The following is a 144,179-nucleotide window of genomic DNA, read 5'->3' as shown; positions in this document are numbered from 1 at the left end:
CAACACTTGCACCAGCAAACAAGGGTGCAAAAGCAGAACAAGCAGCAACGGGCAAAGACAAGACGCTCCTGCTGTGGGCACTCTTAAGTGTCAGCTTAAGGAAGCCGGAGAACTACGGTGTATTGTGGCCATTGCTGGCTGGAGTGACGAATGACAATGTTAAAACAGTGCTTATTTCTCTGGAGATTTGCCATGTTTTGAAGAACTGGCTCCAGCTCTGTTGGATTTCCCACAGGGAACCTCCTGTGCCTTAGAAAAGTCTCCCCCTTAATTCCAGCTCATGCTTGATTTTTGTTATCTGCGGGGTATGGATGAGACACTCAGCTGCTATAATTTAACACTGCTGTCCTATTAGCTTTCCCAGGTACCTGGATCCAACGCAGCTGAAGTAAATGACAGTCTTATCAACGCCACGGACTTTGAAGCAGGCTCCAGCTATGGGATTGATCCAATATGTAAATGCCAAGTCTGGTTCCAGGAAGGGAGGAAAATCATCAGCTGAAATTCTTTAAAGACTTGCAGATATATCTTGGCATGCTAAATGGAAATGAAGGAATTTCTCAAGGAGAATGTAAAATAATTCTCTAAATAATTGTTAACACACACAACACAATCCCCATCCCACCTCTGTCACTCAGTCAGGTTATGGTTTATCCACTGCAGTAAACTGTTACGTAGTTTGCACTGTTTGTAGTTATACTTATTGTTGTTCTTGGAAACAAAGACCAAATTAGTGTCTGGTTTCAGAAGGTTTAAAATAAAAATTTGATGCCAAGGTGTGCTGATCACTCTTGTGTCCACCAAATATCTGTATTTAATTACAAAGCACTTTAGAAAGAGATTCAGAGAGCATTGTTTGGGACATAAACTGGGCCCAAGCCCAAGAAAGAGATCTAGAAAGCCCAAGCTCCATCACCACCTACTGTTGGAAGCATTGACATCTACCAGCATCCAGGTTTGGTTTAACAAATTTCCTAAGCACTCCAGTTTAAGCTACCACACCTGAATTCCTTGATCTAGGTATGTCCTAGCCAGGCTCTGCTGCTCCATTCACATCCCTCCGGATCCAACAGACATATGCACAGAGCATCCAGCGTGAAGTTTTAGGGGTGATTCCAGCAGATCTAAGACTGGCTGCCTTAGCTTGGGCAGAGGCTGTGGATGACACCCAGGACGTTAGACAACCTCAGACAACACCTTAAGCATCTGCTAGTGGTAAGTTACTATTCCATGCCATTGAAATACTTCTGGAAAAAGAGGCAGGAACGGTGCCTTAGTCGCACCTCTGTCAATTATTTTGTGTCTGCAAAATAAAAGGCCCAAAGCTCTAGTAGTAGCTGCCTAAGATAAAGTCAAGATGGGGAACGGAGAATCTCTATAGCTTAACATCACCTTTGCACTTTCTGTCCTTCAGTCCCGACAGTCCCAGTTGCAGCAGGGCTCGTTTAGGACCCCAGCAGTGCCTGGCACCAAGCCTTCTCCAGCACTCTTTCTGAGCTCAAGAAGCACCACAGAGCCTTGAGGACCTTCTGAACCAAAAGGGTCTCTCCCTGGACTTCTTGGCAGCTCAGGGCAGGTGAAAAGCCAAAGCAGAGTACAGTTGAGCTTTCATAAGGCAAGAGACTTTGTTTCATTAGTTTTCTTTCATTATTGAGATAGGCAAAAACTTCGAGGCAGAAACTCTGACTAGAGACAGGGAAAACCCTGAACTTGCTTAAGTGTTGTGGAAAAACTGAACTGGAGAAGACTCTGAACAAACCTCCTGCAGGTACTTTTCAAATATAAGCACCTCAAATCTGCCGCTTTCCATGCCACAAATGCTTATCTGCTACAATTAATGATTGGTTAATTGTATGCATTTCAAGCAGGAAAAGAGTATTTTCTGATTTATGAGTCCTTTTGAATTTGCCATTAAAAATATTTGCTAAGGCGGAATGTTTTAATACCTGTCTATCTCCAAAACTGTCAAAAATACAGGAAACATCAGAGGCTTTGCTGCAGCTCTAAAAAGAAAAGAAATAATTGTAGTTGTGGTATTGGTAAACCTACAGGGTTTTTCTGTTAATATCTCTAGCTACCACACAACCGCAAGAACTGTCGTGATATGCATTTATATGATTTTTCCTTTTGGGTATAACCATCCAAGCTAAAATAGCCCATATGCTAAAAGATTGATGCTTAATACTTTGTTCCAGATGTGCTCTGGTTTAGTCAAATATTTAACACATTTCTAGAAGTATGTAGTCTATAATTGCATTAATACTTCAGAAGAATGATGTCCTGGTGAGTAAAGGGAAAGATATTCCAAGGCTGGCTGTGTAATCTGCTCATGCCAGCCATCAGCAGAACTCGAGAGGTTGCCTTTGAAAAACCTCTCCGATTGCCACTGGTCACCGTGGATGGCATTTAAACAGCTACACATCCACAACCCTGACAGCGTCCCCAGGTAACCTTCCCAAGGCCTAAACAAAGTGACATTCTGTAACATAGCAAAATTGCAAACAGCAAAGTCCTCATTTGAATTCAAATATATTACAGCAACATTGCTCGATGCATGCAACTTGATGTGTTTAATTGCTGAACTCTGTGCTGTTAACAATACGCATTTTTGCTTTTTGTTCCACACATTTCCACAAACAATTGCTCAAAACACCCAAAGTGTAAAATTTAAAAAATAAGACGGATCCCTGAAGAAGTGATGAACATAAAAATAAAAACATGAAAGCAATCCTCTAACAAGATGCCCGACTCTGGCAAATGGATGTATTAAAAGCATTGGGAATAGCTGATAAAATTTTAAACAGTAACGTTTAATGCAAGTTTGGTCTGACTGAACAGTACTTAGAAAAATGTTGGATGAGATTTGAAAAAAGTACCTCAATGAATAGTAAATAATGCATTCACTCCTTTCAATAATCCCATCCTTACCCTTCAGAACAAGTCAAAGTAGCGAGAAAATGAAAACCTGTTGAGATGTGGCGAGAGGACTACATAGGGAGCTTTTCTCCACCCCACTCCACCGCTGCTCTGGGCAACAAAGCACGCTGAGTAACCAGCTCTCCAACAGGAAACGGCGCCAAGGATCTCAGAAGTGCTACGTGCTCAGAATGCACTCCACAACCCCCTACGTGATGGCGTGCACGGGTGACCTTGTGAGATGATGTGTCCGTATCTGCAGTAGTAAACCGATGCTCAGGGCATACTCCCAAACACTCAGGCTAACTGGGACAGCATGGACACATCCATGCATTGCGCTAATCAGGGCTGGCCACATCCCTGCTGCCTATTGAGCATTCCCCACATGTCTGTGGCCCACACTAACTCACAAACCGTGACCTGGAGCTGCTCTGAAGATGCCAGTTGATCAGAGCGAGAACAAAGCGACAGAACAAAGCGACGGACAATTCTAGAAACTGAACAGAACAAGCAACTGAGGTCCAGTGCTTGTGATGTGTAAGAAACAGCCTCCACAACCATCTGCCACAAGCTCCGGGCCAACGTAGAATTGATGTTACTCCAGACCTTTGGACCACTGTATAAACGTCAACAGGAAAAGGTCATCAACCAGATAGAGGGAAAATGTGCTATGCACATATGATTTTAGAAGCATTAATACTTAGAAAAGTTAAGGGTATATTTTCTGCTGAAATCTATGGGAACAGTTAAACTATGGAGGGTGCTTTTATAAAACTTAAACCTACCCTTTTTCAGGATGGTGAAGTTATGCTTACCGCCAGCATGACCATTTGAACATCCTGATATAAATGAGAGTGTTTAGTCATATACACAGAGAAGAATCAGGAACATGGTATTACATGGATCACAATTATCCCGCACAGGTTCTACCTAATATAAATTACAGTCTTGGAAAATAAAAGCAGCAGCAGGGGAAGGGAAGACAGACAATTTGCCGGAAACACAAAAGAGGCCGGGGATAGGGGAGGATTCCATTTTAGTTAAAAGACAGGCATTTTATTTCTTAATTACTTTTTAACATTCCAGGCTTATTCAAAAGACATTATTCTGCAGGCATGTATTTTAAAGGTCTTAAGACTGATAAAACACTATCAGGAATAATGTGATAATGTGATAAAGCTAGCAAATGAAGATACAACTAAAATCATACCAGAATGATTTTTTTCTTTTAATAAAATTTTGGACATTTCAATCCAATTTTACTGGCCAAAGCCATTCATACCTACAGCATTTGGAATAGTCCATTAAAGGAACAAAACTTGACAAGATACAAACAGCAGGCTACACTTGATTTCTGCAACTGATGGCAAAAGCTCCTGGAGAAGTATCTGTACACTTTAGAAATGTTACATCAGTGATGAAGGGAATTTTGTGCTTTAATACTTTGCTTGAAAAGTCTCTTTATCCAACATGAAGTCAGCAAATCTCTGCTGAAGCTCCTTTTCTCTCTCCTGCTGTCGCTGTACATCTTCCTTCAGACACTGAAAGGAAAACATAATTAAGCAACCAGTCAGTTCTTCCTAATAGTCACACCCATGAAGATCTTTAGCAAGGTTTCTATTTTAGTTCAGAGGAAGGGGTCAGAACTGAGACAGGAGACTGCTAAAGTTACTTATTTTAAATATAAGTGCGAAACAGAGCAGCTGATGTAGAGTATCAATAATCACAGTTATCTTACTTAAAATATCAGGTATCTTATCCTGTTTTTGACAGCAGTTAATATCAAAAGCTTCAAAAGGAGAGATTTCAAATTGGGAACTTGACAGAAGCAGTGCATTGTATTTAAAAGTTATCCATGGATTCTTCTTCCATGAGTTTGTTCAAAACCTTTTTTGGGTAATCTTCCTAATTAACCCCTCATCCTGCAACAAGGCATTCCACAGGCCTTGTTCCACTAACTACACAGTGCATGAAGGAGAACTACTGCTTGTTCTACAACTGCCAGCTACTAGTTCATTTGATCTCCCTTCACTCTTGTATCAGAAGAGATAGTAAATGTATTCTGAGGATGAGCCCGGAGTAAAGTGCCACTTATTAAACCATTGTGCTATTAGTAGCTATCAATCTACTTAATACATTTTTACTGTTAACTTTTATGAAATCAATTAATCACTTTGGAGTTTGTAAACACATCTATCAACCTTACTAAACCATCCTCACAAAACCAGGACTAAGAATGGATACATTTTATCTTTTTAATCAAAGTTATAGAAAGTGCTTGAGAAGACTGAGACTCAATGGAACCCTCTCTTCTGGAAGGAAAAAAAAAACTAAAAGAAAAATTGCACTCAGATGAGTACTTCATTTTGGAAGGAAAGCCTGTCACCGGCTCAATCCTAGGACTGCATCTTGGTTGAGGGTTCCCTTGTTAGCTGAACAAAGCAGAGAAGAATATTCTGGAGATACTTAAACTAAGAACAGTGGCTCTGAGTCATGGTTTTCAGGCATCTCGGTGTACCGGTTTCTGCTATTTCCAAGCTGCAGTTAAGGCTGCTTGAAAGAAAGGAGGTATCTTCCTCCTCAAAGCCATGCCAACCAGTTAGAGGTTGGTAAGGCAGGTGGGCTTATTCAGGAGCAATGGTCCAGATCACATGTACACACATTTTTAGCCAGCAACAGGATTGCAAGCAAAGGGCCTTAACTCTGAGGATGGCTCAAAACTAAAATTACAGAACAACTGCTCAGCTTCTGAATCCAAGAGCCATATTGGAAGCCAGTACTGAAATGGGCTTATTGTACCGATTTAAAAACGTCCAGCCATCTGCAAGTCTGACACCACCACCACAGCTTCAGGGAGGAATACAATCAACATGTGAAAAGAACGGAGAACGTCCCGTAGTACATACTGGCATTTGGTCCACTGAATTTTAAGGAAGCAGGAGGCTTTACACAAGTTTCAGATCTACCCTATGTTCTAACAGTAATTAAAACCAAAACGAGCCAAATTTAGATAGATATGGAACTTCTGCTGATATGCATTGCAGAAGATTAATAAAATAAACCACATGAGGAAATAAAATAAAAACGAAGTTAAAGAACACACTAGTAGATTAGTCCCAGCTTGTAATATGTCACAGAATCTCTGACATTGAAGTGAACAGCAGAAGAATCTAGTAATAGCCAAAAGTATAATTTAAAAAGACCATTAAAAACTTGATACAAACTCAGGCTGCGGACCTCAGAGCCCATGAGCTGTAAAAACATCTTTTCCACAAAGTACCTGTATTTGACCTAAGGTATTACATTTAGGAGTCTCACCTCCAGTCTCCGTGGGATTGCAGCATCTTCATGTTTCTTCAGTTCCTCAAAAGTTCGTAGCTCCAGATGTGCCTGCTCGATTTGGTCCCACAAATCGTTCAGTTGTTTGATGAGGCCCATTGCTCGAGACTGATAACCACCAAGCAAGATCTTCAGCTTCTTCTCCATCTTGGCAGCCCTCTTTGCTTCAGTTGTCATGTGACCTCTGTTTATCTGTCAGAGGAACCCAATAATCGTTTTATATATCTGGAATTCAAAAGTCAAGAGGGAAAACAAAAAACCAAACCAAAACAAAAAGAAGTACTAATGTTGTATCTGAGGAACTGTATAGTTTTTAGAGTTCTTTGACTTCTATTAACAAATCATACTGCACATTTTACAACAACCTAAATTTCTGGATTAAAACCTTTACGATGTAAATACGTTATTCCAGGGGTGGAGTCCACTAGCCAAAACAGGGGGTGATGACGCACTGTATGAGTATGGCTTTGTAGACAGGAATTATTGTAGTTGCTGAGCTACGGCAGCAGCCAAGTCACATGATAGCTTGCTATGTCACCTCCCACTTACACAGGAGATGTTCTTTGACTTAGTAAAGGAAAACTAAATAAAGACATTATGTTCCTCCTTTTTAAAACTACATTCTTATTCTGCAAAACCAGCCACATCTTGCAATACTTTTGCCTACCCCAACAGGATTAATCTAAATCATAATCTGTACAATAAAAAAGCAACTGGGAACATTAAGGCAGCTCTGAATCTGTCTCTCTGTTGAAGACAACCATCATGAAAGCATTTATACTGGTCTAACTGACAAATGAATGGCAATGTTGGGGCATGGAAGCAGTGCAAGGAACCACAGAAAGACTATTAGAATGGCAACGAAATCCTACCACCTATCTGCATGTACTTTCCCAGGACAACCAGATCAGGAGACAAAAGACTAAGACTAATTCCCGATAACTCACAGAGGTGAGACACGATGGGGACACCAACTACGGTCTGCTTTTAAAAAGTATGAAAGGCAAATCCAAAAAAACCCTCCAAAACCAAAACAAAACATGGTCACCGCCCTGAAAAGAACCCAGAAGTCATGATGAGAACTCAACAGGTGATGACCCTTCATTCCTGGTGTCATCATAGAGCATCCCAGAAAGACCACTTGGATTCAAATGTCTTGGTAGCTGAATTCTGGACAGATTACTTGATTAAGTGTTCAAAGTCAGGTTGGATGGGGCTTTAAGCAACCTGATATAGTGGAAGATGTCCCTGCCCATGGCAGGGGCATTGGACTAGGTGATCTTTAAAGGTTGCTTCTGACCCAAGCCTTTCCATGATTCTGTGTCTTAATGTTTGTAAGCATGTGAGTACGAGACTGAAAATAAGCAAAATCGGTTTTGTCTTAAAATAAAGTAACCTCACCTACCTATAAGATCTTCCATTCAGCTTTACTACATTGCTGTAACGTTGCAACATTATTCCCTTCCACATCATACCAAAAACCCAGAGCTCGCCAGTGGCCTCTCAAGTAAAACTGCTTTTGCGTGGGGCTTTTCCCTTATGGATCTCACAGCAAGAAGGTAAGATTATCTTTAGCTAGCAGACAAAGATTGAGATAGCACAATGAATCAGCTGCCGAAGGTCAGTGGCAAAAGCCAGAAGCAAAACCCCACAATTTACAATCCAATAGTGTACACAACAGATGTGACAAAGTGATGAGATTAAAGTGTGGTATCAAAACCACAAAGCAATTGGCATGTTAGACATAAAGCTCTCCTTCCTGTACCATTCTGGTAAGCACTACTCAGCGCGCTCTGGATTTAGAAGTCATAGTTTCCCCAAAGTCGTCCAGGCCAGTCCTCTAAAACCATAATCCAGACATAATCCATGAATGGACAAGTGATACAAATTACAAAATTCTGCCAACTGGGGCACAACGCAAATAAACAAGCATAATCATATTAACATGTTATAAACATTTTATGTAACTTTTATAAATAGCAAAGGTAACAGAAGCCTTTGCATATTTTTGTACATGTATTCAGTGGAGCAAAATTAAATGGGCAATAAAAGCATGAAACAGCCGTCAGCACTTTTAAAACCTGACAGACAGCATCAAAGAACTCTTTAACACTGAATCACAAACTAACAACACAGGAATATACCACTGAGCAAAACTGTGGAGAGGTGTAGCATTTCACATCGCTAAATACAGACATAAGGTTCCTGGGTTTTTTTTTAATGCTACTTCCTTTAAAAAAATAAAACACCCTTTTTTCAGAAAGTGTTGTGTGAAAGATGCCAAACTCACCAAAAAAAGAATCGGGCTTCTCAGATTTTGTTTTTTTGACGCAGTTAAAGATATATTAGTGCAGGAGACGAAGAAACATGTGTATGTTTCTCAAGTGTTAAAACATAAAAGCCTAACTCGGAATCACAGTGGCTAAATCACCTATCCTGCCTCGTTTCTTTAAAAATCGAAGCTTTGCTGGTGAACATTCTTACATACAAAGGAATTACTACCACTGATCAACCAGAAAGCAGAGGCTTTCACTGCTTTGAACCCTACAATTACCCAAGATATCATATCTTCTACCAATGAAACTAAACTCCATTGGGAAGGAACTGCTTTCTGATCTGTCCTTTAGAGTGGTAACTACAGTCAGCCAGATAACCCCAGACGCTAGGACTAGTGCAGCCATCACAGTCTTATGCACCAAGTTAATACAAAGTACATTTCATCAACCTTTCAACTGTCCAACTTTAATAAAGTACACTCTATTATACAGCTGCATGTTTCTGTAAAATGCCCAACTCCTTAACAATTTATTCACTCATTTAAAACAGTTTTAGTAGGTGGTGCAGAGGTAAATAAAGTGAATGGTCAAGGGAGCAAACTGTTAATGGGTGAGTGAAAGAGAAATTGACTTTCTGAGCTGTCTAGTTTGCTCCTGGGGAGAGAGATGCAGACTGCTATGCTTTTCAGATTCTGTTTGCAATGTAGACTTAAGCTATGCCCAAGGTGCTTTAAGCATACAGAAAGGCGCCTCTTTTTCAATATTTATATAAATCTAGAGAAAATTAAATAAATAGATTAGGGATTTGTGAGGATACTCTCTGATGGAAAAGTATGAAAGCTTTAAATGTCTTCACTTGTAAATAATATGCTATTACTGCAACAACAAATACAGCTGTGCGGTAAATGAACTATTTTCCAATTACTGTTTCTTGGATGAAAAACGTGTGTTGAGAGCCACTGACATTTAGAGATCATGGAATAGATGGATGCACAGGCAAACGGAATTTTGTTTGCAACAGAGCTCTGATGTAACAAAGATCAATTGTCCCATGTTGTTTCACAGCATTACAGACAACGTAGAGTATGCTTGGTGCGAAATGAAACTTCAGTCAGAATACCACTTTTCTAGAACAGGTTAAAAAAGGCCATTTAGAAAATTTCCACTATTCTATCGCTGCAAGTGACTGTTGACAACTTGATTTTCTAATAAAAGTGTTAATCACTGAGTACCTGAAATGCACTTATAATTGTTATCTCCACCATACAGAAAAGAGACTGAGTCAGGCCACTGCGGTCAGAAGTCCTGAATTACCTGCATGCTCTAAGTATCACCAGTAGCAGTGGCAGTACTGGGTTGGTCTCGTACTTCTACGCACTTCATCTGTGATTCACTTTGCTTAGCTTTAGACATCAACATCTGAGCTTGTTATCCAAAGCCCTTCCAAAATCCGTAGAGAAACTGGCAACTCCAAGGCCTGGCTCATCCAATCCAGGGCCTCACAATGAGACTAAGCATGCCCTGAAGTGCTCTTCACTGACTAAGGTGGGAGCACAGACTGCTTGCTCAGACACCATTACCTAAGGTCAGGTGGATCAATCCCACCCTAAGTGTTTACTGTTTTAATGTATGAGATATAATAAAACTTCTTTTTCTCCAAGAAAAACCAAAGCCAGTTCAAATCTACTGCTTATTGCAGTATCAGATCCTGATTATTTAAGCACTCTTGAAATTTTCAGACAATGAGAACGGGACTTAATATTTCTGAGTTGTCCTGGATATAGATCCTTACTTTTAACTACTAGAGCTCCTTAGGTTGAATACGCTATTCAGCCCTTGCTTTTCTACTCAGTTCTCTGTCTATCTTGGATTATCATAGGCCTCACTGCTGTAAAAAGTAAAAAAGGGGGGGGGGAGGAGAAAGAAAAAAGCCTCCCAAGTATCTAAACCCAGAAATAACAGTCCTTTCTTCCTTCTTTGCTTATAGAGAGAAATGTGAACACTCACCACCTTTCCTCCTCCCTCGCAACTACAAGATTTTAGGACCTACAACGAAAAGGTCAAAGGGAGGTCTCAGCTTTTGTAACAAATACTATTTATTAAAAATTGCTGACTGCTGCATTAATGCCAACAACTGCATATAATTTTAGTTCAAGCTTCATAAAATTTTAAGGCTCAGATACCAAGCTAAAAATTCCAAGCAGTTATGAAGAGGTGTGTTTAAACAGTAGTCTACATTATTTGCTTAAAGCTAAGAAATAGATTTCAGTAAAATCTGACAACCATTTCCCCCCTGAACCTAGCAGAAAATGTAAAGACATTTGAAAGATTTCTCCACTTAGTTATTTATTTTGTACTGCTCCTTGGCCAGCTTTGGTTCCACTGACTTTTGTACCAGCTATAGCAAAATGAGAACAGCATGTACAGACATGGGGTAAAATGATATATGATGTTAGGGAAAGTGTGAGAGCCTCATCCCATCCCCAATCTCTTATGTAAAAGCCCTCCCTCATGCCTAGTAGGAGTTGTGTTCAGTTTTCAATACTACACTAGAGATCCAAAGAAGAGAAACAAAAACAGAGCAACAGATATAATCAGAGGTTTATAAAACAAGATCTAGAAAAGGGAGACTGAAAAAACAGGGTTTTGTTGTGCGTTTTTTCCTCCATCTAAGAAAAATAGAGAAAATGAAGAAAGACACAACACGCTTTAAATATCCCAAAGACGATTGTGAAAAATTAGTTGGTTCTTAAGTCCACTGAGAAAGGAAGAGGGATTTAAATTTGGCACAGAAATTTTAGATAGGAGGTTAGTTGTAAGGTTTAACTAAGGACAACAAAGAACAGGGAAAGACTGCTTATAAGAACAAACATCCACTGGGAAAGCTTTAAGAAAAACTGACCCTGAGGAAGGAAGGGCTCAAGTGCCTTCAAAAGCGCATTTTCACAATTCCTCATCTCACAAAGTCTACTGAGGACACCCCTTCTCAGTTCAAAGGGCTGTTTTACCCTGTACTGACTGTTTTGTTTTCCTTCCTTTAAATGTGGAGCTTCTGGTAATCCCTAAACAGCATTAAGCACTCTTGTCTTCTAATTAATCTTCTTAATCAAGCCTGATGGATAAAAAACAGGGAAGAAAAACCACTGCATCTCTTACAGAGCCATAGTCAAAAGTAAACCAACTTGTTCTGTGACCTTGGAGAATCAACGTATCATCATAAAGCTGCTTAGATTGTGCAGAGAAATCTTCTACCAGCTTGAGCTATGCTGGCTGAATAGGTTACTCTTGGAACCTATGTAAGGACTACTCCAAATGTTACTATAACTTCCTTCCTCATCTCAGACCCACAAGTGTCCCACCCTTACTCAGTTCTGCTGGCAGGAGCTGGATTAACTTAATTTAAAAAGCAGGGTTTGTGAATTTGCCTTGTATTGGCTCGGTCAGCCAGAGTAGCTGGAATGAGACAATGCACACTAAGATGACAGCCTTCTGCTCAATGCCAGGTTACACCAAACAGGTTTCACCAGCATTTCAAACCACTCCAGGGACAGTGATGGCTGTAACACTAGGTCATCCTCTGTGCATGTTTAGGTGATCTGCCTTTAGAAGCTTGATGGTTCACTCTACAACAGCACGTTTTTAAACAAACAAACAAAATCATTAATTGCGCTACTTAAAAATGTTTTCTACTTCCATGCTCTTGGACAGAATTCTACAATTTTTGGCTTGAAACACCGTTTCATCTGTCTACAGTTTGACCAGACAAAACACCCTGCAGAGCTCACCTCTCACCTCTGAGTTAGTAAAGGGCAACAGTCAACTCTGCTGGAAACTGAGGCTTGGGGTTAATATCAAACAAAAAATTGCACTGCCATTGCAGAACAATACAGGCTCAATCTATCAAACTGACATCAAGATTAGCATAAGGTCAGCTAATCAACTGAAACCACTCCATGGCTTGACACAATTTCTGCACTCTGCTGCAACACTGAAGATGATGCTTACTTAACGTGTGAGGGCGTACAAGGATCATTAAGCAGAGGTGCTGATCAGTATGCGAGCAGTCGAAAAGACTGTTACAGCCTGTTACTGAGTGTCTAACTTTCAAGAAATGACTCTTCAGGTAGGATTTAATTCTAATTGACTGGGGTCACACAAAGTTTTTCATGGAAAGATTCAGCCATAGGTGATCCTCAAACTAAGGCACTGCTGGTATACAACTGCAACTTCACAACTGAAACTAGACCAAATGTTCAAAGCTTGCATAGGAATTTAATAGGGAAGCCTCAACACAAACTCTTATATTGAACTTTGTGTATGTACTTTTCATATATCATTACAACTTACTGATATCTGCAGAAGGCTATTCTCTATACTCACAGCCAAAACTAATAACCCAAGAGCAATCTCCATGTGAACTATGTTTCAGAAATTATGATAACTTGCCTTCAAATGTCTTAACAGGAATTGGTAGGGCTGTTGAGTAAAGACAGTACAGGATATCCCACGGAAGTTCATAGCATCCAACTATCTAGATCTAGAATAATCCAGAAAGTTATTGGATAAGTTAGCAGTCACTGCTGATCTACAATGATGACATTAAAGCCCACTTTGAATATTTTTATTTGGGAATTGCTTCTAAGACTAGCACTATTATAGGTGATACCCATATATCACAATCACAGTAGAAACATGTCTAGAAGAGCACAGTTTAAGAAGAAAAATAATTTATTTTTATTAAGCTTTTCTGAAAACTCTTTACCTCTCCCTGGGAAAAAAAATACAAAATTACAGTAAGATCAGACAGCAGCAACTACCTCAGGCTAACAGCTTTGATTAACTGTAAGCAAACATGGATTACTGCTGTGTTTGATGAGATAATAGGGCAGCGAGCACAAAGTAATTACCTTCAAAAAATATCACTGCAAACCCAGAGTTCTTGGGCTGGTCTCTTCCAGAAAAGAGGCTAACAATCTCGTGGAAGCCTACGCAATAAACAAGCTAGCAAACAGCCTGGTTCCCTCTTAATACATAGCAGAAGCCCCATGATGAGCTTGCAGTAGGCACTAGTATTCCACTCCAGCAGCTACTATTACACAAGTATAAATGAAGCAAGTTCCTGTGTGAGCAGCAACTCCCACTGTCCCAACATTCACAGGTTCTGACACACCTTCACATTAGGACAGGCTTTAAAGAGCAACAGGTCTGCAGACGAGGTGGCTTCCAGCAAAAGACCGTATCAGTTTATACTTTTCTCTGTTCAAACACAATTTTCAGCTGTGATGGTGTGCAAAGGCCTTTTGCAATGAAGAGCTGTGTCAATGCTGAACTTCATTTCTAAGCACATAAGTTCCCATTATGAACTACATTTCCAAATGTGAAACCTGGTTTCGCCAATCACCACAGAGGAAATCAATGGTTTTAGACATGGAGGGAAAAACCTCACACCATACTATGAGTAACTGGCCAAACAAAAAATAACTGCTATGCAGTTTAAGCTTATTTTTAAAGATCTCTTTCATCGCTCATTTCCAATTTTTTGGCATATTCTGGACTGAGGACACTCAGAAAAATACTTTTTTTCTATACAGGAGTTATCCAGCCACCCAAAAATTATGACCTTAGAAGAAAGGCTAGCACAACGGTCCAATCTGAAGACAAATTTCAGACACATAGGCAAGATTACAGAAATAAGAATATGGAGAACCCTCTTACTGGCATTCACCTGCTTCCTTCCAAAGGTCCCAAAGTAAGCCAATAGTTAGATAACTGGTATAAAATCAAATAGCAGCATTTTCTCTAAAAATAACTGTTTAACAGCAAAAGTATAGTTCAGTTTCCCAAAGCTGTTCAATTAGCAGTCTGAGAAACGTCCCTGCTTTAAGAGCTGACTAGTTATGTTTCAATAAAACTAGATCTGCTTTCCTCCTTCCTGCTCTTGGTGATGAAGGTTTCAGAGGGGGTAGCTGCTAACTGCAAATGTAATTTGTGGGGAAAACCAAGGACATAGTAAGTTCATTCACCTAAAGGACACTGAACAATGTTTTTTCTCCCAGACTGCTACCATGCAAAGACACAAAGCTTCAGCTTGAGCTGGAAAAGACAACTACCTTCCAGGCAGTACAAGTACACTTAAAGATTTAGCAGTTTTAGATAGGGATTTTCAGTCCCAAGTCTACAAGTGCTTTGCAAACAAAACTACAGAGCCCCATAAGGCAGACATTACTCCTCTTCCAGTGACAGAGGAACCAAGGGAGACATTAAGACCTAGTTTTGTTTCGCTGATCTGAGGTGCTATAGATGCCTCTGTAATAAAAAGAAAAACAGGAAACTCAAGAGGGAAATTCAACTCTTAAATGGGCCAAGCTGCTCTCAGGAGGTGCCTCGAAACTAAAGGGAGCCTAAGGCAACTGAAGCTTTGTTTTAGTTAGAAGGCTAAAATAAGGTGTATCAACACTGAACTCATGGGACTTGCTCAAAAAGAGCAACAACTACTCACCGGTGCTAGAAAGAAAAGACAAGATTTCTGGCTAAATCCATTTACCTTCCCTGGCACATTTTCTCTTACTGTAGACATGAGTTATCATTGGCAACAAAAAAAACCCATTTTTATTTATTGCTTTCCTCATTATAGGTTATGGGTTACCTTCATTGTGGATCTCACAAACATTCCAAAATTCTGCAAGCAAAGATGTGATGTGTTATAGCTAAGCTGATCTAATATCTGGCTACTGTGGAAAGAGGTCTGATACTTAATCTAAAAAAACCCTTTTTTTCTGCCAATTCAATGAACTGATCCAGATTACCACAGAGTTATAAGAACACTGGTATAAGGCCAGAGGTAATAGCAGGGGGCAACTGGAGAAAAATAGCAGCGCTGACCCTTTTTTGGCACCAGCTGAAATGTTAAGAGCATCCCAGCTATAGTACGAACTGCATTCTAACCATTTTGGTAAACAGTAAAACTCTTTTTACACACAGGTAAAGACAATGTATATGTGTTGCCCAGGAGAAGTTATACCCTCCAAAACTGCTACGCTAAATACATGTACTCTGATGATCATCTCTACATTAAGCAGAGATCAGACTCTGCAACACTGGTCTTGGATAAACAGTCAGCTCTGTCAATTCTGAACAGCTTGACAGTGAAGACCACTGATAACGCTCAGATGTGATCCGCTGGTGCCAACTACATTCCCAACGGACCTTATTTTAAAAAGTGTATTTCACAAAGGCACCACAGAAGTACAAATGAATTATGTGACCACAAAAGCAGACTACTCAGGGATTCTACCATTTTTTGTTTTATGAGTAATTTCTCTATTCCTAGTCTTATAAATTATGTTATTTTCTCCAGATGTTTCCTCAGTAACAGCATAGCTGAAAATCCAAAAGAAACTACAAGCTTTGGAAGCATGTAAACTAGAGAGAAATTAAAATACAATCTCCTAGCTAGTAAGTGATACACCTTGCAGCAGAACGTACCATGTAACCCATAAAACTCCAGCTAAGCAACTGGTTTTAAATATAAATTAATTCAGAGGACTTGAGCTACAACCAAAAGCAAAAATGGACACTTTGGTCTGGTAAATTACCATCTTGGTGTATCCTGGATATTGCAAAGAATAGATAATTTACTATGCTTTGCATATACAGTGTAACTACAGCTTCCTCCCCTGTAGGCTTTTCAATAGTGTTTATAATTTAGCAATCAACTGAAATGATGACATTAACTACCACAGTTTTAATAAAAATATTTGTATGCTGCATGCCAACATTATGAACCGTCTTCAAAGGAAAAGTAATGCTGGCAGGAAGCTTCTACGTGATGAACTACGAAGGGAAGCAACTAGCTTGTTAAATAGATGCCTCTACCATCTCATTTCATCTGATAAGGTTCCTGATTTAACATACATCTTAGGAAGGGATGCTTTTCTTTATAAATATATTGCTTGGAAGACAAGGGAGTACAAGGTATTGCGGAGAACTGAAGCAGTTACTAAATGCAACTGTGAGCATCAGCAAGCTCCCATTTATGAAATTACTAGCTCTGCAGTGTAGCCTAGCCTTGAACAAATATGCTAGATTTCTAGAAGCTACTGGAAATATCAGAAAATTCCATCAGGATTCAAGCAAATACAAGCTGTACCACAGACACATATTGAGGTCACAGGGATTCACTTGCATGAATCTGAAACTCCCCATCTGTAGTCCAAAGAAGTTCACATACTAATCTTGTAACACTCTTAAGTCGCATTAAGTACCACATTCAAAGAGTCCAAACTGCTCAAAATAAAGTGCAAAAGTATTACTAATACATAGCTGTACATTCCAATATTAAAACTATTGCTAAGTTGTGCTTTACTGCCAACGATGCCTGGACAGGATATCTAGCTAAACAGAAGCTCTCCACAACTTGCTCCACTTTGCCTCCTCAAGTTCATCAGTAACAGCACAAATCTGTTTGTGATATCACCATCAATTTCAGAAAAATAAATGTCATGTCAACATATACAGGACTGCCACCACTAAATCACTCAGGCAGTGAAAACGGGCCAATTAGAGAAAGACGACTTTGTCCACGCCATCAATCCACCCAGTAATCGCCGAGCAACGAAGACAGCACTGGAAATAGCTGGCTTTTCCGCACAGGATCTGCAGGGTGTTAGCAGTCCCATATGGAAGTATTAGGCGACTACCCAATGTGCAGCTGTCTCCAGCAAATACTGCTAAACTCTCATGTTTTTTCCTAATGATCTTAGTGCAATATGAAGGGGAAGAGGCAGCCCCACAAGCTGACCAACATCAGTTTCTGTTGCTGGCAAACTCTGCTTTACAGTTTCTGCTCTTCTCTCACAGGAAGTTAAGAGTACAAGCAAGTATCTTGGGGTATTGAAAGCTGAGCTAATGTCCCTGCTTTTCATTAAGGTTGTCTGATACTTCCCATTAAAATATCTATTTCAACTGATACTGCTTTCAGACAATTTTCCTTGGAAAAACATTAAAATGAAGGTGGGTTTTGCCATTGCTGAAAATAGTTTAGGAAAAAAAAATGCTCTGGTTTTTTCATTGTCTATTGGTTGTTCATTAAACTGCTATGCTGTTTATTTATTATTTCAAAAAACATTCAGCTGGTGACCTATACTTGGAAAACTGTATGTGTACACCCTGCTTTTAGGAAGGGCTTTTTTAATAGGTCAGGCAACAGAGCTACACTAAAATGCAATTTTGCACACACTTGGGAGACATTTTCAGCTCAAATTTAACTTTTTGCAAAGAGTCCACCTGCACTCAGCAAACAGCGAGTTGTGAAAGGCAGCGCAGTACTTCCACTGCACCTGCAGCTGTGGGGCACAGCAAGCCCTGCCAGCCCTGGGTGCCTGACTGAACTGGGGCATGTGGTATTTTGAACACGCACACACAAGCTCGCTCGCCCACTTTACTGTAAGTGCACCAAGCAGTTAGCCTTGGCTAGCAGCGCTCCAAGCTCCCAGCTAATCTGAAGAGATGTAGCTACATGAGCGAGACATGGAGTCTAACATCAGTTGTTGTGATCATGAGACCCAGCTAGCTGCATTTTGTTAACTGTCTTCCACGGAGTCCCATACGATGTTGAAAGCAAATTTTCTTCTTGGCAAGACCTCTGCTTTGTATTTTGCTTCCTGGGTGACTGTCTTGTGACTACAAAGCAATGAGCACTTACAGAATGAAGAAATGCAGCAGGAGTTTGATGAACAGATGATTTGACCTTGCTTTCTTTGCTTCAGTATCCTTAATAAGCATACCACCAACAACTAGTCATTCAAATAGTGGGAGGAGACGAACAGAAATCAACAGCACAAGAAAGCCCACACAGAAGTAACCAATTCAGATTTCAGAAATAGTGTGCAGCATTAAAGGCACAGGGCCACACATTGAACAATAAAGAGAAAACAAAATATTCAATAGCTACTCATTAAGCAAGTACCATCCACCCTGTGCAGTAAATGAGCCTGTGGAAAAACTAGTCTGTAATCATGAAATTAAAGACTGTCTCATAAAGCATATGCATAGGCAAATTAAAGCTGCCAGAGTAAGGCTGTTTGTGCATTCCCCAACTTTGACTGTTTGACTTTGCAAATTTAATAACGCATTTCTAATGTAGTCTTGGGCATAAGATATTTGAATTTCAAAAGCATTTGTACGCAAATTAGGTACAGCCCTCAGATTGCTGGCATGATGCCAGCACAGCCCCTGCTGCCGTGCAAGCTGGCTGCCGCTGTGCTCAGATACTGTTTTTTGTGAAAATAGTAGAGTAGAGCGTGTGAGAGCTCGTCAACCAGCGAGCAGCGTTGGGCAGGGCAATGGTGCTCTCTGCTGGGTAAGCACCAGCACGACATGCGCGCTGGCATTGATGGTAAACCGCCCGGCTACTGGGCTATGTGCAGGTGAACTGCTCCTGGCCCGAGTGGATGACTAACAACTGTGGAGTCTGTATCTGGACGACATTCTTGCCTGACAGACTTTACAAAACACACGTTCACGCTGTATTTCACGTGTATCAATCAAACGAAAATTCAGGCCTTCTGGCTTCTCTCCTAAGTTATTTCTGTGGTAGTAGCTGCTTGATGAGGTTTACTTCTAGCAACAGTAGTTATGTTGATGTTAAATACAAAAGAACTTGGTTTTTTTAAGTTTCCTTTTACCACAGAAAAAAAATGACCTCATGACTGCATAATTTAGAGACACTTCTGGCTAAAATGGTATTTTGGAAAACAGTTAATGACTTATTGCAAGTCTGAACACACACACGTTCTGTGGGAAGAAACAATTTAAAACCATCTTACCTTTTATTATGAAAGCATGGATTTTTGTGTTTTGTGTGGATTGTTTGAGCGAAACTCTAGAGAGGCGACAGAGCAAGGGAAATCAGTGTCAAGCGGTTTGAACTGCCGCCTTCTACTTAGTGCACCATGCCTCAGATTATTTCCTCTCCACACATACCTCCGTCAATCCCAGGCCACCTTATCAAATCTTAACACCTCGTTAAGGCCTGTGACTGTTGCATTTTACATAAACTGATGCAAGCATGTTGACTCTGGCGAATGCTGTACTCTACAGCTCAGCAGAAAAAGATGTAGTTTCAATTCTTGGTCCTTTAGTACCAGTGCCCTGCCATAGTACTCAAACTGCATGCCGACACATTGGTGAGATGTTGCTATCTGAAGTCTGTCATTTTGTACTGGCAGAAAATATTAATTACACAAACGCACAACAGCAAACTTGAAATCTGAGTTCAAAATGCACTTATAAGGAAACCTACTATTTCCTGATAAACTGGAACAAGATCACAAACATCCATTGTTCTCTTTTTTGGAGAGAATCACTGGAATTGGCAGAGCATGACAGTCCGGCATGCATTCAGTTCCATCTGGACCTTCATGTATGTAATAAGATTTGGTTTCTGATTGACTAAGTTGGAAAGAGAACGTGAGAGGAGTTTTAGGACAGAGACGTTTTTAAGCACCTTCTTCTGAAGTATCTCATACTGGCCACTATCAGGGACAAAGTGCAAAACTAGAAAGATCAGGTATCTGAGCTGCTAATAGCGGACATTAAGAAAGCAGCAAAAAAATCCACATGGAATTAAGAGAGAGCAGAGTCTGACCTTCGCTCCAGTTTAGAATAAAGTGGGTGAGATGAGCAGTCTTACAGCTAATACCACAAAGAGAAACTGGTGGGGGGAATACTCCAGGGATATTTTATGGAAAGGAGGGTGAGAGAAGGAGAGTTAAACACCTCAAGAACATCTATGAACTGCCTAGGAGAATTCTTCAACAACCTTTTCAAAGGAATCCTACCAAAAGACCTGAATGATTTATCAAGTAACCTGTAACAACGCAGAAAAAGAAACAAAACACACAGGGAGGGAACTTAAGGGGGGGAAAAAAAAAGGCAGGTGCAAAAAGCAGAAAAAAGCAACACTGACCTCAAGCCTCTTTTCAAGTGACTCTATCCTGTCTTTTTTGCTGGCCAGGTTAGCTCTTGTGTAGCGGCTCTGTCCAGGCAGGTATAACACTTGGCTGTAACATTCTTCCCACACCTGGTTATAAGCTTCACTTGAGAGCTCTCCATGCCCCATTCCTTGCTTTACCACTTCCATCTCTTGTGCCAGTAGATCCTGTGCCTGTAGGAAATGATGAAAAATAAATTGCAGTTACAATACACAGAATACAAGAAAATTCCTCTTGTTTTCAGTCCTTCAGCCTGCAATTCACAGGGGCAGTTTCTCTTTTCATACTAAAAGCACACCATCAGGTTAAGCTAACTATGAAATCTAACACAGATGCTGTGGATTATAAATGAAACCCAGGCTAGAAGGCTACTCACAGCACAACTATCCCTCATTTTATATAATTTGGCCAAAGCCGACATCACTCCACTGTAGTTAATGAAAGCGCTTGCACAGCTAGATACTTCATCTTGCTGCAGAAGAAAAGAGATAAAAGCAAGGACCTTGAGGGGAGGGAGAACTGTACAGACAGAAGCAGCTGTTCTATGAAACAAAAATCGCTTTTCATTTCCTTTTGCTTGCCCTTCTCCACACAACCTGTAAAGCCAACTCTAAACATTAACGGGTGAGCAGTATAAGCTCCACTGCAGGAAATACTACTCTGACTTTAACTAACACACATTCTGTTGTCAGAGAACTACTAGTGAGATAATAAGCATTCTGCTGTTTGCAGTTCAGTTTACAAAGTAATTTACACTGAACTGAAAGGATTCATGCTCTTCTGACAAGTCTTAATATTTCTGACAAAGAGCCTGGCCCACAAAACTATACAGGCACCTACATCCTTCCAATTCTATCTGTAACTAAAAAACTAAAATATCTTTGATGATCTGGACTTCATTGGTTATAAGTGCATGTCTTCCCTTTCCACAGGATTTATATGTGTACCACAAATGTCCATATCAGCAGTAGATATCTCGCTACAAGCAGATGTATATTGTATAACAGCATATTGCCCAGGAAGTAATTCAGGTTATCACCAGAACGGATGATTCCAGGGATACCGGGGATAGGAAAATTAATTACTTGTCCTCGATGGTCAAGACAGATAAAATAGGAGTACTCTAGCCACACCTAACAAAGCTAAATTTTAGAAAAGTTCACTTTCAATGAGTCTCTATTTGTCCACTGTGAGGAACTACTTAAGGTTATTTAGTTGTGGCACCAAAACACTTCCATAGCTTTAAGGGCTCGGCATACTGTGCTTAGCACCACTGCTAATTCTTCCCAAAAGAGCACTACACATCAGGAAAAGAAAGGAGCATTTAATGAAGGGAGTTTAGTAGGAAGATATACTAAAAACAAATGAAGAAATGAAGCAAAATAAACAAGCCTCAGATGAGAGTGCAGAGATAAAAAAAACTTCCTGGTTTGAATTTGATTTTTGACAAAGAGGGAGTATTACACTGAATGTTACAGAGCAAGCAAGAGCAAGGATGCAAAAAAACTTCTGCTCATCAGTTAGGAGACAAAATTTCCAGGGACTCTGAAGAAAGTTTCCAGACAAAAACTACTGGACTGTGTAATAGTCCCTAAGGGAAGTGATAAAAAACCCAATTCTTGTTGCACTTCAAAATAACCAGAGCGAGCACTCCAAGAGTGCTCCTCAGGGAACGATCTGACACTGGCAGGGCAGTGAAATTCATGATCTAACTGTATTTTCCATCTTTAACTTCTGCTCAGAAATCTTCAAGTATAATTTTTCATTTAACAGCAAATTGGAAGTACATACTGTTCAGTATTTATCATTTTAGGCTCTTGATTCATTCATCAGATATGGTCAAGACGACAGACTTAAAATCTCCTTGTGTATCTTTAGAGTCACTTTAAAGTGATATGGGATTTAGGTGTAGAGATACCACAGCTATTGTGAGAACACAAGTCTCAGATAGGAGTCTGCATAAAATAGATTACTTGGTGGCACGTGATTTTGTGCTTTTTACCCATTTTTATTCCTGTAAGCATTTGGTCAAAGGTTACTGGCACAACTTCATAGGTGAAACTCTTTGAAAGAGCTAACCACAGCACTGTGTGTCTGAACTGTCTGTCACTTGGCAGCAAAAGGCAACATCTGTAGCTGCTTAAATAAATGAACAACCCGAACCAGAATCCTTGGTATAGGACTGCTATTTAACTTGGGATTACAATGCAAAACAGGACAGAGTGCCCAGACAGCCTACTCATTTCATCCAGCAACAACCTATTCTGCCTATTCAGCGCTTTTTAACCAGGTATGTTTTAAGATCAGTTGCCATAGCCCAGCAGGCTCTGCACTAGCACAGCTCTATTGGACCAAGCTTTACAAGCATAATTAAGCAACTTGATTTGCTGCTCCAAGTTATATAAACTGGTTACCACTGTCATATTTAGTCTGCACTGCTATGAAAAAAATGCTTAATAATTCTGGATTAACAGACTACACAGGCAGCAGAAGGTGGATAATCACACCCAGTTGAAGGCTCAACAATTTAACATCAATTTCCAGAAACAGCGAAGTAGAATTTAGTAACTGTTGGTGTGTTATAGCTCCTACCCTTACTTAAAAACATAAGCTATCACAACACATTCAAAATTGTATCTAAAAGACATTGCCTCAGGACAAATACAGCATTCTCATCATTCTGCTGAGTGCCCAGATTAACATTAGTTTACAGAAACGAGAATGTGCACTTAAACTATCCTTTCAGCTCTTCACACAACCCTTGGAGATCTCCCAACTAAATTCTGTGCAGCCTTGAATTCACCTTTTTTGCAAGATTACGGGACTGTGACGTAAGCAGACATTAGGTCACTGCAATTAGGCCATACAATTCTCACCTTCTTGAGATCCTCTTTGGAGAACTTCTCATAAGGATTTTGTTCCAAGTAAGCCATATGTTCTGCATTGTTGCTTCCAAAGCCTGGGCCCTTCCCCTTCTTACCACTAGGCTGTTCACCAAATGGGTGGTGCAAAAGATCAAAATGAAGCATAGTAATCATCTCTTTCTTTATTAGCTCTTCACTTTTCTGCAAGTCTGTTAGAGGTGGTTCCACATTTAAGGGTCTCAGTATTGTTTCATTAACCTGCCCAGGAATAAAAAACAAAGTTCCAAAACACCATACACACCAAAGACCACGTTAAATTCACATACCTCCATCTGAGCATGAATTTTATATAGCAGCTAAACCGTGCAGCACAGGTGCCAAAATCCCTTGCGGTGTGACACACACAGCAATCCAAACACCCAATTGTGCTTTTATTTCTGCATATGAAGTACCTCATGACAATTTCGCTGTGACAATTTCCCATAATGCTGAAATCAGCAGACTCAAAGATTTCATTCTCTCATGATCTACTTAGATCTTATTTTCTCCAATAATGGTGAACACCTAATTTCTATTTTTTTTTCCTTAAAAGTGAATTTTGTTTCCACTTACTTCTGAGGGCCGTGGTAGATTCTTCTGAACAGCTTTGTGCATTCTCTTCAGCTCCTTTGCACGTTCTGCATCTCGGAGAGCCTAGACAAACAAACTAAACGTTACTCTAGCTACTGTAATACAATCAGATGTTTTCTAAAAATGTATGTGATATAAAACCTAATTGATTACTGCAGCAAAGATTTCTTAAAAGTATAAAGATCTCATGTTATGAAGCCAGAGACAAATAACAGGTCACTCTATACATGACATCGTAAGTTACTGCCTCTAAAGTAAACGGGAAGAGCACAGCAGACTAACTCTAAGAGGAGAGATAGCCTAAAAAGTCATTCCCAGGCATCAAATTCTCATTCAGCTTCAACCCCAGCAGACTTCTTTCTTTACAAATTTCTCCACATCAAGTTTGACATCTGGCCTAACTCTCTAGACAGGAAATGCACCAGGAAAAGAAAGACTCTTAAATTTGCAGCCAGGACACTTTATGCCATAGAAGACGACAAACAGAAACTACTTCACTAAAACAATACTTGTTTTACTGTAAAAAAGAAAGCGTAAAACCATGAGATTTCTCCTTACATTCCACTTTCGGGCAATAACACAAAAAGGCAGCGTTGTCTGTAACTTCAGGAATGATGACCAAGATCTTCCATGTTCTAAGCCCAGCCATGTCATGCCTTCACTTGAAAGGCAGGATGCTATTCTCTTGTATGATACTACAACTCAAATTCTTTTCTCTATTCTACACACATTATCATGCACGCACACACACAAGACATGCATATAAGTGTATATATGATGTTTCTCCCCAAATGGGACATGTTGGAATCAAATTCTGGGAAATGCTTATCATATTAGAAGATACCAGAGCATAGCATCTTTTTTAAAATGTTTTGTTCACTTGTCAAAGCATACTCCTTGGCAAAAACATTTATTTGAAGGTATATAACAAAAACAGATTTGCATCACACAAATTAGGATAAGCAATAAATGGAAGAGAGACTGTTCTAATAAATAGAAAACTGTAAAGTGTCTCTAATTACTGGCTAGTACAGCTATTTAGCCAGCAGAATTTAAGCTAGCATGTTATCCGGCCTTCCTTGATTCTGACAAAAAAATAAAAAAAAAACCAAAAAACAAGGACCCATTCACAACTTGGCTGTCTGAATAAACCTGTGGTACAAGTCATACAAAAGGGACCAACTGACTGCATGGCAGACTTCTATCTGTGTGCTACCAGCCTGCCTGAATTTGTATACACTTGTCTTACATTTCACAAACAGTAACTATTAACCTCAAGAGAATAACCTGAAACTGGAAGGAAAAAAAAAAAAAAAAGAAAAAAAAAAGAAAAAAAAAAGCACAATTCTTTAGTGCTTAAAACCAAGCATGTGCTTCTGTAGAAAAATGTTTTAAATTCTATTTCTATCTTTTGGGGGACAAATGCAGGAGGTAGGATATACACACTCTTAAGAGACTTCATCAGAGAAAATGACACGTGATATATAACAGGAACAAATTGAGAAAAGGATTCAGAGAGAAAACCAATTTAGCCTCTGTGTGTGCCTATTCTGAAGGCAGCAAGGAAAACAGGTACATTTTACTTTATTGTTCTGTAGAAGCTGTACCACTTCCACTAAACATGTATGAAACTATGGGAACCATACAAGGAACATATTTTATTTTAAACAACGGGCACTATCCACATCACACACACCTACCTGCTTGCGGGCATCTACATCAGCAGTATCTTCTACGAAGGCTTCATCTACTTCATGTTCCTCCAGTTCTTTTTCTGCATTTTCAGGTAAAACAATCTCAAAGTCATTCTTTGGAGCAGGAAGAGCCATGAGTCCAAGACGCAGGTGTTCACGAGACTCTCTCTCCTGTTGAAACAACAGTAAAATATAATGCTTCTGAATTCACGCATTAAGGTGCAATATGATCAGATTCCATTCATCTACATTAACAGATGTGAACAATACACAACTAATATCATCTGGCAATCTCAGTCTGCTACAAAACCAAAGAAACAAAATCTCTCAAGTCTGACAAAAGGGGCATGTTACTAATCCGTGCTTATCTACAGACCACCAGCCCAGAGTTTATGCACTATTAAGCACAGAAACTCTCCAATACTAAAAAACAACAGACCACTTTCTTAAAGATAGCTAATAAAATCTTCAAACAAGCTGAAATACACTTAAGTAAAACAACAGCACAGCACCTTCACCTCTCAGTAGTTTCAATACAACAGCAGAGACTCACATAAATACCTTTCAAGAAATTGAAAACATGAAAATATGTCCACACTGACAGTGGACACATGGATATTTGCAAGCCTAACCGGAACATTTTTCATTGCAGTTGCTCACAAATTTGGGGATTGTGGCACAGTACAAAAATGAAACAAACAGCACCAGATCTGGAAACCAGTGAAGTCCATCAGGAAACTGAAGTCCCAGTTTTACTTCTAGGAGCAAAAAGCCTTTTTACTATAAAAAGGCTAAGACAGAACCAATGTAAGTATAAGGACATCGAGTGAACCTTGTCCTTCAAGCTGAGAGGAAATCTGAAATTCTGAACTTGGAAGAGTTATTTTTTTGAGAAGAACATGCCAAAAACTTGAGGCGGCTATCCTTAGCTAGCCCAGAAAGAAAAATGTCAATAGCTCTGGTGGAAGATATCCAAAGTCACAGTTAAGGCTGCAGAATCAGCCACATAAAAGGAGCTTCCAAGGTGCTGCCTATTAGGTATATGCCCTTTTTTACCATGTCTAATTGGCAGGGTACATCTGGCTGAATCTCCAAGAATGGAAACATCTGTTGCCAAAGGCGATGAAAGAATCTGGATAGGACTCAGATTACTGGACATCTCAAAACCAAGTGCTCCTAATGGCTAAAATTAAACTCCTTTAGCTCAATGTTGTCAACAGGACAAACTGATGAAAAGGTCCTGTAGGTAAATCGGGAAGCCAAGATGATGAGGGATTTGAGGGCTGCATAGGATTGCAAGAAAAATGAATCCCTCCTTGAGACATTATTTCCTGCTGAGCTTCAAAGATACCAAGTAGGTCTGAAACTTAACTATGTCTTTTTTGACAAATGGCTTCAGAGTGCTTGTATTGAGCACACCGAAGCCATTCTAAGTGGCAAGATTTCTGTTCTTTCAAACAAAGATTTGATTTTATCAGGTGATCAGTACAGACCTGTAGACAAGTAGTAGAAATAACACTTGCTTTTTTACAAAATAAAATTCTGTTCAGGAGATGAGAATTAAAAATCCTGAAAATTATCAGAGCACTGATTTCCACTTCTTAAGTACTTCTTACCATTTGTTTTGCGTAAGATGGGTCACTGTAATCTGCCATTCCCTCTTCTGGGTTGATGTTCAATTTATCACGCAGTGGAGTTCTACCAGGAGTTGTACCAACCACAGGTTTAGGAGTTAGTCCTCCACGAGGAGTTAAGCCTTCTGGACCATGAGAAGGAGTCCTAGAGGAAGTGCGGATACAGTAATTTAGGTTTTCCTGAAAAGCTCTACTTGCAAAAGTCTGAAAGCTGCAAGAAGTTACATAAATACCATTAATAAATTCAATCTAGATTTTTTCCTTGGGAGGCAGTGGTACTATAATATGCAGTTACAAAGATAAAAACACCAAATTGTTTAAACCTGTCAAGGTGTTACCAAGATCCTGTCAAGCTGAAATCTAGGCACATCATTATGTTAAGAGAAGTTTCAGGACCTACATCAGCACAAACTCCCACTGCTACTTTTGAGAGAAGATATTATCCAGTCACCAGGTACTATTCTGGGATACAGTAATCAGGATTTAATTGCAAGCTTTGATTTCCCTACCGCCTGTGGCAAGTCATTCACTCTGAATTCACCTGGCTTAACAGCTGTCCCATCTTACAATTGAATGCATCACTCTGAAGATGCCTCTTTGCTTTTGCTGATTACCAGTGGTGTAATTACATTACAATAATTACTTTCAAGCACCTAAGGTTAGGCAAGATGGATTAAGTCTTAGATTTTGTGGGCCTCAGTTGCTTCTCCTCTGGACTGGGAAGAAATGTTGTTCTCTATTCCCAATAACCTCCTACATGAAAGGTGTGCAGACATTATCTTGGATACTGTCACAAATTTTCTGTTGCCAACTTATACTGAGGTTTCATATAGTGATGATAATAATAAAAAACTCATAAGACATTGTTGAATGTCTCAAAGAAAACAAGTTCAGGAAGGGGAAAAACTTTTAGAAGAAAGCCTACATTATGGTTCTCATCTACGCTTACATAAATATTTTCAGATAGCAATGACAAGTATCCATGTTGTAGAGAATAACCCTGGGCAGAGACAGACTGGACAACATGATTTAATACATCGTTTGCGCTACTAGTTACTTTAATTCTGTAGTGCCAGTAAGATGCCATAATGGTGGACAAACACAATTGTATATAGAGCCTGACACACACACTACTGGTCCTCTTTTAAGGGATACAACAGTGCCTTATTTACTGGGTATGTCTGTGAGAGGCAAGTGATACTTTCCTCTTGCTTGAGGTTTTTGACAGATTTTTATGACCTCTCATTTAGGATAACAAATACAAGCAATAACATTTGCAGGATGACACCTGCAAAAAAAACCAGCAAAATAAATTTTTATGTTCTCAAATGAATGTTTCATAGGATACATTTACTTTGTTGATCATACTAGCAGAAAAGGCCTTATGCCGACTTTCCAGAAGAAACAACTTCCAAGTAAGCGGGTGGTTGTTTTTTAGTTGTCTCAGTTCCATGCAATGTTTAAAACCTTATTAAAATTTTCAACTTAATACCTTTTAAGAAAGTTCTTGCAACTAGGATGTGGAAAAAAGAACACAAAAAATCTAGTGCAAGGCAACAACTTCCATAAAAACCTTGCATCAAATTATTACAAATTTCATACCATCACAGCAAAAAAAGGTGTACATAGTTTAAATATTTGCTCTTTTGGCCTAAACAATAACATGATGCCTGTGCTTCACTAATCTGCCTCCTCAAAAAGTTACAGCTTCCTTTTCTTTATTTTTAACCACTTAATGGATTATTTTTCTTTCTGAAGGTCTTGGATTTTCACACTGATACAGCATTTCTGCAAACAAACCAAGATGATACATAGGTACCACATTTACCTGTGCAAATCTGAACTTCAGAATAACACCACAAACAACAACAACAACAACAAAAAACCCAAACAGCAAAATTAAAATGTCTTTACATTTTTTAATGTAAAATAGCCCAAATGAACAGACAGATCACTCCAGGCCAACCTCTACATTCATTCTGCACCTCACTGATGCCAACAGATCTCCAGAAAGGATTTATTTATGTAGATCCAATTAAAAGAGCAGAGCTTTTGCACACAGCTTTTAAACAGCAAAATAAAGCTGCTTTTGAAAAGATGCCATAAAGGTCCTTTTTATTTCATCCTCTACTTTTCCTACTAGCATGATACAAGTAAAATTAAAACCTAAGTTGAAAAAATTGACAGATAAAATGTACCAAGTGTAATATTTTTTAGCTGTATGGTATTTGGCATTTGTGGGATATATATTTATTCAGGACCCACTGTAACAGTTAAACCAGCAATTCCATACTATTTAGATTGGCAATAAAAGAAATATTTTATTTTGGATATATATGGCTTATAAAACATTTACTCCAGCTTTTCAGAAATTCAGTGTGGGTTTGGCTAAGGGACCTCCCACACCTTTGACTCTGAGGTAATACTTTGGAAAGGCTAGGACCCACATACAGAATGAAACTCCATCTTACTATTTATACTCCTGTATTACTTCAGTATAATTTATATTGCTCCAGACCACAGAGGACTTCATTTTGGACCAGAACTCCAGTGAGCTATACACTGTACAAATATAGATGAAGACAATGTGGCTGAGCTTGGGAAAGACACAGAGGAGAAAGTGGTACAGCAAGGGCTTGAAATAAAGACAAGTTAAAATTTATTTTGAAGCACTGATCATAACCTACTGTTTCACACACTGCAATCCACTCCCTCCACCAGATACATGCCCAGCCAAGTACCCATTAGAAAAAAAGGCTGCTTTACCTGAAGGGTGTGGAAAGCACAGTATTTGGAGTCTGAACAACCTGTTTCTGTGGTGTTACCCCCGAAAAGTCACTTTCATGCAAGGGAGTGTTAAGACCTCCTTTCAGGGGTGTATCCACATTTGTGAGAGCCATCAAATTCTGTGCTTCCTGTGTAATAGATAACACATGCGGTACATCACTAAGATTTTCATAGTCACACTCTACTATCCATGTTTCATATATTCAGTAGCAGTAAGAACAGCTGAAGAGTTATTTGAAGACCAGTTTGTGGAAAAAGTTTAACACTTAACTTTTAACTCCCATACACTGGTATTTACAAATCTACTGTTCCACTGAAAAGGATTTTAATCTTCATTTCCAACAAAATATATCATAAATTGGAATTGCAAAAACGAATGTGTTACGTAATGTTTCAGCTTCCTTTAGTTTGCCGGACTTCATATATCTGCAAGACTTATTAGAGACTGAATACTCAAGTCATCCTAAAGAACCTGATTTTCAGAAGGAACAGCACACTTGCACTCTGAAATCCAACATTAGTGAAGTTTATCCAAACTGCACTTTGAAGAGAATGTTCCAAAAGGGATGGTCAGTATTCAGAATTTTAGTCCATGACTCAACTGGGGCTTTTATGAATATCCCCTCCCCCCTTTTTTTTTTTTTCCCTTTTTACAGCGAAGAATTAAGGCACTCTGAAAATGAGCTGAGAAAATGAAACTACGGTATATAGCAATTATCCATCTACAGAACTGTGTATATGCATAATACTGTGACATATGTGATGTCAGAGTACTCCATTTGAAGGTGAAGATGGCCATTCCTGCAAACGCTGCACAGAGACTTCGGTCATGATCTGTAGATTCAGGAACTTTCTCTTTTCTCCTATCATGAAACTGTTGACATACAGGTCGTTATCAACACAGGGTTGTTTTTTTTTTTTTAGTTTGAGGTGGGGTTTTAGGGGTGAAGTTTTGTTTGTTTTACACACTAGCTGCACTGATTTCATTTAGCCATTTCCCCACACTCAACAAAACATTACCCAACACTACCAGTTTTTGAAAGAACCCAGACACTCACACAATCGGTGTAACACAAATATAATTCAGAGGTTGCAAAGGTAGGTTTTTGACAATCTTTGTCTTAAATGGTTTTAAGCCAATGAAGTTCTAGGAAAATATTCTTGCACTGCTGCAGTTAATTACTTCTTGCTAACTGAAATAAAAGCTGAACAGAAAAACTACGTAGGAAACAATGTAAAAGACATTGTTCTAAGGACATTAACACCTTACATTTCTTCGACACTAAGTACCCAAGACAAGGGGAAATTATCTAAGACACCAGGACAATGGTTAATGCTAGAAGTTGCATGCAATACAAAAAAGAAGAGTGTCATAGTGTTTTGAAGCACGGTGACAACTTATCAGAGAGAAGTGGATCTGCTTCTATGCCTTTCAGTGTGTCCCAAAGATTATGTGTCCATTTAAACCCCAGTACCACACATAATCTAAGGAATGTTTCTATGGCACTTACACCTTCCATTCAGTTGACTACTGCACTAAAACTAAAAGCCCATTCTGTACATTTATACTCTACCTGCAGGATCCTGTCTTGTGCTGCCGGAGTTTTGGGAGTCCTTAGTGCTATGCTGTTGTTGGTCACATTATATTCAGACAGAAGAGTGCTGGAAGCCGAGTTTGTAATTCCAGATTCCTCAGCAGTCTGGCGTGCAATCTCACTTGCCTGGCCTACTTTTACAACTTCTTCAAGTTCTGTATCAGATATCTTTAAAAGAGAAAATTCCAAGGCATAATAAGATAAAATGCAACCACAAGATCCACTTGATGAAACAAAAATCACTGATTGGCATTTGCCTTATAAGTAATTTATCGATCAATGAACAGCTTACCTGAGGAGCTGGAAGCACTAGTTTACTTCTTTTTTTGGTAAATTCTGACACTCCGCTGGTCTGTAGAATAGCTGAAGGCAAGTCTGATTCTTTTTTCCGTTTCATATGTTGTTTGTCTTTTTTGCGCTCTCTTCCTTCCCTTTCACTGTCATTATGGGCAAGAGAATCATTTTAGAACACACTGAACAGCTACAAAGTAAAACAAACAAGGAAAGAGCAAAAGGCCAGCACTCTAAACAAAAGTTGGATACACTGAAATAAAACATGTTGCAGGAAGAGTGAACCACCTTGCAGTGCAGAAGTTCAGCAATTAGATACGGTCTGCAGACCTTGCAGCAGAAACTACAGCAAGGCAGTGTAATGCTTCTAAATTATGGAATTAGCCAACAGGTGGTTACTTCAGCTACAATCAACAGGTCACTGGAGCAAGGGAAAAAAAAAAAAAAAAAAAAGGTCAGTCCATGAATTTAGACACCAAGGATCGGAGGATGTGAACAGTCCCTTTTTCTCCAGCAGCTGCTAAGGGAAGACAAACATTCTCTGTGGGATATGAGAACCAATTTCTCTTCAGTATTTAATAAAAGTGGTATTTTCTTCAAACAGCAATGGAATTGGCCTGTGAAATCATAAGCTTCAGCTTGAAGCTCCTGCCAGACTTTCTGAACTAAGAGCCATACGGAAAGAATCAATTCGATCATAAGCTAATAAACCAAATCGTATGTAAGTATTGGACCTACCCTCTCAGTAAAAAAGTTGGCAAAAGTAGTGGGAAATGCAATTGTATAATTATGTACCATACTGCTCATGATGAAGATGGGCATTTAATTTCTCAACTGCAGGTTTTGGGATTTTTTGGGGGATTAAGCATTTAAGAGGATTCTACTTAAGAACAAGTCCATCAAAAGTAATACTATAAGTAAAATCTACTCCTGTAAGCAATCTTAATAATGTTATGACTTGGAGCAAGTGCTGAAAAATATACAAGTAAATCTACTGCTAAAAGAAAGTGAACCCCAAAAAGCTTAAGATTTCCAATTAAAGAGCAAGAACGTGCATGAGAAACTTTACTCTCATGGAAAAGGGGTCAACTGGACCTTTTAGAAAGATAAAAAACACAGGAGACGGAAAAGGCAGAAGCTATCTGCACTAGTATCTGTCCCATGGAAAATACAACTCCTGTCCACATTGTTCCATGTCCACATGTATTTCAGACATTTCCAGGACTTAACACACATACACATATATGGAGTTTTCTTCAAATATACTGTTCCCTCCTTAGTATAACACACACTTACGATCTTAATTCTCCATCCAGGTCTTGCTGACGTAGCTTCCTGAAATCTGCATCCAGGGACTGGTAGTTTTCCTCTGATGTATCATAAAAACCAGGGGCAGGCTTCTTTTCAAATGGAATCTCTGCATTATAATCCACACCTCTCTTCTTTTTTCTTTTCTTCTGGATCTCAATTCCAGCAGCCCGGAGTTCTCGTCTTTTCTGGAGAGCAGCAAGCCGTCTAAGAAAACAGTAATACTATGTGATTTGAAGTGCACATCTATGGGTGGCTCCTGTATCTTAAGATCTGCTACTACTTTAATCAGTTGCTGCTGTGATAGGGCTGCACATATTTATACAAGAATGAAGCTCTTGTCACAAATGACTATTGAAAAGACTGATTCTGCAATGACTTAACGCTGTGCCTGATTTTATGCATTGCAAATGCTCCAGTCACCAAAAGGAGTCCCAGTATATGGAACTAAGCATAAGTTTACCTAGCTTCTTCCAGCTGCTTCTCTCTTGCTTTTCTTTTGGCCTTCTTTCCCTGTGTATTAGCCAGACGAGCTCTAGCTTCAGACAGCATTTCAAGTTCATCTACAATAGTGCAGATAAATACAGCTATGAATTTCCACTTAAAAATAGGATTAAGGGAAAAAATGACATTAGTATCAGCAAGCATCTTTAAAAGCTGAATGAATAAATGTTTTCACAGGCATTCTGCATGATCGCTAAACTCGATTTCTCCATGTTGCTCCAATGTATTTTATAGATCATTGGCAGATGAAACGAAGACTTTAAGAAAAAATTCCTAATGTTGAGAATAATTCAACTAATTTCTACAGCAAATCAAAATATCTACATTAAGAGGCAAACTGACCACACTAATGAAATTATAACTTCATTTACATCTTCATCTGGCAGTACTATATTAGAGAACCCTGCACTTGGGTCAAAACAACCCCATGCAACGCTCCAGGCTTGGGGAGGAGTGGCTGGAGAGCTGCCCGGTGGAAAAGGACCTGGGGGTGCTGGTTGACAGCCGGCTGGACATCAGCCAGCAGTGTGCCCAGGTGGCCAAGAAGGCCAACAGCATCCTGGCCTGTATCAGCAATAGTGTGGCCAGCAGAAGCAGGGAAGTGATCGTACCCCTGTACTCGGCACTGGTGAGGCCGCATCTCGAATCCTGTGTTCAGTTTTGGGTCCCTCACTACAAGAAGGATGTTGAGGTGCTGGAGCGTGTCCAGAGAAGGGCAACAAAGCTGGTGAGGGGTCTGGAGAACAAGTGTTACAAGGAGCAGCTGAGGGAACTGGGGTTGTTGAGTGTGGAGAAGAGGAGGCTGAGGGGAGACCTTATTGCTCTCTACAACTACCTGAAAGGGGGTTGTAGCGACATGGATGTTGGTCTCTTCTCCCAAGTAACCAGCGATAGGACAAGAGGAAATGGCCTCAAGTTGCACCAGGGGAGGTTTAGACCGGATATTAGGAAAAATTTCTTTAGTGAGAGAGTGGTCAGGCATTGGAACAGGCTGCCCAGGGAGGTGGTGGAGCCACCATCAGTGGAAGTGTTCAAAAAAACATGTAGATGTGGCACTTCAGGACATGGTTTAGTGGGCATGGTGGCGTTGCGTTAATGGTTGGACTTGATGATCTTTAAGATCTTTCCCAACCTTAATGATTCTGTGATGATAGATGAGAAGGCAGGAAACACACCAAGAAGAGGAAAAGAAAACTAGAACTGGAAAAGTATAACTGACTGGCCAGATACAGAAATAAAATAAAACCCCTAAGAAAAAATGATGGGGAAGACAGGAACAGAAGAAACCCAGGGTATAGAGTCTGTGTAAAAATTAAAACCACAGAGAGATTTCCATCAAAAGCAGTAAAACATTTCGTATCTTACCTTCATCCATGTCAATAGGATCTGGCCTGGCTGGTTTAGTTTCTGGATTTGGATCAATTTCTCCAGGTTTAAGTTTCCGAGGATCGTCAGCAGTTTCTTCCTCATTGTCTCTCTGAGCAGCTTTGTCCCTAAAAACACATTGTATGTATGTCACAACTGGCTCTTTGTTCCCAAAGACTGATAAAAAGAGTAACCTTTTACTATGTACCATACATAAACCTGTTACAAGATTGCTGCAGGAAAGATTCATGAACATGGTACAGTTATATAATCTTAAATTAGGCAAGAGAAAGAAGCCAACATAGTACTATATTAAAACAATAAAATACTATATAAAATACAGTATTGACGAAGCTAGTAGTACAGACCTCTCACTGGCAGTAAGGACAAGAATTCAAGCAGTGTGACAAAATGAACAATCAGGAGTTGCCCATGATGCTTTTTTACTCAACCAATTACACCGTAACTAAGAAAGCTCACAAGGGAAAACAGCACTTTCCTTCTCATGGCCCAAAGAAATCCTCTGTGGCATACAGAGATGACACATGACAACATGTGTTTTATATTTGTCTTTTTTCTTCTTTCTTACACACTCATGCTTATGAGCCAGTCAAAAAATACCCAAATAAATCTGAAATGGAAGCATCAATCTTGACACTCTAGCCAGAATGACCAGAAGCAAGAAAATATACACCTCTCTCTCTATTCAAGCCTGCTCCCCCAGAGCTGCTTCTTTCAAGCTAGACACATTGACTGAAAAGAAACAGTCCTTAAGGACTTGTTCACACAAGGACTCGGTCAACTTGAAACCACCATACTTCAGCACCAGGGGTGAAGGGAATGATGCAGCTATACAATAAACTCTGCAGATTTTCCTGGTACGCAACTCTAGTAAAATAGCAACTCACAGCAGAAATTCATAGTGTTCCAAACACTGTGCAGCAGTTCTCCCAATAATTGGGGCAATGGTTCTCCACTGGGTTGGCATTAGCTTGGCCAGGTGCAATAGTTTCTCCTCTTCTTCTCGTGACCACTCTGTCTTTTTGATGCTTGGGTCTAGCCATTCATACCTGTTAAAAAAGAAAAAATTAAGGACAACATATCCAAGCTATCCATTGATTTGTCTTCAATTACTTCAGAACAGTGTTTACTGAAATCATCACAATGAGATTTCAAAATCTTGTCATGTAAACTTCATACAAGTTTTTTCTGTCAGAGTATTTTTATGACATACATGTCATAATATGTCATATTATGCTCAAATGTGTATTTGAGCTTCAAAATATATGATTTATCCACGACTTTTTATACAGATATTGCCTCTTCTTTCTTTCCCCATCTCTATTCTGGCAAAGTAAGGAGTCATAAAATTAATCCAGAAAAAGAAAAGTAAAAATCGCAACAACCAAAGGTACCAGAAATGGTAGATTTGTTTGGTCTGGATCCTTTAATAGTTATCTGAGCAATCTTTAACTGTGCTAATACTGTTACCTTCACACAGAAGTATTCTAACATATATGTGCGGTTCAGTCCTTGAGAAACTAAGTCTGATTCTCAAATAGGTTCATACTGCATGTATTTGCATTACTTTTAAGCTTCTATTTTTTTATATAAAATGAAATTCCACAGTGCAATTTCTAAACATTTATCCTCAAGCCAAACTCTCATTATGAAAAATTAGTAAATTATCTGTAAGAGAAATTAATATCCTACAATTTTACTTCATTGGTAATAAACACTGATTAAAAATGTGTAAATAAGGGGAAAAAATCATGCATACAATTTTAAGTGATTTGGCATTTGCTAACACTGCAGTCACTGGTAAACAGAACATTTGTTTATTTTTGTTCCATTACTTTCAAGCAATAGGAATTCGAAATATCCACAATAGCAGAAATTAAATAATCTTAAAACTATTGTTCCTCTATGGATATAAATCAATCTGCCGTAATTTCTAAATTCCCACCAATTATGAATCTTATTCCCAGACATGGCACTTGTCACTTACCATCTGGCTTTGCACTGCTTTGCTGATTTTCTATGCAATAAGGAAGCAATACGAGACCACTGGTTTTTGCCATATTTCATCACAGCTGCTTTCAGAATTTCATCCTTAAAAAAAAACCAAAAAAAACTGCTATGGATCACAAGAACTCACAAAAGAGAAAGTTTGAGCTCAAGCTGAGGAGAACATGGTGGATTTCATCTAACAGGCTCACCCAGTGGAAACACCACAGCGCTGCTGCTTCTTTTCCACATTTTCTTCTCAAGATTAATGAAGATTTGTATTTCAAAGGCCAGTTGAATCAATAAGGATTAAACGAAAAAGACAAGTGACAATTATTGTGGCCTACTTCACAGACCCAACAGAACTTCCACTGCTCTCTAATGTCCAGTTTTTAAAGGCAAGGAGATAGTGAAGTGTTTGTCTGGTAATGACACAACATTTTGAAAAAAAATATTGATAGATACATCTGGGTAGCTTGTTTTAAATAATACCATAAAATGATCCTTTTTTTTTTTTTTGCATGTTTTAATGCAAGTGAAATACCTATTAATGGAATATGATGTTAAAAAAGTATCACAAAAATAAAGGAACTTTATAGTAAGTTTCTCATTAACAAGTAAACCAAAATAAACCACTTTAATGTTCAGAATGTAACATCTGAAAGTGCTGATCCCAAAGCTTATAAACTTCTGGGAGAAAAAACATGTAATGGATTCAGCTGGGGAGCCTGGTTGTCCACATACATGAAAGTATGCAGTAAGATCTGATCAAACGCTAGAAGTCCTATCAATTGTTTGTCAATCCATCCATCAATCCCTTCCTGCCAGACAAATGGGTTCATTATTTCTGGTTTCCTCATAGGCCAGAAAGTGGTATTTTAAATGCATCAAAGCTATTCTTGAAGCCTTGCCAACCACAGATGGTCCTCTTCTGTATCTAGAAAGTACCTGTAGCTGTGTTCAGAATCTCTTCAGCAGCGCAGTGCACATGCTAGTCATCATGGACAGATACCCTGTCTAGCACAGACATCTCTGAAAGAGCACAGCAACTTTAACTGTAAGCTGTTGATGAGCTCTGGCTTGAGCTGCTACAGGAAACAATTAATGTAATTTCTACTGAAAAATAAATAGTGAATCCTCTTGTGTATTTTAAAATTTACTTAGTGTTACATGGCATGCAGTAGCCATACTGATGACATTAGTAGGCTTTTTTGCAAGTAATTTTTCTAGTGACCTGATATCAACTAGTTCCACTTTCTGTATTATTAATGTTTTATGTATGATCAAAATGGTAATCAAAAAAATAGCACCAAAGAGAGCTATTTCAGCTCTGGTACACAAAACCGGATGAAACAATGATCTATTTAACCCACTGCTGTTTCACTTAACAGTCACCAAACTTAGTTAATTATGGAAGACCATAAAAACAGGGTATGCATACGGTGGTTCTTCCTGTCCTCTGCTGATCTCCAATTTAGCAGCCTCCTGGCACATACCCAGTATGCCATAAGTGGTTAAAAGCACATAGCACATTTATCTTCCATTATTTTTTCTCACTGCTTTTTGGAACTATGTACATGCCCAGCATTCACAGCATACAGTGGCAGAGTTCTGGATTTTACACAGTGTTGGATACCTCCTTTTGCTTTAAACAAGCATCTAATAAAACTGACATCCTTGATTTCCCATGTTATTATTTTCCTTTTCACCATCACTTGTTCTGAAAGCATGTGACAGCAAAAATGATAGGGGTTTTTTGCTCTTTTTTGGAACGACAAGTAGATTTCAGGCTGCAGATGAAAAGCCCATGCCCATCTTCACCATTTCCACATTTGGAAAGGTTTTCAAGGGCAAGTGATTCCAGCTCCCTCATACCCCCAGAGCGTAAGAACCCTGCCTATGCAGTATAAAGAAAGGGACATCTCCGAGGACGACACGGCCCACGCATCCCCTCCAGCCGCTTTGGGGACGGTCTCTCGAGAAGGCAGGGACAGGACACACGCATGGCTGATGTTCCTGTCCTCCCCAACCAGCAGCCTTAAAGAGGAACAACACCGATTTGACCTCTGCCCGCTAGGGCAGGGAACAAGCAGGAAGGTCCAAGGTGCCGAGGAATCAAGCCCCCCAGAGCCATCGTGCCAGCAAATTCCTAATCCTCTACGCTCCCCGCTACGGAGGAACCAGAAAGAGCCCAATCTCCCCCCACCCGTTACAAGACACCCCACTACATGAACGCCCTGCGCATGCGCAACACGACCCCTCCACCAGCGCCTGCGCACTAGCGCAGAACACCCCCCCCCCAAAGCCGCCAAGGCCCCAGCCCTTGGTGGGGGGGGGCGGATTAAAGCGATCAGAGTCCTACCTCGGTGTTCCGCCACACACCGCCTTTAATCATAATCCGCGGCATCTTGGCGGCGAAAGGAGTCAAAGTCCTGCAGAGAAAAAGCGGTGAAAGGAAGGAAACGCCGCTCGCCTCAGCGGGGCCAGCCGAGCCCCCACGCAGGCGCCCTCCGCGGTAAAGGCGCACTCTCTGCGCAGGCGCACAAGGGATCCGGTAACAGCCGCGCCGGGGAGGGGCGGAACGACTGGCGCAGGCGCACAGGGGCAAGGGAGACGGGGAGGGGGAGCTCCTCTGCGCAGGCGCTGGTGCCGTAGCACTGCGCGGCCTCGGACACGGCGTTTTGTGGAGGCACTTTGCGCTAGCGCCACCTGCGGGCCGGAGGTGCGCAGGGCGGAGGGGGCGGGCCTGCTCTTGCATCATTAAGTGACTATTCATTAAATTCTGTCAAATTCCCCAACGGCCACAAAGGGGGAAGGTGAAGGAAAGCAGGAGGAAATCAGATTTCGCCAACGTTACATTTATAGTGTGCTTTGTTAATTTGAGAAAAAAACATGCATTTACTGTAGTCCAAATGTAAACTGAAGCACTGGCATATAGTACATACGGTGAAGTGTTAGAAAAAGCTGTCGTACTTCCTTCCTTCTGTTGTAGATAAATATGGCTGCTGGTTAATCATATTGCAGCATAGTCTGATTCACCTACATTCATTTACTTCATCTTGTATTTAAGTGTTATTCACTTATTTATTAGACGTATAGCAGATAAAATGACACCGATTTGCTCAAGTTGTTCATCATTAGGTCAATTGCCTGTTACATGTTACCATTTTGTCCAAATTCAAGATGTGTTCATGTGGAAAATTAAGCAACTTTTTTTGGTCAAAATCATGGAATAGAATCACAGAATAGTTTGGGTTGGAAAGGAGCTTTCAAGGCCATCTAGCCCAACCCCCCTGCAGTGAGCAGGGACATCTGCAACTAGAGCAGGTTGCTCAGAGCCTCGTCCAACCTGACCTGGGGTGTTTCCAGGGATGGGGCATCGACCACCTCTCTGGGCAACCTGGGCCAGGGGTTCACCACTCTCATTCTGAAAAATGTCTTCCTTAGATCTAGTATAAATCTCCCCTCTTTTAGTTTAAAACCGTTACCCCTTGTCCTCTCACAACAGGACCTGCTAAAACAGTCTGTCCCCATCTTTCTTATAAGCCCCCTTCAAGCCCTGGCAGCGGCACTAAGGTTTCCCTGGAGCCTTCTCTGCTCCAGGCTGAGCCCCCCCAGCTCTCCCAGCCTGTCCTCCCAGCAGAGCTGTTCCAGCCCTCGGAGCATTGCTGGGGCCTCCTCTGGCCCCGCTCCAGCAGGTCCATGTCTCTCCTGGGCCCAGGGCTCCAGAGCTGGACGCAGCACTGCAGGGGGGTCTCCCCAGAGCGGGGCAGAGGGGCAGAATCCCCCCCCTCGCCCTGCTGGCCACGCGGCTTCGGGGGCAGCCCAGGACACGGGTGGCTTCTGGGCTGCGAGCACACTTTGCCGGCTCCTGTCCAGCTTTTCATCCACCAGGACACCCAAGTCCTTCTCCATGGGGCTGCTCTCCATCCCTTCACCCCCCAACATGTGCTGATACCGGGGGTTTCTCTGACCCAGGTGCAGTACCCTGCACTTGGCCTTGTTGAATCTCATAAGGTTCACATAGGCCCAGTCTTTGAGCTTGTCCAGCTCCCTCTGGATGACATCCCGTCCCACAGGCATGTCAACCACACCACTCAGCTTGGTGTCCTCTGCAAACTTGCTGAGGCTGCACTCGATCCAGCTCTCCATGTCGCCAACAAAGATGTTAAATAGCACCCGTCCCAACACCAGCCCCTGGGGAACTTCACCCTCACTGGTCTCCACTTGGACATCGAGCCATTGACCACAACTCTTTAAGTGCAACCATCCAGCCAATTCCATATCCACCAAGTGGTCCGTCCATCAAATCCATGTCTCTCCAATTTAGAGACAAGGATGTTTCTAAACAGAAAACTTCCTAGTATGATTTAGGAAAGGCTTTGATTTTTGTTAAAACTCTGGAAGAATAAAAGATGTTACACTCTTAGCTAGCAAAAAATATACCAAGAACAGACTGCGTCCTTATTTTAAAACAAGTACAACTTTACATTTAAATTTCTTTGACTTGGCAGACTAAGAATCACTTCCGATCCCTGAAAGTGCAGTGCATTGCATAAGGAACAGAGGGGACCGTCATAAGTCATGAAACGCTTTATTTTTATTAGAGGCAACCACATGGAATAATTATTTTTACAAATTCATCAAGCTCCAGCTGAAATTGTCTTCTGTTGTTCTTACTTATAACTAAAAGAAACTGATGCTGTTTACAAAGTTTTTAAAATTTACTTCAATTAATTTATCACCCTTAAATTGGGCTCCCTTCATCATTGTGCATTGTACTTTGAAACAATTATCCTCTCTCAGATTTATCTTTCCTAGTCTCACCTGATACATAGGCTTACAATTCTCTCCACAATTTGCTTCATCTTTGTACCTTTCTTTTGAATTTTTCTTCAAATGAATGATCATGATTATACAGTTCTCTCTCAGATTTATCTTTCCTAGTCTCACCTGATACATAGGCTTACAATTCTCTCTACCATTTGCTTCATCTTTGTACCTGTTCTTTTGAATTTTTCTTCAAATAAATGATCAGGATTGTACAGTAACGCAGGTAAAAATTCATCCACGCTTCTATAACAGTGTTAGTATTTCCCAGAAATGCTTTTCTTTATTCATATTAGGATAACCTTCTTTCTCACAACTGTATCAAGTGGTTAGCTCAATCATTCTAAGTTCTGAATCACTCGTTCAAAAAATGGTGACTTCACAGCTTGTAGTAAAAACATCTGTAATCATCAGGGTTCAGAGTCACAGCTATTTACTTGTCTGATTTTACTGCAACTACAAAGAACTAGATCGCTTAAATACCTTTCCTGATCTGGCCTTAAACACATGCATCTATTAATGAGTTTCAATTAATTCTTGGAAAATCGCATTCTGAAACACAGAATGGCTGCGGGACTTCTGGAGATCATCTGGCCGAAATCCCTGCTCAAGCAAGGCCACCCACAGCTGGCTGCCCAGGACCATGTCCAGATGGCTTTGGAATACGTCCAAAGAGGGAGACTCCACACCTCTCTGGGCAACCGTTTCCAACCTGCCTCCTACGTTACCAGAAAGTCTCTGCAAAATATTATCTCTACTGGAAAGAAAAACATACATTTGAGAGCAGTAAAAAAGCAGTGGTATTTTCATGTTTACATTCTCTAAATTAAGCTATAGGTTTACTGTGCTGTTTCATGGACTACACTGTAAAATCAGGGGATAGTTAGCAGCAGCCTTTTGCCATTGTCTTTCCTCACACAAGAGGGTGACACCAGTGTTATTAATACCACTGAACATATTACAGACAGTGCTGTCCACACCGAGTTTCTAGCACCATATAACTCTGTAAAACAAAGAAAGATTTGTCTAGATTTGAATATAAGTGGAACAAGTATCCATCTGTCTTCACCATACCAGGTAACAACTGCTGTTTGGCACAAGTAGCCCTTATACATGGTACTTTAGATGCACAGTAAAGCTCTACCAAAATAAATTTTATGGTTCAAGATACCACTAAGGTTTTAAAAGTAACTAGGTAGTATTTGCAATATATCAGCAAGTGGTTAAATTAACAGAAGTTCTTTGAAAAGTATGATATTGCCTATTTAAAAAACAAAGAACACAACAGCTACCAGCCTGAGAAAAGATAAAGCATTTCATACTAGATTAACATTAGACATTTACATAAAATTGAAGATTGATTTAAGGATTCTCAGTATCATATCTGATGAAGGATAACAATACCATTTCTGTCAGACTACTCAAAGAACTATCAAAAGTGCAGCAACTGTCTAATAAACCTTATACATACACACACATACAGAATAACATTTTCATATCCCAGTTATCCTGTGATGACATGAATCCTTTGTTTCTGTAATTTTGTGAGATACTATTTTTTTTCTCTTGCAAGTATTGCAAGAGAACTTGAGAGTAGGGAATGCAACTTTCAGCAGATGGCAGGTACCATTAAGCCTCCAAAAACATTGACAATTTTTAAATGAAAAGTTATTTCTATACGATAGAATGTGCACTTCCTTCCCTCCGTTTAAACATTCTTTCAGTTAGGCAAAAAGATTCAATTGATTTTTTGCAAGAAAACAAGTGGCACACAGTAACTGTTTAACTTGGTGAACATTGGCCAAATCGTAACTGACCTCATAATATTAAGAAGTCACTCGAGCATGGAAAAGTGCCTCCAAGACCTTCTGTACCACAGCCTGTGCTAGAACTGAAGGTCTCGGAAGAACCTGGTGCAAACCAATATCCCGAGTTTCACTCTGGACCAAAACGCTACATGCACCCATTACCAGCCATCGTTCTGGGGAAAGCAGGAAAATGTAAAGCAATGAATAAATTCAGGACATGCAAACCTCTCCAGAACCAAGTGCCAACTTGCAATTCCCAAGCTTAAATTCCAAGCTTATGTTGCTGCTTATGCTTTTCCAGAAGTTTTTTGGTAGGCAGAGTCACATTACACTTTCCACACCTGTACATTTTTTGGTGTGTTTTCACATGCTTTTGGAAAGCACGTTTATCTACCGTAGAAAATTTACACCTTCTGCAGTGCAACTTTAAATGAGTCAGTAAGTGGCGCTTCAGGTGGCTAGATGTGCGGAAAGCAACGGCGCACTGACCGCACTTGAACGGCTTCTCCCCTGTATGAATTCTCAAGTGTGGCTTCAAGTTTCCATTGTGGGCTGTGGAATAGCCACACTCTTCACACGTGTATGTTTTGACAGGCAGCTGCTTTTGTTCGTAGAAGCAGCCAGTAGATGAGCTTTCCTCACAGGAGTGTGAAGCCAGATGCTGTTTCAAGGACAGCCATTTGTTTGTTGAATAGTCACAATTCCTGCACTTGAGATGCTCCATGTTAAAATGCGTGACTCTGTGCCTTTTCAGGTGACTGGAAGTACGAAACTTCTTCTGACAAACACTGCAGCTGTAAGGTTTCTCACCTGTGTGAGTTCTTACGTGTAGCTCAAGGTTGCTTAAAATGTAGGTAGTGTACTCACACTCTGCACACTGATAGAATCGTGGCTGACTTTGTGCTAGCAAATCATTTGCTCTGCCCCTCTGGACATCTGGCTGTCCTCCACAGACTTCCGAACCCAGAAAAGAATGGACGGTGTTTGAACCTTCCAAGGAACCAAAATCTCTTTCTGGACACAAGCCTACATCCATTTCACGATGCAATTCAAGGTTCTCTGAACGGCTATCTACATAGATGCAATGGCCAAACTCATATCCATTCTTTACGTGAATAAGGCTGTGTTTCTGCAAACGGTTTGATGTTTTAAATGTCTTATTGCATTCTTCACACACAAATGGTCCTTCACCTGCATGTATTTTTAGGTGCAGCTTGAAGTCACTATGAACAGCGGTAGCGTAACTGCAGTGTTGGCACTTGTGCATTTTGAATGTAGACAAATTGGAAGGCCACGCATCCTTTAAGTCTTCCACCAATCTATGATATGCATCATCATCTTGAACCTGTGAATGAGAGGCCTTGGAGTTGAAGAGAAATTCCTCTTTGCAAATGACAGTGTCCATTTTGTATGAATTCAGAGGAACTTCTGATCTATTCCCAATAACAGGTGAGCCGTTGCTTCCATGGCTGTTTTCAGGGAATTTCTTTCCAGAGCACATTTTCTTATTGTCCCACACCTCACCAGCCCACTCAAAGTCTACTTCTGAAGCCAGCATTCCACCACTGAGACAATCATTTTCTTTACCAGAAAGAGACAGAGAAACATGGTCCTGAGAATCACTGTCAGCTTTGCATATTTTACTTTTATGATATTCATTGCTCTGATTTGTATAACCATTAGCAGTAGCCTGAAACTGTTCATGAAATTTCTTATGAAAGCTGAGATGTCCTCTAGTGTAAAAGACTACGTTACACTCATCACATGTATAACTCTTTGAAGGTCTTTGAATTCTCTTTCTTCCACTTACAAAGTCAAGTTGCTGCCCTTGGCACGTTTCTTTGGCTCCATGTAATCTTCTGTGTCTCTTTAACCCAGTGGTGGTTGTGAATGCTGACTGGCAGAACTCACAGGAATATGGTTTAGCCCCTGTGTGTATGTAGCTATGCCTTACCATGCTTGCAAAATATAATGAAAAAAAGGTGCAAAACCTGCACTGGTACAGCTTATACCCAGCATGCCAGTACATGTGATTTAACAAATAGGATAAGCTAATGCAGGAATAGTCACACTGAGGACACTGGTAAGGTGGTCTCTCTTTATGTCCCTTCATGTGATGAATAAAAATCCTAGGATTTGATGAAGCAAAGAAACACATTTTGCAGGAAAAACTAACTGGCATGCCCAGAGGTGTAAAGTCCCTTTCAATTTTGATGAAAAATTTTTCATATTTACTTTCTCTTTTCTTGGTCTCAGATTTTCTTTCTTCAGATCTCTGCCTAACTTTTCTCGCATTTATTCTATTTTTTCTTGCCTTTTGCAACCTAGTCATTTTCTTATGAAATTTAAGGTGATTCTTAAGGTTGACAGAAAAGAAAAAGGTTCTTTTACAAAAGCAGCATTTATATATTTTCTTATCTTTATGAGCTGAATAAACATGTTTCTTTAAATGCGCATTGCATTTATACACAGAACCACAAAACCTGCACTTCAAATTCAATTTTTCATGCTTATCTTTACAACAAGATGGTTTCAAAAGAGGTTTGATGGTCATACTATTACTTAACCATGCTAAACCTTCTTGCTGGTTTTGGAATTCTTTGGGACTTGCATGAGGAGAAACAACTTTTTGTTGCCGAGATCCTTTTTTAGGAAATGGCGTTAATGTCTTATAAATATGCTCTCCTGTAATATTTGATTCAGCAGAAGTGGAGGGATTCATCTCCCATTTCCCTACATCCTTTAGCAATTCTTCTGGAGTAGGCAAACATCCATTAAGAAACAGAGCAGAACAATTATACGTAAATTTCGGTTCTTCTTTCAAGTCATGTTCCAAAAGAGAACTCAGAGTTTCATCTTCAAATTTGCTTCTCTTTCTTTTTCTGCTATTAGCTTCATTATCTCCATTCTTTGAAGAATCAGGATCTACAAGGGGATAAAAAGTCACATGCGTGACCATTTCATACAAACATCAATGTTCACAATTAATTGGTAGTAATAATCCCAAATTGTCTAATGACCTGCTGCCTCTTCACTCCTTCTTCTTCCTTAATATTTTCCTATCTCCACTTCCTTCCTAATGTCTCTCTACGTATTTCCCCACATTTAAATAATGTTTTAAGAGAAGAAATCCTAGTTAGGACCCTCCTTCTTTCCACTTTCTCTTTTCACTCAAAGCTCTGAACTTCACAGGACAACACTGCATCCCCTACAGTTTTTAATGAAACAGCTCTATACCAGAACTCCTACGAAAGTACCTGCACCAAACTTTGCTAGGGCTCTATTCTCACAAATATGACGCTCCTCCTGCTCTCTTCTGTCTGTTAGAGGGGAAAGTACTCTCAATAATTCTCTACACCTTTCCTCCTGAAGGACTTCCATCTGCTGTTCCATCCATATTCCTCATAAGCAATAGTGGAGTTTAAGCCTAAATTATGCTTCTCTCAGTCTTTGCTTACGTTGCTTGTTGTGACACAGAGTAACCGTCTGTTGGTATTCTCTCCCTAATATCTCTAATTGGGATAACAAAACCTTTAACCAAAGTTTTTTTGTTCAGAACCTTTTCCCTAATGTAAGGCTGCCCTTTTGCAAACTTCAGCAGAATGAAACGGTACCAATTTATTGTGGTTTCACCATGTTTCACAGGAGTCTGTGAAAGAACTAAGCCTACTCCAGTTCTTTTTCTGCTGCATATGATATTATTCTATGTCGAAATGCTTACCCTAAAATAAATGGGACTGGCATTCTTCCTATACATTTTCCTACCTAATACACTAACTTGAGATTTACCAGATTTCATAAACTCTTGCACGAGTCTTATTAACAAGTTACCTTCCATTTCAACAATTGTCTCCATCTCCTTGTGGATTTCTGGTTGTTTCTCTTGACTGCCATCAGTAAGAACACTTGAAACATTGACAAGTTCCTCTTTATCTTTGGGTATCGCTGCCAATGTCAACTGTCTGCTTGTCTCAACGGTCTCATCTCCACCCTCATTGCCAGCAGAGGAGAGGAGAGGAGGAATCTTCTGAAAGACATCGTCACCATCACATTCTTTTCTGTCACTGGTTTCATTTCTCTCTGTAAGCTCTGTTTTGCAAGACCACGTAGACAACACGTAATTTTGACTACACTTATCCATGTCTGAATCACACCAGTCATTTAAAGATGATTTAGATCTGTTACACACACTCTCAGCAACCCATTTTTCTTCAGAGTATTTCATACTATTATCCTGACTTGAAGCAGACTTGTTTTCTTCCCGAATTCTTAAGCCGTTACTGTCATTTGAAGGTGTCACATTGCTTTTTTTGAAAGTCCTATTGTTTAAGTCAGCCTCCTGCTCACCCGCCTTCAACTCGGGCACCGACGCTGCTTGCTCCTCAGCATCCTCTTGGAAAAAGTCATCATCGCTCAGCACGAAGACGGTGATTGGGAGGACAATTTCAAACACATCCGACTCTGAGGAAAAAAACCAAAACAAAACACCAAAGAGTATTAATACTATTTCCAAAATACCCGAAGCAATTGCGGACCACCGGCCCCCCGCTATGCCCCCGCGCAGGCGAGTGCGCATGCGCACCCCCAACCGCCGCAGCACCGGCCCAGCGCGCCAGCGCGCGGGATGGGGTGGGGAGGTATTAACACCCCCGCCCCGCCCGGCCCCCTAGGTCCTTCGCGCCCCTCAGCCCCCGGCCGGGGTCCCTACCCGTGAAACGGGCACCTACCGCTGTCTCCCGCCGGCTCCGACTTCCCCTGCCCCGCCGACATGTCCCGGCCCGGCCCGCGCCCGCCCTGCCGTACTCGAACTGCCCCAGGCTCACGGCGGCAAGCGGCGTCGCGCATGCGCCGGCCTGGCGCGCGTGCGCACGGGGGCGGGGGACCGCGCAGCTCGTCGCGCTGTTACTTAGTGCCCAGGTGGGAGGAGATGAGGCGGGGTGTGCACGGCTGCCGCCTTCTGATTGGAGGGAGCGGCAGGGGGCGTGGCCTGAGAGCGGAGTAGGGGTGTGCGCCTCGCCGAGGTAACTGCGCGCGGCATTGTGGTAGCGGTCGGTAGTTTGGGTGTCAGCGTGGTCGCCTTGAACGGTTTTAAAACTCAGTTTAATCACCCATTACCTGGACCAGAACACCCCAGCGGTGGGCAGGAAGGGATTTTCAAAAGCTCTACAAAATCTCCTCCCATCCTAAGCAAAAAAAAACCCCAAAACCCAAGTGGAGGTAGCCCATCCATCTGGGGGTGGAGGGCCTGGACCTTCCGGTGCCCCTGAGCGTTCCTTCATCACGCAGAAGTACGAGAGATGCGTGTGGTGGTCTGGCCATGGAAACCCATCTTTCCTTCGATCCTGCCTGCTTCTCGGGCGGTGGAGGTCTGAAAGCAGGCAGAGGAGGGGAGAGGCTGATGCAGAGCAGGTCTGAGGACATGTTTGCTGCGTGATGATGGGGAGCTGCAAGGTCTCCAGCTTACCCAGTCTGCTGTTTCCATAGACCATCCCTCAGAGGTGGCTTCAGAAGTGAACTTCGGCGTGTGTTGGTGAGGGACTGAGCTCAGAAATTAGTGTACTGCTTTCCTGAAGGCCAGATAGAAGGAGGAGTTTCCGGATCAGTGAATGGTTTCTCAGGTCTTAAAGACTGCTTTGCCCCACTCTTACTTGCTCCTCTGCGCCAGGGCCTTGCCAGCTCAGCTTATAAACTGAGGAAAAAACAGCCATTGTATCATTAGGCCCGAAGGGTTTCACAGAAAGTGTGAATTATTGTACTGGGTCTGGCTATGACAGAGGTCATGTTCTCCATAGCAGCCAGTTTGTGTTTTCACAAACACCCAGTGCTGTGTTTTGTATTTGTGACCAAAACAGCCTTGATAATGCACCAGTATTTTGGCTGAACAGTCTTTGCACAACATCACGGCCTTCACAGTTTCTTGCTTTGCCCCGCCATGGCGTAGGCTGGGGGTGGGCAGGAGGTTGGGAGAGGACACAGCCAGGATGGCCAACCAAAACTCTGCAAAGGAGTTCGATCCAAATGACCATCAGGGTCATTCTATACCATATGACTCCCTTGTGTGTTACGAACAGTGTTTAGTTACAAATCTAACACACAGTACCATGCGAGCTGCCATGAGGAAAGTCAACTCCATCCCAGCCAGAGCCAGTGCAGGTGCTGATGGCCATCTTACAGAGTGATAGGAGTTCTTGTTCCCTTTTTGTTTACTACTCAACTATCCATGCTGTGTGGCTGTTGAGAGAAAAGTCAGCAAAGGGTGGTAAACTGAAATAAAAAGTTAACCAGTAGAAAGAGTAACATGGGTCATGTTTGGCCTGAAGGGGTTGTTCTCAACCAGTCTGATGAGCTCTCAGGTGCTACCAAAAACTCACAGTCTCTAACCACGTAAGTATGCAGTGAATCCCTCAGGCAAAGGCCTGAGAGAAAAGTGCTGCAGTTTGCTGAATCCAGTAGTCCACTACATAGGAGGCTGCTGCAGCTCCATGCTCACTGATCAAGCCAGTAGCAAGACTGAGGATGTACTCCCAAAAGGCACTCACGTGTTCATACACATAGTACACAAATATATATATACACATATTGTCCTGCCTTCAGCTGGACTAAAGTTAATTTTCTTCACAGAAGCTAGTGTGAGGCTGTGTTTTGAATTTGGGATGAGAAAATGTTGGTAACATGCTGATGTTTTGAGTTGTTGCTGAGCAGTCAAGGACAGTCCAGCTTCTTGTGCTGGCCTGCTAGCAAGAAGGCTGGGGGTGCACGGGAAGCTGGGAGGGGACACAGCCAGGACAGCTGACCCAGGCTGGCCAAAGGGGTATTCCAGACCATATGATGTCATGCTTGGTATACAAAGTTGGAATGAAGAAGAAGGAAGGGGTGGACAGCTGAGCCCAGAGAGTTGTGGTGAACAGAGCTAAATCCACTTGTCAGCCAGTCACAAGCGGTGTTCCCCAGGGCTCAGTTTTGGGGCTGGTCTTGTTCAATATCTTTATTGATGATCTGGATGAGGGGATCGAGTGCTCCCTCAGTAAGTTTGCAGGTGACACCAAGTTGGGTGGGAGTGTTGATCTGCTGGAGGGTAGGAGGGCTCTGCAGAGGGATCTGGACAGGCTGGATCAAGGGGCCGAGGTCAACTGTATGAGGTTTAACAAGGCCAAGTGCAGGGTCCTGCACTTGGGTCACAACAACCCCATGCAACGCTCCAGGCTTGGGGAGGAGTGGCTGGAGAGCTGCCCGGCGGAAAGGGACCTGGGGGTGCTGGTTGACAGCCGGCTGAACATGAGCCAGCAGTGTGCCCAGGTGGCCAAGAAGGCAACAGCGTCCTGGCCGATATCGGAAATAGTGTGGCCAGCAGGAGTACGGAAGTGATTGTGCCCCTGTACTCGGCACTGGTGAGGCCGCACCTTGAATCCTGTGTTCAGTGTTGGGCCCCTCACTACAAGAAGGACGTTGAGGTGCTGGAGCGTGTCCAGAGAAGGGCAACGAAGCTGATTGTGGGGGTCTGGAGAACAAGTCTGATGAGGAGCGGCTGAGGGAACTGGGGTTGTTGAGTGTGGAGAAGAGGAGGCTGAGGGGAGACCTTATCGCTCTCTACAACTACCTGAAAGGGCGTTGTGGCAATGAGGGTGTTGGCCTCTTCTCCCAAGTAATTAGCGATAGGACGAGAGGAAATGGCCTCAAGTTGCACCAGGGGAGGTTTAGATTGGATATTAGGAAAAATGTCTTTACTGAGAGAGTGGTCAAACATTGGAACAGGCTGCCCAGGGAGGTGGTGGAGTCACCATCTCTGGAGGTGTTCAAAAAACATGTAGTCGTGGCACTTCAGGACATGGTTTAGGGGCATGGTGGTGCTGGGTTGACGGTTGGACTTGATGATCTTAAAGGCCTTTTCCAACCTTTATGAGTCTGTGATTCTGTGATGTTCGGAGTTAATGGCATCTGTCTTCCCAAGGAACCATTACACGTGATGGAGCCCTGCTTTCCTGGATATGGTTGAACACCTGACTGCCTATGGGAAGTAGTGAATTAATTCCTTGGTTTGCTCTGCTTGTGTGCGCGGCTTTTGCTTTACCTATTAAACTGTCTTTACCTCAACCCATGAGTTTTCTCACTTCTACTCTTCTGATTCTCTCCCCCATCCCGCTGTGGGGGAGTGAGCGAGCGGCTGCGTGGTGCTTAGTTGCGGGCTGGCGTTAAACGATGCCAGTCGTTTTTGGCGCACAACGTGAGGCTCGAGGGGTTTGGGATAATGACAGATTTGATTGGAGTATATTCGATAGAAATTATAGCTGTTATTGCCATTTAGCTATTAATTGCCAGGCCCCTGTGCTTGCCATGGGTTGTCCTTCCTTACTGTGTATTAGAGTCCAGCGCTCGTTAGTGGCTGCTTTTTGCTTTCACTGCTGCCATGCTGCTGCTCTGCTGATCGTCTGACTCTGCTGTGCCTGGGAAGATTTTGATAACAGCAGTGACCTTGTGCCTGGGCTGGCAGATGGCCTGAGCACTGCTGCTTTTTCTGTGTTGCTGTACTGGACAGGCTGGAACTCCACTGTGAACTCAAATTGAAGTGACTGTGACCTGTGGATGAGTCTATGTGGGAGCAGGACACCCTGAAGCATCTGTGGCCATGAATAAGCCCATGCCAGAGCAGGTAGATCTCAAAGCATCTGTGGCCGTGGTTATGTTTGTGCCACAGCAGGTATACCTCTGAAGAGATTGTGGTACACGGATAAATCCACACTGGAGAAGGTACATCTTGAAACATCTGTGTCTGTATATAAATCCACGTTGCAGCAGGTACACCTTGAAGCATCAGTGGTTGTACATGAGGTCATGCTGGAGCACCTCAAAGTGTGTGGCCACGGAGAAGCCCTTGACAGTGCAAGTATATTCCTGGAGGGACGGAACTATGGGTAAGACCACGTTGGAGCAGATAAATCTCTGGAGGCATTGTGGCCCATGGAGGAGACCATTTTGGAACAGGTGCACGTCAAAGTGACTGTGAATGTGGATAAGTCTATGCTGCAGCAGATATACCCCTGGAGAGACTGTGTCTCATGGAAGGGACTGCAGTCTGTGGTATCCAGTCAAAGCCACAGAAGGGGCAAGGGGAGGAGTTCATTGCAATGTTAAACCCTATGGTCCAGTCCAAACGGCCCAGGGGTGGAGATTGTAATGGAAATACCTTTTAATTGTTGTTACCCATGATTTGAGTTGCATGTTATAGGAATTACTATAGCAGGAACCACCTAAACCAATGGAGGACAAGCCTTACAAGAAGCAGTGCAAGTGTAGCAGTGACCCGACCTGAGCTGGCTTTGGTGCCTAGTAGCTCCACGCAACACACCACCTCGCCTGTCCTGAGGGACCACCATAACAGATGGAGCCCAAAGTCATGGATTAAATTAACTCAATGGACATTTCATGGACATTTGTGAACATTTGTGGACATTTCATGGACATTTTACAGGGATGGTCTATGGACTAAGGGGACAATAATCTGTGTATTATATCAAAGGATGGGAAGGGGCGTCGTGGTCAACGAGGTTGTATTGGATAGTGTGGTACCTAAGCATAATGTAAATGGTATGGAATAAGGAGGGGTGGATACTGTCCTGGTTTCAGCTGGGCTAGAGTTAATTTTCATCACAGAAGCTAATGTGAGGCTGTGTTTTGGATTTGGGATGAGAAAATGTTGATAACGTGCTGATGTTTTGAGTTGTAACTAAATAGTCAAGGACAGTCCAGCTTCTTTTGCTGGCCTGCTAGCAAGAAGGCTGGGGGTGCATGGGAAGCTGGGAGGGGACACAGCCAGGACAGCTGACCCAGGCTGGCCAAAGGGGTATTCCAGACCATATGATGTCATGCTCGGTATATAAAGTTGGGAAGAAGAAGAAGAAGAAGGAAGGAGTAGAGGGACATTCGGAGTGATGGCGTCTGTCTTCCCAATAAACCATTACGTGTGATGCAGCCCTGCTTCCCTGGAGATGGCTGAACACCTGCCTGCCGATGGGGAGTGGTGAATGGGTTCCCTGTTTTGCTCTGCTTGTGTGCGTGGCTTTTGCTTTACCTGTTAAACGGTCTTTATCTCAACCCATGAGTTTTCTCATTTTTACTCTTCTGATTCTCTCCCTCATCCCACTGTGGGGGAGTGAGCGAGGGGCTGCGTGGTGCTTAGTTGCCAGCATACATATAACATACAATAACACATATGTAAATATACGTATACACACATGGTCAGCCACACAGGTAAACTCGGACAGAAAAACAAAGCACTTAAACAAATCTGAATGGTATGGATGGTCTGACCCTGTTCCTTCTCACTGCCTGATCACGGTGGGATTCTGCTAATGGAATGAGTACACATACGTACATAATATATATGAACACATACTATGTCTATGTATATATGTGTATCTACACGTAGTATGGATCATTGCAATAGCTGGTGGTGTGCTCGAAGTCTTGTTTATGGGCAAAGAAGCAGCATACCTTACAAGTATATATCAAGCCAAGAATTTATTGTTAGCACAACTGATAACAGTCTAATTCAAGAATCATTATTATTCTAAATCTAATTATTAGGAAAATAAGAAAGTATAAGATTGCACTTCTGTGGAGAAGAAATCTCAGTAATAGTAGTGCAATTAAAACTGTAAAACATACACATAGTTTCTATCACTTTTTCTTGATGTTATGCTCACCCTTTCATTGTTTTTCTGGGTATTAAAGTCAGAAGTTTTTGACTCTGAGGAGGAGAATGCCTGAAATGCCATCCTTATCTCCTTCATTGGGAAGAATATGATGTTGATGTTGCTGGTTTCTTATTCCTGCGGTAGTGGACATGGATATTCACCCCCCATACTTAACAGTCCATAAGCTGTGACAGAATCTGTCCTTACTTCATGGAAATTCCCCAGTTCATTAAGGCAAGAACCCACCTTGTGGTCCTTAGGGTGGAAACACGTCTATTTGGTACTTTTCCTGACACAGTGTACTTCAAGGGTACACATTTTGTCTCAACAGGGGGTTGTGGCGAGGTGGGTGTTGGTCTCTTCTCCCAAGTAACCAGCGACAGGATGAGAGGAAATGGCCTCAAGTTGCACCAGGGGAGGTTTAGACTAGATATTAGGAAAAATTTCTTTACTGAGAGAGTGGTCAAGCATTGGATCGGGCTGCCCAGGGAGGTGGTAGAGTTGCCATCGCTGGAAGTATTCAAAAAAACTGCAGACGTGGCACTTCAGGATGTGGTTTAGTGCGCATGATGGTGTTGGGTTGGTCATTGGACTTGATGATCTTAAAGGTCTTTTCCAACCTTAATGATTCTGTGATTCTGTGATTCTGTAACTGTAAATGGACTGTCTCCTATAATGCGAGACCAGTCTTCTAAGGTCCGTATCGGCACCACATACTTTTTCACACCAAGTGAACTGTTATCAATGTTATTGAGGGCATATGCCGTAGCTTGTTGTTCCTTCCCAGTTTTTGTGATAACCTGGCTCCCTACATCTATAGTGGTTGCAAATTGCAAATGAAATGGTTACTGGATCAAAAAATTGTCATGCAGGTGCCTATGCTAACTTGATTTTCAAAGCTAACAGGGCTTAATCTTGATCTGGTTCAGATTCTGAATCCTGTTTTTTTCTTTAAAAGCTCAGTTAAAGGCTTACAATTTCTGCAAAATTGAGTACAAGATCTCTCAAAAAGTTAAATATTCCCAAACTTCTGCAAATTTGTATGGGCAGGGAGCTTTCCTCTGGGAAAAGGACAGTTTGCTGTAACACCCCCCACAACCCCAGAATGAAACTACCTGCCTTAGGAGGAGCAGGGGAAGAAAATGGGGGAAATGAAGTGTGTGTAAAACAATTTTAATTAATTATTATTTATTTTCCTGAAATATTAGATCGCTATTAATAAAAATTAGACTCTTAAGATTTGAATTATACAAACAACAAGTTCTGTGTTTGGCTCCTGCCTGAGGTACAGCCCTGCAGCGTCGCAGCACTGACTCTGTCCGGCCATGGACCCACTGATATGGACCCTGACCCTGACCTGTGGGCTGACCGCCTGGCCTGGCCTCAGGCCTGCCTCAGCACCATGGACTTGCCCGTCTATCGCTGGGCAGTGCTTGACACTGGCTACTCTCATGGGGTCTGATCCTGACCATGACTTGTGTTCCCAGCCGGACCTCAGACCTGCCCCAACACCGTTTGTCTGATGGTCTGGGCTTTTTGTTGATCCAGGCAGCCACCCCAGGTCCTGCCCCGCTCCCTCGCTGGGGGCAGAGGGACAGACCCTGACCGGCAAGGTCCTTGTCCTGCCATCCCCTCTGCTCCCAGCGCCCCAGTCCTGAGGGAGCAGCCAGTCTGCGCACTGCCCCGACAGTATTTTGTCACCACCCCCAGGCTGTGATCTCAGCTCTTACACTGCTAGAGGGTTTCCAGTTCTCATTTTACAGGCTCTGTACTCATTAATGGTGCCTCCAGAAGAGGATGGCACGTTTAGCCATTCCGATGAGAGGAATTTCCCCTATCTCCTTCCTTCCCCCGACAAGAAGGATGTAAGGACATAATCACAGGTCTTCATTTCAGTGCATTGCTTCCTGTCATACATGCAGCTGCACCCAGGGTTTTTTTATCAACAGGCAGGTGTTGTGTACGTAGGTGACTGTAGTACTGCTTTGTGTTGAGTTAAAGTGTTACATGTTGAACATACAGCAATGCTTGAGTAGGCCTGATCAAAACGTGCATGGATACCAGGTAAAGGCAAGGACAAGGTGTAACCTTCTCTATCCAGGTGAAATTCAAGCAAATCTCTGCTAGCTTTCGCACGTAGCCAATCATCATTTGCAAAAATTTGTTTTATATGCACAGAAATGTTACAGCTGGAAAGCTGAAAGAGGGTAGAGAAAGGCATCCATCCATCCATCCATCCATCCATCCAAAGCTAAGTATGTGCTTACTTCTAAGTTTGTCTGCTGTACTTTCCTACCTTCTGTGATTGCTAGCCAGGTGCATATTAGGCAGAGTGATTTTCCTGAACATACAGGTATGTTGGTAGCCTTTATTCTAGAAACCTTTTTTTTAAAAATAAGGTGTCTTTTCCTAAAGGCAGGATTGCAGCCCCCTTTTAAAAGAAGATAACATGAAATTCCAGGACAGTTAGAATGAATAACTGAAATACCCATCTTTCTCCTGCCATTATAGGTAGAAACGTTGATTCAGTTTGTGAAATGCAGATGGCAGAGTTATATTTTCAAGTAAAAGTGGCAAAACCTCTAGGTGGGAGCATTGTCAAAACCCTCCTAACTGGGAGTATTAAATTAGGCAAAGCAAGGAATATTGGCTTCTGTGTTTCAGCTCTCGGAGTAAGAAGACTTGTTGATACTCCAAGTTGGGTGAAGCAGATGCTGGGGTGAGCAGGATGTCTTGCCTGGATTTTTCCTGCCGCAGCAATCCATAGGACGTGCTGCTTCTTGCTCCTCCTATGCCCATGCAAAAAAAAAAAAAAAGTAACAAAAAAGTAAAGTTTCCTGCTGCCAGACCCGTCTGATTCTCCACAAGAGGGCTCTGCGGCCACGGGTTTGCTCCGTGGGTGTGCGGAGGGAGACTGCAGCGAAAGACCCTGAAAACACGCGAGAGATCACAAAAAATCCTGTCCCTGTTCTGCCGGTCCAGAACATCTCTTGTGGAAAGGGTTGGCAGGTAAGATCTGAATTTCAAGTAGAATTTAAGGAGAAAAAATACACCATCTCAGTTGTAATTATCAAAGTTAATGGAAAGGTAATATCCCACCCATTTGTTATTCCCATTTCAGAGGGGACTTTCAAAATGCACAAACCCCAGCTGTTTTAAAGAGACTAAACTGCAAGAAATCCATTGTGAATAGGATTTCTTTTTTGGCTGTGAGTCATGTCTGAATTCTCAGTGATGTATACACTGATTTCTTGTAGTCATTTGTGTCTCAACTATTTGCTGAATATTTTCCCCCCCTGAGCTAGTTCCAAATTTGCATTTTAAAAGCAAAGGGGTTAACAGCTGAAAAGGATATCACAACTCAGCTGGTGTTTCTTGTAACCTGGGTCTGCATCTGAAGAAATGCAGAAAACAAGGATAAGAAGAACTTAATTGGGAATGTTTTAGCAGCTCATATATTGTCCTTCGAAGGAGATTAATATCTGTTTCCATTCTTTCTTTTTTAAAGCATAAACTTTTAAATAATCTTATTTGAAAAATATCTCCCGAACAAAAAAAACCAAGAACACCCCCCCCGCAAAACTCTGTGCAGACTTTACAAAGCTATAAATGACAAGACCTTTTCCTTGAAGGTGAATATTTCCAGTTTTTCTTAAAGTAACAAACTATAATGCTCAACCGGGTCCTCCATGTTGTCATCCAGCAAATAAAGTTATAACGCAGTGGCTGGGGAATAAATCTGGTCTGTGGAAGGTGAGTCTGGGGAACGATGAAATTGTGTTTCCACGCTCATTGCACAAAACTATGCTCTGCAAATTCAACTTGCAGCGGAGTGATAGAAATCTGCCTGCAACAGTGCTCATGCCCACACTCCAGCGTGAAAAAAAGACAGTTGTGGAAAATACCTTGTGAGGAATCTCTGTGATTCCTGCATCTCTGCCTTCTAACTCTGTGACAAATCTGGGAGAAAGAGGGCATCTTCAGATCCATGGTTAACTGGAGGAGGAGTCTCCACTAATTAATAGCCAGAGGTATCTATTTATGAGCTTCGATTATGATTATCAGTGCATGTGTGTGTCTTGGCCAATGAATGTTCCTTTGATTTCCTAGACAGCAGTGACAGAAACAGGAAAATGCATATGAGATATTATGTTTTTGAAAAATGTACTTTGACAAAAAACAACCCAGCAACGTACAGTTTTCTGTCTGCGAGATAAAAATCAGGCATTGATCTGTACTGAAACTTTGTTTGTGCTGATTAACAGTCAAATATGTGTCTTGTATTGATGGAAGATAATAAATTTTGAAAAACGATATGGACACTATGAGAAATTGAAGTACCCCCAGTAAAATATAATTATTTGAAGTGTGGATTTTTGACATCTCTGGGCCCAGAATGGTGGCCCGCATTTTTCTCAACGTAAGGTATTGACCTGAAATGTGTAACTTGAGGGTGCAGTCACCCTAGGCTGCTTCTAGAGCAGTGTTATTTTAACCTCGTGACCCTAGCGCTGGACGGTGGAAGGGCCTGTAATAGTAATTTCATTAAGTCTTTTATCAGTGTGCTTCAGTTTACCAGACAGGGCTCTGTACCTCCAAGAGGGAGCACTAAGGCTTCTGCTGGCTGAAGAAGTTTGGAAACCACTGCTGTGCAGTGAAAGAAGTGAGGTGCTCTACTAGCGATTGGCTGGACTGAGCCACCTTTTAGAGTGTGTCTGTCTTGATTATGGAAGAACCTACGTGGAAATTACATGCAAGCTTCGGCTACAAGACTAACTGTTTGCCTGGTACCTTGCTTAGTGGAGCACAGTCTGATTACAGCCCCTAAGTGCTGCTGCTGTATAAATACTATTATTGCAGCAGTTGCACATAACACTTCGTATTTCATGCTCCTAGTTCCATTTCTGTTAGTGGCTGTGTGTCGTTATCACTCACACAGATACCGGCAGAACCTGTCATTTGTAAATGCTGGCAGATGGCAATACAAGTCCTTTCCTAGGCGTTACAGCGTACTGTTTAAAACCTCAAGACAAATACGGTCATCTGTAGATGCTTTCAGATGGTCATCTGGCCATAGATTTTCACTCCTTCTAGCAATTTCAGCTAAACCTTTGGGGATTTGGCACGTAACAAAAATCCAAGCTGGAAATATCTTAGTTGAGCAAAAAACCTGAAACCCCAGGGATAAAAGATAATGTCACTTTTAGACCAGGGAGAGTCAGAGAATTTTTCCTCGGAAAATAATGTAAGGGCAGTTATGGTCTCGCAATTAGAGCAGGAAAAGTGGTAGCTGAATACAAATCCAGCTGGAAAAGCATAGAAACAGGCTGGATGAATTGGGAATGAAATCATTAATCTATCAGCTAATGTAAAGAAAGAAATTATCTCTCTAGAAGGACTGGTCAGCACAATATCAGCTGTATTAGGACTGTGAACTACGACTGAGAGCTTTTTAAGAGCCAGGATGTTGCAATAACAAACCAAGACTTAGTAACTAAATGTCTTCTTTAAATGGCTTCTTTTATTGTAAAACCTGCTGGGTTGTTGTTTTTTTCTTTTTCACACTGACTTTTTTTTCTTTTTGCAAACAGCTTCACTAAAGTCTGTTCCAGAGGGAAGAGAAGAAAACACATCAGTGAGGAGCTAGTCATTGACAAAGAACTGAGCAACACTTAGGGACAGAGCCTTCTAACACCAAACGCCCACGGAGGGTTCCAGCTGGGGATAGAGAGAGTCACACAAAGTCCCCAGCGCACTCTTGAATAATTTCTGCCCCAAGCTGTCATTAAATTCACCTTGAACTTGTTGAAACTGTATGACTAGGGAAGAAATTCAGTCTTATGGTTACGGCATAGGAGCTAGGAAGTTTGATTTCCACTCCTGATTTTTGTGGGGGTTACTGTAAATCACTATTGTTTGCAAAGTGTTTCAAGTTCTTCACATTGCTTAAATAGAACAGTGCAGTGCTGTTACGTGTTTGTAGTTCTTGGTAATTGGAAACAGAGTTTGATTTATTGCCATATACAGCATTTCCCTAAATCAGGAGGCAAATATCACAGAATCATAGAATCATTAAGGTTGGAAAAGACCTGTAAGATCATCAAGTCCAACCACCCACTAAACCATGTCCCAAAGTGCCATGTCCACACATTTTTTGAACAATTCCAGTGTTGGTGACTCCACCACCTCCTTGGGCAGCCTGTTCCAATACTTGACCACTCTCTTAGTAAAGAAATTTTTCCTAATATCCAATCTAAACCTCCCCTGGTGCAACTTGAGGCCATTTCCACTTGTTCTATCACTAGTTACTTGGGGGAAGAGGCCAACGCCCACCTCACCACAACCCCCTTTCAGGTAGTTCACAGAATCACAGAATCACAGAATCACTAGGTTGGAAAGGACCTTCAAGATCATCAAGTCCAACCATTAATCCAGCGCCACCATGTCCCCTAAATCATGTCCTGAAGCGCCACATCCACACGTTTTTTGAACACTTCCAGAGATGGTGACTCCACCACCTCCCCGGGCAGTCTCTTCCAATGCCTGACCACTCTCTCAGTGAAGAAATTTTTCCTAATATCCAATCTAAACCTCCCCTGGCGCAACTTGAGGCCATTTCCTCTCGTCCTATCGCTAATTACTTGGGAGAAGAGGCCAACACCCTCATCGCCTGGAAATATATCTTTCTGAAAAAAGTATCAGTGTGAAACAAATGTGGCAAAGGTAATTTCATCTTGAAAGTTCCAGCATAGCAAGAATTTATTGTGGAAAGCATGAGGAAATCTTAATATAGGATATTGGTGCCCCTGCCTTTGATAATAATTTGAAAACTGAGCATTAAAATACTGACAGTTTAACAGAGAGTAATGAGCCATCACTTGTCAAAAATAATATTGTAGGAAAAGGTCAGCTGTTTGGGAAAGTAAGTGCCTGTGGATTGACAAGGTTAATCATAAGAATAAGTGTATCACTGCCAAATTGTCAGTTGCTGGGTAACCCACAGCTGACGGAAAGTATATTTGCTTAATGGAGAGAATTTAATGATTTACCATCTGTGTGAAGTTTTCTTCAGTGGAGTATGTAAGACTGAAATATGTGTTGTATAAAAGACAAGAATTAACCAGCTTTGTAGGTGGAGTTCAGGTTGTGATTAAGACTTGAGGCTCAGTGCAGTTACCTCCACACAGGTAGGTGCCTTGGGCTATTTGAGAAGCCCTGGGGTACCCTACTGGTTCTTATCATGGAATCATGGAATCTTTGGGTTGGAAGGGACCTTTAAAAGTCATCTAGTCCAGCCCTGCAGTGATCAGGGACATCTTTGACTGGATTAGGTTGCTCAGAGCCCCGTCCAACCTGACATGGAATGTTTCCAGGGATGGGACATCTACGACCTCTCTGGGCAACCTGGGCCAGGGTTTCACCACCCTCATTGTGAAAAATGTTGTCCCTTATCTCTAGTCTAAATCTCTTCTCTTTTCGTTTAAAACCATTCTTCTGCTGCTGGTCTAGAAGGAGCAGGTATCCTAATTGTGTCATATTGCCCAGCACTGTGAGGATGTCTCTTCTATCACAGAGCATTTAAAACAGTGCTGGAAGTCTATCTATGAACTGACTCAAGTCCTTAAAATGAGATTGAGCTACAGATTAAGAGACCTGCACCACATGTGTCTACAGGTGCAATAGGTGTCTAAGCTCCCGTTATAGATGGTAGGCCCTAGGGAATAATGAAGCTGATCAGCCACTACAGACGTGGTTCAGTTGCCTAAACATTTGAGGTGCCATAGTGCGTGTGAGACATCTGTGTGAACTGGCAGATATGACAGATAAGGTAGGAAAATGAGCCCTTCTGGAAGAGCATCTGTAGACCAGGCAAGATAAATCAATGGCTTGACACTTTTATTTAGGCAATCCAGTCTACCAGCTACGTTCGGTCAGCTAATCTCTCTCTAGACTCCATTGATAACATTGGCTGCAGGCTGAATTCCGTTGGCTGAGCATGAATAACAATAAAAAGTTCCTTTATTTAGTTTGATGTATCCCTAGTGGACTTAAAATAGCTTAAAATAAAACATCCACACCAGATAAAATAAAATATACATGATTTATTTACCAAAAAGTTTCTTTACAGGCACAAGGACTGAAGACCAAACTGAAAACATGATAAACAGAACTTGATGGCTAAGGTGCCTCACTCAAAATGGAGAAAGTTCTGCTTGCTTTTGCCTGGATATTGTTTGGTTGTTTAGCTGGTCCCTGACATGATTTTTGCATGTGGCAGGGCTTTTTTGCTGATCGGAGGCCTTTTGGTGTGATCTGGTCACGTCCTATTATGAATTTCTCTTACCCTCCAAAACTGGGTGGCTAGATCCCAGCGGCCATTTGGAAATTATCCGTCCATCTCTCTGTCTCTGCCAGGCTACACCAACAAATTGAACAGCAACAGACACCTGCACAAAGCAGTAGAACTCAATCCATCTACATTGTCAAAAAGGTACTGGCTGGGCTTGCATCAGGCAAACTAAAACTCTCCTAAGCAATTTCCAGGTGCAGTTTAGGAGATAGCATGGGCCAGGGACAATTTCCCGGGACAAAGAGAGCCAGGCAGAGCAACAGAGAGATGGAATGACCAGTGAAATGGGCACCTTTCGCGTGCGATCCGTCTGACCTTTAGATGTTTACATTAAAAGAAGATGAGTCTTTCACCTCGAAATACCTACTCCATGTAAAGGGGACCTAGACTAACTTAGATGATTCCCATCCATCTGAAGAAGCTTCCATCTGCAAGCTTAGTCCACTAATCACTCTAGTCACCATCAGGAGCGACTAAACGGATATGTGCAGAACAAGAAACCTCAGAGTTAGAACTTCTGTTCTGGGCTGCAAAAAGGATATTTCGTTTGATTACGTACAAAGGTATTTTGTCTGATGATAACATATAAGTAACTTTTTGTTTGTTTGTTTCAAAAGATTTCATAAAAAATCCCTCCAAAACCTGAACTACAAGCTGATCAGATGTGTCTTACGGAATTATATTCAGCTTGGTTACTTTTCTGCAGCTGGAAGGAGAGTCTCAATTGAAACCAAAATAGATAAATGTGTTTTCGGCTGTTTTTCAACTTTGTTATGGATTCTGCAGCTGCTTCATAATCATAACAAAAATCAACTATATTATTCATGCTGACAAGATTGAAAATGATGGAAAATTATGGAAAAGAAGAAGCCAAAGCTTTTCATGTTTGCAGCCTTTTTCCCAGCTAAACATGTCAGGTCCCTCCTAGCCTATTTTTGTATTTTTTTTCCATCTTAGATTATTCCATCCTAAAAGAGTTTAGGTTATACTTTTAATAATGGAAGACACATCAGGGGCATCTTATGTGATACAAAAATTCTCTCCAGAATTGATTTTCCCCTGCACGTTGCAGAGTACCAAGTCTGGCTTCCAGCGAATTCCATTAATGCAAGTACAAAATACTCTTTTTTCCAACATTTTGCCTTGCATAAGTGACAGTTACCCAGCAGGTTAGAAATTGAGGCATTCACTGAGTAGTATGGACTTCTCATTAGAGTAGGACAATTACTAGGGTGACTTACCAGTGAAAAGGCATTATATTTGCCGTGGCTATGTTGTAGTTAAGCACAGATAAGACCAACAAGTAAGCATTGCTCTTAAAAATAGTTCACATAACGCTGAACTGAAAGAGTTTTCCAAGGAAAGGGGCTAAGAAGAAACTCATTTGGCACACGTGATTTCTCTGAACTGTCCCATGCCACCAACTTGTGGTGGTTTGCCAGAGACCAACCTGTGACGTGCTGTAGGAAGACACTTCATTCTTTCCCTGGCAGACAAAAACAGCACTTGGGGTTTTTCCAGAGGGTCATTTGCTGTGCCTGTATTTAGCACATATTCCAGAAGCGGCAAAGTTCACACTGACAGGCTTCTCCCTAGCTAAAGTTACCTGGAATAGCTGTGGTTCATTCAGAAACAAACCAGACTGTATTTCTGTTAGACAGGCTTTTCATCAAAAATACTACAAAGGAGACATCTCATTTCGGAGATGGGGAAAAGAGAACACAGAGGACTCTCTTGCCTAAACAGAAAACTGGAACACAGTACTGGTGTCCCAGGTGCCACCTCAGTGCTGTATCAACGGGAACACAAAAGGCCATTAATGTAGTTTATTGCACTGACAATCTTGCAGCCCATGGTATCTCCTTGCACTGGTTCCCTTGCCTGATACTGCAGTACTTCGGAACCTTATTCCAACTCTAGCGCAAAAGAGAGAAATCCTGCTTACTCCTACTCATTAAAAAAGAAATCATTCCACTGTTTCAAAAGTTAAGTATAGTTTCTAGGAACATTCTGAGAGCAAAACCCATATTCAGCCTACCTGAAAATCCAAATTTGGCTCAATTTCAGAAATCTGTATTCATGCTTTATCTGTATTTCTTTATAGAATTTTTGAGAAGTCCAGTTCTTGCCCCAGAGGGAGATGCATTCCCTAATAGATGATATGAGTCCGTACATCTCAGATAAGTCTGTTAAGTTCACAAAGTGCTCTGAGATTTCAAAATACAGCTATTATGGAAATAGCCATTCTTATTCTTGTTTTTAATAGCTGCTGACAATCATGAATATTTTGAGGATAAGTGCCAAGTTAGAAGCTGTGTTTCTGAATAGAGCTTTTGAAATACGCAAGGACTCCATTATGTTTTGGGTAATTCCGTGAGAAGCTTTATGTTGGTGTGTCTGGACTATCATCTGAGAAACATCTGGTGGAAGGGGATCAGACTGAGAAAACAAAGACTGGCAGTCATACTTACAGCTCCCCTTGTGGAGCCAGTTTATGGTTTTGGTTGTGCTAAAGACGTTGTACACTTCAACTTTGCAGGGCTTTATCAAATTTACTTGAGCTACCTGAAAGGCAGCATTTTCATTTCCTGGCAAATGTTAAAGTTTCATAGTATATTTTCATTCTCAGTATGAACAAAACCGCAAGTATAAAAACTTTGCTGCCCACTTAGAAAAGTGTTGCCTTAAAAAAACATATATATATATGTATGTATGCACACAGGAAACTTCACTTCAAAATGAACTTGTTGCTTCAAAGCTTATTTTGGGTTCTTTTTGTCTTTGTATTAGTTCATTATCTCCTGACATAACAGTTTTAGAGGTCCAGGATACGGCACATCTCATCACACTGTATCCTGTCAGGACGCGGTCCAGTTAAGGATGTTATTACTGGGCAACCGAGTGGGCAGTTTCCAGTGGATAGGATTCAACTACAATTACCTAATTTTAGGTATCTTCTTTGAGTAGTGACTACATTGGAGCTGGTGGCCAAATTGCCGGTTTGGAGAGGGATTTTCTACAGCCAGCAGAGTAGTCCAAGTCACTTTAAAGTAGATACCTGCATTTAGGCAGGTGAATTGCTTTCCAGTCTCTGCTGCCTGTATTGACAAGTTCTCCAGTAAGTATAACGGGAGCCTAGACTCTGTTGTAGACAAATACATTTAGTTTTGACTTTGGTGCTGAGTTTCACCCTATACTGTTCCTGCAACTGCAATAATTTGAAGCCTCTTGTCTATTTAATATTATTATCTTTGGAATGTACCTGAGACCATTTTGGACCTATTGTCCAGAACATGTAACCAGAGCAGGGTACATCAAAGGCTATCTCATCACTGAAAAAACTTGGTGTATTTATAAGCTGTTAATAGAAAATTCTACTGAGGCAAAGCTCAAGACAACTCAAAGCTGACTGGATTTACCTGAACCTGTCTCCACTAGGACACTGTGTTGACTTAGCTATTTCATTTAGCAGCCAGATATAAAAACACAACATTTTTGAAGCTTGTCTAATGAAGATGCTTGGAGTGAAATTCTTCCAACCACATGTCAATGTCTGAATTTGAGAAAATTACCTCAGGCTCCCTTTATTGTCAAGGGGAAGAACCAGGCATTTAGAGTGTGAGTCATCTGACCTATTTTAGATGTCCATTTTGGAGTGATGAGTTGCAGATGAAATGCTGACTTCTCTCCGTTGAGTACCGGAGAAGCAGAGGGTGGTTAGCTTACATGTAGATGTCTAATGGGGTTAGATGAACTCATCCCATCCCCACTTCAGAGTACAATGAGGTTATGCTTCACCTTATCAGCAGCAAATAGCTTTATCACCCAACAAACACCATGGCTGAGATGGGATCTGTCCCAAGACTAATCTGCATGGAGATGAGAACAGCCACTGGAACTGGAGCTCCATTTCCATTTGAGAATGATTCACAGCCCACTGAGGTCAATGGGAATCTTTCCACTGGCTTCAACGGGCTTTGCAAACCCTGGGGTTTCGACATACATTCATTTAGCAGCTGGGTGCCACAATTTAAGATAACATCATTCTTCTGTTTTTTATTATTAATGTTTTGCCGAAGGTCGCCGCTCTTGCAGCAGAGCTGGCAGCACAGCGTGAGTCAGAGACTAACATGGGGGATCACTCAGTCGGAAAGACGGCGTATATGCTATCCTGTTAATATACGTTACCACAACAATCCCTCCCCTTAGTACCTGAGTCTCCTCTGATTTGGTCGATCTAGTCACAGCAACCAATACTTAATCCCGTTGTCCATCTAATCCAAGGCTGCCACTGGTCTGTGGTTTACAAGGAACAGGTTCCCCATCCAAACCGCGTTTCCTCAAAATGCCCCAGCAGTCTGGGCAGCTGGCTCACCAGAGACAGGAGTAAGTTAGGGAGCCTATTTTAAACTGATTATGTAGATTTTCATTATGATCTGTGAAGGGCAGCTCACCTCCAGCTGAAGGGAGGTGGGATGATGCTTCATATGGAGGGTGCCTGTCTCTGACTGTGCTGTAATGGGTGCCTGTGGGTGACGAACACTTGCAGTACTGTAACCAGAATGTGAATCCATCAATAACTGTTTTCCTGACATACAATCTCTATCCTTTCATCATTTGACCACCTTGAAGCCTACATCTCAGTAGCAAGTCTGGTGGATTAAACAAACCACCTCTGGTGATGAGGTGAAAGTACCTTTGATAAGAATTCAAGGTAGACAAAACTTTGGGGATAAAACGGCATGTTCTTCCTCTCTGCCAGACGGGCAGATATTGCTTATATGGGGGAGAACTGATAAAAGGAAATACATTATTGAACTGTATTATGGAAGCTTGAAACTTCATTAATCAGCAATAAGTAACATAGAATCACAGAATAGTTTGGGTCGGAAGGGACCTTTCAAGGCCATCTAGTCCAACCCCTTGCAGTGAGCAGGGACATCTTCAACTAGATCAGGTTGCTCAGAGCCCCGTCCAACCTGTCCTGGGATGTTTCCAGGGATGGGGCATCTACCACCTCTCTGGGCAACCTGGGCCAGGGTTCACCACCCTCATTGTGAAAAATTCCATGAAAGGACATTGTAGCTTTTGGAGCAAGTGAACTTTGGAGAGAAAATGTGAGGGTTTAAGGATTTGTCTTATTTTTGTGGCATTGTGGGTGCTTTTGCAATACTTCTACTTTTACTCAACCCACCACTTCAGTCTTCCTTTTCAGTTTGGAAAGATTACTTTTTTGTGCCTGGTCAATGCCTCAGAGAACATGCTATTGCCTTACTAGCAGAGCCTTTCAGGTACCAAAAATTTTCTGCAATGTCAAAGTGGCAAACTCATGTTCCCCGTGTTGTCCAGGTCAGTGTGATATGGCTTGCACAGTCAAACTGGGATCATTCAAATACTAACAACATCATTGTCCTGATCATGTTTTTACAGGAAGAAACTGGTAATTTAAAACCCTTGGGAAAATAATATTAAAGTTGGACAGCTAAAATACTTGTTCGTTTTCAATAGCAAGCAGGATTCATGGCTGTTGCATGGTCTGAGGAATTTCAGATTTTTGGTAGTAATGGAAACAAGGAGAATATACGTAAAGTTTAAAGCCTTAACTCAAGGTTTGAGACACCTGGGTTCCAGTTCATCTTTTCCTATAGGTTTCTTGTGTTGCCTAGGATAAGTCTGTCAGGTCAGGATTCAGCTCAACCAAATTTATCCACCTCAAACCAGGTGGCTGGTTTAAGGACACCTCTCCGGGCTCCCTGTGATGTCAATAGGTGTGTCCAAATGTCAACTGATGTCATTCAGGTAAGGTGCATATTTCTCCACCAAGACTGCCTGTCCTTCACCATTGACTCTAGAAGAAGTCTGGATGACCAGTTTAAACTAGATCGAAACTTTTAAATGGTTTTATTTAGCTGAAATAAATTCTGTTCTGATGATAGGGTTATAAAATCCATTTAAGTACACGTGACAGACAAATATTTTAATATATTCAGTTACAGGCAAAAATAGATTAATATTATCCTGTCAACTGCACGCATTAAAGTGTTCACAAGTCAGTATCACAGAAATGATGAGTGAAAAAAGCATCGTAATTATGGTAGGTTATTTACCTCATGGTTTTTGTGCCTGTTGTATTCACGCTGCCAGGGCTTTTCTAAATAGCCGTAATGGATAAAGACGGCCCAGAATTTTCGCTCCTGAATGGATACAGAGATTCTCTCCTAATGAGGGAATGGAGTCTACAAACAAACAAACGAACATGTTTGCAACACAGACTGAATAGAAAATGCTCCTGGGGTGGGATTCTCCAGTGACCAGCCTCTCTACCTCCAGGCAAGCCAAAGGGTGCCGTGGGGGCCTTTGTCTCCCTGTGCTGATGTGGCTTCAACAAGCCCCCAGCAAGAAGCCCCTTTTGCCCCTGAGCTCTGTGCTTAGGTGAGCAGAAGAAGCCACCAGCCGTGCGCCGAGCCGCAGGGCCGGTGGCTGCCACGGCTCAGCTCTACGTGCCCGAACCTTCTTCCCTCCCAGCGCCGGAGGGAGGCTGCCCATCGGGGATGGCCCCTGGTGCACTGGTGCCCTTTGCATCGCGTCCAGACGTCGCCTGAGAGGATGCTGATTTGCACAGGCCAGGACTCTGCCACAACGTGTGCCGCCGATTTAAAGGATATAAAGAAGAAGAAATCTTTATTGACAACCACAGTTTAATTTTTGGGCGTTAAGGCACAGAAAGGTTTGATCGCTTGCCGAGGAGCAGACAGGAAGACTGTGGCAAGGCAAGGAACTGAACCCAGCACTCCCCCGGGCCCTGGCCACAAGACTGGGTTTTTTTGGTCCGCGGCTAGGTTCATCTCTGTTTTTTCAGTGTAATTGAGTGCAGAAAGTATTCGCAGTTGCTGTTTTTAAGTGTGGTCTGTTACAGAATAATCGGACCCAGCATCTTAAAAGCGAGACAGTATTTTTTCTGGTGTACAGCAGATTACTTAAGCAGCGGAGGGATTCGTGTCATGGCTACCTAGAGGGGCAGACGGCGGCGGGGATGCATGGGTTTTCTGAGGCCTTTTGCCTTCCTACTAGTTTTTCACTGCAGAGTGGCCCTTGGAAGGTAACCAGAGGGATAACTCAGCACCAGTAAAGCATAGCTGAGCACTGTTTGAACACGGAGGAAACAGCTGAACGTTCCTCCGTGAAAATACAGGGAACAGCCACTTAATATTTAACTTACCCCCTGCTTCCACTTTTGTTTCCTTTCAAGAGCAACGAGCAGAGCGCCCGACTGCAAGTTAATAACACTTGTGGGAATTATTTTTTGCAACTTTGTCGATCTCTTACATCCTGCAAAGGGCATTTCACACCACTGCAGAGAGGGAGAGAAGTGCTAGGAAGTAAACCCTAAAGCACCTTCCAACGCAGAGGTGTGGGATACGCTCTCTGAAAGCAACATGTAGCTGCAGCTCAGTTAACTTGGAAAAGTCAAGCAATTAAAATGCTAGTGCCTAATATCTAATTATATTGAGAAAGTAGTACAGCAGTTTCTCCTCTTTGCCTCACAGCCCTACTCTGTGCCATTTTTACAGCCACCTTGAAGCTTGGCAGTTTTGTATGGCGGGGATTAAACACTACTTGGCTTAAAGGGTCAAAAGGCCAGGGAAAGGCATTCAAGGCAGAATAGCTGTGACTTCTCTCACTCACCTAAATATAAACTGAAGGCTGAAAAAGAGACCTGAACATGATTTTGCAAATTCGATAAAGACCTTGAAAGCGACAGAGGATCTTGACATGAGGCTTCTGGTGTCATCCCTGCTGCTCAGGACCCGTAAGCTCACTCAGCCAAGCAATGCCTTTCACGTGAAGTTAAGATCCAGGGAAGTTGCCCTAGCAGTGGGCTGTTGCTTTAGTCGTCACCAGGCAGGCAGCTATGCTGAATGCTGCCCTTAACAGGGTTATTTTTAAAGTGCTGTTGGTGCCACCACAGCTTACTGTAGAAGTTTTGTGTTCCCCATTCTACTCAATAAGAAATTTGTTATCATCGTCTCTGTTGCACCTTTGTTTCCCAACCTTTCTGTCTTCTTTCTCCATTAGACATCGTATTCCAGATTGAACAAAGAAACCTGTTCTTCTCCATCCAAGAGAGGCATCTCCATGAATTTCCACTCATATTTTCCACTATATTTTTACAGGATTCAATCTCTCAGCTATTTTTCTCTTCCAAGTCTCTCTAAATAATAAGTTGTAATCCTGGCATTTCTGAATTCCCAGTGTGGGTCCATTTAGCGATTAGTAAGAGTAAAATTAGCCAGATCCTGATATGAAAGAAAATTGGCCGCCTTCTTAAAACTATTGTTGTTGTATGACAATGGTGCTGAGAGGCACAAGCCAATAATGGTGCTGCATTGTTACCAGACACTGAGCAGAAATAGTGGGAGATCAGTCAGACCTCGAAAAATGTACGATCTCAGTGGATAAATCAGAGGCAGAAGGAGGAAGGAAGTCACTTGATGAGTGTCACACAGTAGGCAGTAGCAGGGCCAGAGCAGTCCCATCGAGTTCATCTGTAGTGCCATGTGATCGCACCCTTGAACCCTGCGCCACTGTCTGTCTGCACTGGATAGAGCCACGCTCGCTTTGGTGTCGCACCCCTGATCTGCTGTATTCCTGCCATTCTGGAGAAGCTGGAAGAGGGAATAGAGGCAGGTGCACCTTGGAGTTTCACTCCTGCAGACAGCATTTGTAAACTTGGACAGTGTCCAGAAACTCCATGGTGTCAACACAACTAGGTTACACCATTTGTGTAAAGAATATCCGTATACAGTTCAGCTCTGTCCCCAAAAGTAGTAAAAACACCTTGATCTCTTGTCTCTCACTCTGGTAACCTTACCTCTGACCACTTTCAAATAAATCTAACAAGCTCCCCTCAAAACAAATCCCCCTTTCCCTCCTCCAGTGAAGCATGCAACACCAACGCAAGCAAGAAAGCAATCAATGGTATCTACCAGAGGCAGCACTGGCTGGGTTTTGTTGTGCTGATGTTCAAAAGGGCCCTCTAGTGTTTGCCATTCCACATGACTCTGCATGCCAAACATCCCCATTTTTTGCCATCCCCACCATAGCCTGTTTTGTCCTGTCTTAATTCTGCCAGATCCTAGTCCTGCTACCAAAGTTAAGGAACAAAGAGAAGGTCCAGTTCCACCTGTGCTGTTGGAGTGATGCTACCTCTCAGCATGGTTCTGGATTTCCCAGCAACGTGGAGAGAATTGAGTTTTGTCATTCAAAAGAGGAAGGAGTGAGTCCAAATCAGCACTAGGTCATATGAAGAAGAGAGAAAGAAAGAGCAGAGCTGGGACTAGTGTTGATGCTGGGGAGGCTCCTGAAGAACTGGCCTTCCTGCCCCCCATGCTGCTGGAGGGATCTGGGTAGGTATGGTCCCAGCCATGCACACTGTGTCCCCTTTCTGACGCCTGACTCCCAGTGGCATGATTGCTATTTTGCTGCTTCCAGGCTATTTCTGAGCTTAGTCAAGTCCTTGTTGCCACCATGCTACAGTTACACAGAATGGGAGAGTCTTAAATAAATCAATCTGTTCACTGGGTTTTTGGTGTGTAGAGTGGCTCCAACGCGTTGCTTCCCACTTCATCCTCCTCTTTAGCCACGCTCCTGCATGCAGTCTGCCTGGGGATGTGCAGGGGATGATGATACAGAGCTACTGCACAGGAATATTCTTGTGGTGGTAGAGTTCTGGGTGGTCTATTCTACAAATTGTACCGCTTTTTCCCAAGGTCTGAATGACACAGAGGAACCATGAATAAATGGAGTGCAGGACCAAAATGCAAAGGAAAATTCAGTGGAGCTTGCTACCAAAAACTACTCTCACTAAATGGTTGAAAAATTACTTAAAATGCAAGCAGGTGTCCCCTCATGATTGTTTGTGCAATATCCAGCATAACAGGACGTGAATTTGTATTTGAAACCTTGAAGATGGGAGGATCAGTGCTGTTCATCCTACTACTAAACTGAGGTCTGGGAACACTGTCACCATATTAAATGTGAGCAGGTTTGCATTGTCAAATTCCACACCATGGGCAACACATTTTATACATCTCTTTTCCTGACATAATAGTTTTCATTTTATGTTAGCACCTTTGGTGCCATTTCCTTTCCACTCATAGTGTATTATCGTCTGTCTTCTCACACCTTTGAAAGAAATAGCTATAATATGCTTCGTACTTGCATGTTGAATTAACCTTTTCGAATCTCATTACCATCTTTCCTTTCCCACCTCATGCTATGTTTCTGCTTTGTCTTGCTTTCATATTGCTTCTCAGATTAGTGCCTTTCATTTCATATTTGGGATCTGTGAAAAAAAATTTTTAAAATAATTGTCCCTGAGCGGGCAGCCTATTGCCCAGTTGAAAAGAGCTGGCTTGTCATGTCAGGGACATGACACATCTTCACTCCATGTGCGACTTTCCTCACAGCTGTACATCTTGTCCTCTCCTCACCAATGCAGAATGAGTATCAATGGTTACCAGCTACAAACAAATGATGACATTTTTGTTTAATAAATGTGAGCTTCTAGCTGTACTTCCATGATATACTTACTGGTCCTCGTATGAAAGTTACACAAGTTTTTGTTTCCTCATATCTGAATCACTGGTCATTCATTTAGTGTTAAACTGTTATTTACTCTCACCTCAAACTGCCAGTAGCATTGAACAACTCTTAAAAGTGAATAATAAACACAATGTAAAAAGTCTTAAAATCGTCTTTCAGTCCTGTGCATACAAGATGATCTTGGGTTTGGAGTCCACTTTCTGCTCTGGGGCCAAACACTCACTGGAATCACTCAGTTTGAGCTGCAACTCAGGTCTTCCTGGTTGAGTCTCTGGTGGAAAGCTGGTGGAAAGCTGAACTCTGACTGGGTTAACCAGCAGCCAAGTGTTATATGTAAAAATGGTTTTAGTGAAAGAGCAAAATTTATTGATCCAAACTGGATTCTTCAAGGGGGCAGCTACCTTCAGCTACTGTAGAGGGAAGCTAGGGAGGTTAGTGTCCCTAGACGAAAGTAAATAGTCCCTAGACTTTGTAAATAACCCCTCAGGCAATAACATGCAAGTCAGTGCAGACATCCAGAAGAAAACAATTTACAAATTACTATGCTTGAGGTTGCAAAAACCAGCTTAAACAAGATTCGGTTGTTGAAAACATAAAACTTCATGAGCAGACTCTGAAAATTCAACTTAAATGCCGATTCTGGTTTTCATAAATGGAGGTGAAAGCTAGAAGCTCAGCTAGAGGTCTCAGCTCAAAGAAGAGCTTCCAAAAGTAAGACTGCAGAAATAACCTGTTAGATGGAAAGAAGTTGTAGGAATTCCTGGAGAATATGATGAAGTCATTTATCCTCCAAGGATTTTGAAAAAGGTGGCATTTGTTAATGAAAAAGCTTGAGTGTGCATCACGGCAGACCTGTTTTGAAGCAAGGAGAAGGCACCCAAAAAGGACTGTCCAAATAGACTGTTTGCAGTACCCTGCTCAGCTTGAAATCTCACAGTCTTCACAGAAGACAAGACCTGGACAGAACAGCCAGAGATAAATAGGAATAGCAAAGCCATGCTCCTTTTCTAAATGATACACTGCTATTTTTCATAAACATGAATTTTGCACAGATACAGACATAGATTCATCGCCCTCTAGTTATCAGGAGATATCAATGATATTGATATACGGTACCAAATCCAATATTCTTGGCCCAAACAGCTCTAAACATTAAGACATTTTATCTCTGCAGAATGAACTACTACATACTGGCGAACTGATAATTCAGAACAATTCCCTTGTTCCTACAGATTCAGAATACTCTTCTTTTTGTTTTTCTGTGGAAAGGAAGAATAAAGTTGTAGGATGTTCTAACTTGGTACCATCAAGTAATTACTCAGCCCGTCCCCTGTTTTACATCAACCATAGGAACTTGTTTTTTATTTGTGTACACATTTACATCAAATATGTATATATGGTTTCATGGTGAGTTCATTTTTTGTTCAAAGTTTCACATAACCTTTCAGAATTGAGTAGGTAGCAACTTTATTCTTCCATCTGTTTAATTAAAACTTTCTTAAATTGAAGGGAAATTTCAGAAAACAATTCTAAAATATGATCCTCAAAAATAGGATCTGTGAAAATGTATAAACTTTGACCGTGCTTTGGTTGTAAACAGGTAATCTAGACTGATCTGACATGCAGAAAGATAATGGTGGCTACAACTTGCTATTGTTAAATGACACATGAATAATGCACTGGATTTGGGGTCAGTCAACTCTTCTGGTTTTAATCATTTATTTTCTTTTCTTACATTTCGTAACTGAACTGTTGATGTAATCCTACCCCATGTGAATGCTAAGCTCAAGGTTTCACAATAAATTAAATGCCATCTAAACCAGCATGAAATACCCACACAGTGTAATCTAAGGTGCCCATAAAAGTTGGAAGAGGACTAGGCTCCTGATGTAACCAATGGGGTCTCCAGGGAGTAATTAAATTCTCAGCAAAAATATTTTAATCTTGCCTCTGGTTTCTCTTTGCTTGCCTGAAGAAATTTCATATCTTATTTCAGTAGTGAGAGGATGGACCATGCAACAAGTGGGAAAGCAGGAGATCTGGCTTGGACTGGGTGACATCAGGCTCCCTCAACTGAGCCGTCTGTCATGGTTTCACCAAGAAAGGCCGAAAAGAAACATTAGGTGAGCTGCCTGCGTAGCACAGGCCAGGAAACTTTCCAAAGAATTTTCTTTATCAGAATTATAAGCTCTGTTTGAGCACTAACAATGGTTTAAAACAACCACTTCTCATCTAGTGACCGCACCGTGAGAATCTGTTTCTCAGCTAACTGTTTTCACCCATGATAAGAGCAAAACCCATGGGCAACATCTGTACCAGGGAACTAAACAGTGTCACTCAGTCTTCGAAACCGATGACCTCACTGCCTGCTGGGAATGGTTTTAGCTGACCTGTGCCTGGGAATGCCTTAGGAAAGTGCTAGTTGGCCCAGCCCAAAACAGCACCAGCAACTGTTCTGGGAATTTAACAAGGTGAACAGTCGAATTCCAGCATCTTTGTGGTGATCTGGCAGTGTTTAATTTACCAATATTGTGGTTTTGCGTGCACTATATTGGATTAATTGTCAGAATGCAGCAATCTTCTACTTTCTGTCACAGGATTTACTGTGTCTTTTGCTCACTCTCATGGACATTTCTGCCCCAAATTGGGATCAAACGATAACCTCTCTTTCTTGAACAGACTACACTGATTTGATAAAGCTTTTTAAGACTTTCATTACTAGGCATGCTTTTGAGACATCATATCTGTCCTTTTTTAGCCTTTTCTGATAGAAGAACTTCCTTTTACAGTTAATATTGTACATATTCTACCTTCCTAGACTAAATTGATACTCATTTGCTTATACACCCAAGGCTTGAAAAGCATTGCAACAACCAGCCACATTCAGCTGCCAGAGGAACATGTGGTGATGGACATCTGCACTGAACATCTAATGAGTAAGTGCTTGATTTCTTGAGTTAGGGGGTATCTTTATTCAAAAACTGTATGAGACTTTGAATGACACCACAAAGAGGCACTGGAACAAGTTGTCCACAGAGGAGCTCCACCTGTTGTGGAGTCTCCATCCTTGGAGATACACAAACCCCAACTGGGTACAGCCTTGAGCCTACTGTAGCTGATCCTGTTCTGAGTAGTGCGCTTGGGCTAGATGCTCTTCAGAGGTGACTTCCAGCCTCAGTGATTCTGTGTGCTCTTTTCATTGGATCAAGGTTTGGAACCTCAGTCTCTCTTCACCCAGATAAGAGACAAAGTACCTCCTGCCTGTTTTTTCTTCCCTCTACCCATAATCCATGCCTTCCTAGCTCCCCAGTTTAAACAGGAACCTCACAACCTTTTTGTCTTATTTGTTCAGATTTTTCAGGCCAGCGATTTCTGCCATTGAATTAGCATTTCATAAGCTCTGGAGAAGAACTGGTGGACTGTTCCATCTCCTAGTACTTATCTATGTCATGAATACATGCAGACTCCATTGTGCTCCTGCTGACTTTGGAGAGATGTGGGATGTGTTGGGGAGATTTTTCAGAAACACTTGAGCTGATTACACATAAGCCAGCCTCAGTCAAAAAGTAGCTTAGCACAGGGAAGTGGTTTCTGAGGATGGGAATCATTGGGTTGTAGCATCTCTTGAAATCTCCATTCTGATAACACTATGAGCTACGATGTCTGTTCTCTGATGGAAAAATAGACATTCCCTCTCTGCTTTCCTCCGTTATATCTTTCTGCTGGCAGCAGGACCTGGGAACTAGAGCACTGCTGTGGGCTAATAAAGCTACCTAATCTTAGCAGTGCTCAGTCTCCTTTAAAAATAAGGTTTGTGTCTGTGACAGCAGAATTACTGCTGAATTTGGTACCCAAGTTCTCTGTTCAGGGGTGGAGGCAGATTTACTAAGAACAAAACTTGTAACACCCAGCATGCTGACAGTGGGGAATCCTGATGTGGGGCCATGGTTCCAGATACAGGGATTTTGCTTCTCTGAAGTGATAACTACACCCTGAGCAGCACGTCTGTGAGATTGGTTCACTTTGAAGCTGTAGCAAGTGGCCAGTATTGAACCACCATTACCCCTGCAGATTTTTTTTTTTTTTTTTTAATATGCCATAGCTGTTCATTGCAAAATACGTTAACAATTTTTGGAGCAAGGGCTCCCTTCAGCACCATACTAGAGAGACAGATACCATTTGATTTTTCTCCCTCCGACCTTGTGACTAAAGTGTGGAGCAATCCAGCTCCGAGTGGAGAGGAAAGCATCTCTCTGTTACACTGTTTTCCCCACCCGAAAGCACCTATAACCTGCAGAATAGGTTAGAATATTCAAGTCTCTGAAACCAGAGGAGGGAACTGATTTCTCCACTTCACGGAGGGTGGCTACGCTTTTAGGACAAAGTTGCCCTGAGAAGGCTATGAGTGCTACTGAGCCCTGTGCTCTGTGTGTTGTGTTGCATGTACTTGGTTGCTGAATTAAACTCCTCAAAGTCTTCAGTGCTGGGATCACTGGTGTGCAAATCCCAGACAGCTTCAGAGCAAAGAAGCACAGAGAGATGCAGCAAAGCTGAGGTGGCAGCATATCTGTGCATGGCCTGTTTTGCTTTCTGGTGAAACTCAAAGCTTTGAAAGTGTCTCAGATTCCTAAGGATTTCAGAATTTAGGCTGGTACTGCTATACTCAGGCACCTAAATTCCACCTAGATTGCATATGAGATGCCTACGTGCTCCTGGGGATCTTAAAATTCCCTATGTCTAAACAGAGTAAAATAGGCAAAGCAGAGAATGATGCTAATGCAGGTTAGCATATCCAGGTACTGGAATTAAATAATTTAGAATAGATCAGCTCTTTAATGTGCTGGCTGGTTACTGCCCACCCTAAAATTCAGCTTAATGACATTGCAACTGCAGATCTGTAAACTGGGTGCACCAAAATCAAGACCTGCATGTGTAAATTGGTAGATGAGCCTGTAACACCTATTTGGACCCTGGAGCAGAACTTGGCGTTATTTATAAAGACTGAGAGAGCATTATGATGATTTTAGGCTCAGACATTATAAGGAGAAGGTAAACCTGGATGTGAGGCGTTGCTCTCGTTCCTTGCCGAGTGACAACACTGGGGTATCACCAGAGTGAACTCAGAGCGTGGCTCTGCAGCTGCGCAGCCCGGGCTGAGCATCCTCCAGTTCTGCCCTGCAGCAGCTCTGAAAGTCTTGCCTCCAGCGGTGTGGCTTTGACCCTCTGAACCCCTGCAGCAAACAGCTTTCCTCTAATACTTTGACACAGAGGTCCCCCCCAGCCCAGCCTTGTATTTCCCGCAGGCAGCCGAGAAGCTGGAAAACAAAACTCCCAACCTTCCTTCCCCTGCCTGATCCCTCGGCCCGCGCTTGGCTCCCGAGGCTGCCGACGGCCGAACGACAGTCGTGCCTCGCTCGGGAATGGCAGCCTGGAGGGACTCGCGCCGTGACGTTGCTTGACAAGCCAAGGAGCGGAGCGGGGGGGGGTTGCTCTGCCAGCCAGGCAGCGGGGCAGGCGGGATGGCTCCGGCCGCGGCTCTGCCCAGCTTCCCCGCTGCCTCCCCAGGGAGGGAGCCTTCCTCTCGCTCCGGGCTTCTCCCCTGCCACAGGAGAGGCAGCGAGAGGCGAGAGCAGGAGCTTCACGCCGGCAGCGCCCAACTGCCCGGCTCACGGCTGCAGCAGGCGAGCCATGAAGAGGAGGGTCTTCGCCCCTGCGGTCGCTTCGCCTTTGATTTAAAACCTTCACCCGCTTTCACAGGGGACGATGGAGGAGCAATACATTTCCAAACTCCACCCAGCAGTGGATTACGGAGCTGGAGTCTTTCTTCTGATCGTAGGTGAGTTCTGCCTTCGCAGCCTGCTGCTTTGCTTGGAGCGGACACACCGGGGCCGCCCCGTCCGTGCTGCGGTCGGCCGGAGAAAGCCGGAGGGAAACGATAGAAAATCTGTTCCCACGCAGGTTCCCCTGCTCAGTGCCTTCGAGCCGGTCGGATGCCAGGATTAACCTCCGCTCTCAGATTTGCAATTTTTCGTTTCAGTGCCGAAGACTTGCCAGCACAAGTTTGCTCCCGCGGCATCACAAGTATTCAAAATAAGTTGTCTACAGTTTCTCCCGGCGTCTCAGCCCCGGGAGTCGAGGGACGAGGCAGCTCGTTTCATGAGACTGGGGCGGGGGGGGGGTATCATTACGCTTGAAGATCAGCCGGCTGCGTCTTGGTAGGATAAACTGGCATAAAATAGCAAAAGGTTTCCAAATAGCAGTTCTGGTTTTTATAACGGCCGGTTTGCCCTGCTGAAGGCAGATTTACAATGAAATGCAAGTGGGGCTATCTACCAGTCTGCTCCAGCATGGCTTTAGCTAAGCGTTTTCGTCCTTGTCTGTTTGTTGCACGTACCCGGGTGATTTGTTTACTGTGGGTGAGGATTTGGAGCTGAATTGGCTTAGGCATGCAGCCCAGCTGAATTTTGCTAAGATGCGAGTACCTTCCTCCCTTCGGCTCATTTGAAAACCCTGGTTGAGATGCATTTAAAACAGACAGGTATATCTTTTAATGTGCTTTAATAGACTTTGGGCAGCAATGCTGGGGCTTTAACATTTCACATCTCACCTCTGTTCCTGCACAATTTTCCCTGCGCTGCACTGCGCTGTGCTGTCCCTCGGTCGTGCTGAGAGCAGACAGTGCAACTCAGGGTGAGAAAAATCACTCTTCGCAAAACAACGAAGGGTTTTTATTTTAATCCAAGTCAGGACGCCAGCTCCTTTCTCACACAAACGTGAATATGTAGCTGCTGTTCGGGTAATGGGGCAGGGCAGCAACAAAGGGCTGGAGACTGGAGCTCCCTTTGCCGATATTGCTCTTGTGCCACCGTGCTGCAATCTCACACCTCTCCTCCCAACCTCCTAAACCTCCTAAACAGCTTTTAGGCACCTAAGCTTCAGGCATAGCTTCCAGCATTGCATCAAGAGTCGCGCCTGGCAGCCAGGCTCACTACATTGTGTAGGGAGTCTCAGAAACATCCCATATATGAAGCAGTGAGGTTAACTGGGAACGGTGGTGTATTTCTCCATAGCTTTGCCACCTCACTGAGGGCTGCAGCAAGGCCTGTTTGTGCCCTGAAATTATGTTTTCATTAGGAAACCACAAGGCCAGGGCACGGGCCGCAGCTCTCGCCGCAAGCCTCTCTGCTGTTTGGTGACTAGCCCACTCGTGCACAGTTTTGCCCCGTGGCAGCCAGCAGCCTGGCAGGCAGTGGGATGGAGGGGAATAGCATCTGTCAGAGTCAAAGGGAGGGTGGTCCTGGATGCCCACCTCTGATGGTAAGACTAAGAGCTTCTTCCTACCTCTTGCATAGTGGTTATAGTTAGGTCAGCTCAGAAGAAAGTGATCTGGGCTCCTTTCCCTCCCGAAGCCCGAGGATGTCCCATCCTGCGGCTGTCATCTGGCAGGAGAGTGCTCTTCCCACCAAGCCGCGGGCTGCTGTCTGTCAGCGAGCGGTCGCCTGCCAAGCCACCATGGGCATCTCTGTGTGTGCAGACATACGACTCTTGAGAGCCCAGGGGACTCTTCAAGCGTACCCAGAAGTGCCAAGTGAACGTCTGCCGTTAGAAAGTGAATGAGTGTGGGATGCGGGGTCTCAGATTTGTACCTCTGTTTTGTTTAAGGTTTTCTCTTGATGTCTCTGCCTAGTCTTGGATTTATGTCAATGTGTTTATTCCATTTCATTGCATGTGCCTTTATTAATTCCTCTGTGGGCATTATTATGGGGTTTCTGCGGGCAAATGCAGCCTTTCTGCTTTCGCAGTGACCAGGAAACACGACAGAATCTTTTTCTGTTTCCCTAATTCACTTCTGACTTTAGAGGACACCTTCCCAGGATCAAACTGTAGCTCCAGCACAACGTTCACTTGAAAGAAAAGAGAGAAAGAGTTGTTTGCTATGTGTACTTTTGACACTGTGTCATGACCGCTTTGAAGCCCTGTGGCATATCTGAACAACATATGTCTGACGGGTCTTTTTGCAAAGCAATCTCTGGCCTGTTGCATGCCTCTGGCTAAACAATTTCTGTGGTCTGTCTCACCGCACCCAGAGACCACCAGAATAGTCTGGGTGTCTGCACTGCAGCACAAAGTTATTGAGGACCCTGAGCTGCTCAGCCAGCACATGGTGACTATCAAGGCAGCTCAGAGTCCAGGAGGCTTGTGCTGGGGCTCCAGTGGAAGATGCATCGCAAAGAGGGAAGGCTTTGGGAAGTGAAGGGCACCAGAGGAGAGGAGGGGACAAGCAGGCAGGACAGCTGGAGTTCTTCAGTAGGAAGGAGAAGTAAGCAGGGATATTACCAGGGAAAAATGAAGGTGGATAGGTTGCTTTTACTTGATCGTGTGTTGTGCAAGTTTCAGCAAGTTGTGTCCTGGTTTCAGCCAGGATAGAGCTGGTTTTCTTCACAGAAGCTGGTGTGAGGCTGTGTTTTGGATTTGGGATGAGAAACTGTTGATAATGTGCTGGTGTTTTGGGTTGTTGCTGAGCGGTCAAGGACAGTCCAGCTTCTCGTGCTGGGCTGCCAGCGAGCAGGCTGGGGGTGCACGGGGAGCTGGGAGGGGACACAGCTGGGACAGCTGACCCAGGCTGGCCAAAGGGGTATTCCCTACCATACAATGTCATTCCCAGTACATAAACTGGAGTTGACCGGGGGGCGGGAATCGCTGCTCGGGGACGGGCTGTTGATCACTGGGTGGTGAGCAACCACCCACAAGTATTGGGCATCACTTGTTCTTGTACATTCCTTTGTTGGTATTATTATTGTTGTTATCGTTGTTGTTTCTTCTCTCTTGCTGTCCTATTAAACTGTTTTTACCTCAACCCATGAGGTTTTTTTTCCCCAGTTCTCTCCCCCATCCCACTGGGGGAGGGGGAGTGAGTGAGCGGCTGCGTGGGGCTTAGCTGCCGGCTGGGGCTCAACCACGGCAATACTCTAAGAGTGGAGCGAAGGGGTGTGGGCTATTCCCATGAGGGGATAGGAGCCACAGGGGAATAGATGGGATATAGTGCGTGGAGAGGGGTTGTCACACAGAAGTGAAGAGCTACGGTGTGGTGGTAGGAAGGGGCAAGATACGGTCTACTATTCATATGACAAAAGTTCCCCCAGTTGGTAAGGCAGGCCAGCACTCCAGGAGGCTGCGAACCGAAACCTGAAGCGCTCTTTGCTCCAGCAGGTCCGTAGCGGAAACACAGCCCGCCTGGGAAACCCCTGACTAGCCGGGAAGCGGGAACTGAAACGCAGGAGCTGGCTGGAGCAGAACAGTGGTTGCTGTGGTGAGGATGCTGAGCTGTGTTGCAGCTCTCAGAAACGCCGTCCCGGTGGCATTGCCTATCTGCTGTCTAAGAGAACAAGTGTCCTCCCCGTGAGCTGGAGAACAAGGTTTCATAGCAGGGCGCAGCAGACACACACCAGCGCGTTTTCAAAGCATCAGCACAGTTCTGTGTTGGCCTGGGAGGTGCCGAGTCCTGGCTAGTCTCCCAGCCTGTCCAGTCTTCTCAACTGTAGTCCCAGGCTAACAGCCGGCGTTTTGCACATCCTTTGTACAATCAAGCATTTCACAGGTGTGCTAACTATGTGATCGTCCTGGTTTCGGCCGGGATAGAGTTAATTTTCTTCCTAATATCTCGTATAGTGCTGTGTTTTGGATTTAGTATGAGAATAATGTTGATGACACATGATGTTTTAGTTGTCGCTAAGTAGTACTTATACTAACTACTGATTTCCATCCTACTTCCTCACGTCCTGTCTGTGGTCATGCAGGTAAAAGCACAGGGTGGTCTGTGGTGTGTACTGTCCATATCCCCTCTCCTGAGCAGAGGAATACTTATTCCTGATAGCTGAGATACTGGCTCGTACAGGTAGGGAGCAGAACATGCCCTCTTTGAGTCGCTGGAACTCTGGGACAGTTTCACAGCTAGCATGTCTGGCAGTTTCTCCAGGAAAATCAAATGATACAATGGACTGTTAAAGACTACGCTGAGAGCAATGGGTGGTGGGACCTTCAAACACCGGGATATACATTTAGCAAAGGCCACCAGGTTAGTCAACACTAGGGGATCTACCAGGTGAGCTTGCCCTGCCCAATCAAAACTTCCAGGTACTCTAGAAGGGGATAAAATTCTCTGTGGTGCACATAAAGAATACGTTAGGGAAGACAGTCTGGGTTATTCCTGCCTCGGGCAGAAGCAAACCCATCCGTGCATCGATTGCTGTTGCTTAAGGACCTGGGTGCAGTTGGTGGGCAACGCAGAAGGATGGGGAAGTCCGATGTGTACCTCAAAGAGATTTGATTTTGGGTGAGAAGAGCCAATGATTTGAATTGTACCATGTTAACTGCTATATAGCCCTGCCACTGTATGCCATCACTACTATAGTTGCTATATGTCATATCAATAGTACTACAGTAAGAAGCACCCAGATTAATGAAGAATGAACTTTGGTGAAATTGAGTAAAGTGCAGCGGTGATGGAACCAGAACTGGCTCCAGCATGCAACAATCCAACACACACACACCATCTCTCCTGCCCTGAGAGACTGCTATGACAGAGACCGAAGTCATGGACTAAATGAACTCAAAGGACACTTTAGAGCGATGGCCCATGGACTAAGGGAATGATATCTGTGTGGGTGTTTATCTAAAGCCAGGAAAAGTGGTAATGATTAATTAGAATGTATCAGAAAGTGTAGGACCTGGGCATGATGTAGATGGTATGGAATAAGGGGTGGCTCTTGTCCTGGTTTCAGCCGGAGTAGAGTTAATTTTTTTCCTGATAGCTGGTATAGTGCTGCATTTTGGATTTAGGATAAGAATAATGTTGATAACACACAGATGTTTTAGCTGTTGCTGAGCAGTGTTTACACTGAGTCAAGGACTTGTCAGCTTCTCATACTGCCCCGCCAGCGAGGAGGCTGGGGGGGCACAAGAAGCTGGGAGGGGACACAGCCAGGACAGCTGACCCAAACTGGCCAGAGGGATATTTCATACCGTATGACGTCACGCTCAGCTTATAAACTGGGGGAGCTGGCTCAGAGGGGTGCTGCTGCTCGGGAACTGGCTGGGCATCGATCAGCAGGTGGTGAGCAGTTGTATCGTGCATCACTTGTTTTGTATATTCTTTTATCGCTACTGTTATTATTTCCTTCCTTTTCTGTCCTATTAAACTGCCTTTATCTCAACCCATGAGTTTTACATTTTTTTCCAGTTTCTCATCCCAGTGGGGTGGGGGGAGTGAGCGAGCAGTTGTGTGGTGTTTAGCTGCCAGCTGGGGTTAAACCATGACAGGGACGTTATTGTCTGTGCTGATTCTTCTCTTTCAGCCGTCCTCACAATCCTTGGAAATTCAGCTGTCCTTGCTACAGCTGTCAAACGCTCTTCCCTCCTGAAGTCACCGGAGCTGCTTACAGTCAACTTGGCAGTAGCAGATATTGGAATGGCCATCAGCATGTATCCGCTGGCCATTGCGTCCGCCTGGAACCACGCTTGGCTGGGAGGCGATGCGTCCTGCGTATATTATGCCCTGATGGGTTTCCTTTTTGGTGTCTGCAGCATGATGACCCTGTGTGCCATGGCTGTGATTCGCTTTCTTGTTACCAATTCATCCAAATCCAATAGTAAGTAATTACATCTCTGTTAACCTCATAATGGTGCATTTAGGCTATTATGTTCAGAGTCCAATATCAGACCCTAGTGTTCCTAGAAGGATCTGATTAAATTACTTATGAAACAATGAGGTTTCTCACTTCTCAGTAAAACCATGTGAAACTACCTGAGAGTGGACAGCCCAAATGTTTTTTCTGGACCAGACTGGCTTACCTTCCTGTTTGCATGCAATCAGGCATGCTGGAATTTGAGAGGAAGAAGTGTCCTGGCACTCCTGGGCTGGGAGCACGATACATTTGGGGTCAGCTCGATCTTGTCGATGTGCCTGATTTACCAAACTTTGGATCAGCACTGAGGGATGCACTCAGGTCCCATCCAACCCATGGACACTCTCAGTTATGTTTCTCAAGAAGACCAAAGGTTAGGGAACTGCAGCAGCAGCCCAGGCATATTTACAGCCACCATCCTTCTGTTTGGAAAGTTACGGCAAAAGGCGTGTAGCTGAGATGAGATCCATACATGCTTGCTCTTCCTCTTTCTTGCAGGTAACAAAATCACCAAGAACACTGTTCGCATCTTGATTACTTTCATCTGGCTCTACTCCTTGCTCTGGGCCATTCTGCCCTTGGTAGGCTGGGGCTACTATGGCCCTGAGCCATTTGGCATCTCTTGTACAATAGCCTGGAGCAAGTTCCACAACTCCTCCAATGGCTTTTCATTCATCCTGAGCATGTTCCTCCTGTGCACAGTCCTGCCTGCACTGACCATTGTTGCCTGCTACTTGGGAATTGCCTGGAAGGTTCATAAAGCGTACCAAGAGATCCAGAATATTGACAGGATCCCTAATGCAGCTAAACTGGAGAAGAAGCTGACATTGGTGAGTTATCCCAGTGACGAGAAGAGTCTGTGGTAACCAGGAGCTTGCAGAGAACTGGCTCTGCTCACGCATGGCTCATGATGACCCTTCACTGCTTTTCTTTAGTATTGACCAAAGATAGAGATGTGGTTTGTCTCACCCATATTCTGCACTCCTCAGAGGAGCAGGGCGCTCCTGGAGTCCTTGTCACTTCAGTAGCTTAGTCAGGATGATATATCCTAGGTCCGATGCAGCTTGTTAAATCTTCAGGCAGTTGCATCCATGATTTTCATGGACACACGGATTTCCAGTCATGCTGGAATAGCTGTTGAATCCTTTCATGTGGTAGCTGGGGTGGAGGTCTTGTTCTGTCGTCCTGGGCATTTTTAATTGACTGAGTGAGAGCTACACAGAAATTGTGTATGGAAACAGGAGTTTTTAATAGAATATTTTTTCAGATAAGCACTTCAGTTGCTCATTTCTTGTGGAAAAGCAGAATTGACCCAAGCTTTCTGAGGCCAGTCTATTGATAGGCTGTATACTCCCTGGCTGGGCTGTGTCTCCCATGACATATTGCAGCCAGAGTGAGGGAAGGAGATGAAAACAACAATTGCCTCGTAAGAAACCCACCGTGTAGATCTGCCAGGTGGGAAGAGGAGCATACACGCACTGCCCAGCGTTGCCCGTGCTCGTGTCACAACACAGCACGCGTACAGTTTCAGGTATTTCACGTGGTTCAGGCGTGGTTTTATCCACACACCACATACCAGCCCCGGCCAGCACAAGCGGAGAACTGAAGCCCCGTTTCCCTTTCAGATGGCGGTGCTCATCTCGGTCGGCTTCCTGAGCTCGTGGACACCGTATGCGGCAGCCAGCTTCTGGTCCATATTTAACTCCAGCGATTCCCTACAGCCCATCGTTACACTGCTGCCCTGCCTGTTTGCCAAATCTTCAACAGCATATAATCCTTTTATTTACTACATCTTCAGCAAAACTTTCCGTCATGAAATTAAACAGTTGCAGTGTTGCTGCGGCTGGCGAGTTCATTTCTTCAGCACCGACAACTCTGCTGAAAATCCTGTGTCGATGATGTGGAGTGGGAGAGACAACATACGTCTCTCTTCAGCTGCAAAGGTGGAGAACCAGGGAGCTGCAACTCGCTGAAATGCAGCCACGGTTTCACAACATAGGTCAAAACTTGGACTCACTCATGGGTCCAAATGAGTAGGAACGCAGCACGTGGGGTAGTCACCACATATCTTATGTCAAATACAGAGGTTTAAGTATATATTTGTAAGCAATGCTCAAATACCGTCTTTAAGCTACACAACAAAAAAAAGAAAACACAGTCTTTTTCAAGAATTTCCACTATAGAGGAAATAGATAGATTTATGTACTAAACATAAAAACATATAAACTGAACTTATTGTCAGGGCACCAGCTATTATTAAAAGACTTTTTTTTTTTCTTATACTTCTGACTTTTTAATGCAATCTATCTGCAAACTCTTGGCTCTGTCAGTAAAACAGCCATCGGAGAAAACCATAGGTCGAACACAGAATGTTACCAAATAAATACAGCTGTCGAGTGTAGCTTCCTGGCAATACAGACAGAAAACCATATGGGTAGCAAAAAAAATTCACCGCCAGGAAAAGACGAAGAAGTGGCTGCTATCAAAATGTCTTACAGAGATCAACCGTCTTGCTCCGTCAGAAGTATGGTTCCAGCTCCCCAAAACACAAGCTCGAAAAGGAGCTGGGCAGCCTTAGTCCGAAGCGGCTAGGAGGGACTGCGGCGGGCAGCGAAGGATGCCTGCTGCCTGTCGCAGCGAGCACGCCGAGAAGCGAAGGAACCTCTTCACACGAGGAACTGTGCCCTTCTGCTGCTGCTCGCGGAGCTGCGGCAGCTCTCCTGCCACGAAGGCTGCCGCAGCATTTGTTTTCCGGAGGAGCGCTCCGCAGAGCGTGCCGAAAGGCGTCCCCGGGATAACCCGCCCGGCATTAAGCAATCCCAGCTCCCAGCGCCTCGGCAGGATGCCGGGTTCCCCACCGGCCGGAGCACTCACACAACCGCAACCGGGAGCAGTTTGCTGGTTCAGTTTAAAGCACACGTACGACCGTACCGACATCCCGCTAGCCAGTTTTAACAAGAGGTTCTGAGGTGGAAATGATGAGCTCCTACAGTGTGAACCCCGCTCCCTGACGTACTGCTTGTGATTTTAAAGGACGTACATAAACACGTATCTTTAGGGTTTGAAATGTCGTACGAAATCTGGCTCGATAGCTGCCGCAGTTCTTGCTTCCCCTGCTTGCTCAGCTGACCACATCTATCTTTGCATTAGTTAGAAGAGTTAATGCATCAGACAAGAAGAGTTAAGTCACAGGCACATTTGGCACAGGTTTTAAACAATCTAAAACAACAGGGAATTGACTTTGAGTTCTTGGAAACTACCACACTCAAACCCTAATAATTAGTTTCATTTTATAAACTACAGCTAGGGCCAAGAACAGGATTAAAAGACAGGCTTAAACACTTCTGTGGCTATGAGAATTTCTGTTACTGCGGAGCGTGGATTAGAGAAGAACAAACAAAATGAGACATGAGCTGTAACACACATGAAGGCACAAATTAATTACTAACTCGGGGGTTAGGAAACTTAAGGAGCTTGCTTTCCCCTGAACTCTTGGCAGAGTCGCCAACTCTCATAAATATTCCAGGTTTACTTGTAAAAAGTTGTGAAAAATTCCTAAATGAAGTTGGCCTCGAGAGCAACATGATCTTGTCCTGGGTTGTCACTCACAGATGCTCCCTGTGGAATGAGACTGTGCTCAGGCTTCTGTCCCTGAAGAGGTGATGCATCCTCTGGGAAACAGTCACCCCCGAGAGCCCCTGGCATGGGAAAATGGGAAAAGGGAAGAGGAATGGGAGGGGCAGGAGAAAACGCCAGGAACTGAGAAGGGAGCACGCGAAAGCTGAAGGAAACTATTTGGGAAGAGGAGGAGAGGCAGGTGAGCGTTATGCGAGTGTGTTTGTGGGGAGGGCGAGGAGGTGGCAGAGGGAAATGCAAAAGCGACAATAGTGTAAAAGAGGGGTCGGAGGAGAGTGTCAGCGGGTGGAGAAAATGTTAACGTGCTGGAAAGGGACTCGTTATGGTAAATGTCAATTACCAGCAATTTTTCAGCTCTAAAAAATAACCTGATAGGAAAGTGAAATTATATTTTAAAAATAATCTTCCCCCTCAGGAGTTTTTGCTTTCGCTTGCTCAGTTGCTTGATGTTTAAAATAAATAGCAGAATATATGTTATATATTTGCTAGTTAATCTGCTAGTTGCAGATTTGTGAACGGAAGAATGAGATGCACATTAATAATGCAATGTAACATGAGCTTCCTCTGTGAAAAATTTAGGAGCAGAACAGGTCCACGTCCACTTGTAAATGCTTTTAAAGTATATGTAATATGAAAAATATGCCACTCAACAGTACAGACAAAACCTCTGTAAAATCAAAAGATCTGTATATTGTTAAAGTACAATGCCTTAATAGTCTGATTTATTACCTGTTTATGTACTTCCTTTTTAAAAATCGAAGTCCAGGTGTTTGTGTAACAAATATGACTCAAATCCCTTTTTCATTTTTTCAGGCTCAGTGAGAAGCAAATCAAAACTTCCCCAGCAGGCTCTGAATTTTAGGTGGTTTTATATTATATACAGAAAATTTAAAAAGCAGGGCTGCCCTTGACCAGAGAACTAGGAAAGGAAGTATATCATATGATATAGGGGACTAGGTTGTTTTTCTTAACTTTCATGAAGTTGATTTATGGTCAAATTGTAACTCTAATTTCATGGTATTTCCTGCCCAGCCCTGGACTGTGTTGTCAACTAAGTGATCTTCTAAGACACTGAAGCAGAACGCAAGCACTCAGGAGCCCAATCTGGGCATTTGATGTTTGCAACCAATAGTCTTCCCAATACAAATATTTAAGGTAAAAACTCCAAGACCATCCAACCTGCTCCCGCGCTAGGAGTGTTCTCACTAAACTGTGGAAGTTTACAATGCAGACATCCACATCTGAGGGAGCCACCTTCGGCTCCTTTCTTTCTATTAAGGATAAATGGAGCTCCCTGCTCAGATGATGACATAAAAAGTTAAATAACACAACTAGCACCCCGATTTGCATTAAAATAAATCGGAATTCAGTGCCTTATTTTGAAAAACCTTCTAGGCTGTTTGTCTATCTCAGCACAGGAATGACTTCCAGAACTAGATCACTTCTATTAAGGATCAATTTTCCATCTGTGAAATTAAATGTGACTTATTTCAGAACAAAGATCGATTATTTGAGGGAGATCATTGTTCTTGCAGTAAGACTATGAGCCTAACACTGTGGGGACCTGGGTTCCACCACATTACTTTCCCAGTAATACTGCGTGACCTTGGGGAAATCAGTTAAACTTGGTCTTGGGTTCTTCTCTTACCCACACAGTAGAGACGCTCTTGCTGCTTATCATTGTAAAGCACCAACTGTTTGATGAACGGATTCCTGCAAGTGCAAAAGCACCAATCCTAAAGATTGTGAAACACTGACAAAGAACGGATTGCTACTTCCTTATAGTAATTTGTCCTCTGGATCATCTACCATGCTCGGGAAGTTACTACACAATTAAAAGTCAAGATTCTTTCACAGTTAGGACACTGGCCTGGGACTTGGTGCTATGCCCAAGTTCTTGCTTTGTCATAGCTTCTTGCATGAAAGACAATGCATTGCAGTAAGCTGATTCCTGTGTGTAAATTAGGATCTCCAAATCCCCAGCCCTTTGTCCTATCTGTATTCCTTGCATCTTTGCAAAACAGAAAAAGTCTTGCATATAAAAAAATACCTGCTATTTTGGAACTTCCTAAGGGAAATGTCTTAGCCATGCAGTAACCTGCCGTTACCTTGCTCACTCCTATTGGAAAGATATGAGTGCCTAGTGCCATGGTTTATAGTTTTGTCCTAGAATATGCCAAAAATACTCATACTGAAACAAATGTTTGCAGAATACCTACTTGATTTTGCACTAACCCAAATTCTCACTAGCCTGAACAGTGGTGCAGTATTAAGGCAGCCAGGTTGACGAGAAGTGTGTGCAGCATCTGGGATTTTTAGTCGGTAACCATTCACCGTTATCAACGAGGGCTGACAACCCGACATCAACTTGTCAGTAAGCACTACGTTCATTGCTACGCTGCTCCAGCAGCAGAGAACATATGGGAAAAGCATGTTTCATCTTAGCTTGTCAACCCATATAGAATCTCTACTTAGGCAGCCAACTGACGACTCGCTTGAAGGAAAGTCTGTTCACTTGAGTATTTTCTTTCCTTGAAGAGCCCAACAGAAACACTGTGTGCCAGCTGAGAAAACCATTCTTTCCCTAGACTCACCATTTTGGTTTCCAACTTTGATAGGACAAGAGAGAATCAATGTATGCTAGTGAGTCCTAGTCTAGAGCTTTAAAGGGCCCTCCTTCAGGCATTAAAGGCCTGGAGCAACTCCAGTTGAAGTTGGTGGGAATTTTTTTATTGAATTCAAAGGGAACAAGATGCAGATTTTAAAGATCATGAAAGTTAAAAAAAAAAGAAGAGGACTCTGTAAGGCAAACACTGGTAGATGACATATATTATCAAAGAGCAGAGAAACCAAAGACAGAAAGAAAGGAATGAAATTAGTGTCATTATAAAGTGTAGAGGTCACCAAGACTTTGACTATGTATTTTTCCAGTTGGCATGCAAGGAGGCTTGTGAAAAGACATAAGGGAGTATTTTTATTGTTGTTACTTTCTGTACATCCTGGTTTGAACTACACCAATCTTCCTTGGAGGGAATCAGATGCTTATAAATAGTTGAGGATAAACACCCAAGGAGTTTTAAAGTCTTGGTTTGGGGTCAATACTTTAAACCTTACTTAGAAAGACAAAGAAAAGAAAACAGCAAGTTAGTTTGCTGTCCTTGTTTCTGAGCAGTGGACTATGCAGTACCCCATTAAATAAGCTTATTTTAAGTAAAGATCTCATCAATTGCAATCTTTGAAGGAAGGATAGTGCTATTAATTGGATCGGCAATTTCCAGCCAACTGCAGAATTTTGAACCAAGTATGATGACGCTGAAGCTCTCAGAAATGTGCTACAGCCTCTTCCACATTAGGCAGATACAAGCATTCTCCCAGTGAGGCTGTATTATGATTGGATGCAATGAGCAACAAGGCAAAATGAAGTGGGATACGGCCATAATACCAGAGACTGCCCCTCAAAAGACCTTCACACCCCATTTGCATTGCATGGATTCCACAAAGGACTTTTCACATGTATAAATCCAATTCCTTCTGGACAGGAGACAAAAATGTTGAGGATTTAGGGTCAATTTACCTGAAGAAAGTCCAGATGCTAAATAGACATGGATAGCAAGAACAATAACTGGACAAAAATACCAAACTAAGTAAGGGAGAAGGAGTTCTGGAACAAACTTCATTTGAGAAACAGTGAAGTATTGGGAAGGGCAGTGATGTAGACAGAGTGGAGGTGCACAGCTGCTCCTATACAGGTTACTGCCAGATACAGCATTTGTATCTTATTAAACAAACCATGAACTTTGAAAAATTATTGTTTATCTACTTGTACGTTTCTAAAGAGAGTTAAGTCACATTAACATCAAAGTGCTGCTGGATTCAATCACATCTCTGCCAAACTTCAGTGATTTTTCCTGAAGACTTCTAGGCCTACAAAGCCTGCCAAAAAATTCAGAAGAAGTTATCCATATGCAAAAGAGATCAACCAAAGAGCTGGAATGGATATTTTATTTATCAGCACACCTGAAAAAAACACAAACCCACCTACTGAATTCCCTTTATTCCCTGAAGTCATAGTTCTAGAGATAAAATTGACTTGTGGGTATGTATATAAATAATCCTCAACTAAAACAAGCAGAGAATTTACAACTTTCTTAGAAAGCACAAAACACCAGGCCACAGGGCAGTGGAACCAAAGGTATGTGGCTGGCCATCCCTTGCTGATGATTACATTCTGTAAGCAATTAGTATAAGGCTGGTTGCGTTGTGTGACATTTCAGTATTACATAGATTGCTGCCGCTTCTCCAGGCACTTCTCAATATCATCCAACACCTGGACAGCTGCTTTGGGAATACGAGTCCCTGGACCAAACACATTGGTAACACCGGCTTCATACAGGAAGTCGTAATCCTGTTCAAAAAGAAATTTAACATCTAGTTAATAGTGCAACAGAAAATTGACCCTTACAATTGGTGTGTGCTCTATCCTGTATGCTGGGCCGCTCTATCCTGTATGCTGGGCCTGAGAAAGCATATGCAACAAGTCCCAGAGAAAGGCACCACAGCATCAAGGGAAATAGCAAAAAAAGGGTAGTTAGGAGGAAAAGAAAATATCAAAAAAAAAATCCACAGGAAAGGTTTTATTTGTTTAGAATCAAACTAACATCAGATCCTTGGAAAATATTCAAAAGTCAACTGGTCGTGACCCTGAATAACCTAATCTAAATTTGATCTAACTTCTAATTGTGAAAATACTGTGTTAAACAAGGGCTTGGACCAGATAACTGCCAGTGGTCTCTTGCAATCTAAGTTACTCTAATTTTATGCTTGAAATTTCAAAAAGACCTGGGAAGCAGTTATGTAGTCTCCCTTACTTCTATATAGGATATATTACAACTTTTCCAACCACAGGCTAGTAGCATCCCACTGAGAGAGAGAGACTGGACAGAACACAATTTGTCTTTTAGAAAAATACTACAAGTTTTGTTTGTTCAATTTAAAATTCTGTCATTCCTGAACACTTATCTAATTGGCTAGAAAAGGAAGAAGTCTCGGAAAGGAAGTAACAGGGGATTTATATGCAAAATCAGTTTGAATCTCTCTAGACAGAAGATGACCCTAAAGGTGATACAGCCAGGTACACTGTGGATGAATTAAGGAAAATTTAAAGACAAAAGCACAGATCTGACTGCAAGGGAGTTCAACAAACTGTTCAACAGGGGGAATGAAAGGCAACACTGAGGCCTGATGATGGGGAACGTGAGAAGAGGCTAAACAGTGAATGAGCTGTGTAACCTGTAGGTGTTGGGACTTGCCACGTGTCTTAGTCACTAGCTGTACCTCTTACAAACTACTATTTGGAGTCATAAAGTCTCTTAAGACAGGAGCGAGCCTTTATCAGTAATATGCAAGGTGCTGGTAACCGGAAACCACAGAGCATAAAGAACATCTGCCCGAGGCTAGTCTTTTCACAACACAACTTAACATTCCATCCAAGAAACACTGTAAGTTAAAAGAGGACATGGTGTACAGAAAACCTGAGACCTGACAGCACTCTGTGACCATCCTGTAGATCTGTGCTGACCCTGGTGACCGTACGCAGTAGCCTTCAGTGCTGTAAATCACCTCTGACATTAACAGAATATAGGAAATAGCTAAAACCAGCACAAGAAAGAAATAAAGCAGTCTCCTAGTCTTGATAGAAATGATGTTGACCCATACCTGAGGTGGGATGACACCTCCACATATGACAAGAATGTCTGGCCGGCCAAGGCCGTTGAGTTCTTTGATGAGTTCAGGCACAAGAGTTTTATGACCTGCTGCAAGTGTACTCACACCAACACAGTGCACATCTGCATCAACTGCCTGCTGGGCCACTTCTCGAGGTGTCTGTATGGGAAGAGGATTATGTGACAAGTAATAGCCCCAGCCTGGTTGCTGAACAAGCATTAGAGGAAAAATTGCTGCATGTGAAATACATTGGACACCACTCAGTCAGTCATACCTGGAAGAGGGGACCTATGTCCACATCAAAGCCGATGTCTGCAAATCCTGTAGCAATAACTTTAGCTCCTCTGTCGTGGCCATCTTGACCCATCTTTGCAACAAGTATACGAGGCCTGCGCCCCTCACGATCCATGAACTTGTTAACTCTGATTGAAAACACATATTGTAACATTGTAAGTCACTGAGATTCATTAGAAGTATGCCCAAAAATTAAAAAAGCACTGACTGCTATGGTAGCATAATTTCTGTACATCAAATAAAAAGACCTTCTAAGTCATGGTTTGTCTGTGTAGTCTGCACACTATGTTGATATTCATGTTATATGGTTACTAACTGATTTCTTGTGTTTACTAGCTTCAACAATAAAATGTTCTTTTTTAAAGAAAACCACTCCCCTACTTTTCTGCTTTCTAACGGACATAATACTGAATTCTCTGTGGGTTTAATAAGATTAATTACAACTAACTAAACGACAATTTTTAGATTTTAAGAATAATTGTGACCAATTATTTTAAAAGTACTTGCATGCATACAGGCTATAGAGATGGGTCCGAGCCATCATACTCTGGATCATCATTCAACCGGGCACAAGTCCGTGCAGAAAAGGACTACCATATCCTCCGTTCTGTGCACTCATTCCAGTGCCTGCCTTTTTCTGGTTAGTGGCAGTTCAGTTTTCTGTTGAGTAAAAGTGACTGTGTAACCACAGCCTCAGAGTTTAATCTTCCATCTTATTTCTCACTATCCATGTACCGCCAGTATTTGTCCATGTGTGGGACACTAAGACTACTACTTGTCAGAAATAAAAGTGTTTGGTTGTTTTTTTTTTTTAAATATTGTACTGTTCTGAGTGTTAGGTTAATGATAGAGTTGAATAGATTTGGTGCGCCTTGAAACCATATGCTGACCTGGCTGGGATGATCACTGTATGAATCCAGTGGCTTAGTTTGGGGAAAAGAATGATAAAGCATTTATCAGCATAAATTTGAACAGTCTCAGGAGATGATTCCAGGACAGGAAAATGCTTAATGTAAGAGGGAAAAAATAAGAACTTGGACAGCTTAAAAAGGAATTATGTCAAGAGAGCCTGAAGAAGCAGACTGACAAAGCTTCTACTTGAAGATGTACAGGATTTGGGCCTGCCTTCTCTATTCCTAAGGACTGCTGAGAATATCAGTGAAGTATGTATTTGAATTGATTTGTGAAATCTTAAAATACTGGGGACTCTGAGCCACCTGCTCTAGTTGAAGATGTCACTGCTCATTGCTGGAGGGAGGACTAGATGGCCTTTAAAGGTCCCTTCGAACCCAAACTATTCTATGATTCTATGAAAATCCTTTTCTCTGTATTGTTCTTTGTTTCCATATTCTTGTTTTCTTACTTCCACACCCACAGGCTCCCTCTCAACAAGACCAGCTCTAGGTGCTCCAAGCCTGCCAGGCTAAGACCACCTGAGTCACTGCAGGGCTTGGTTTAAGTGTGGCGCAAGTGTGAAATCACACTTTTGAAAGACTGTGCACAGGTGACACGTAGTAAATCCAGCTTCATTACCATGTTTACTAACTGGTATGTATGATCTTGGACGTAAAGGCAGGTATGTAGAAGAAGGGAGCTACATCTTGATTCTCAAGGAATCAGTTAAGTTCAGTTTCACGCAAATGCATAATTACAAATACTTAAATTTAAAATCAATATTTAAAATAACAAACGATGGTGACATCCCCCAGCACAACTACTTTCAAGTCAGGCTAAACATCACCATTGTGAAGCTATCAAGTAATTCCCTTATAAGAGATCCTGTAACTCTTCAATGTATGAGCCCCAACACGGCAGGGACTTATGAGCATCGATTCATATTACATCACCACCCACTACAGCAATTCAGCCTCTTCACCCAAGAGGACAGCAGCAAAGGCAGAAGCTGACAAAAGGCACAAATGGGCACTGTTACAAATGAGCACTGTTTTCACACATACTACCATCTTCTGATGTTTTCTCCCTCGTGACATGAGTAAGTAACACCTGTAGACTGGAAGTTGTACGTGGATACCCAGACAGATTTTAGCCTTACAATTTTAGCCTTACAATTTTAAGAATGAAGTTGCAGGGATACCTTATGGGCACACCAAAACCACGTTTTGCAAATATGAATTGCTGGAAATATTTGTAGAGATTACTATTACAGAGTCTTCAAAAGAAGCAACCCAATGTACGGGAATTTCAGGCAATGTTTCTCAGCTTCTTAATCTTACAGCTGCCTATTCTATTTTAACAAAATCTTCAAATCATAACAGGACCTCAGTGAATTTTGTTTGCAAGCAAATACAAGTTAAATTAAGTTTTGACTATTCCCTTATTGAACTTACTACTTCTCTTTCTGCTTTGCTGCCTACAAGCATGAGAATGACTGTGAATGTCTTTGTTTTGTTCTGGGTATGCCATTCAGGTTTGGGGAGCGCATTTTTAGGGCACAGTGAGTAGCACCTGTATCTAATGGATTAAATGTGAGACTGTGTTCGGCTTCCTGGGAAGCTATTCTCACCTATTGATGGCATGAAGAATTTCATCACTCTCTCCAAACTCCTGGCGATAAGCTCCGCTCACCATTCGGTCACTGGCTTTATGCTCCCCAAACACCCTCTTCATTGCATCTGTTATTTCTCCAACAGTGCACCTAAGATAAAGAAACAAAGTATTAAATGCTATCAGGAGGCTTATATGAAAATGGAGTTCAGAAATCACTGGCTGTGGCCCAACTATTTGCCTTCCTGCAGGATAAATTCATTTACTCTCGTTTCCCCTTTGGTGCTAAAACTCTGAACATCTCACTCACTCCAGTGTCATCCACTAATAGAACATGCAAGTGTATTTTTAAAAAAATACTGTTTTTTTGATGTGAGAAGTCATTTTACAAGGGACAAAGCAATGGGGACCACTGCATAGCAAAATATTTCAGGAAATGAAATCAAATTTTCTCAACTGGGAATTTTTTGGGGCTCAGGTCTTGCAAGGTCTCACATTTGGACTCATACTAAAATTCAAAATATAAATCAGGAGGAAATAAAAAGGAAGAACACAGAGAAAAGACTGAAGCCTAACTTTTTAACTAGAATTTGTCTGCCTTTCCCTTGATGTTTATATTTTAGTACTTCTTCTTCTTCTCTACTCCTGACATAGCTCCTTTATCCACGAGATGCAGAAGAATCTGGGAAATCCATTTATATGCAAGTTACAGGTTTTGTTCACTGCTGGAGACTCTGTGCATGTTTGAAATAATACATGTTTTACTGCTGTAGCACAAGTGCTAGAAGCAAACTAGGCTGTGCTGTCTTCTTGTACAAACAATCAGAAATAACAGCCTCTGTCCCAAAGCATTTAAAAATCTCATGCTTAATGGATTCCACCTTTCTGTGTAAAATCTATAATGCAGACTGTCCAAAAAACCCCGATGCTGTGCTCTAATTACAGCTGAGCCCACAACCAAATACTTGCTGAAAGTAACCTACTTAGAAGGGAAAAACAACTCATCTGTCCTCTCTGGAGAAGGAGCAGTTCAGCTAGTAGCTCTATCACAGCAAGCTTCGTATTTTTGGTATGAAATTAACTGGGATTTGGTACTGTGTAACAATTTTGAAGGTATGCCACTGAGCTCATGATGAAATCATTCATCAAAAATATTTTGATGAAAATATTTTAGTTTACACTGGAATAGGAAAAGACTAGAGGATTTGTGTATACTAAGAAATTAATACAACTTGCAGCAAACTTTTTCAAAGGAAAGAAAGATAGATACTACTCTTATAAAACACTTTAAAAGTATGCTTACAAATACAGAGACCAAACTCCACCCATTCAGCTACTACTAAGCACATTTCAAACCCCTGGAATTGACATTTTCTCCTGTCATACTGCATTTAACTACAAGCTACTCAGAGGCAAAATTAGGTTAAGCATCCTCTAAAGCTTTTATATAAAATGCTCAAAGGATGTTTGGACAAGATACAACTTCTTGTCCACATACTTTTAGAAGGAGATGGCCAAATGAACTGTACTCAGTTCTCCTGCTGCTGTTTGCACTTTCAGTAGCTATGATCTGATTCCTACCGTACGCAATCTGCCACGCATCCTATAACAGAAGATGGATTTATTTCAGTAAATTTCAGAGAGATATTTTACTTCCTGTGACCCCCCAGCTATTTTACTCTTTTGCTAGCTCATGCTTTTTATACTCAGAAAACTTAACCACAGTTATGAACTGTAACTACACTAATGTAAAATGGCAGAATAATGCATACGCCTGAAGCTGGCCTCTTATCTCTAGGTATCACTCTTCACAGTTGGCCTGCTTTGCCCAGAAGACAGTATCATGCTGGAACAGACATTTTTAAGGCTGTGTCACATTACTGACACAGTCTTGGCCACTTTTTGTCATCTCCCCTCCCCTGGCTTTCTGGAATTTAATTTTTAAAGTTCTCTGCTTTTATCCATTTTCTTCCTCAGCGCAGTAAAGAGTTCACACCTGGATTCATGAGGATCATAGTCTAGAAAAGCAGCTAATGCAAAGGAATACATTTATAGTATCTGTATGGCTATGTGTGCCTGGGACTTAGTCTGATATTTTCTTTGAATTTATTATTAGCAATGACTTTGAAAGCTTTAGTTATAAAGCAAACTGTCCATGATTGCATCAGAAACCATTGACATCACTATGTAATACTCTTTAATTTTTACAGAACCTGTATGATCTCAGAGATCTTAGCAAGCACTACCTGAGTTACAAGAGTTCTCAGCCCTTACTCACTATATAATCACTGTTTTATTTTGTAGGACATCTAATAATCTTATTAATATTACCGTTCTCTGACATTACTAACAAAAAATTGAAAAGTAAACTGCATAAAGTGATAGATTAAGTGACTTCCCCAAGGTTAAAAAGCAACTTTGCAGCAGACCTAAAAATAGTATCTATAAATATTGACACCCTCTCAGAGTGCCAGACATCACAGATTGCAGCCTGATATAGATACAACCAATGCATAAACACTGACAACTTACGCCTGTGTAAACTGGCTGTTTGCTGAAGGCTTACAGTGGCATAACATGCATCTTTTTTTCTAGAGAAAACTGTAAGTTTAGACAAACCTTTCTCCTCCTCTTTTGCAGAAGCAACATCTGAGTATAACTTCAGTATTAAACCAAAGCACAGCATGCGTAGATATAGTTGCAGTATGCTTTTCTATTCTTGTTAGGTAAAAGCATGAATGAAAGTTTCATGTAACAAGTGAAAAATAAATGATTTGGACTATCAATTTTATTGAAGTATAATCTGGTGGCTGGGATGAAGTTTTTCAGTGTACTGCACAAAAAATTAAATAGATTTCCTTCTTCTGTAAATACTGCTTCTGAAATCCCTTGAGAGTATTTTGAAAATTCTGCCCCAACTCTCTGCAACACTTTAGATTTAAAGTTCCTCAGTAATAATAGGAGTTTGGCTTTTAATTTACTTATTCATGTTTTTCCTACTATTTACCAAAAAACTTTTTTTTTTTTAAATCTCTACTTAGTCCTTAGTTCTGCTTCATCGGTGGGTGCCACCTATGCATCCACAGTGGAATAGCTCGGTCTGGAGTCAGGAATACAGCCTCTCTTCTTAACAGGAGAGGAAAAGCATATTTTTAATAATGATTACACTTTTCTTTAATCAGCTAGTCATAACATTGTCTAAGTTCTTTACAATCTGGATGTATAAAACTGCTCGCATTTCTGTTTATCTTTACAGCAAAGTATTTTTTTCCAGAGGCAACCGTTTTCATCTCACTATTATAAAAGTTAATTAGCATAAGCAACAATTCTGATTATTAATTCAGTTTTTTCAATGCATGGTGATAAAAACCTATTAGACAATCAGGTAAAATTGACAGAATAGAAGTCACTTTGCCTTTATTTTATAAATCTGTGTTTCCTTCACATGACTCTCATTCACATTTGCCTTTTGTGGATCTGCATAATTTGGTAGCACCCTTTGTTTTGGGATAGGTAATTTACAACCTAATCTGTGGGTTTAAGTAAACTTAAAATTTTGAAAAGGAGACCAAAAGATAGCTACATTCTCTGTTGTGTGTTTTATTAGCCTATAGCCGTTACAAAGCATCTTGTGGCAAGGACAATAAAACATAAACCGTAGCCTGCATCCTATGAACTTCTGCACTGCTCAGAACTGCTGTTGACCAACTGTGCTATATCAGAGCCTCTCGATCAGAGATTCCCTGAGCCTCCTCAAAAGCAAGGGGTTTCCAAGTAAGATGAGCTTGTCTCTTTTCTAAGATTTTGGGCAACTCAGCAAGGTCAATGGGATGAAATATAACCACAACTGTATGGCCAGAGAGGATATTGTTCAATTCAGGGTGTCCTATCAGGCACAGGATCTATCTCCTTTAGTAATTAGTGCTGTGACTCTCTCCCAGTGGTTCACAACCAGCTGTACAGGCTACGCGGCAAAAATATGAATTTGTAGAATGATGTGCCTGTTAGGACTGTCACCTTCTGTCTGTTCAGTCTGACACTACTGCTGCTGCCTCTCTGCATTTCACCAGTAATGAGAGGTAGCACTTGTAATCAGGTGACAAAGTACCATGAGAACACAGACTGGGCAGAAAAAGCAGCAGCAGTACATGCTACATTGCACTTCATGCCTTCCTTTTCCATCACGGATAGCTGGCACAGCAGGAACTGCAAGCCTGAAGAGGGATGGAAAAACAGCACCGCAGATGAAGGAGATGAGGAAGAACTTAGCGTACTACCTGTCTCATAGACCTACCTAACTATACCCATTTTCCTGTGACATGGCTTCTCATGAGAAATGAGGCACAGAAGGGAGGCAGTACTGCTCCCATTCCCTATCACCTTTGGCCTGCCTTATTACTTTGGTTACAATAGTAAAATGACTTTTCTACTTGTGCTCATCAGCACTGAAATCTCCATATTACGCCCTGGAGTCTCTTCCATAGTTCAATACTGAAAATTCTGTGCTAATCCTTTTATTTCAATTGAATTACATTACCTGTTTTCATGATCAAACCCCATCATTTTCCATCCAGTAGGAGACAGGCATCTGGTCATACTGGCCTATTTGCCTACTACTTATAAAGGATGAATGTGGTCACCTGACAATCTTTTCCCGTGTTGCCCCTACCAGAAGGGCTCCCCGTAAATGTTCACAGAGCTCACACTCCTCCTTCAAACACTCTTTATCAGATGCCATGACAACTTCTTTCTGTGGTCACATCCCATATATAGTTTTGGGGCAGAGGTAAGTTTTGTATTTGCAACTTACAAAGTTGATCTGAAGTCCATTAATGCTTTCACAAATAATAAAAACAAGGTCACCAAGGCCAGAAACTAGCAGTTAACTTGTCAATTTTGGTACAGAAGATATGAATCCCTGGTAAATCTAACATTATCCTCCCGTGACCCTTTATAGTTCAAAGACAGGTGTAGACATGCTGCTGGCAGAATTGTGGCAGGCTCTCTGTAGGAGAAAATGTATTCAAAATATGGATGTTAAGTATTCAAGGAAAGGGAATGAAGGAATTTGAGACATCACAGTAAAAATAAGACAGTGCCCCAATAAGGAGTGAATTTGGTTTACTCATTTTTGGGGCATTTAGTTAGTTAAGGAACAGACATATGTGATCTATTCTAAAAACTGACACTTACTTTGAAGCAGGTATGAAAACAGTCTTAAAAGCACCTTAGGTGAAAAAGTAAATGCTCCACTGGACTCTAAAGGATGCCTCACTGCTCTACTCAAGAGCATCTTTTACATCTTTGCCTGGCTAAGTAAACTTATTTCTCTTTCAGTCAAAAAATGTTTTCACACCAATCTGTGGTGCAAGGAAGGATGAAGCAACAGACCATGATAAGATTGTGAATATCCATTTTCACATCTCAGACACTTCTTAAGCTCCCTGACCTATGAAACAGCAGGGTGACAGAGAAACCCAGTTACATCCTGAAACTGGGAAGAGTCTCAGGTGTAAACAACACAATGTGTATGAACAACATCATTTCATATGAGATTCTTTGTATCCGTATTCTTTGTGAAAAATTAAAGCACGGTCTTAAAAGACTGTAAAATGGTATGGTCTATCTTACAATGTCAAAGTGCAGCCATCTTTTACTTCCACCTTGGAAGAAATATCCAAAACATCTCAAGACACCAACCTCACTGACAACATACCCAAGAACAGTTGAAAGATGAAAATGAACCATTGATTTTTAGACAGCGGGTGGATATTCATCTCCGCCTCATTACCTTGAACGTGCTGCTTCCACTGCAAGCGCGAGTAAGTTGCCTTCCCCAGTAGCAGCACACTGTGTTAGAGCAGCTAGAGATTGCTGGGCTGCTGCTTCATCTCTACTAGCCTTCACCTAAAGGGGAGGAGAAAAAATTAAGTTGAAACAAACTACAAAGTGAACTGGGAAGTTGAGTGTGTAAGATTTTCTGATTTCAAATATTAATTCTGGAGGCATAGAATTGTCAATTGTCAATATATGCTATATATTTCAAAAATATTAGAAGTAAAAAAGTGTCTTAGACCTTAAAACATGTGTGCAAGTCCACTAAATAACTCTAAAGCCATTTTATCTACATTTCTACTAATTATGGAAGTGGATGTCGATTCCATAACCCTGTTCCTTAATAGCACTTGATAAGCTGCACCAAATAGTCTGAGTGTTAAGAAATGTTACATACTTTTAGAGATAAACATTGCATAGCTATTTTATATCTTATTTTCAGAAAATGTGAAGTTCTCAATTTTGAAACGTTAGACATATTCACAAGACTATCTGAAATACAATGATTAAAACCAAATGAATGTAACAAAAACATATTTGTTTGGATTCTAAAACCGTGTTCCTGATTTTCTATCAGCCTCAATGGAAGTTCAACAGAAATCTAGCTTCTCCGCTAAAGACTAGAGCAGATTCTGAGAAATTTGAGGGTCAAGTTTCTGGAAGGCCACTTTTCCTTAGTATTAGTCAAGTTCTATCTGCAATTACAAGAACTTTCATTTTTAAGAACGTAGTTCCCACCTTATTAATCTTCTCAATCTGCTTGCTGCGGACTGAAGTATTATCAATAGCCAGAACTTCGACTGTCTCCTCTTTTTCTAGCTGGTGCTTGTTTACTCCAACAATTACTTCAGACCCTATTTCCAGTGGAAACACCAGAAACTCAGAATACATTTGCAAACTACTGTGAAAAGATACAATATTAATAGGACAAGAAAATTTTGAGCAACATAATGCAGCACTTTGCTTTATAACTACACACATTTCAAAAACTTAAAATCTGTTCTTATAGGAAGGACTTAAGTCTGTATTTTCCATATTTTATGATGGGAGATGATTAGATGCATGAAAATTCAACTCAGTGAATACTGGGAAAGAAAAAAGACTTGAAATAGAACAATATTAATCTTACAAACTGATTTAGTAATGACTCACATTATACATTAAGTATTTTTCTCTTTTTAAGTTTACATAACTGAATCTTACAGAATTAAGCAGAAGTGCTGCTCTCCTGCACTGCTCTGCATTTACTTTTCTGATGTACCAGATAAATAAGAAAGTGAAGTTCCTACCTAAAACTACTCCATGTGAAAAAAAATTAATTTATCACATTGGAAAACTGTACTTTAGCTATCAGCTAGTACGGACTTTATAGCCACTTTTATTTGCAGTGCCTGATAACATTACTACATTCTTAAAAGCAACATGAAGTAATTTACCTTGGGAGAACAAACACAGAACTTTACTGACTATTCTTTATTGGTCTTAACTAAAGATCTGCTTCAATTTTATCACAGAATCACAGAATCATTAAGGTTGGAAAGGACCTTTGAGACCATCAAGTCCAACTGTTAACCCAACACCACCATGCCCCCTAAACCATGTCCCGAAGCGCCACATACACATGTTTTTTGAATATTATAATTATATAATGTAATAATTATCCTCCAAATAAAAAAGTTCATATAACTTCTTTCATGTTCAAGTTAACCCTAGTTTCTATTACTCGACTGCTACTGGAATGCAGGCTACAAAAAGTGTAACAGAGCTATAAGCACACATGTATACACACCTCCACATATACTTACTATATGTGTACATATGCGTATACATATGTACATCGCACAGCCAAAGAGCTGCATCATCCTCTAACCTGAGATGACTGCTTTTTTCCTGGTCTTCAGGAAAAATGAGCATATCGGAAGCAAAACCAGGAATTTGGCCAGACAGATTCAATATCGCCATCTGCTGGCGGTCATGCTTTTAAATTCAGGAGTCACAGTTTAAAGATACTATCAGAAATTAAGCAATTAGCTACTGAAGGCCCAAAATGCTCCTTTAAAATAGTCCTTCTAGTGCTTTGTCTAATCTAGTCTTAAATATGTCAAGCAAGACTGTTTTCACACTGATATTGTATGGTGCTACTCCTAAACTAAGAAGAAAACAAACAGTGAAAATGTGTGTAAAAAACCTTTATACAAAGCCATTCTATTGTCAGTTTTCCCTTCTTTCATGTCCCTGCTCCCTACCAGAGTCAATCCTGGCTTGTCTTCGGGCTGCACACTCTTCAATTCGAAGTTTGGGAATCCCCTCAGCAACAGCTTTGGCCATTCCACCCATTTCTTCTATCTCCTCAACAAGCTGCGAAGAAAAGGATTGAGAAAATGAGAGTAGTAGCAAGGTTCAAAAAACAAGCTATATATACAATCCAGTGCTCTAAAAGTGTGCTTCCCACCTCCGTGCCTGTGACTACAGGTTTTGGTATAAATTAAAATAAATCTGAAACAAAAGAGCATTTTTTATTACCAAAACTCCATTAATTCAATAACAGTGCATGGTATACTGTTCAACCAGTAACACCCATAGATGAAAAGGCTTAAAATTTGAGACCTTGACTCTGCACTGTCAACCAGCTCCTACGGTTACATATACACAAATACAAAGAAACTGAAAAAAGCCAGGGTCAGTTCTCTGATCCTGAAAACAAATGGCATGGTATGGTTCAGCTCTCACACAGCAGAAACCTATTCAGCTCCAAAACATGGTGACCACATTCAACCTGACTATTGAAAATGGCCATCAGACCATGCCTGGCGCTGTCTAGAAGAATCCTGGTTGACAACGACCTAAAAAACACATCAGACAATGTGCTAACAGTGTCTGTACAGTCCCAGGCTAGTGTTTGGGCCTGTATTCGCTTATTAAATTAGGATTTTGCATAAGAGCAATAATTTGCTCAAAAGGAGAATCACTGGGTTTAGCTGTAGGCTAGACATGTAGGCATACATCTTTATGCAGGATTGCAACCAGTAAGACTACTCCTGCACAGTACTTTTCACACGCAAGTAATGGCTGGCAGCTAAAAACATTAGTGAAAAAAATAATATTCTGATCCAACAGAAAAATTTCTCCTACATTCTGCACAATACTCAAGTATGGCCAGACAAATTGTCTGCCTACGTGCTTCGCTATAAAACTTTGCTTTCAATAAGCCCTAGTCTTAAAGTTTCCAGCAGATCACCACAGGCATGAGTTGCCATGTAACTAGGTAGGTTGGTTTGACTCCTTCTTCTGTTGAACTCTTTTTTTTCTTACACATAAAACAGGTATCCCAGCAAATTAGGAGTCTTCAGCATGCAAGGGACTTTGCAGGGCTTGATTATTTGTTCCACACTGGGATATTTCTCTTTTGAACGTAGTCTACTAGAAGGACAAAGTCTCTCTTTCTCTAAATATATGCTATATTTTTGTAAAGTTCATTTACAAAGAAATCACTGAAGCTTAAGCTTAATAATTCCCTCTTTAGAAGTAACCAACATATCAAATAGTCCCTTAAAAGACATTTCTCAAAACTCCTGAAGTTTTCCCACAAAACGTAAAAGGTTATGCAAACTGACCTTTAAAGCAGCTTCATAGACATCATTGGTGAGGCACTCCATGAGGTAAGATCCCCCCCAGGGGTCTGCCACTTTAGGAATACCTGACTCCTCTTGAATTATGATCTGCGTGTTCCGAGCAATGCGAGCACTCTTCACTGTAGGCAAACCCAAGGCTTCATCAAACGAATTTGTATGCAAAGACTGTGTACCTCCAAACACTGCAGCCATTGCTTCGATTGTAGTACGGATAACATTGTTAAAGGGATCCTGGAAGGAAAAGGAGAGCTCAACTTTCTGCCACAGAGCTGAGGCAGATTAGTCACATATATACTACTGCAATGAAATTAATGAAGATTCCCAGCAGAAACACTGCAATCATAGCAAAAGCTGATAAAGAAAACAGTCAATAATAAACATCCAATCAAACTGATATATCACTTACCAATATCTTGGACACAAAGATTAAACCATAAAGAAAGACAAAAATATCAGTGTTTGAGTAACAAAGCAAAGCCTAACTTACATTTAGTGGTGTTTCAAAGAACTTAATGAATTGCATTTGGAGAGGGTGGAACAGGTAGTCCCAATGTCCTCCATCCTGGGATTTCAGAAGCCTTGGAGCAGTGAATAGCACATCTGGCAGACACTTTACTAGTCAAGATCAGTTTTGGAACTTGTATATTATATTTTATGCTTAATATTTTCATCAATGACAGCACTACACAAAGGTAAGAATTACTGTTGAAATTTGCTGGTGCTATAAAACTGAAAGACATCTAAAAGAGAACTAGGATATTAACCAAAACAAATGGATAATCTGAAGTTCAAGGTACAGAAATAGAGTCAGTATTACAGAATATAATCTCAGCCTTTAGGTCAAAATTTTTATCTGTTGTTTTCACACATGTAGATAGTTGAGTTGTATATATATGCCTTTACAGTCAAAGAAGAGTTACCATAATCTCCAGGGGTTGACTTGTGTTTTGAGATGGAGTGAAGATTCACCCACTGCATTTGCTCATCTTCTTTCATTGGATTATTGAGGGAACTTAACAGTAGCTCATACCTAATTCTTGATATGCTTAGTTGGGATGAAATGTATTCAAAATAATGAAGAGCTACCAATGTAACAGGACCTTGAAGAAGGCAAAATGAATCATGAGAACTGTGAATTACATTATTTTCCATAAAGAAATGGAATTAATATCACTATTTTACAAGGACACAGTAATTCTACCTACACTGGAGTCTATTCCTGGTTCAAGTATTCCATTTAAAGAATTACAGAAAAATGTGATTTGGATGAGCAAGAATGTAAAACCTAATTTATGAGTTGATACTTACCTAAAAGTGGGCCAAAGGAAAATATATTTGCCCTCTGAAACCTATAAGGAGTAAACACTGGGCACAGAGGAGCTATATTATGATAAACAACAATGTTTAGACAGGAAAAAAGGGTTATGATTCGGACAGAAATATATTTACACTGGACACTGGAAGATGGTTGAACATATATGCACCCATACAATACTTTTAATTGGAGGACCCGCAAAGGCCACTGTTCAGAAAATCCCATTATTTTAGTTGTACTGCATCCCTGTAATGTCAGGAAACATTACATCTGCTTTGAAAAAAAGAAGTCAAATAACAATGGTTGCAATCACAACCTCAGAATAACTCGCATTGCATGACTTTGATTCAGAAGCAGGCCTTGGAATAAGAGCTTGAACCCAGCTCTGACCTTGCTTGTGAAACTATATGCAGTCCAATGATTTATTTTCTTGTTATGATGTAACTCAACAGGAAGCGCAGATAGTGCACCCAGTTTCAAAAGAGCAGACGAGCTGTAACCATTACTTCACTATTCAGCAGTGAGAGTCAGGGGCATGAATGACGACTTTGGCTGCTCAAATGAATTCTCAAGCCAGTAATCCTCTACTTCCTCATTCAGAGGCATTTTGAAAGGATAACTTACAGGAAAAATCCAAGAACGAACTTCATCCTCTGAGTGCTGAATTAATATAAGCACCTCTCTGCAATTCTCTCTCTACTTAGCAGGTCTGGATTCTATTCTCAAGCCAGTACCCACTAGCCTGAGAAAACACAGGCTTAAGACAATGATTCCAGAATGAAAATGAAGCCAGACAATGAAAACTTAGGCACTGAGACTCTACCTATCACCATAATGGAATCCTTTTGTGAATATAGGCTCAAGTCTTTAGTTTCTGCCCTTTTACCTGAGTGCTACAGGGCAGTCCAGAAAACTGAGATATTTCATAAACCTGCATTTTGGGAAGCAATGCTGATGGCACTCAGCAAGACTTTTTGTGTTACATAGGCACAAAGATGTATCCAATGCTAATGCATGCATTTGTCAGACTAAGACTAAGACGGGTTGTCTCCTTCAGAAAGCTCCATCTTTATGAGTAAAACCAGCAGCCCCCTATGGTGGTGCATTTTCCCCTGTCCCCCTCGCTCCTCGGCCACCCTAGGACATCAGCAATTCAGTTGCCTGGCAAGCCTTGGCCTTCGTGCAAAGAGTTTGGTGGTTGAGGGCTCCTTGACCGTATCAAGAACTCTTGTGAGGTGTCCTGAGGTGGGGAATGGCACTGACTGTAGCAGGAATGTGGTTACCTGGACAGGGCAGTGAATGAGAACGGGAATAACTAATCACCCCCTGACATCCCTGGAACGACCGGTACCAGAGTTACTGGAAACTTGAGAAATTACCGATCTGGATTATGGCCAGGACAGAAGTTGACTGACACCTAAAGTCAATCATCGTGACCCTATAAACAGTGGTTCCAAATGAAGGTCCTTTGAGTTCTCCTGGACCACAGAGGGCTGCAAACAGCATCTGCCTCCGAGTGGGACGTCTCTCAGAGCTCACGAACTCTAAAGTTTGCAAAGTTCAGAGGACCATGACCAAAGACCGACAACAGGACCTGGGCTGAAACCCTTGACTCCCTGAGGCTCAACATTTGCCCGCTGAGAAATGCAAAGGCATTCGATGCGAATATTTCACTGAACCCAAGGGGAATTTTTAACAGGTACAGGTACAACTTTATATATCACTAGGTCTATATCTGTATCTCTGTGTGTGTGTGTGTGCGCAATTGGAAAACTTTGTTAAGTCTTTGGCTAAGTTGTTGGGTTACTCATAACAAATTGTTGATATCAATGGACTAAGTTCTGCTAGAAAATTACATAATATAGTATTGTGGTTTACCTTAATAGTGATAATGAATTTTGAATTGCTACCATTCCACATTAGATTGCTGCTATTTTAAAGTTACACAAAACACAGAATCACATGTTACATCATCACACCAAGGTCCCTGCACTTAATCCCTTTAGACATAAACCACTGACCAAGTCCAGGACTAGGAGTGGATTCAGCACATGTAGGTCTCTGAGGAGTTTAGAAAGCAAGAAGGTCCACTCTGAACCTTGTGACTCAATGGGAGGGTCTCCCTCAGCTTCTTTCCCTAATCCCTATATAAGTCACACCAACCTGATCTCGACTTGATTTCCCTGACTCTGTGTAAATCATTTCCCCCGATCCATGTGTAAATCATTCTAACCCAATTCTAATTTAATTTCCCTTTGTACGCTTTTTACATGTTGAGGAAGTGATAGAGTGACCTTGCCATCGAATTCTGTAAAGTTGCGCTTTTTTACAAATTAATATTAAAATATTTTTGTTTTCTAATATCTTTGGAGATGATTCTTTAAGGGACCAAAACCACTCATTCGTGACACCCCCTTTAAGATATACGCCGTGAGAACATATTTAAACGAGGAAGTTGATGAGTTGATTTCTAACCTGCTCAGTGAGTGACCAGCCAGAAGTCTGACAATGAGCTCTCAGCAGAAGAGATTTGGGATCCTTGGGCTTAAACATTTTCTCTATCAAGTGAGCCCAGAGCCGCCTCCCAGCTCTCAGCTTAGCTATTTCCATATAGAAGTTCATGCCAATTCCCCAGAAAAAGGAGAGCCTGTAATAGGAGCACATGAACAGGATAAACCATTAAACCATTCTAACACTGTTTCAGAAAAGGAGAAGTCTTACAGCACGGTCTCTGATTAATTTACTTTTATAGATACCAGCCAGACATAAGATGATGTGAAAGTTCCTCGACACTGATGCCAATTACCACAGAATGATACACATTTATGCTAATAAACTGTCTTAGCCTCCAAACAAGGTGACTGCAGGCAAAGTGCCAGTGCCAATGGTCCCTGGAACTGCTAAACTGTCCCCAGGAAGTGTTTTGGGGGAGCCCTAGGTCAAGCAGTGTTCCAGCAAGTCACTAATACAGACAGTGACACTCTAGTGCCAGGGAATGCTCCTGGACACAAGCTACTACTGTAGTTACGCTCACATACTACTTATAACGGGGAGACATTACATATTGTAAGCACGCTTTCATCCTTTTCCTGATGATTTTAATCAAAATCCAAATGAAACACTAGTTCAATACTGTATAGCAAATCAGGGAACAGATCTACTTTTTCCTACTTAGAGCTTCCATGATTTATAAATATAAACATGCATAGTTAAAGCCAATAAAACTCATTATACTAAAGATGCACTTTTTTAACAGTGTATTAGCTACTGAAACAATTTGCCAAAGGCTCTTACAGACTAGAAAGTCTAAAAATAAGGCTGTATGTTTTTCTACATGATCCACTTTGATTTTGCCACAAATCTTGGAAGGTTAATTCAGCTGACTCCTATAGTTTGAATGTGCAACAGGCTATGTGAACCACACCTTTTGTTTTTGAGACTCACTGGGAATCTGTAAATCAACTACACCACTGAAACTGTGGTTCTGCTTAGTTTGACAGTAACTATACAAAAATACAATATTCTGCTTAAAATTAAATTTTATTTTTAGGAAATTTGCAACTGTAAATCGAACTACCTGAACTTTGCCTTGTTAAGCATTTTTCCCAAATATTTCAAAATAATACTAATGAAAAAGAAATTCAATAATACTACAGTATAAAAGAGAGCTCTTGCTGCATTCTGCAGTCCTGAAGCTACAACTGTTTTAGATATAATAGCTTAGGGATCTTCTTTCTGACCCAGAGACCAACGGTCACAACAGACCTTGACAATGCTTGGGCTTGTACATGAGCTTTATTCAGTTTATTAGCATAGATGTAGTCTAAACGTCTGTTGGACCAGATATATCTTCCTACACTGAAACTGTGTAACAAAACCTATCTGCAATGTGAGCATTACCAATATTGCCTGTCTGTGTAAAAATACGGAATTTGATACTAAACTCTAGAGGTTTTACTGGAAGAGAGTTGCATGCTTGCAAATTTCCTTTAGCTCACCTTGGTGCAAATTCATCAATAGTAAGGCCAGCTTTAAGTCCAGTTCTGCAGTACTCCAAGCCATCTGCTATAGTGTAAGCTAATTCCAGAATGGTGTCAGCTCCTGCCTCTTGCATATGGTACCCACTGATTGAAATGGAATTAAATTTTGGCATATACTGCAAAAATAAAAGACAACAGCAGAAGGAGGGATCAGATAATTGTTCCATCAACATTCACAAATAATCCATTCTTTGCAGACTGTGAATACAACCCATCTACACTAAGTGGTGCCTGCAGATGTTTACTTCACATGCTTTTACCTTTTTGCACTATTCATTGTGCTTAAAACTCTCACCCACCGTGGTTATCTTTCTCAGTTACAGGCTGTGTGCCTCCTATGCAATGAAAACACAACTAAGAAAACAATTGGTAATACTGAACTTCCAGTCATCAGCTCAGGACAACCAAGGGATTAGGCCCAGCCAGCATGGGTTCATGAAAGGCAGGTCCTGCTTGACCAACCTGATCTCCTTCTATGACCAGGTGACCCGCCTAGTGGATGAGGGAAAGGCTGTGGACGTTGTCTACCTGGACTTCAGTAAAGCCTTTGACAGCGTCTCCCACAGCAATCTCCTGGAGAAACTGGTGGCTCATGGCTTAGACAGGTTTACTGTTCACTGGGTGAAGAACTGGCTGGATGGCCGAGCCCAGAGAGTTGTGGTGAACGGTGTTAAATCCGGCTGGTGGCCAGTCACAAGCGGTGTTCCCCAGGGCTCGGTTCTGGGGCCAGTCTTGTTCAATATCTTTACTGATGATCTGGATGAGAGGGGGGATCGAGTGCTCCCTCAGTAAGTTTGCACATGACACCAAGTTGGGTGGGAGTGTTGATCTGCTGGAGGGTAGGAGGGCTCTGCAGAGGGATCTGGACAGGCTGGATCGATGGGCCGAGGCCAACTGTATGAGGTTTAATAAGGCCAAGTGCAGGGTCCTGCACTTGGGTCACAACTACCCCATGCAACGCTACAGGCTTGGGGAGGAGTGGCTGGAGAGCTGCCCAGCAGAAAGGGACCTAGGGGTGCTGGTTGACAGCCGGCTGAATATGAGCCAGCAGTGTGCCCAGGTGGCCAAGAAGGCCAACAGCATCCTGGCCTGTATCAGCAACAGTGTGGCCAGCAGGAGTAGGGAAGTTATTGTGTCCCTGTACTCGGCACTGGTGAGGCCGCACCTTGAATCCTGTGTTCAGTGTTGGGCCCCTCACTACAAGAAGGACGTTGAGGTGCTGGAGCGTGTCCAGAGAAGGGCAACAAAGCTGGTGAGGGGTCTGGAGCACAAGCCTTATGAGGAGTGGCTGAGGGAACTGGGGTTGTTTAGTCTGGAGAAGAGGAGGCTGAGGGGAGACCTTATTGCTCTCTACAACTACCTGAAAGGGGGTTGTGGCAACATGGGTGTTGGCCTCTTCTCCCAAGTAACTAGTGATAGGACGAGAGGAAATGGCCTCAAGTTGCACCAGGGGAGGTTTAGATTGGATATTAGGAAAAATTTCTTCACTGAGAGAGTGGTCAGGCATTGGAACAGGCTGCCCAGGGAGGTGGTGGAGTCGCCGTCTCTGGAAGTGTTCAAAAAATGTGTGGATGTGGTGCTCCAGGACATGGTTTAAGGGACATGGTGGCGTTGGGTTAATGGTTGGACTTGACGATCTTGAAGGTCCTTTCCAATCTTAGTGATTCTGTGATTTCACTCCTTTCATTACCTCCTTATGTTTAATTTTGCAGCAGCAGTCCTTCAAGATTTCTTACCTCTTTGCTCCTGCTTACAGCTGTATAATGCTTCTTAACTATAGTGCTTCTTACTTTCTATGCAAAGAGCAGCCTGTTTGTTCGTTGTCTCCAAGCCTCTTGTCATCCTTTCAGGCTTAGGCTCATCTTAATCTGACTTTGATTTGGACTGACCTAAAAAATCTTAGAATTTATGTGGTAAGTGATTTGGGATCTTAACTTCTCCTCACGGCCCTTTCCATAACCACATCATTCTTCACTATGACAGATCTTCCTGTCTTCTGCTTTGTTCTCCAAAGTGTCTCATAAATAGTTAACTAGATGCAATAACAGAAGTAAATACATTTAAATAATGAATACCTTTGAGGTGTACTGGAAGATGTCAGCAATAATCCGCATCGATGGCTCTGGGGGGAAAATGTACGTATTTCGGACCATGAACTCCTTCAAGATGTCATTTTGGATTGTCCCTGTCAGCTTGGCCTGAGGCACTCCCTGTTCTTCTCCAGTTACAATAAATGTTGCCAACACAGGAATGACTGCCCCGTTCATTGTCATAGAAACAGACATTTTCTCTAAAGGAATTCCATCAAAAAGGATTTTCGTGTCTTCCACTGTATCAATAGCAACTCCAGCCATTCCAACATCTCCTCGAACGCGTGGATTGTCTGAATCATAACCACGGTGGGTGGCTAAATCAAAAGCAACAGATAATCCCTGCTGGCCAGCTAAATGAAAAAACAAACAAACAACAACAAAAAAACAACAGAGAGAGATATTCAGAACTGTTGAACAGACGGATTAGAACTGGGTCTAAATTTATTAATTTTATTTTACATGATCCGGGCTTGGACAACAAACCAATTTTTGATGTTAAACACTATTCCTTCCCCAAACATGTCCAAAGTCTTCTAGTCTTAAACTTTAAATTAAAAAGCTTTTAACTGAGAAAAAAACCCAACTGTAATCCTTTTAGCTCAGCCACACTATCAGCTTACTGTGCTTAAAAAATTACTGAATAACAGTTCAGCTACGTTATAAATGTGCGTAGACAGACAGTATCAAGGCTTATACACAGAAATTCTACTTAGCTTAACTGGAAACAAAAGGGCGATAAACTACATCACGTTACCTTCTCTTTATCACAAGTTAAACATATGCACACATACGATGTTTATTCCTAAAGTGAAGTGATGCATTACTAAATCTGCAGTAAGATAAAATTACTCGTGTAAAACAAGGAAGAAGACAGTTAGACCTCTTGACATACTTGTTGCTGCGACCTGAAAGCAGTACCTAAAACTCTGCTAAGCCCAGGCATTCACCTTCTAACCAGCACTGCTGTTCCTGAAGTAACTACACCTACTGCATTTGCAAATCTGCCCTCAACATCAGCAGAGCTCTTAATTGTCAGATACCACACTGTCTTTGATCTCAAAAGCTAGGTGTTAGCTCTGAAGCACAACAAAAAAAATTAAATTTCTGCCTAGTTTCAAGCAATAGAAATTTCAGCAATTATGAGAACTGATAATTCTCTTTCAGCATTCATAGAATCATAGAACAGAATCATAGAATAGTTTAGGGGGGAAAGGACCTTGAAAAGTCATCTAGTCCAACCCCCCTCCAGTAAGCAGGGACATCTTCAACTAGATCAGGTTCCTCACAGCGCCGTCCAACCTGACCTTGAATGTTTCCAGGGATGGGACATCGACCACCTCTCTGGGCAACCTGGGCCAGGGCTTCACCACCCTCATTCTGAAAAAGTCTTCCTTCTATCTAGTCTAAATCTACCCTCTTTCAGTTTAAAACATTTACCCCTTGTCCTATGGCAACAGGCCCTGCTAAAAAGTCTGTCCCCATCTTTCTTATAAGCCCCCTTTAAGCCCTGAAAGGCTGCAGTAAGGTGTCCCCAGAGCCTTCTCTTCTCCAGGCTGAAAAACCCCAACTCTCTCAGCCTGTCCTCCCAGCAGAGCTGTTCCAGCCCTCGGAGCATTGCTGGGGCCTCCTCTGGCCCCGCTCCAGCAGGTCCATGTCTCTCCTGTGCCGAGGGCTCCAGAGCTGGACGCAGCACTGCAGGGGGGTCTCCCCAGAGCGGGGCAGAGGGGCAGAATCCCCTCCCTCGCCCTGCTGGCCACGCGGCTTTGGGGGCAGCCTGGGGTACAGTTGCCCTTCTGGGCTGCGAGTGCACATTGCTGGCTCGCGTCCAGCTTTTCACCCACCAGTACCCCTAAGTGCTTCTCAGCAGGGCTGCTCTCCATCCCTTCATCCTCCAGCCTGTGCTGATGGCGGGGGTTGACCCAACCCAGGTGCAGGACCCTGCGCTTGGCCGTGTTGAACCTCAGGAGGTTCACATGGACCCATTCTTCGAGCTTGTCCAGCTCCCTCTGGACGGCATCCCATCCCTCAGGCATGTCAGCCGCACCACTCAGCTTGGTGTCATCTGCAAACTTGCTGAGAGTGCACTCAATTCCATGATGTCATTCATGAAGCTAGTAAAGGGTACTGGTCCCAATACAGACGCCTGAGGGACACTGCTCATCGCCGATCTCCATCTGGACATTGAGCCGTTGACCACTACCCTCTGGATGTGACCATCCAACCTATTCCTCATCCACCCAACAGTCCACCCATCGAATCCATATCTCTCCAATTTAGAGAGAAGGATGTTGTGAGGGATCATGTCAAAGATCTTACAGAAAGCCTTTACTTACACTGGGATTTTAACTGAATTATTAAAAATGCTTTACAAATAACTAGGTCAGATTCAGAATCTATACTAAATAATTCAATATTAATACAACCATTACCACAATAAGATGGATTTACAATATCACAATGTCAAAACTTGAATAAAGACGAAAAATTCCTGGCAGCAAATATTCTTGAGTAACTGAGCTGTGCTACCAGCTAACCAAGTGTTAGCACTTCTGCTTCAGCAGCAAAGTTCAGCAGTAAGACAGAGCATATTCAGAACAATCTTTCTATTGAAATGTTTGTTTGCAATCCTCTAATACCCTGTATTTATAATTTCTTAATTTACTGAGTTTTATAAATGGAAAGAATGACGAATACTTGCAAGGATACTGCAGCAGCTAATATTACTTCATCCTAGCTAACCACGATATTCCAAGAGGTAAAAAAACCCAAACAACTCTTCTCCCCTGTCCTAAACAGTTAAGTTTTGAGTAGGAAGGACTGAAATAAAAGTGTCACAGATGTATTACTCAGAAGGCAACTTTCAGTGGTCTGTTGTTTTGACTGGTAAGACTATAATTAGCTTCGAACAATTGCTAAGATGTATGGCTTGTGGAAAACTAATGTCTGTCAAGAACAACTTTCTAGTAGTAGTTTCATAGTGCCTAAATAGTATATTATGGCATATTATGCTCTAGCTATTAGCTAAACAAATTGCTGCAAAGCACCATACTCCACAGAAATATTGGGAAAACCACTCTCAAATAAGGAAAATACCAACACTTTTAGGAAGCTAGCTTTACTAATACACCGTGAATTTATATGTATTTATAAGTTCATTTAAAATTTATAATATGAGATGGAAACCCAAAATGTCAGAATGCACTAACACCAGAATTTTAGATATGTGACAAAGTTCAACATTTTTTTCCACTACAATGTTCTCTTCTGGTCACAAAATGAGTGTAAAGTGCTCCATACTCTCTGCTGATTGGAACCTGGGATGCAGCCAAATTATATCTCTCTGAGTGTTAAGGCAGAATAACTAAAAATAGCATTTAGCACATTCATTTTTCCATCTCAATAGCAAAATGAAGCAAAGGCAGTTTCAGAAATGATCCAATTTCCCAGCAATAAAGAAATACAGAAACCAAAACTCACAAGGCGGAGTAATCACATTTGCCATGATTTCACCATATTAATGTCCCCCATTGCTTTGCAAGGCAATGCTGTTTCTCAGATCAGCTGTCTTACCTTTAATGTTGTCCTTGTAGAACTTATTGCTCTCCTCCACTGTACTGAAGCCAGCATATTGGCGGATAGTCCACGGCCTGTATGTGTACATGGTTGGGTAAGGTCCTCGAGTGAAAGGTTTCACCCCTGGCAGCTCCTCAGGGAGATCTTTCGTGTCCCTTTTGGAGTATAAGGGCTTGATGTCGATCCCCTCTGGGGTATGCCAAATTAAATCCTTCGGATTCTTGCCTTTCAGCTGCTTTTCAGCAAGGGCAGCCCACTCGGGGTGCAGCGGCTGCCCATGCAGCAAACGCCACGCGAGTCGGCAGGCTGGAAGTTGTGCCAGGCATGTGCAGCGGCCGGGCCACAGGCGCCGGAGAGCATCCTTGGCTCTTAGCATGTCTGCCCCACTGGCTGGCGAGTGTGGGGTAAGCTGAAGAAAATAAAAACACATTTTGCATTATTGTATAAATCTGACATGGGAGAAGTGAGCATGGAGAGGTCAAGCAGTTTGCTAAAGCCAAAACAGGAAAAAAAAAAGTGTATTTATTCATTCAGTTATTTGACAGACAACTCCTCCCCTTGTCTTTCAACCAGACAATCCATAAAACAGAGTTCATGAAAAATCCTACATTTACCGCTAAGGAAAATGTTCCTACAACTCATCTACATCCACATAAGATATGTGTAACTTATTTCAGACCGTAAGCAGCACCACCATTTACCCGTCACTGAAAAGCCCATGTTAAGCATGAGGATGGCATGCCTAGCTACCTTCTCACCTTCCCACCTCCCTCTCATCTACGAATTATTTTATATCAAAGAGGGGCCTTCAACATCAAAGAGACACTCTGAAGGAAATGGACTGTCAGAAAACTGCTGACATGTCATATATTTTGGAAAAGGTGGTTTGGGCTGGATGAAAATCAGAGGTACGCTAAGAAAGAAAGGAGAAAAAAAACGCGGTATGCAGAAACACAGGGATAATACAAGTTGCAAAGCTCATCTCACCAAGCATGAGACTGAGATAGTGGATAAATTCAGTAACTCCTGAAAGCTGTAAGCTCCTCTGCTTCCGCTCTCTGTACCCTATCCCCGCACTTCCTTCCCAAGCCAAAACTTTTACAGCTTGGCTCCAAGATCCACTCACCTCTTCTCTGCCTCATCTCATAGAATCACAAAATCATTAAGATTGGAAAAGATCTTTAAGATCACCAAGTCCAACCACCAACCCAACACCACCATGCCCACTAAACCATGTCCCGAAGTGTCACGTCTACAGATTTTTTTGAACACCTCCAGTGATGGTGACTCCAACACTTTCCCTGGGCAGCCTGTTCCAATGCCTGACCATCTCCTTCACAACTCCCTGGAAACACACACTTCCCTGACATCTTTATGAGAAAGTCTGCATAAAGCTGGAAAGCAGCTCTATCACTGTTACGGTGCTGCAGCAACACGCTCCACACAAGCGCTCTAATAAGCTAGGTGTGGTATACATATAACCTGATGAGCACAAAGGAGCATCAGCGGAGCACAAAGCTCCCTGCAGAGACGTGATCCTGCAGCCAGGATGGAAGGCAATCTCTGCCTCCAGCGGTCCCGACGCGATCCGCCCCCCCGGCCCCGTACCCCGAAGGAAGCACAAAGCTGCTCTGTCACCCCGCTCCGCACCTCTCCCTCCACCCCTCACACCACAGCACCCACAGCCGGAGGGGAGCAGGGACCAGAAAGCACTGCTCACCGGCCCGGCCCGGCCCGGCCCGGCCTGGCAGCCACACACCGCCCCGACAGGCCCGCCGGTGCGCAAGCGCCGAGCGCCCACCGCCCCCCGCCGCCACAGCCCGCCCCCAACACGCCCCCTCGGCGGCCAATAGGGACAGGGGGCGGGTGTGCGGGCTGCCCCGGGGGATCGCGGCCCTGCCCGCCCGAGGGACGGAGGCAGGGGGCGGGTTGCGGGCTCAGGACAGGCCCCGGTCCCGGCCGCCACCCCGTTACCTGCTGCCGGCTCCTCCACCCGCACCCACAGCCCGCGCGGCAGTGCGCATGCGCCTCACCGCCTAGCGCGCATGCGCACAGAGCCGCCCCCCACCCCTCCCTCCTCGCAAGGCGGGCACTAGCAGTGCGCGTGCGCCCCGATGCGCGGGGTGAAAAACGGTTTGCTAACGGCTCGGTGGTCTAACGCGGAGTCGGCGGGAGCGTTGAGGGGGCGCTGGGGCGGTGAGTTCAGGGCAGGATGAGCTGGTGGGAGGTTTTGTGGAGGTGCCGGCAGTGTTATCCAGCAGCAAGGGGGAGCAGGAGTTTGGGGCCCGTGAGTGGTGAAGACTACAGCCCCCAGCATACGTTTCGCTCGGTGGGCGAATGCCACGGCGGTGGCGAGCAGCGTTGCATGCCGGGAGTTGTAGTCCGCGCCTCGCACTCTGGTCTGTTTCAAATGCTCTCCTGCATCAGTAGTTACTGGGGTGGGGGGGAGAAGCAGGGCTTATTTACCTGGTGTCGGTCGCGACTGTCGCCGGGCGAGCCGTGACGAGGCCTCTCTGTGAAGGGAAGAAGTGGCCTGAAGGTATGAAAGAAAAACTGAATGCATCTGAATCGTTGTGTTTAGAAAAGAGAAGGCTGGTGGGGTGTTACGGTTACTCTCTTCTCTGTGCCGCCTTCTTCCTCCTGCTCTATCGTGAGTAAGAAAAGAAACTATAGGTTTAAGCTCCAGCAAGGAACACTATAATTAGGTGCCAGGGTAAAACGTTCTGGTAATGGGATGACTGCACTGAGAATTTCTGTTGTTGGAGGCCTTTAAGAACAAATTAGACTATACTCCATGCAATTACCATTGCATTGCCATTGCTGCTCTTTGTCATATAGGTGTTCTGGCTTATAAACTTAGAAAGAAATGTTGAACACACAACGACTTGTCTAAAAGGTAAATGGGGATGCTTTTTATAGTGGTCCTGCACTTAGATAAATATGCAAGATTTAGGCTTTGCACTAGAAAATATGCAAACGTTTGGGCTCATTTAACACAGGGTATTTCCATCGTTTTCCTTGTTAGTGTGTGGTTTGTGCTGTATGGATTATAATTGGATTTTAACTTTGGGTTTTTTCCTCCTGTTCTGTTTGGTTTACAGACAATGAAACACCGCCACGCATCTTACAGTAAAATGGGGGAGACTGCTGGTGGGAGATCAGCCAAAAAAGCTTTTAAATCACAAGATCAACAAGGGCCTTCCAGCAAGAAAAAAGCAACAGATGGAGAAGGAAGAAAACAAGGTCAAAAAAGAAAGGTAATCATTATTTAGGGTCAAACAAGTTAGAAAAGTAAACAAAGGAAAAAAAGGCATTTTTTTCCAGTTTTCTACTGGAATTTATAGAAAATATTTCATTAATTGAATGTAGTCCTCTTGAGGTAATGTCTAGTGTGAGCAGCTACTTTGAGACCCACTGTGTTAACTGCTCCCTGGTTTCCAGAATTTCTAGTTGCGTGCAGCTGCACCTGTGACAAGTAAAGGGAAGCATTGCCTGATGATTAATAAAAAGGCAAGCTGGCTGTGCAGTTTTAAAGAGCTGCATAGCATCTGTTTGAGCAGAGTGATAAAAATCAGAGTTCATGCGGCTCAGGTGACGTTTATTCAGTTCTGGAAAATATTCTCTGCGTATCTCAGGTTTGGCCTAGACAGCTTTCTGTTGGAGAGAGCTTGCTTAACCACTTATGAATGGCATGACCTCAGGATGCAGCTGGATAGCCAAACATCTTGTGTATTTCATATTTCACGACCCCATTCTTTGGATGGGAGGAACTAAGAAGAATGAATTGCTTTCCTTAACTTGCTTGAGATTAATTACCGTTTTTCAGCTCAAAAAACCTTTTTCGTGGTCAATAGCAACAGACCTCTGTCAAACCCTGAAGTGCTTTCACAGCCTTTTTATATTGTTGTAGATGGTTGTAGTAGCAACTGAATGGTTGCACAGCAGAGGATGTTTCAAAATTACTATATTTGCTGTAAACTTTTCTTTTCAGCAGGTCACTCAGACAGTCAAAAGGAAAGCTAAGGAACATGGGGACTATGCCCCGGCAGGTAGGATTGTATTCTTTCCGTATGTTTGTCTTGTGTAAATTCATTGTTTTGAAAAAAACCTGAAAGTAAAAGTAGTAACTGCTGTGTTGAAACCATAGATGTCTGAGATGTCACTGCAATAAGTTTCCAAGTTTTCTTCCTGAACAGTAGCAGTGAGTATTTGCAGTATGGTCTTAGCCAGTGTTGTGGTTTAGCCCCAGCTGGCAACTAAGCCCCACGCAGCTGCTCGCTCACTCCCCCGCAGTGGGACGGGGGAGAGAATCGGAAGAGTAAAAGTGAGGAAATTCATGGGTTGAGATAAAGACAGTTTAACAGGTAAAGCAAAAGCCACACATGCAAGCAGAGCAAGGAATTTATTCACTACTTCCCATGGGCAGGCAGGGGTTCAGCCATCTCCAGGGAAGCAGGGCTCCATCATGCGTAATGGTTTCTTGGGAAGACAGACGCTATCGCTTGGAACGTCCCTCCACCCCTTCCTTCTTCACCCCAGCTTTATATACCAAGCATGACATCATATGGTATGGAATACGCCTTTGGCCAGCCTAGGTCAGCTGTCCTGGCTGTGTCCCCTCCCAGCTTCCCGTGCACCCTCAGCCTTCTTGCTAGCAGGCCAGCACGAGAAGCTGGACTGTCCTTGACTACTTAGCAGCAGCTCAAAACATCAGCATGTTATCAACATTTTCTCATCCCAAATCCAAAACATAGTCTCACACTAGCTTCTGTGATGAAAATTAACTCTATCCTGGCTGAAACCAGGACAGCCAGTGTGCATTGATATTACATGTGTTGTATATGCATGTATTAATCATATGCTTTTGTTTGCAGGTAGTGTTCTTCTCTTGTAAAATTCCACCATAAGTACCCAGAACATTTTAACGTTCTCTTCACAGATCATTGTTTTCTCTGTTAACCTTCTGTCTTAAGACTGGCATGTGTTGTATTGAACATACAAATGAGATGAGGCCCCTGCTGCATTGAGTTTTGTTTATGTGTATTCCCACTCTTTAATTTCATTCTGGGTTTTCTCACTTGTACCACCAATGATTTTGAGGAAGTATCAGTTTAGAATGAAATTGCTGTTAAGAAAGAACCTTTCTATTTTGTGTGTTTTAAACAATGTGGATAGATTTGACCTGATAGTTTTGTGTCATGGAAAAATCTTAACTGTTACACCTTTGACTACAGTCTGACTGAATTGAATCACAAAGCTGTCTACCCAGGTTTTCCTTTTTTTTCTTTGTGTTAACAGGAGAAAAACGTTCTCCAAAAAAGGTGAAAGTAACCAGTGCTAAAATAGGATCTTGGCAGACTCTCTCAGAGGGCAATAGGCAGTTTCTGGAAACTGTAATGGAGTCAGTAATACTGTAAGTGCCAAATATCCTGGCGATTCTTCTTTGTTCTACAAGGAATAAAATAAAAATCATAACATTGCTTGAACTGGAAAAGCTTTGGAGCTTTCTTGGGCAATATGGCTGGCTGTGTATATTTTGTCCAGTATAATACAACACTTCCTATCTGAAGTTGGAAATTTTTAGCTTGAGAGGTTCTGACTATGTTCACTTCACTTGATGTGTTTTCTGTGCTTGCAGGCTTTGTGATGAAAATTCTGCCTTTATTTTCTTTCCAGATCAGTTTTATGCCAACAAAATGAAAGAAAAAATGATGTTCAGAGACACCTCAATTTACTGAAAGAAAGGTAAGACATTATAATTAAAAAAAAAAAGGGGGGGGGGGCCGGGGGGGAGAAGGGATTTAGTTTACCCAGTTGTCTTGGACCGTGCTTACAGAATTTCTCCTGGGAGCGATCACATTCAGGAAATCTTGGAAGAGAGAGTTGCTGCAAAATCAAGGAGGGAAATATCTTGATGTTATGTTAATTGAAGTGGACAGGCGAGAGTTGTTGGAAGACCCACTTTAACTACTTCTTGAATCAGGTTTTTACTTTTTATACAGGGTTTAAATTTATGGACAGCTATTAATTTTGTTGTTTTATGATAGTGGCGGCAGAAGTTTATAGCTAAATTTTCTTATATGCTAAGTTATTTTCTGACTGTTGAGGTTTCTTCAAAGAGAATGGAAATTTTGTGTTGGGACATAACTTGCAGCCCTTTTATGTTGTTGTGGGAGTACATACGTATGCTTGAGTGTCCGAGAATTCTTGTGTGCATGTGTGCCGGTATACCAGGCTCTTATCAACATAGAGCCTGAGCCTGTGTTGCTTGCTTTGTTCATACAGTATGTCAAGATTCAAACACGAGGAGCTAATTTTTCATAAATGGTTTTCTCTTTTTTTTTTTTTAATGTTTAATTTGTGACGTGTTTAATTTCTGAGTTGCCAAACTCCTGCAATCTCATCTGAGAGACACCAAACTGCCACAAGTTCCATGCATCTAACACACAGAACCAACTTGGAAGAATCCGAGTTTTCCTCAGAGTCAGAAGGACCTTTGAAAGCAAGATAAAACTATTCCTGTGGCACAAAACTATGCGTTGTGTTTCATAAAAGCATTTACCAATTTTACTAAAATGATCTTTGTTTGGAAGCAGTTAAAAATCCTGCTTTTAGAACTTAGTTTTACTTTGCAATACAGAAAGGTCAGAACTGTGAAAATATGTCAATGTCAATTTACAGTCAGGGCGTGTACAGGCCAATGGGATAGAAGCCATACAGCGTCAGTGTAATAGCAAAGGCTAGAATCATGGGATTTCTTGTTCGTGGTTCCTTCCTTAGACATCTATTCCCCATGATTTTTGAAAACAATTCAAGACAGCTTTTCTTCCTGTCTGGATCCTTTTACTTCACTGGCAGCACTTGGGCTAAACTGAGTTTAGTTTTTCCCCAGAGAAGTCATTAATCACTTTTCTTTTTGTTTTGCAAAGAACTCCAAACAAGTCATGCTTTCCTTTTTCTATAATAAAGGGTGCTGAGATTTTTCAAGACTTTAAAGGTGCCTCCAGAGAAGCTGGGCAACCTGAAGAATGTCCCGAGCCTTCAAATGGCAGAGAAACAAATGCTTGAGACAAATGAGGAGTCTTTGGTGCAATTGCAGGTATGAAGGGCGAGGAAGGGAAGCAAGTATGTTACCGATCTGCTGCTGCTCCGTGCGTTGTAACTTTTTAGTGTACTGACTGCTAGCTTTGCCTGTGCTGTTGTGGAGGGGTTGTCACTCACCTTTGCTACAAAGCAGTGTGTCTTTTTGGATGGTTTTTCAGTGACTTAGCTGATGCTGATTATCAGTATCTTATATGCAAAAGGCTTACCATCTCTGAAGTAAATTTTGTTCTGGTTTTTTGTCTGTTTTGTCTTAGGAAGAAATAAATGAAGCTAAGCGATCAGCAGAACGCATTGAAGATACTATACAGCAACTGCAGTACAAAATCCACATGCTCAAGAACCAATTAGAGGAAGATGAAAAAAAGGCCAGGAAGGTATTTCTAATGGATGTTGCTGCATTCCTCTAAGGAGAATGTGTTTCCAGGCTATCACACCCAAGCTGTTTCTGCAGAGTGTGCTGTGGGAGGAAGGCCTTTTTCAGTTTTGGGAATGTATCTTTTCAATCTTTCCAACTTCAGCTGCAAAATTAAGAAGTTTAGTTTTCAGAAGCTGGATAATGACAGCCAGTTTATTTTCCTACTTGTGCGCCTGATGTTTAGTTTGTTGTTTCCCCTCCACCTCTTTTTCCCCTTCTAGGTGTTCCAGGAAAATGACAGTGGAGCACTCCACCTCCCAGAACTCCCCAAGCGCAGTTTACAGGCACCCACTTTGCAGGTGAGCACAGAATGTATTTTCAGAAGCATCTTGGCTATGAGAAGAACGGCAACAGAATGTGGTTTTTATCACTTAACCTCTGGGGGCAATTCTGAAATACCTGAAAGTTTTCTCTCTTTTTTTTTCTTTTTGTTTTCTTTTCATTGAGAACTATATACTTACATTTTAGAAACAAACCAAAACCCTAGAAAACCAGCCATGTCTTTTCCTAGGAGCCCTGTGGTCCTAGGGAACCTGTAATCATTTGTGAAATTTATCTTCTGTAGCTGATGGAAGGAAGACTCTTTCATTCTGTGTATTTGAATTGTTTTTATTTTAGCTGTCTTTAGGTACAGCTAGGCTGCATGACAGTGAAATTTCTGTTGGACTTAGTGAAAGCCGTTTTTCGTTTGTCTATTATTCTTGCTTTCCTTCTTTAGGAAGAAATTTTGAAGATAAAAAATCAGAAAGGTCTTTTAAAGGATATGAACACTATTCAGCAGTCAGCTGACTTGAAGAACATGTTAACCCTCATTGAAAAGACCTATGAGAAGGTGGACTTCCTTTGAGAAACCAAAATAAGTGCAGTCTCCTTTGAAGAGAGAACCTAGCCAGAACTCTGTGTGTTAATGTAGAGCAGCAGGATGCTGATCATGGAAACAGTATTTGCTTCCAAATGGCTTTACTGTTGTGACTGCTGAATTTCTCTTAAAATATTTTCTATGAATATTGGCATATAAATCTGTAGATGCATTCTGGGACTCTAAGTGATCAGTCAAGGTTTGGGGGGCGGGATGGTGGACCTGTGATGATGTCTAATGATGATATATACTCTTTTAAGAGAAGGGAGGGAAATGGATCCTGGGTTTATTTGGTCATTTTTATAGGATAAAGCAACCTATTCCATTAAATTTGGACTTTTATATCACATCTGTAAATTGGTGAAGGCAGTACCTCTTACCAAACAAACTTTTGTTTTGGAGTTAAGTCCTCTTTAAACCTGAAACATATAGTAAAAATATAATTATCTAATGCTCAGTTGCAAATCTCCTGTTCAACTTTCTTACCTTTTTTAAATAAAAAATATTCTATGACAGGAAATGGAATAATTTTTATCAAATGTACAGGACTATTTTTTTTACATTTTCATATTCACTACTTTAAAAAAAAAAAGACATTCACACTTGGTTTATCCAGATGGTTGGGGAAAGCAGGTAAGAATATTTTAGAGCAAAGCCCTAACCTCAGTGCTGTATACTCATCTGATTTTGTTTACTGTCTTCAGAGGAAGAAATTTAAGTCAAAAGTCTTTCCCATGCGCTTCAATCTCTTCTATTTTTTCCATGATAGAGTTTCTCCCTTAAAAGACTCTGTTATAAAGTGCTTTCTCCAGTCAAATTATCTGTTAGAAGGGAGCAGTGCTCTTTGCATTGATTTACCACACAAACACATGTTCTTTTGTTCATAAGCTGCTTGTACTCTTAATGAGACATGAGCTAATTCTGTCTATTCTCCTACGAGAGATTAAAAGCCTCTCTGTAGTTGCTACATGTAGGATCAGGAAAACCAGATGCTGTACTTGCTTGTTTTATATTGAATCACATGAAAAAGTATATATTTAGAAATATTTCTCAAATTTTTGATCACTCTACAACGGGAGCACTTACTGTCATAATTTAGTAATTTAATCCAGATTATGGGTTCATGATTCTCCTGCAGGCCAGCTATCTTAATTTTTAAGTAAAGATTTATGCCTTTGTTTTCATTAAGGGTGACTGACTTGTGAGCAATTTACTATGTGGGTTTTGAACTTCATGAACCACATAGATACCTTTTTTAAAAAAAGAAAAAACAGAAGTGTGGAAAAGGGCAGTAAGTAGGAGTCAGATGTGACACAGCTTCTGTACAAGGAAAGTTGAAATAGCAGTAACTGAAGAAGAAGATAATAAAGATGTAAAGCATTTTACAAAAGCACTGAGTAGGGATTAGTTACTCGCTGCTTTTTACAACATAGGAATGAGGGAGTAGCTGGTTTTGCAGCTGGACAGCAAGTTCTTAAACTAAGGTACTCTGTCTAGCATTGCCAGAAGATTCTATGTAAGCTAATGTGTACAAATAGGTGTGAAATAGAAGTAAACAAATATGAAGTGTGTGTCTATCAGAGACAATTAAATGGTTTGGACAAGGTGGTGATACATTGCTGATGAACTTTTAGTCATACATGCTGACACTCTGAAAGACAGAAGTAGGATGAAGTTTTCCTTGGCTATGTGCAGTATTTCTTATGTTTCCTCAAGAAAGGCTGTAATTATAAGACCTTTTGCAATTGTTCCGATGTGGTCAGCTCCTGGAATTGCAATTTTTGGTCTCTTCCCTTCCTTCCAAATCTAGTTTAGATTGCAATGTGTTATGCTCAAAATAGTGTTTAAATGCAAAGAGGAGGCAATCTTTTGGGTGGGGGAGCGTACGTACCTTTTATGTATGTTAGGTGCTATTTCTTTGTTACTCCGAAACCCAGTTTTTTCGATCTCCGGGTCGGTATTTCCTGAGCTTGATTGTTGGTGTGTTCGTTGTAGCTGAGGGGTCTCCTGTGCCAAGCCTCATCTCTTCTCATCCTCACCGCCCTAAGCCAGTATTTGCTGGCACCACATCCTGTACCTCCATTTCTCAAGGCCTCTGCTGTCATACTCAACCTATATTTCTCTACATCATTGTCATGGAATAGAATCATAGAATAGTTTGGGGTGGAAGGGAGCTTAAAGGTCATCTCGTCCAACCCCCCTCCAGTGAGCAGGGGCATCTTCAACTCGAGCAGGTTCCTCGGAGCCCCGTCCAACCTGACCTGGAATGTTTCCAGGGATGGGGCATCGACCACCTCTCTGGGCAACCTGGGCCAGGGCTTCACCACCCTCATTCTGAAAAACATCTTCCTTATATCTAGTCTAAACCTGCCCTCTTTTACTTTAAAACCATTACCCCTTGTCCTATCACAACAGGACCTGCTAAAACGGCTGTCCCCATCTTATAAGCCCCCTTTTACATCCTGGCAGCTGCACTAAGGTCTCCCTGGAGCCTTCTCTGACCCAGGCTGAACACCCCCAGCTCTCCCAGCAGAGCTGTTCCAGCCCTCGGAGCATTGCTGGGGCCTCCTCTGGCCCCGCTCCAGCAGGTCCATGTCTCTCCTGTGCCGAGGGCTCCAGAGCTGGACGCAGCACTGCAGGGGGGTCTCCCCAGAGCGGGGCAGAGGGGCAGAATCCCTCCCCTCGCCCTGCTGGCCACGCGGCTTTGGGGGCAACCAAGGGTACAGTTGCCCTTCTGGGCTGCGAGTGCACATTGCTGGCTCCTGTCCAACTTTTCATCCACCAGTACCGCAGTGGGGATGAAAATGGGGCTGCTCTCCATCCCTTCATCCTCCAGCCTGTACTGGTTGCCCCAACCCAGATGCAGCACCCTGCACTTGGTCTTGTTGAACGTCATGAGGTTCACACAGCCCTATTCCTCGAGCTTGCCCGGGTCCCTCTGGATGGCATCCCGTCCCTCAGGCATGTCAGCCGCACCACTCACCTTGGTGTCATCTGCAAACTTCCTGAGGGTGCACTCGATTCCACTATGTCATTGATGAAGATATTAAAACCTCTGGTCCCAATACAGACGCCTGAGGGACACTGCTCATCACCGATCTACATCTGGACATTGAGCTGTTGACCTCTACCCTCTGGATGCAACCAATTCCTCATCCATGCAACAGTCTGCATCTTTCTGCATGTTCTCTCCCATAACACTTCACTGTTCCTTCGGTATTGACTTCTGCCTTGTGCTATAGGTCCAAATCAAAAGGGCAATATGGGTTAGCATCGTCGAACTGGACTGTCTAGGACAAATGAAAATTCAGGCAAAGGGTTAACAGGGCTGCCAGCTCCAAATGGTGCTTGGGGCTGCTTAGCTGGGTTGGTTTTCTCTTTGGCAGAACGTGTCTCAACTATCTCAGGCTCTTAATTCCCGCATGGTATGAAGCTTGGCATGGTGAATGACAATTAACTATTTTAATTTCACTACGACTGTGAAGAAAAAGGGTAATTATAAGTATGTGCAAAGCAGATCACTCATTGGTATGAATGCAAAGAGATTAAATGTCTTAATGAAAAAATTAGAGGTTCTTGCTAGAGCCTATACTCTTGAACAAACCTTTTGACACTTCATTAACTATGATTAGAGTCCATCCTCCTCCAAAGGTGTGGCTGCCTCTGGCTTTTATTTCCATACTCCCCAAAGGAAAGAAAGAATAAGGTTTTTAGGAACAACATACCAGTTTAGAATAATTTTGATCAATCAAATTATATTTTATAGTTTTAGGATTCTGGGCAAGGACTTGTCATTCCTCACGCAGAATCAACCACAAAGTGGATGCATTTTATTGTCTCTTAACTTCAAACTTATTACAATTTGGAAGGACAAGCTACAAGACTGAAAGCAGGTGAGCAATCAGGTGGTCTATTGGTGCAATACTTGTTTTCAATCTGAAAGTACTTGCAGGCATAGAGCTATAAGAAGTGTCCTTAAGTAAAAGCAGCTGTGTATTCAAATGCCTATCAATGCTGCCTTTAGATATAGTTACATGCATACTGATGTGCTATGACACAGAGGCAATTTTCCCCTTGAATGTGGTGAGAAAATGGGGTATAAGCTTCAGTAAAGGTAAATATGCACATGTGATCATAGAAAGGGCTATTCTTTTTAATTGCTGTATTTGGTGAAGCAAGAGAAGGAACAAGGAGAGGGCTTGAGGCTGATGGTGGATCAAATAGAAGATATTTTCATATCTGAGACACATGTGTCAGTGGGGCAGCCTCAGCTTCACTATATTGCTCTGTTCATGTATCTCTACCCTGACCTGGGGAGCAGATTGCTGGTGTAAGTGTGTTGCTCAATGCTATGGTTTATTCAACCCTTAATCTGTCTGCTGAGGACAACAAGAAGGGGTAATTGGTGCTGAGTGTTGTGTTGTTTCTCTGCTAAACAAAGCCTTGTCACTCGGAAATGGGACTAAATGTTTGAAATCTAAACATAGCCTGGAAGGTCGATGCAAGTTATGAGATGCAAACACCTCTAGAAAAAAATACACGCTGTGTGATCTGTAGAATTAAACATAATAAGAAAATGGCCCGACTGGTGCATTGTATTAATAATGAATAGAAGCCTTTTTCTGTGGGTAATGGGTCAGTCACCGCAGTGATCTTGGAAAGGCTCCGTGACTAACGTGCAGTAGAAGATCAACTATAAGGTTCATATACAGTGCTGACAAGACAAGTCATCAATCATCAAGACCCTTCAACATTTGCAGTGTGTGCTTTTTATTTCCTTTAAAAACATAGGAAAATCAGATTGAGTAACACCTGATTGTTGTCTTACTTGTGAGCTGTCTGTTGGGTCAGTACCTTGATAGTCGCCGTACAGTCTCTAGTTAGTGAGCATGGGAGCCGAGGATGGATGACCACCTAGCCCCTGCTACAGGATTTATTGCTCCATCTGGGATCCTGACAGGTGGCTGCTTAGAAGGTGTTTGTTAGCAGTAAGGTGGATACTTGATGGCTGCAATAACTTGTAAGGTATGTTAAGATTTATAATGAACTGCAGCAAAGGGAAATGCTTTTAAGATTAATTGGTGCACATTTAAGAGGTAAGAGAGAGGATGAAGGATGTGATACTTCTGAGAAACCTTCGGATTTTAATTCTTTCCTTGGACTTTTTAAGTGAAGATACATTTTTATTGCTTCTCGGGGTGGGGCATTGTTTTTTGGGCCTTTTAATTTTTTTTTTTTACTATGTGGTTTTGGATGGGCTAGTTTGGATTTACAGCAAAGGTGGAAAGAAAAAAATTACCAAGGCAAGGCAGCTGTTTCACAAAAAAGATTTGTGGCTGTTGTTCTCACAGTAACTCCGCTGCTGAAGAGGTTACCCTGGGAGAGGGACTGTTCCAAATCACAGCCTAAAAAGTTAAAGGCTGAATTAACGCAGTACAAATTACGTGTTAGTAACCAGTAAGAGAGGTCAGTTGTATCTAGGCTTAAAGAATTTGGTGGTAAGAATTTATTTTTATAGTTTTTACCAGCAAAAATTAACATGATATTTTGGGGCAGACATGAGAAAGGTCTCTTTCTGAACCTGTCTGTAAGTGACTGCCTGATGGTGCACAAGAGACCTGGTGTAGAATAACAAATTAAGCCCAGGATTTTCTGACTCCAGCTTGGTCTGCCAGACACCATCCCATCTTGCTGTTCTCTGCACATCCATCTATTGAAAAAAAATTTAAAAATACTGAAACAGGGCACTTGTGGGAGCTATTGCATTTTATGAAATTAGCAATTATGCCACTCAGTTCCTCCACATTATTGCTTTTCTGAGTGACTCTTTATACCTTGTGTGTGTTCCCAGCAGGGAAGATGCTGGTTCTCAGCTGCTCCGTGAAGCTGCAGATGCTGGAGAAAATGCTAAGATGGAGTTTCCCTGAGTCCCTCAAGGTAACACAGCACTGACCTGTCGTTTTTCTACAGTATTTCCATCAGTGAATCAGGACGTTTGTCAAGGAATCAAAGCTGTGGGGAGATGGTTGTGCTTCTTCTGGACTGACTGATATTTGGTGTTTAGATGACTACTTTCGAATCACAGAATCACAGAATCACAGAATCACTAGGTTGGAAAGGACCTTTAAGATCATCAAGTCCAACCATTAATCCAGTACCACCATGTCCCCTAAACCATGTCCTGAAGCGCCACATCCAGATGTTTTTTGAACACTTCCAGAGATGGCGACTCCACCACCTCCCTGGGCAGCCTGTTCCAATGCCTGACCACTCTCTCAGTGAAGAAATTTTTCCTAATATCCAATCTAAACCTCCCCTGGCGCAACTTGAGGCCATTTCCTCTTGTCCTATCACTAGTTACTTGGGAGAAGAGGCCAACACCCTCGTCGCCACAACCCCCTTTCAGGTAGTTGTAGAGAGCAATAAGGTCTCCCCTCAGCCTCCTCTTCTCCAGAATAAACAACCCCAGTTCCCTCAGCCGCTCCTCATAAGACTTGTGCTCCAGACCCCCCACCAGCTTCGTTGCCCTTCTCTGGACACGCTCCAGTACCTCATCATCCTTCTTGTAGTGAGGGGCCCAAAACTGAACACAGGATTCAAGGTGCGGCCTCACCAGTGCCGAGTACAGGGGCACAATCACTTCCCTACTCCTGCTGGCCACACTAGTGCTGATACAGGCCAGGACGCTGTTGGCCTTCTTGGCCACCTGGGCACACTGACGGCTCATATTCAGCCGGCTGTCAACCAGCACCCCCAGGTCCCTTTCCGCCGGGCTGCTCTCCAGCAACTCCTCCCCAAGCCTGTAGCGTTGCATGGGGTTGTTGTGGCCAAAGTGCAGGACCCTGCACTTGGCCTTATTAAACCTCATACAGTTGGCCTCTGCCCATCGATCCAGCCTGTCCAGATCCCTCTGCAAAGCCCTCCTACCCTCCAGCAGATCAACACTCCCACCCAACTTGGTGTCATCTGCAAACTTACTGAGGGAGCACTCAATTCCCTCATCCAGATCATCAATAAAGATATTGAATAAGACCGGCCCCAGAACCGAGCCCTGGGGAACACTGCTTGTGACCGGCCGCCAGCCAGATTTAACGCCGTTCACCACAACTCTCTGGGCTCGGCCATCCAGCCAGTTCCTCATCCAGCGAAGAGTAAACCCGTCTAAGCCACGAGCCGCCAGTTTCTCCAGGAGAATGCTGTGGGAGACGCTGTCAAAGGCTTTACTAAAGTCCAGGTAGACAACGTCCACAGCCTTTCCCTCATCCACTAGGTGGGTCACCTGGTCATAGAAGGAGATCAGGTTGGTCAAGCAGGACCTGCCTTTCATGAACCCATGCTGGCTGGGCCTGAGCCCTTGGTTGTCCTGCAGGTGCCCTGTGAGCACTCTCAAGGCCAACCGCTCCATAATCTTCCCTGGTACAGAGGTCAGGCTGACAGGCCTGTAGTTCCCAGGATCCTCCTTCCGGCCTTTCTTGTAGACGGGCGTCACATTGGCAAGCCTCCAGTCTTCTGGGACCTCCCCTGTTAACCAGGACTGCTGATAAAGGATGGAGAGTGGCTTGGCAAGCTCCTCCGCCAGCTCTCTCAGTACTCTCGGGTGGATCTCATCAGGCCCCATAGACTTGTGGGTGTCCAGGTGGCTTAGCATGTCCTTGAGTGCTTCCTCCTGGATTATGATGAGTACATTGTGCTCTCCATCCCCATCTTCCAGCTCGTGGGGCTGAATACCCTGCGGATACCTGGACTGGCTATTAAAGACTGAGGCGAAGAAGGCATTAAGTATCTCAGCCTTGTCCTCGTCCTTGGAGACAATGTTCCCCGCCTTATCCAGTAGGGCATGGAGATTCTCCTTGCCTCTCTTTTTGATGTTAATATATTTGTAAAAACATTTTTTATTATCCTTTACGACTGTGGCCAGACTGAGCTCTAGCTGGGCTTTTGCCTTTCTAATTTTGTCCCTGCTTGACCTAACGAGATCCTTGTACTCTTCATGAGTTGCCTGGCCCTTCTTCCAGGGGTGATAAACTCTCCTCTTTTCCCTGAGTCCCAGCAAAATCTCCCTGTTCAGCCAGGCCGGTCGCCTTCCCCGCCAACTCTTCTTACGGCACATGGGGACCGCCTGCTCCTGCGCCTTTAAGATTTCCTTCTTGAAGGCTGTCCAGCCTTCCTGGACCCCTTTGTCCTTCAGGACTGTCTCCCAAGGGACTCTCTCAACCAGTGACCTGAACAGGCCAAAGTCTGCCCTCCGCAAGTCCATGGTAGCAGTTTTGCTGACCCCTCTCCTTACTTCCCTCACAACCGAGAATTCTATCATGTCGTGGTCGCTAAGCCCAAGACGGCCTCCGACCACCACATCTCTCACCAGTCCTTCTCTGTTTGTAAACAGCAGGTCCAGTAAGGCACCTCCCCTGGTGGGTTCACTCACCAGCTGCGTCAGGAAGTTATCCTCCACACACTCCAGGAACCTCCTAGACTGTTTCCTCTCTGCCGTGTTATACTCCCAGCAGATGTCCAGTAGGTTGAAGTCCCCCACAAGAACAAGGGCCAGCGAATGCGAGACCTCCGCCAGTCGCTTATAGAATGTCTCATCCGTCTCTTCATCCTGGTTGGGTGGCCTGTAACAGACTCCCAGCAGGGTATCTGCCTCATTGGCCTTCTCCCTCATCCTTACCCACAAGCACTCTACTTGGTCTTCACAATCTTCGATTTCTATGCAATCAAAACACTCCCTAACATACAGAGCCACCCCACCGCCTCTCCTTCCCTGCCTATCCCTTCGGAAGAGCTTATAGCCATCCATTGCAGCACTCCAGTCATGAGAAGCATCTCACCATGTTTCTGTGATGGCAACTACATCATAGCTGTCGCGCTGCACAATGGCTTCCAGCTCCTCCTGTTTGGTGCCCATGCTGCGTGCATTGGTGTAGATGCACCTGAGCCGGGCTATCGATTTCAACTCTGGCACGTTGAACCTACCCTTAGGTTCAACTCTAGTGAGCCCGGTTTTAGCCCCTCCCCCCTCCAAATCTAGTTTAAAGCCCTCTCAATGAGGCCTGCCAGCTCATGAGCAAGAATCCTTTTGCCCCTCGGCATCAGTTGCACTCCATCAGCTGCAAGGAGGCCCGGTGCCGTGTAAACCGCCCCGTGGTCAAAAAACCCAAAATTCTGACGACGGCACCAGCCCCTGAAATATCTATTTAGCCCTGCTTACTAACCCAAATCCACATACTTAAGAAAAGAAAGCAGCAAACTGGTCCACCTCCTCTCCAAAGTAATTAGGGTTGGCATAATTAGGCAATGGTTTATCTTAATGATCATATGCCTTACTGGTGAGTGTGTAGGTATCAACCTATGTGATAAATATGTGTGTATGAAAATCTAAATGTGTGCTTTCAGCTCAAACTGTGCTTTGTGTCTCAAACTGTCTGTTTTCTCTTGGCTGTTGGTCCTGCAGGTTTATGGAGCTGTAATGAACATCAACCGAGGGAACCCCTTCAGGAAGGAAGTGGTGGTGGACTCATGGCCAGACTTCAAGGCTGTTATCACCCGGTCACAGAGGGAGGTAGTTGACATGGGTTTTATATCTTTGTTTCTGAGAGATGGATCAAACATGACTGAGGCCTTCTCAGCTTTCTGAGAGCCGGGGAGCGCATAACAGGGCTGGGTAGGAACTGTAAAGGGTGATAGGACGTCCCTGTGGGTGCCAGCACAAAGCCCACCATAGGGAGTGCTGCTCTTTCCTGAAACGTTCTGCCTAGCTACTATAGCTCAACCAAGCTTACCTGTGAAGTACATGCTCTACCTGATTGCAATTAACCTGATTGCACCAACTGAAGAGTAATGTGCATAGCTTGTGCAGACACACATTTTACCTGCACTCACGTCACTTGATTGAACTTTTCCAGGATTCTTTGGTCTCTCTAGTCTTTGTGCAGACAGAAAACAAGAGCCTTAGTGAGCTTGCGATGGGGCAGATGTGGCTACAAGGCGAAAGAAGGGTCCTTCTGCAGCCTTTTATGCCATAACAGGCAATGCTAAAGAGGTGCTGGGAGGGGACATTGCCCCAACCCCTTCTGTCCACCATGATAAAGCAGTCTCTGAGTCGGTTGGATTTGTGTCTCCAGGCTAGGAGACGAGCTCTCAGTGGTGTAGTCTTGCATGGGATACTATGTGTACTGTCTGTGCAGTTAAATCCTTGGCATGCTGTCTGGGACAACCAGCACTCCTAGGCCATCAGTGCAGGAGTTGGCACAGGTCATGGACAATCCCCAGTTGGCAGTTGGGATATTTCCAACCGCTTTTGGAGACTATGAGAGTTTAATAATATTGATGAGGCCAGACTGTGCTATTTCAGCTCAGGGGCAGAGAACAAGCATTGGTACTATTTTGTTTACCAGAAGAGATGTGTTCTAAATATGTTGACCTTGGCAACCAAATAACACAGCATGGTTTTCAGGACAACCAGTAGTAGAGGTGAGCTTTGAATTAGGCAAGAGTTTCAAGAAACTGCCAGCAGGTTTGGGTTACTGTGCCTCGAGTGCATGAGGATTTACTACTATTGCTACTTTCTGCTGTTATGACACTGTGGAGAACAACAGATATTTTTGCTGTCTTGCTTGAGAGTTGCTACTGAAAATGTCCTAAAAGAAGCCACGCTGAAGCTTGAGACATTTGTTAAATCTCTGGGTTTGTCTTTCAGTGAGTTTTGATGCCAATGTGAAAGATGTGTGTGTGGCAAGGGGGAGAATATTTAATTCTTACAGACTTTTTCTCCCCAGAATGAGATGGATGACCTTGACCATTATACCAATGCTTATGCAGTTTTCTACAAGGATCTACAGGCTTATCAGGAGCTACTGGAAAACACAAATGCTATCAACTGGGGACAAATTTTTCAAATACAAGGTACAGTCCAGCCTTACTTGGTTTAGAGGGAACAGAATAGATAAACCAGTTGGTTTAAAAAGTCTTAATGTAGTGCAGACCTTGCCATTCTGCTCTGTAGAAAGGTTTCTTGTACTTATGTAAAACACAAGATCTAGGATATGGCTTTTTCTAGCTTTTGAATTTCATCCGTATCATACTCACTGTTACCATTTCAAGTTCAGCTTTCGATTAGATGGAGCTATTTCCTTGTCAGGAAGGCATGTTTATGTGTGTTTATTTTTGCTACTGGCCATAGGATTCTGTAGACAGCACAGAGATTGAGCTGAGCCATAGTTAATGCGGTAATTAGAGGTTTAGTGAGAGGCAATGTTTGGAAGCTGAGCCTAGACAAGATACAAATGGGAAACAATATACACATTTTTAAGAACTTGCTTATGGAATAGGTGATTTCTCCATGATTTAAATCCTTGTATTATGACTGGGTAATTTACTGTGGCTCAAGCTGAGGGTAGGAATTAGAGAGGTCTTTTGGAGAGGGTCTGCCCCCTCATTATTCTGGTGAGTGGATTAGATGAAAAGTGTGGTGTCTTCTGACCTTCACATATGTAAAGCTATAGCCAAGTGTGGAGACAACCTAGTTAATGATTTCGGAGATTTCAAATACCTGGTTAGTTCCATTGGACTTTATTTTTTTAACAAAATGCCTTTTTTTTTTTTTTCCCCAGTGCTTCAGTATTTCTTTTTGTATACACAGGGCTCCAGGATGGTATATGTGAAATATCCAGAACGGTGGCTTTATCTAAGCAGGTGGATGTGAAAACATCCTCTTTCCAGATGGTTATCCATTCAGACCCGGACACGCTGCCAGATGTCAGATTTCAGTATGTCTAAGCACATCATGTCATTTGTCGGTATCTTTGCTATAGTGATTTATTTCCTGAAAGTACACTGACATCAAAAATATCCTGAAGGCTGCTAGGCTTTCTCTGTGACTGTGTCAAAAACCCGACTGAGGAATTACTTTGTAAGGCAGGAACTATTACCTCAAGTTCTTACCAAGATTTTTCTTTAATCATTTTATCACTTTTGCAGTTTTATATTCCAGAGTAGTCCCCATCCCCTCCTCTCTCTGTGTATACATGGAATCCACAGGTCTGCTTTCCATCTCCTTTGACCTTCCTCTGTCAAAGCCTTAGATTTGATAGATGGACCTGGGACTCCTGCAAAGTTTGTTTTTCACAAGGGGGCTTTACACAACTGCTTGAAGCCTTCTAAGTTTTCTAACATCCCTCTGCTGGTGAGACATTGGTCTGACATCAGAGCAGAAAAGTAGGGTAACCTGAGGTTCCATTTTTCCTGGAATAAATTTCTCAGCAGTGGATTCAAAAATCCAGAGAGAATCTATCAGTCTTGGAGGATGAGAGACTGGAAATTAAATCCTTTCCATTCTCCAGTGCCACCTAATATGTCACTGGGGCTCCTTGCCTTCCTTAACGTATTCTCCACTCTTCCTGTAAGGAATAAGGCATCTCTGGAGTGTGCGGTGTGGACTCAAGAGTTTATATAAACCAAGATATATAAACAAATATATATTAATATTTTAGATATATATCATATATATGATATATAAAATAAAATGGAGTGGCACTGCCCTCTATAATTATTCCCAACCCCCCAGCCTAATGAACTCGGCTCTCTTTGATTCCCCTTTTTGATATAGACTTGGAAATCTATGTGGCTGAAGAATACAGCTTTAAATCTAATGCAGTTCCTTGGAGAATATGAGGCAGAGCTTTCTGCCTAATACACTTTCTGTACTGTCTCTTAGGATGGACCCTAAATTAACACTGACTTACCTGGACATCTCCCACGCTGGCCTGCTCAGCAAAACCTGGTCACGGGGGGGCAACCCAAGGAGCCAGAAGTACCTTGCTAACCTCATTTGCTGCTTCCCCAGTGTCTGTGTCTTGGATGACAATGGGTGTCCCCTCTCCTGGAGCCTGACGGATCAGTTTGCCACCATGATTCATGGTTATACTCTTCCAGAGCATCGGAGGAAAGGTTATAGCAGGCTTGTGGCTACCACTTTAGCTAAGAAATTACATAGCTATGGCTTTCCAGCACAGGGTAATGTCCTGGAGACGAATATACCATCCATAACTTTGCTGAAAAGCATGAATGCCCAGTTTCTTCCCTGCTCATTTTTCAGAGTAATTCATACGCCTTTCCATTTTTTAGCCAAATGTGTCTTATAGCCAAACCTCACAAACCTACATTCAGATCAACTTTTGTGCACTACAGCAGCACTTTGGTGGAATTTAATAACTTGGGTAAGACCAGAAATCATGTAAGAGGTTCCTGCATAAGCCTAAAATAGGAGGTGTTAACTGCTCATGACTTCTCTGCTCAGGGAAAACTGTGCATAGCAAATTCAAAGACTTGGGAATGATTGTAAGTTTAATAGTTCAACTGTAATGGATATTTGGATTGAACTGCTTCTGACTGAAGAATTATTCCTTCTGTATAGCCATTTTCTGGGATATCCACAGCAGAATTCTTGGACGTCTCTAACCCCATCTATCTGTTTTGGTGTAAGTCCTCAAGCCTCTCCTTTCCCTAAGATGGCCTAAAAGAGTGAAATTAAATATGTGAAATTAAGAAGCAGAGAAACCTGCAAGGAGCAGTCTGAGTTAAAGAAAAACTTTATGAAGAAGTGTTTTAATGTCCAATACAGGAAAAAGTCTGTCTCCTTTCTACTGTGTGTCTCCTTTATGCTCAAGGTGTATATCTACAAATCTGTCTATCTTCCACTCATGGTAGAGCTAAACATGCAAAGGCTGGATAAAAATTCTTTCAGATTTTATCTTCAACACATAGGTGTTTTATCACAAATCAGAAAGTCTTGCTAGAAGCGATTTTCATCGATTCTATCAGTAAATGACTCCAAATGCTTTGCAAATGCACATTCTGGGGGTGGAACTAAGTGTCCACTTTCATACCAGTCTAAAACTCACTTAAAATGTGGCAGACAGAAGCTATGAGGTATCTATGTTGTCTCTCAGTCAAGAGTGTCCAAGCATACATATGTCTTTAAGAGAAGCGACCACACTTTCTAGGGACATGGCTAAACCCTGCAAGCCAGGAGAATGCTTCAAAGCAACAATGAGGATGCTATCACTGAAGGCCATGGGAGGACACATGGAAATCCTGTATATGCCAAAGCTGATAAAGTTTTTTCACAGGAGCCTACTAGGAGGATAACAACATGACTAAGAGGTTGTTCCCTGAGCAGCACAACTGTCCAGGACAGGTTGCCTGTGATATAAAAAACAATGGGGACTCTATTTGATTGGCTGAAGGCAAGCAGTGCCCTAGGGTGCCCTTCCTAGTCTGCAGCTGCTGGTCCAGAAGGTAACAAATCTCCTATATGTCACATTTGTTAACCCTGTGCAGGTATCTCCAATGCTCCATGGTGTCTGAAATGACACTAAGGGCAGGGTTCAATTAATGCTGAAGAAACATAGGTGTCTGTTTAGGTTAAGTCAAATCTCTGTCTAGGCTCTACTGGCTGTTTTCAGGAGATCCTCACTAAATAATGACAATGTAGACTAAGCTGCTGCTCACTTGCCTAGACATAGATGTCTAGTCCAACTTCAGGCATCTTAGAATATTGAGACACCTTCTTGATGTTCAAAGGTCCAATGGGAGACCGACAGTCTACTGGGCTACCCATTGGACATCAACTGTCATAAAACATCTCAAACAACACTCAAGATCTAGACAACTGAATTGAGCTACAAGGGCATATATAGACACTTATAGTCAGACACCTAAATTTACGTGTCTGAACTTGGAACTGAACCCTGCCAGTTGCATGTGCTTTTAATTAACAGCATGTTTCTTGAGATACTACCAAGACAGTAGTGTGGGAAGAGCAGCTTTGAACATTTTTATAGCTGGAGGTCACTGTCCTTTGCTAATCAAGCAGTTGATTCCAGAGGACATTCATAACTTTTACTATTTCTGTTGGTTCCTGGTATTGTATAAGCCTAGGACTAGCCTGGACCACCTCTTCCAGCACCTTGCAGAAGATGGTTTAAAATGGGAGGACTCTTGTTTCACAGGGCTTCTGGTCCAGTACATGGATTTTCTTTTACGTTTTAAGAATCACTAGACTTACTTTGTTATTTAGTCAGTATTTCTTAGCTTTTCATGTTACAGCATGTCTATTTACCAATATAACCCCAGAGAAAAGCAAAGTGGTAATGCAGTGGTGGTCTTCTAGTGATGATTTGCCTTGTGAGCAATTTGTCACTGTCATGGAGACTACTTCCAGTACACCACACCAGTGCCTTCTGCTCATGGCAAAGTAGAGCAATAAGCATCATGCCATGCAAGCTCATCGAAAGAACCTGGACTTCAGACTGAGAAGTGTACCAAAATCAGATCTCCACTGGAAAATAGAACAGTGGGAGGCTTATTTTACCATCTTGGCATTTAACTTTGACCCAGAGAGGTGGATGTTGTCTACCTGGACTTTAGTAAAGCCTTTGACAGTGTCTCCCACAGCATTCTCCTGGAGAAACTTGCGGCTCGTGGCTTAGACAGGTTTACTCTTCGCTGGATGAGGAACTGGCTGGACGGCCGAGCCCAGAGAGTTGTGGTGAACGGCGTTAAATCCGGCTGGCGGCCAGTCACAAGCGGTGTTCCCCAGGGCTCGGTTCTGGGGCCGGTCTTGTTCAGTATCTTTATAGATGATCTGGATGAGGGGATCGAGTGCTCCCTCAGTAAGTTTGCACATGACACCAAGTTGGGTGGGAGTGTTGATCTGCTGGAGGGTAGGAGGGCTCTGCAGGGGGATCTGGACAGGCTGGATCGATGGGCCGAGGCCAACTGTATGAGGTTTAATAAGGCCAAGTGCTGAGTCCTGCACTTGGGTCACAACTACCCCATGCAACTCTCCAGGCGTGGGGAGGAGTGGCTGGAGAGCTGCCCGGCGGAAAGGGACCTGGGGGTGCTGGTTGACAGCCGGCTGAACATGAGCCGGCAGTGTGCCCAGGTGGCCAAGAAGGCCAACAGCGTCCTGGCCTGTATCAGCACTAGTGTGGCCAGCAGGAGTAGGGAAGTGATCGTGCCCCTGTACTCGGCACTGGTGAGGCCGCACCTCGAATCCTGTGTTCAGTGTTGGGCCCCTCCCTACAAGAAGGATGTTGAGGTGCTGGAGCGTGTCCAGAGAAGGGCAACAAAGCTGGGGAGGGGGCTGGAGCACAAGACTTATGAGGAGCAGCTGAGGGAACTGGGGTTGTTTAGTCTGGAGAAGAGGAGGCTGAGGGGAGACCTCATCGCTCTCTACAACTACCTGAAAGGGGGTTGTGGTGAGGTGGGTGTTGACCTCTTCTCCCAAGTAACTAGTGCTAGAACAAGTGGAAATGGCCTCAAGTTGCACCAGGGGAGGTTTAGATTGGATATTAGGAAAAATTTCTTCACTGAGAGGGTGGTCAGGCATTGGAACAGGCTGCCCAGGGAGGTGGTGGAGTCGCCATCTCTGGAAGTGTTCAAAAAACGTCTGGATGTGGCACTTCAGGACATGGTTTAGGGAACATGGTGGCACTGGATTAATGGTTGTTCTTGATGATCTTGAAGGTCCTTCCCAACCTAGTGATTCTGTGATTCTGTGATTCTGTGATTGTATTTTCTGCTACACCTGTGTACGTCCAAAACTGTACTTGGATCCAAAACTGTATTTGAATCCATCTGGATTCAAAACCAGATTGGATAAAGCTCTGAGCAATGTGGTCTGACCTCACGGCCGACGTCCTGCAGCCCCTTCCAACCTGAATTATCCTGTGGTCCTGTGAGCCTGTGAATGTGTTGGCATTACATTTTTGCACCACAATTTCACCTTTGGGATTTGAATACGTGTAACTGGAAGCAGGATGTGACTGTGAAGGGGATGTGTGTCTAGAAGTGCTGCTTTCTGGTGAATTTGCTATGTATCTCTAGTATTTTGTGGCTATCTCTGTGCAAACATGTACCCAACACTGCTAGTAAGGTTCCTCACAGACCAGAAATGAGTCAGTCATTAAATACTTAATGAGGACTATTAAGATTTAGCCTTAAGCTTGTGTTTATCTACGGCACTGGAAGGGGCCATGATTGCAGCACATCACGGGAGTCAGTTCTAGAATGAATCCTATTACCTTTTGACAAGGAGATTAACTAAAGCCTGAGCGAGAACCAGTTTTGTCAGTCCTGTCTGGCAAAGGAAGGAGAGCAGAAAGGTGGACAAAGGCAGAACAAAGAATCCAGGTGGTGGAAGGCAACCCTCTAAAGCTGTGCATTTTCATTCCTGAATTTGTCTGGGAAACAAAGCAGATGAGAGAGAGAGAGAGACAAACCATGGAGGAAAGGGAAAGAATACTTGAGGGGCTAGCTTGTTGGAGAAACAAGGTTAGGTCAGTATCTCTGCATGAGAAAATGAGCCACAAGCTTCAGGAGCTTAGAGAACCAAGCCTACAGAAAGGCTGTGAAAGAACTGGAGAGGAAACATGGGCCTATTCATTATATTTTTTACCTGTTTCTTCTGGTACTGACAGCAAGGGTGTCCGTAGTCTTATATGAAAGCCAAGTAATTGGCTCCGTTGCTGTGACGGTTTAATGCAGACAACATATGCCTGGGAGGTGTATTATAGAAACCAAGGGAGGAAAAAGTGCATTCTACACAGATTCAAGTAAAAAAGTAGATTGGTTAATACCCAAGAGACTGATGCGTCCAACAAGGTTTGCCTGCCCTCTAAGCTGCTGGCTTGACTTATGTCAACACTGTCACTCAGATCTCCTTTGATTCAGACAATGTGGACTAGAAGCAAAACAGCGGCATATTGCTGACCAAACAGCTGCCAATGAGCCTCTGAACAGCAGCTGCCAAGTTGCTAAAAATTCAAATAATACGAGTTCTGGCTTCATGCAGTGTCAAAGCTTCACATAGTACCCAACTGATTGGCTTGCTGGTTTTCTTCCTTGCATCCTTTGGCATCACTAATAATGTGATCTAATGGGTTAACTAACAACAGCCCAGGTGAATGAGAAAGGTAAA

The 144,179-nt window shown here is 42.5% G+C and overlaps 6 protein-coding genes across 6 annotated transcripts; 3 read left to right on the top strand and 3 right to left on the bottom strand.

Moving 5' to 3' along the window:
* Positions 1–3,955: 3,955 nt before the first annotated feature.
* CDC5L (cell division cycle 5 like) lies at positions 3,956–39,610 on the bottom strand (the record flags this gene model as incomplete). Its single annotated transcript, XM_081998410.1, has 16 exons — positions 3,956–4,457; positions 6,235–6,447; positions 20,500–20,697; positions 23,401–23,646; positions 24,001–24,081; positions 25,719–25,883; positions 27,329–27,491; positions 30,113–30,261; positions 31,708–31,896; positions 32,021–32,165; positions 33,316–33,534; positions 33,791–33,890; positions 35,197–35,324; positions 36,105–36,266; positions 37,205–37,308; positions 39,566–39,610. The coding sequence occupies 16 exons, from the start codon at positions 39,608–39,610 to the stop codon at positions 4,353–4,355; spliced, it is 2,412 nt and encodes an 803-aa protein (XP_081854536.1). The 3' UTR covers positions 3,956–4,352.
* Positions 39,611–44,103: 4,493 nt separating this feature from the next.
* LOC309403745 (uncharacterized protein) lies at positions 44,104–48,686 on the bottom strand (the record flags this gene model as incomplete). Its single annotated transcript, XM_081997992.1, has 3 exons — positions 44,104–46,766; positions 47,673–48,302; positions 48,569–48,686. The coding sequence occupies 3 exons, from the start codon at positions 48,684–48,686 to the stop codon at positions 44,104–44,106; spliced, it is 3,411 nt and encodes a 1,136-aa protein (XP_081854118.1).
* A 30,564-nt stretch (positions 48,687–79,250) lies between these two features.
* Positions 79,251–87,144, top strand: LOC309403744 (opsin-5-like; the record flags this gene model as incomplete). Its single annotated transcript, XM_081997991.1, has 4 exons — positions 79,251–79,323; positions 84,842–85,135; positions 85,670–86,001; positions 86,797–87,144. 4 exons carry the CDS (start codon positions 79,251–79,253, stop codon positions 87,142–87,144), a joined length of 1,047 nt encoding a protein of 348 aa, XP_081854117.1.
* Positions 87,145–93,083: 5,939 nt separating this feature from the next.
* MMUT (methylmalonyl-CoA mutase) lies at positions 93,084–118,194 on the bottom strand (the record flags this gene model as incomplete). The annotated part of the gene is made up of 12 exons (XM_081998118.1): positions 93,084–93,212; positions 94,523–94,690; positions 94,806–94,953; positions 97,350–97,481; positions 103,122–103,237; positions 103,904–104,019; positions 105,412–105,523; positions 106,780–107,028; positions 110,588–110,759; positions 112,111–112,268; positions 114,228–114,595; positions 117,816–118,194. The coding sequence occupies 12 exons, from the start codon at positions 118,192–118,194 to the stop codon at positions 93,084–93,086; spliced, it is 2,247 nt and encodes a 748-aa protein (XP_081854244.1).
* A 1,986-nt stretch (positions 118,195–120,180) lies between these two features.
* Positions 120,181–126,184, top strand: CENPQ (centromere protein Q; the record flags this gene model as incomplete). Its single annotated transcript, XM_081997540.1, has 9 exons — positions 120,181–120,217; positions 120,918–121,075; positions 121,810–121,867; positions 123,117–123,231; positions 123,495–123,563; positions 124,788–124,917; positions 125,177–125,296; positions 125,559–125,636; positions 126,056–126,184. The coding sequence occupies exons 1-9, from the start codon at positions 120,184–120,186 to the stop codon at positions 126,182–126,184; spliced, it is 891 nt and encodes a 296-aa protein (XP_081853666.1). The 5' UTR covers positions 120,181–120,183.
* Positions 126,185–132,055: 5,871 nt separating this feature from the next.
* GLYATL3 (glycine-N-acyltransferase like 3) lies at positions 132,056–139,338 on the top strand (the record flags this gene model as incomplete). The annotated part of the gene is made up of 5 exons (XM_081997168.1): positions 132,056–132,133; positions 135,651–135,758; positions 136,960–137,101; positions 137,838–137,964; positions 138,912–139,338. The coding sequence occupies 5 exons, from the start codon at positions 132,056–132,058 to the stop codon at positions 139,336–139,338; spliced, it is 882 nt and encodes a 293-aa protein (XP_081853294.1).
* Positions 139,339–144,179: the final 4,841 nt, after the last annotated feature.

This window comes from Phaethon aethereus (assembly GCF_964289735.1).
Source record: "Phaethon aethereus genome assembly, chromosome: 3".
Classification (NCBI taxonomy): domain Eukaryota; kingdom Metazoa; phylum Chordata; class Aves; order Phaethontiformes; family Phaethontidae; genus Phaethon; species Phaethon aethereus.
The sequence above is the reverse complement of the archived record's forward strand: the minus strand, read 5'-3'. Positions and strand labels throughout refer to the sequence as shown.